At 40.8% G+C, this 103,532-nt stretch overlaps 2 protein-coding genes across 2 annotated transcripts; both read right to left on the reverse strand.

Annotated features, from left to right (window-relative positions):
• Window positions 1-938: 938 nt before the first annotated feature.
• On the reverse strand, window positions 939-23,747 carry LOC128139474 (nuclear receptor subfamily 0 group B member 2-like). Its single transcript, XM_052781918.1, has 5 exons — window positions 23,581-23,747; window positions 20,597-20,806; window positions 5,997-6,094; window positions 5,273-5,887; window positions 939-1,186 (listed from the first exon to the last, which is right to left on the reverse strand). The coding sequence occupies exons 1-5, from the start codon at window positions 23,745-23,747 to the stop codon at window positions 939-941; spliced, it is 1,338 nt and encodes a 445-aa protein (XP_052637878.1).
• Window positions 23,748-32,784: 9,037 nt separating this feature from the next.
• Window positions 32,785-82,590, reverse strand: TTK (TTK protein kinase). The gene is made up of 24 exons (XM_052781652.1): window positions 82,525-82,590; window positions 79,463-79,639; window positions 72,646-72,790; window positions 72,147-72,372; window positions 67,535-67,641; window positions 62,137-62,277; window positions 57,410-57,518; window positions 57,229-57,304; window positions 57,046-57,143; window positions 55,930-56,029; window positions 55,138-55,261; window positions 52,208-52,389; window positions 51,946-52,082; window positions 50,265-50,391; window positions 49,067-49,159; window positions 43,794-43,951; window positions 43,552-43,703; window positions 42,162-42,286; window positions 41,769-41,849; window positions 39,639-39,815; window positions 38,816-38,906; window positions 38,482-38,579; window positions 37,147-37,270; window positions 32,785-34,386 (listed from the first exon to the last, which is right to left on the reverse strand). Exons 3-23 carry the CDS (start codon window positions 72,788-72,790, stop codon window positions 37,181-37,183), a joined length of 2,637 nt encoding a protein of 878 aa, XP_052637612.1. The 5' UTR covers window positions 79,463-79,639; window positions 82,525-82,590; the 3' UTR covers window positions 32,785-34,386; window positions 37,147-37,180.
• Between the last annotated feature and the right edge of the window lie 20,942 nt (window positions 82,591-103,532).

The following is a 103,532-nucleotide window of genomic DNA, read 5'->3' on the forward strand; positions in this document are numbered from 1 at the left end:
CAGTGAGAGAGGGAGGAACAGATTGTACACATCTGTAGGAAACCGTATTTCAGCATTTCTGCTGTCAAAGGAACATCTACCATCTGTTTGGGGGGAAGTGAGGGTAATTATAAAACAGTGCAGGGAGGGCTAAAGGGCAAAGGTCTTAAATATATAGGAAACTGGGCTACATTAGTTCTGCTGTTTATGGCATAGCATAGTAGCTTTCAGCCTTTGTTATTCCCATCATAGAAACAATTCTGAACAGCGGCTTTTGTGTAGTCAACAAATTTTTTAATCATATTGTTCAGTTTCTTAGTCAGGGAAGGAATTTGTGGATAATGGGAGAGGGATTTAATGCCCACAGTTTACAGCAAGACTTAGAAAAGGAGCCTATAAGAAAGCAGTTAATAAAGGGGAGCTCTATCAAGCAATTACAGCCAAGGACTAGAGTTCTCAGTGGAACAGAAAAGGGGCTGGGATCGGGGAATGACATCCCAGGAAAAGGAAGGATTTATACTGATTTTACCATTGATCAGCCTTTTATGTATCTGTTCATCTTCAATTGGTGACACACTGAATACAACTTGCCACTGCCCCTTTTCCTGAAAGCAAAAAGTTCTGGAAAGCCAAAAGCATATAGTATAGTTTTAAACAGCCATAAAAATGCTCACTAGAAATAATACAGTTGAACCTAGCACAACTGGAAAGAATTCTGGTGCTCCTAGACAGTCTTTGAATACGTTAGACTAAAGGGTTTTGAAAGCACACAGAATCATGAAATGCTTAGATTTCTCTGCTTTTAATTCTAAAATGTTACAAAATTACTTCATCATATAAAAAATGTATATGGCTTACAAAGATGCATCAATGATTTGTTTGAAATGTGTTTAGCTCACAAAATCCTCATCTCTTCAAAAATAGGTATTTGAGAGCACAGATGTCATCTGTTTTCAAAGCTAGTCTGGCTTGATATGTAGGGTTTCTAGAAGTAATACATTTAGGGTGGCCTGTCCTAGGATGGGCCTGAAGAAGAGCTCTTCAATAGCATCTGCATTGATGTCTTGAAGAGAGCCGATTAGCTGAAGAATCGAAGCAAACCTGCCTAGGTTTCTATGGAACATAGTTGAGATAAACTCCATCAAGGCTTGCTGAGCTTCCTGCTGCAGTGTTTGTACATAGGGGAGACATTTTAGGACATGGCATCCTGTGAAAACAAAAAGTAAAATAATAAATCTTGAGTAAATGCTTTCGTTCTGTGCCCTTCATAATGATGAGTGTCTGGCTTTCTAGCTTATAGTACTACTTTCTCTAGAAAACAATAAAAACTTTCTAAACATACTTTTTGGAAAAAGAAGATATGTCTAGTTCAATAATTTGAAGGAACATTGAGCAGCATTGTAGGCACATTGGAATCTAGCCCATTACATTAAATCCAGCTTTGAAATGGTAACAGGAAATAACTTTCACTCAGCACAGATGGAGAAGCAGCTTTATAGTGTTGTCTACCCACCAAATGATGCTAAGACCGTAGTCTGAGTAGGTGGAAACATTCCAGCTCTAATCTAAAATAGGTAGGTAACATCAGGAAGATAGAGGGGGTGGTTTGGAGCAGCAAGCAGGCTGGTGGTCTAAAGACATAGGTTTCCAGTCTACCCAGCCCCATCTCCCTCCTATTGTTGCCTCTGCTTGCTAGACTAAGCTGGGGCACTGTGGTTCACCATGCTATCTAGATATCTTCATTTACAGTCTGAAAAGAGCATAAAGGTTCTCTGTGAGATGTATCACGACCCACAGGAGTAGGGTAGATAATTTTATTTCCTGGTTTTGTACTCCCTTTCCTCAGCCATTTCTGAAGAGGGAGAGGTCTCTGCTCTGTAGAGCCATGGTCTGGAGCCTTAATCCCATACCTCCCACAGCACGTGACTTCAAACCTGCTGACTCGCTGAGGGTCTTTGTGGGTGCCAGGGCTCAGTCCAAAGGACACCCCGTGTTCATCCTCTGCCTCTGGTGGGACTGCTCTGTCATGTAGCTCTCAGCAACCTGTTGCCTCCTGTCCTCACCACCTGAGGATAACACCATCTTTTCCTGCCTAGAATTGCTGCAGTCTGGACAGGGGTAGCATGAAACCCCAAGTTTTGACTTCTGCCTCTCCTGCCTCCCATGTCTTATTTTAACCCATCTCCCAGCACACACTCCAGGCCTGTTTAGCATCTTTTACAGTGACTGATCCCATACCTCCCTGGGATGGGATCTGAACAGCTTAGACCAGGAGTCTTTCATATAGGAACATTCATTTAAGTATGGGAGGTTCTACCTTCTTGCCTAGTGCCCTGTACTATGGCAAAACCAACCAGGTTGGGTTTTCTTCAGTCTGTGGCTGGCTGCCCTTTGTCAGTATTCAGCAGCTCTCTTCTCCCCAGACATCACTGCCAGAGGAGAAGCCTCAGCGAAGCCTGCAACTGGGCTAGCCAGAAATGAAGGGTTTGGAAAAGTCATCTTCTCCTCCAGGATTACCACCAGCTGCAAGCTGTGAGGATGGTTCCAAGTGTTAGATTTTTCATGGAAAGGAAGTTGTCAAGATTTTATATATTCAGGATGAAATTGCAATTGCTTATATCCCTTCCAATTTGCTTAATTTCCCCATTTGGTCTTCTTTTATATGTAATCAAACACTGGCTTTAATTTACAAATAATGAGAAACTTCTTGTTCTGAGATCTGTTGTAATAATATTCAGTGAAACACATATTTCCAGCTGAACTGTAAACCTCTTAAGAGTGTCTTTTTTTAACAGAAGTCCTGTCACAGCCTTGATGGAGATATATATATATATATATATATGACTCCATAAACATATATATATGGCACTGATACAGTAACAGCACTGTTTTTCACAATTCCCATCTCTGCGCTGTTCTCATTGCTTTTCAGACAATTGTCAAAAGCAGCAAGAGCAGTTTCACCTCACTCTGTGCAGTTCATGCGTGGCGGGACAGTCCTACCTGCTCCTTCCTTTGACTTATTGCTTGGGTCCTAGAGAAGGTCTTGCAGCCAGACCCTTCACCCATACACACATTGACCTCTCCGAAGCCACCTAGCCAAAGCATCCTGCGAAAAGCAGGGATGGCAAGATGTTCTGGAGAATCTGGATTCAGTTGATGCAAGGCTGCCCATTTCCCCCCAGGGGCTGGGCACATGCTTTCTCCTTCACAGGTTCTTGCTGGTCCAGATGTGGTCGATCAATGACCCAGCCAGAGCCTCCCGCACAGAAGTACTGTGGGAGGACTTACACTCCATGCTGCCTGCCACCCTGTCCCCAGAGGGATTCTTTTATGATAGTAAGCACAATCTCTATACCACAAGAGATGACTTAGGGCACAAGCAAAGCTCTGCCATACTTGTTTGTCATGCTTCTTGCCCAAGCACTGTCCTAGCTGTGCTGCTACAGCTGCATTTCTGGGCACCCTGTTGAACTCCAACTCATAACACAGCTCTGGACTGCTCCGTGCTTCGTCCTTCCCCTTTGCCTCAGCCAGTTTTGGTGGTCCCAACAGGAACAAAACTTTCAGGGTGGGAGCCCACACAAGGTAATCCATGATCCAGGAGAGGGTTTAGTGTTGTTGCTGCTGGTGGCAGCCTGAAATCCTCTTAGCACTGAGGCCTGCAAAATATTAAGGTTTGGCCAAACATCAAGCCAAAACTAAGAGGGCAGCTGAAAATGTATGTAGAAAACATTTTCTGAGTTTGGTGGAAAGTGTTCAAAAACTCTTAAAAAAAAAAACTGTGAAACGACAGCTGTACAGATTTGTTTGCAGCAAAACAGGTAGAGAAAGGGTGGTTTGGGCTGTGTATAAGCCCTGAGTACCTCTTTCAGCCCAGAGTTAGACTGTGACTCTTTGTTTCATCTGGAGTCAGTCTAGGCTTAACTGAAGTCCTCCCAGCTGCCTTCCGCAGCCTGTGGAGAAAGGCACCTCTGCAGAATAGGGTCATCCCACCTAAGAACTAGAGAGTCCCCCTGAAACTCTGGACAGTGTCTGCAGAGCATGAAGGGTTGCTGGGCTTCTCATACGGCACCCTGGGGAAGTAGCAGGCATTAGAAGGCACAAAACCAGAACATAACACTGCTTCTGCTGCTTTCTCCTTAAGTGAAAATGGCATTTTATCCACAGAGATAATAAAAATCCCTGCTAGTTAAACTGTGTAAGCCATTGCAGATGAGGGGTTTCTCCTCTTAGCATCACCCTGGATATAACCGGTCATTTCCTTCAGCCTGATTTTATTGTGAAAAAACTGAGAAAATAACTTGCACTGAAACGAACTCCACTGGTTTGATGCTGTGGCATAGACACACGAGACAATACCAAACATCTGGATGACATTACATCTCAAGAATCAGCATTTGAATCCTATTGGAAAAAAAATATAAAGTCACTACAGCCTTTGAGCAGCCTATAAACATTTCACCACAAGAAATATCATGGAATAACTGAAGCATTCAAGTATCCTTTTGGTGCAGTCCCAAGTATAGCACGCTGCTGACAGAGCAGCCAACAGCAGTGATTGCTGTGGAAGGAGACAGGGATCTGAGCCAGAGCAAACTGGAGTCAATAAGTCTTTCCATTTACTTTAGTGGACTTAGAGCTCAGCTTTTAATGACTCACGTACTCCATGGTGCTGACCTAGGCAACCTTCCTTCCTAAAGAGGCTGAACTTGGCACGAGAAGTGAGAGGATGCAATCACTAGTCTGCGTTTGCTCCGTGACTGCTGTCCCATGTAGAGATACTAAAGGATAGACAGATAAAGTTATAAATAAATAAACGCTGTGTAACCTCAACACAATATCCTTTTGCCTCCTTGATGAAAATCAGATGATAGAGATTATTTTATCTTCTCCAGTGTTCTTGCTACAGAGGAAGTCTTTGTTAAAATACTTCTAATACTCACATCACATACCCATGTACCATCTCTCCCTTGCTGTACTATGGGTGAGGCCGCTGTATTACCTTTGAACTGGAAATCAGTTTCAAGTGGCATGGTTAATTCTGTATGACTTAAAATTTGTTTAATAGAAGCTGTTTTGGCTTACAGTGGGTGACCTACTGTACACATCCAAGGAACCTAAATAAACTACTTCAGGCAGAAGATCATTAAATTGTGGAACATGGATTTTTGAGAACATTTAGCTATATTAATAGAAAAGAGTAAAACTAAGCATTTGTCTATACGCAAATGAAAATGCCAAATGTCCTTCTAGGCACATAATCATCTGTGTAATTTCCAGGAGGACTTACCAGAATTAAAAAGAATAATTCCTTTAAGATAGGCATATTCTTTTACACTTATGTCCAGGTCCCAGAATTTCCACAATAAATTCTTCATCTTCTGAACTTCTGCTAAAGATGGTCCCAGTGACGAGCTGCCCAGTTCATTGCTAGCTGTCAAAGACTGATTGAGGAGGATTTTCTTCAATAAACTAGGGGCTGAAATCTCTCTCAGGTCAAAATCCACCCCTTCTTGTGCCATGCCCAGGACAAAAAGAGGGGCCCAGTTCTGCTGTATGAGGACAAGCTGGTCCTCCCAAGGCACGTGATAAAAAGAAGGCAAGTTTCTAATAAAAGTTAAAGTCTTCAAGAGCACTTCAGAAGCTCTTCTGCACGTGACTTCTGGTGTTTTCAGGACAACTCTTCTCCTGTCCATACAAGAGCAGCCCTTGCTTCCCGTGGAGCGGTGAGGACCGCGATCCTGCTGGTGCCACTTGGTCTCACTTCCACGCTCTTTGTTAAGGATCTGGTACAGGATGCTCTTAGCATGGTCTGTCTCCCACTGATGTTTCCCAAATTTCTCAGCTGGCAGCTCGGTAGCCACAGAGCCAGCGTTCCCCGCGGCGGGCGACACTGCACGTGGAGCTACGCACCAACAGCAGGGGAGAGCATTTCTGCCACGCAGCGAGGCACTGCCTGCTTTTTATATAGACAGGCGGCTGAGAAGTAATATGACCCTGATCTGTAAAGTTACCTTGAACTTTATTTGCACCAGCCCGTTTCGAACGAGGCAGGGCCGCTGTGAGCCGGTGACGGTTACTCGTCTGCAACCGCGACGGTGGCCCTCTGCTCCTGCCACCAGCAGCAAAGGCCAGCTGTGTGACACGTACCACCAGCCCCTGGGGGGAGTCTAGTGAAAACCCTGACACCGTAAGTGAAGAAGGAACAAGTTGCCTCTGGTTTTATTGATACGCTGACCTTGCCCTCTAGCTAATGCTCTGGAGCGCACAGAAATACATTCATACTTACGAATGATGCTGTGGGAGCAGTCCCTTGAGTAGACGCTTTTATTTCGCATTAAAAGGAGTCACCTGAAGATGCTGTGGATGCCTACCGTTACTTTTCACAGAGCACTTAATGGTGTTCGTACTTTACCCCATAGCTAATAGGATGTGACACCTATGTCAAGGACCTCACGGGTGAAAGTCCCGGGGATGGAAATCCCATGTATAGGAATTATTTCACATTCCTGGGAGATTTGAGAGAAACTTCAGAGAAAGCCAGCTGCCATAGCTCATGACAGTGTTATATCTCCTGCATTTCACATATGATAATTTCAAACACAGAACACGCGGACTTCTCCCAGACTTGCTGTGTAATTAAATGTTCTTCATACAAGCTGTGGAGATGAAACTGATGAAGAAAGAGAGAAAAATGGCAATTCGTACTGGGGTGTGTGTGAATTTTTGTAGCAGAGCAAGAGCTGAGTGATAGAATTGTCAGGACTCTTCAGTCAGCATCAGGGAACATTAAGTAGCAGGAATGCAAGGAAGTCAGCCTTCATAAGAAGAAACTGATACTTCAGGTTTTCGTTACTTTTCACTCTCTTGCTTGCTTTTATATAGGGGAAGAGGTACTAAGTTTTTTCACCAAGCATAATGTTTATGCATTCCTGCCATCTAGGCTCTTAGGACATCTTAACAAAAAATGAGCATTAAAAACAACAGCTCCAAGAGCTACTTCTGTTAGATCTCCAAGCCTTAGGTGTGTAAAGGCTATCTCATCAGATGAATAGCTGCAAATTTGTCCTTTGCTACAACTGTTTGATTTTTCCATGCTGGGCCATTTTAAATTTTCCGGTTTTTTTACATCTCCATGATATTTATGTTGCAAAATTTTTCCCTTCCGAGGAGATAAAAAGTGGAGGAAGAGATGACTGCTCCAAAGTTGAGCAATCTAGTGCTGCTGAGGTGCAACTACCACTAACTGCAGTGAACGTCACAGGGCACTGAACACCTGATGGGATTTGCTTGTCCATCTCTCCATCCATTCAGCAGCTCTCTACTGTCGTCCATTGCTGGGATATCAAAGAGCTTTTTAGGTTAAGTGGCACAGCAACAGAGGAGTCCCCAGGAAGTCCCGTTCTGCTTATTCTCACTGTAAAATTCTCACTGGGCTGAGGTTCAGTGGAATGAACTCCAGTTGCAGGGCTAATGCCATCTGAGGTTCTCCATGAGTTACATAGATTGGCTAATGGCCATACTAGAAAGAGAGACTGAGCTTGCTAAAATCATTCTTACACAGAGTTTGCTTGTGAAAAGAAGTTCTGTCTCCTAATTGCTGGTGAGCATGGTAGTGTTTCAGTAATCTAGGTAGGAGAGTGACCTCTGATAAACCCAACTCCTCCAAGGAAAAAATTTTTTACTTCAGCTGAAATCAGCACCATTTCACAGTTCACCATCATTTCACCCTCATGGTTCATGTCATCATTTCACTGTTCCTATTAATTGGCTTATTAAAGTTCTACTCCAGATTAAATTGGTTCCTTTCCTATTTTTTTTTTCCTGAGATCTTCATTAGTCATATGCAGAGACTCCTGATCTCAGTAACATATGGTATTGGATACCATTTCTATTTACCATAATTGATTTCCTTTGATTGTATATAGTTCTAAGAGGCAGAAGCAAATGGTATTTTTCTAACAGGAATTCCTGGTGTATTATAATAGCTTTATGACTGTTTACCAAAAATACAGAGTAAAGGTTACTGCCGCAGTATAACTGCTAAGGACACATCATCAGCTTTTTCCGAGAGAATGATTACTTAGAATTATGAGTCAATACTGAATTGCAGGTGAAACTGATCCTGGTGGTCCTGATTCAAAATTGTCTGAAATGAGCTCTCTGTGTGACCTGATTTTCTCAAATATAGAGGACCAGCAGCTAAATTTAGCTCTATGCTCAGAAATTAGACAATAGTTATTATTTTCTTTATAAATCTTACCTATAGAATGGTTGAAACCACATGCACCTAGATATCAAGCAGCTACAGTCTTCTTGCTACAGTAGCAATGCTGCTTACTTTCAAATGTTAAGAAAGTTTACTATACAAAAAACAATTTGGGGATATGAGAAATCCCTGTGGACTTTTATCTATTTTAGCTGTTTGTAGCATGGTGGTTTGAGAACAGTAAGACACAGTCACATCAGTGTTATTTTTTCTGTTTTGCATTTATATATTTTTTCAATCAACAAAGCACACACACCCACAAATACCTGCTGGCACCACATTCTCTCTGAAAACATCAGAATTGCTCCTCCAGCACAAGTGCCACCATTTGGACAACTGAAAAACGTATCCTAAGTCCACACACAAAATTGCTACAGACAGCTTGTAGATATTCACACCATTTCTGGGAATTGTCCTTCTCTGAGCAAGGCTGCCATCCTCCGTCTCTCCCATAGGTAATGCTTTTTTGCATGCCTGTATATTACTGTTACAGGTAATATATACTTAATATAGCTCTTCATCTTTGTTGTTTAGGTGATTCACACATGATGCAACCTTTTTCCTAAAATCCCTGGATTTCTCAGGTTTGCAAAAACTGTCTGCTAGGCATAGATGGTCCCAGGCTTCTACCCTCTCTGACCAGTGTGCAACAGCAGGGTCAGTGTAATGAAGTCAGCAGGAGCTGAGGGATATTTGTTACTATATAAATATCCGGTGACTTATGCACATTCTTAAATATCCAAAAGTATACGACATGTAGTATTTTTGGCTCTTAGCCCATAGCCTTAATTCCCCTAATAGGATACTTGGAAGGCTGAAGAGACTTGTCAGATAATATAGGACCTTAAGTGGCCATCTCATCCTTACCTTGGCAGTAGCCAAACGTGAGTCCTTCAAGGAAGAGTGTAAGATATATACCACTCTTCTCATGAGTACTTTTCTTGCCTTCAGTCATTTGCAGCTTAGGGAATTCCTGAACCAGAGTGATTTTATGCATTTAATAACTCTCAATTAATTTCTACCCTATGATCTCATGCAGTCTGCTCCTGAAGCCACATGAATATCCACATCAGCCTATGTCAAGGAGCTCTGTGGATGCTGTACATGAGACAAAACTTGATCAAACCTGACATTCGCTGGATTTGGTGCCTTCTTGCTCTTGTACTGGGGAAAAAAAAAGGAATCAGTCAATCGCTATTCACCCTCTCTATAGCTTTCTCTATTTTGTAAATCTCAGTAAGACTACCACAGTCATCCTTTGTCCAAACTAAAGAGATGTAGCTTCCAAAGTTGCTCTTTCTTTAGAGTGGTACCATGCCTTTGATTATCTTGTTACCCTTCTTTGAACCTTTCTTAGCCCTGTATCTTTTCTAAGATATTCTTTAAGGGGAAGTGGGGAAAGTATCAGAACAGGACACGGTATCTAGGACTTAGGCGAGCATGGATTTATACAGGATTTATACAGAATGAAGTTCATTGTTTTGTCTTTCTCAGAAGTCACTCCTGAACACTGAGCTGTTGTTGCCATGAAACTGTCGCAGCCCCAAGTTTTACTCCTGAGTGATAGTCATCAGTTCAGAGGCTCTCATCTTAGTCAGGAGTGGAGTAGGGGGTGTTTTATCTTATGTGCATCTTTTGCCATATATATATATATATACACTGAATTATCATTTGACACCTAGTTGATGATTTTCATAAAGCCCTTCTGCAATTCTTCTGACAGCCCTAGTCTTCCTCTGAATAATTTTGTATCATCAGCGGACACTCATATTCTGAATCTTTGAAGGCACTGCTCTTCAGAATAGTTCACTCGATGCCGTGAGTTGTTTAAAAGACTATCATAATTTAACTACGGGGCAGAAAATCTGACATTGTCCTTGCAGCAGTGTCTATATATACAAGTACATATATGTTGGACTATACGCATTGGTGCACAATGTATATAGTAACTAAGTTATTGCTAAGCAGTGATGCGAGCTCTCCGACTTTCTTAAAAGGTGAGACTGGAGGCAGATGCATTTCTGGAGGAGAATAATCTTCCACTATTATTTCATATGGGCTACAAGAAGGAAACACCTTCCTAGGAAGCTGACAGCAGCCTTTTTGAGGTCATCCTGTCACACCAGTCTGATACATGCACATATTCCTTGATTCAGTGATCTCTTATCTCTCTGGTCTCCAGTACAAACATTTAATTGGCCTATAAACATCTATATGACTTCAGAACAGGATTTTTTCTAGGAGTTTTATACATTTTGTTTTCTGGGAGGAGTTGGGTGAATCTCATGTCACTGGTACTTTTGAGGACACCTGACTTCGCTAACAGCCTTAATGATGACAAAAGGAGCCAGTAATAAAACCGAGATCTTTCCTGAAGGGCTCCATCTCCTCCTTGTCCCAAGGTGCACACCATTTTCCTGAGCAATAAAGGTATTCCTTTGTCAACCAGAGGAACCGAGAGCTACCATTGAGAAGTATAATCTCCAAGTTAAAGCCTGCTCAGCTTTGAAACAAGCTCTGAAACAGTGCCTTTAGCTTATGCTCCAACAGGTAATGCCATGGCAAACTAGGATTTGGCCCTTATATCTGAAGCAAGGGTATGTAAATTATAAACCCAGTTAATTTAAACACATCTAGCTTATCTTGAAGGTCAGTGGGTGAACTTTTCAAGTGATTGAAGTTAAGCATGTGCTTAAAATACTTTGCTTGATTAGGTGTGGTAAAATCAGCATCTTTTTGATGGTGGCCATTTGAATAGAAGTAGCAAATTAATAGAGAGGCAGCTGCCCCCCGAGGCCCTGCAGTGAAATGTTGTCTGTCACTGAAACTAGGCCTGTTTTAAACTTGCCTCCGGTGACCAAGTTAGAGGAAAGGCAGATGCCTCTGAACTTCTGCCCCACATCTTGACATGAAGTAGGAGCTCAGAGAAGCCCCCTTCCTAAAAGCCTACCCCAGGCATCTACATTTAACTCATGTTCTGCTGTTCTTTGTTTCCAAACACACTGAAGTAGCATTTAAAGTGACTTTTTGGCAGGTGCTTGTCACTGGCTGAAGAAGGGAAAGTGTTTGTCTTCATTTTAGACCAAGGACTGTTTGTTAGAGACTTTATGCTGCCTGACCATACTTTAGCTGTTGCAAATGTGAATGCAAACACACGTGCCATCTGGAGCTATAACCCAATCTGAGACTAAAATATTAGTACAGATCATAAATAATCAGCTCAGTGATGGTCCTTGGGCAGAAGATCGGGTGACAGAGGAACATATTTCTTAACTCTTCAGCTTCTTATGAATCTAAAGCAGCAATGGATTTCCATCTATGCAAGTGCATAAATAAACCCAAAAGGGCTTTCATGGTTGTTTAAAACAAACAAAAACCAGCTGGACAAGTAAACTCTTTCCATGATTTTTAAACAGCTTTACCCTGCTTCTCAGTAACATGGGGTCAGAGCCTTCTTCACCTAAAAGCAGTCATCACTTTGCAGTTGCAGCAGAGCTGTGCCCACCATGGCAGACACGCTGCTACTGGGTCATCTCTCCCTTGGTTAAAGGTAAGGGTTTGTTTAAAGTAGTGTATGGAAAGGGGCATGAATCTGGAGACATGAGTAGGCTTTAAGCTGCCCAACATCAATCGTTCGCTTTCTTCATACTAGAAAAATTGGTGAATTTTTATAAGGGTAAATTGGCAAATTTTTATAAGGGCACACCTTTGGGGGGCGGTGGTGTAGACATTATAAAATAAACCAGAAATGACCTCGTACAGATTGTGCCATTTTTCTATGGCTTCCCCACCAAGGAGGTGTTATTTGTACAGTCACCCTTATCAGCACTGGGACATGCACCATTTGTCATTTTAAATATAGACAGATACACCACTTACTATTGCTCAGCAAGTGGAAAATGCTGGAAAGCAAGGTAGAAAATGGGCACAGTTTTGAAAAAGCAAAGTTAGAAAATGCCCCTGGCTAGCAATACCGTTTCCAGAGTGGCACTGCAAAGGTGACTCCTCCCTTCAGGCCCCTCCCCTGCTGAGAAAAGTGGTTGAGATGATAAACATTTTAACATAGTATGGAGCCTACTATCATATTAAACTTAAGTCTGTCTTATATCATTGAAGATAAATGCCTAATCTAGTGATTATCACTCTATAAATACCACAGATTAGCAAGGGAAGGTTAGATAGCAGATTAGATACGTGGTGTGTATCTTCAGACCTGTCTTTACACATTTTATTTATGATAAAATGAGCAAGGTTGTAGCAAGTAATCTGTGGTCCAAAAAACTAAATCTCAAACACTTCCATTTTATTTTGAAATATATGAGGGGTGACTAACTTCTACCAGAGGTGTAGGACTAATGCATTGAGTTTTCCCTGTGACAAAATTAACATGCCCGAACTTCCCTCCCTGTTTGCCATAGGATAACTTCTCTATCAATGACTCTTAAATTAAATATCTATCTATTCAGATTGGGAGAAGAAAAGGAAGAAAACAGTTCTATCTCAAAATTTGGATTTTCTTAGAGCTCAGACTACTTAAAAACTGATAGAATAATCTACATCATTTGGGTTTGATTCTTCATAATCAGTTACTGATTATGACTCATGGAGCACGTAGGCACAAATCTCCAAGTGTTCACTCAGATTCTTCATCTGATATTTCCTCACCACATTTTACCCAGAAGAGCCCCATTCCCTCTGTCTGTCTTTGACCATCTTCCCTACCTTGATCGCTGTGACTTTCTTCTACCACACCCCTGCCAAGGAGATACCTGCTTCGTTCTCTCACAGCTGGTTTTCCATCTGATTTGAAGTAAGGCTGGGAAGAGTTCAGACACAGCTGTGGTAGGATCTTATTGCAGATCTATTTCCTTACTATTTCCCAAAGGGGCAGGGACAGAGCAGTTCACAAACCCGCTCCATTCAGTGACTAGGACATTAGGGGATCCCTGGAACTGAGAGGTGTAACAAAACCCAGTCCACTTTTGGAGCTTAAACATCTTTGCAAAAGCTGTACATCCAAGTCTAAGCACATCTTCGATTGCGTGAGCTTGAATTACTTCAGATTTTAGAGATTCTCTGGTATTACATACAACTGATACTCAATCTGTTAAACATTTACCTAACTGGCACCACTGAAGACCAATAAGGGCAAGAGTCTGCCAAACTTTCGGCAATCATTCCTTTAGGAATAGGTTGGTCTCACAAAACTGGGGAAGAAGAAAAGATGTTGTCATATACAAGTTGGAAACTGTAAAGGAAATCCTTCTATCTCCATGTGTGAGGCTCTATTGTCAAGATTCTTTGGGGAAAGAGCCAGCTTTCTGATAACCATGAAGTCCAGCAGGAGTGAAGAAGAAAACCTTGCCAAAGATCAGTATGGTTTTGAGCAAACAGGATTAGGAAACTAAGGCTAAGAAAATGTGCTCAAACCCAGAGTAAGATAGTTGCAGTGCCTCCGTGTAGAAAGAAATGGGATGCTGAGAGAGTAGAAGATCCTGAAACTTTTAAATAGTACAGGTTGAAAACTGAAGGAAGGGAAAGGAGGAAAAGATAAACCTGAGCACATTTAATAAGAGCAGATTATGATGGGATAAATATTATTTGCAGATATTCATATGAAGATGTGAGTTGCCCGCGGAGTCAAAGGTGGACAGAAAACACAAGCATTTCCTTGCTGTTCACTGGTAGTTTGAAATACATTCAGACCTTCTTTGGGATCTGTTTCTCTATGCAGTAAATGAATTCTTTGCTCACTCAGTATTGAGATTTCAGTGTTGTGAGATTAGCTGCTGCTTCTCTGGTGTTTATGTTATTCCTGTCACTCTGAAAAACAGCTCTGAGATTTTTAGAAGCAAGCACATTTGCAAAAATCATATTTTTGAAAGAGAAGTCTGGCTCCATTTGTCTCATAAAAGTCTGCACTTAACCACTTTAAAAAAAATACTATTATTTTAAGGTCAGTGGAAACTCCATTAAAGTGTTTCAGGAAATCATCAGATCATTAGAGCAATGGAAATTGAAATGTATGCAATGTACTGATTTCAAACACGTTATAAAACAGTAGGCAAGAAATCAAGTGTGTTCTCTAGTCTTAGTGTAATGTTCTCCTTCAGGACCCACACAATTGAGGAGTGATTTTATCATGCTATATGCCAGTGACTGCTCCTAGCTTGCAGTGGCTACCAAAAGGTATTTTTCCTTCAGAGATGCCTGCGTTGTCACCTCTCAAACTGGCCTTTGAAACTAAGCGGAGACATAGATTTTTCTCCTTTAGCTACCCTGGGAAACACATGTATGAGGAGCATTGTCCTCGAGAGAGTGTCTGATACCTACAGCTACCACCCTGAAGGGAACAGACGCCTTAGAGTCCAGCCATGTACTTGAAATCATGTTCAGAAAGGCAAGATTCACCTGAAAGCAACTCAGACTGTTGGAGAATCCAGCTCTATCAGTAGAGCTGCAAGGCTTGTGTGAACATGTAAAAAGAAACAAAAGACCAAGAGAAGCACACGTCTGCAGAGTGCTTAGGTTCGTGCTCAACAATCCTTTCGCCCTCCCCGATTCCTCTGACAAGATTGGAAGAGCAGTCCTGTAGGAGGGTTCATCCAACTCAGATGGACTGAAGCATTTATACCTTCAAGACCTGCTTCCCTTTATAGCTCAGATCCAACAGTGAGGGTCTAAACCTCTCCCCCTTTTCCTCCCTCCTCCTGCCTGTATACTCCTTGTTCATTAGGTCAAGCAGGAAAGGTTCTAGCACTTCCTTCCATTAAGCCAGTACTTGATACCATCTGTTGTGGAGATGTGAATCTCCTTTGGACAGGGCTGGAGGGTTTGTCCATGGTCAGACAGGTCACAGCTATTCCCATAACTGGCCAAGACCCTTAACAAGCTCTCAGCTCATTGGGAAGTAGAGCTGAGCTGGAAAATGCCCAAATCCCAGGATATAAATGTTTCATATTAAACCTCTGTGATGGGTTAACCCTGGCTGGATGCCAGGTGCCCACCAGAGCTGTTCTATCACTCCCCCTCCTTCTCAACTGGACAGGGGAGAGAAAATATAACAAAGAGCTTGTGGGTCGAGATAAGGATAGGAGAGATCACTCACCAATTACCGTCACGGGCAAAACAGACTTAGTTTGGGGAAAAATTAACTTGATTTATTACAAATCAACCGGAGTAGGGTAATGAGAAATAAAACCAAATCTCAGAACACCTTCCCTCCACCCCTCCCTTCTTCCCGGGCACAACTTCACTCCCGGATTCTCTACCACCCCCCCAGCAGCACAGGGGGACGGGGATGGGGTTTACGGTCAGTTCATCACACGTTATTTTCTGCCGCTTCATCCTCCTCAGGGGGAGGACTCATCACACTCTTCCCCTGCTCCAGCGTGGGGTCCCACCCACGGGAGACAGTCCTCCACGAACTTCTCCAACGTGGGTCCTTCCCACGGGCTGCAGTTCTTCACGAACTGCTCCAGCATGGGTCCTTTCCACGGTGTGCAGTCCTTCAGGCACAGACTGCTCCAGCGTGAGCCCCCCACGGGGTCACAAGTCCTGCCAGAAAACCTGCTCCGTGGGCTCCTCTCTCCACAGATCCGTGGGTCCTGCCAGGAGCCTGCTCCAGCGCGGGGTTCCCACGGGGTCACAGCCTCCTTCGGGAACCCACCTGCTCTGGCGTGGGGTCCTCCACGGGCTGCAGGTGGAGATCTGCTCCACCGTGGACCTCCATGGACTGCAGGGGGACAGCCTGCCTCACCATGGTCTTCCCCACGGGCTGCAGGGGAATCTCTGCTCCGGCGCCTGGAGCATCTCCTCCCCCTCCTTCTTCACTGACCTTGGTGTCCGCAGGGTTGTTTCTCTTACATGTTCTCACTCCTCTCTCCGGCTGCTGAATACCGCCGTCCCAACTTTTTTCCTTCTTAAAAATGTTATCACAGAGGCGTTACCACTATCGCTGATTGGCTCGGCCTTGGCCGGCGGCGGGTCTGTCTTAGAGCCGGCTGGTATGGGCTCTGTCGAACACAGGGGAAGCTTCCAGCAGCTTCTTACAGAAGCCACCCCTGTAACCCCACCCGCTACCAAAACCTTGCCACACAAAACCAATACAACCTCCTATTCTGTACCCTGCTGTCCTGGTTTTGGCTGGGCTAGAGTTAATTTTCTTTCCGGTAGCTGGTATAGTGCTGTGGTTTGGCTTCAGTATGAGAAGAATATTGATAACACACTGATGTTTTCAGTTGTTGCCAAATAGTGTTTAGACTAAGTCAAGGATTTTTCAGCCTCTCATGCCCAGCCAGCAAGAAGGCTGGAGGGGCACAAGGAGTTGGGAGGGGACACAGCCAGGGCACCTGACCCGAACTGGCCAAAGGGATATTCCATACCATGTGATGTCATGCCCAGTATATAAACTGGGGGGAGTTGGCCTGGGGGTGTGGATCGCTGCTCGGGAACTAACTGGGCATCGGTCAGCAAGTGATGAGCAATTGCATTGTGCATCACTTATTTTGTATATTCCAATCCTTTTATTATTAATATTGTCATTTTATTATTGTTATTATGATCATTATTAGTTTCTTCCTTTCTGTTCTATTAAACTGTCCTTATCTCAACCCACAAGTTTACTTTTTTCCCTGATTCTCTCCCCCATCCCACTGGTGGGGGGGAGTGAGTGAGCAGTTGCGTGGTGCTTAGTTGCTGCCTGGGGTTAAACCACGACACCTGATAGTCATGTTTTATACAATCTCATAAGTGTGAACAAATGACACAGCTCATTACTTGATCTTATTTGAGACTAGAATTGGTGGCAACCACACACATGGAGGTGACAGGATTTTGGAGGGTACCTGTCGTGGTTTAAGCCCAGCCAGCAACTAGGCACCACGCAGCCAATTGCTCACTCCCCCCCGCAGTGGGATGGGGAGGAGAATGGGAAAAAAAAGTAAAACTCACGGCTTGATATAAGAACAATTTAATAACTAAAGTAAAATAAAATGTAATACTAACAATAATAATAAAATATAATAATAACAATAATAATAATTGTAATGAAAATGAATATAATAAAAAACCCAAAACAAAACAAAAAAACAACAACAAGAAAATACAAGTGATGCACAATGCAATTGCTCCCCACCTGCTGACCAATGCCTGAGCAGCGATCTGTGCCTCCCAGCCAACTCCCCCCAGTTTCTATACTGAACATGACATTGTATGGTGTGGAATATCCCTTTGGCTAGTTCAGGGCAGCTGTCCTGGCCATGCTCCCTCCCAGCTTCTTGTGCACCTGCTTGGCAGCAGAGCATGGGAAACTGAAAAATCCTTGATTTAGTATAAACACTACTTGGCAACAACTAAAACATCAGTGTGTTATCAACATTATTCTCACACTAAATCCAAAACACACTGTACCAGCTACTAAGAAGAAAATTAACTCTATCCTAGCCAAAACCAGGGTAGTACCTCAACCCAGTTCCCAGCTCGGTGTTTGGAGAGGCTGCTAGGACAAGATGTACTAAGCTGACCCCACAGGTCCCATCCTGCGGTAGGAGTATTATGAAGCTTTGCGCTGTCACTCTATTTCCAAGACTTCTTTTTTCTCACTCCGTCATTTGACAAATCCAGGTACACTTCTGAGTCCCTGAACATGCAGATGGATTAGCTGCGAACAGGATGATGACCACACACCTGGTACTTCTGTGCATGAACCCAGTGACTTTTGATCTGACAATGATCTCCATGAGTATATCATTTATTTTCAGTCTAACCGTCTTAAAGGTAAACCAAACTACCCAGATGTAATTGCAAAATCCAAGGACAGAGAATTATATGCAGCTTGACTTCACAGATAGAAAACATCTGATAAGAGACCAATATGACAGCTGACTGTAGTTAACCTTTAATTGGGATCCAGCAGCAGCAGCATGTGCTTGCTAAACATGCTGTTTCAAAAGGAAAAATACACATAATCCCATCTTGTTTATGCAACAAGTAAAATTAATGGAAAATGTTAATCTCTGGTCTGACATGACCATGTTTATGTTATAAAGCCACAGTGCAGTGAGTACCATTTGACACCAAGCCTCAAGTAGGATTGCTTTGATTTTGTCTTTACTTCACACTGTGAAACCAGTGCTTTAATGTCAGCTTTGCAAAGGCACTAAAGTTTGGGGTTGTTTTTTTTAATAAAATCATCATTTACACATACATGTATTTAAGCACAAGCAGGCCTCTCTAATCAGGTTTTTGCATATGCCTTGCAGTGTTTTAGAGCAGTCCAAGGGAAAGCCCAGGGGCAGCTTTCCCCAGCTAACATCACCTATGACTGATCCCTTCTTGCTGCACCTCTGTCCAGTGATGTAATTCTAATACTAGTGTCCCAGTTTATATTTACAAGAGACATAGGGCACAAAAAAAAAGGCAAGCTGTGTATCCCCTCCTAAATTAATTGAAGAAGTCCTTCACACCTTCATCCCTATGTTCCACTGCATGTAGATGTTTCAGTCAGTTTGAATGAATAGGATTTCCATGTGAAATGAAAACAGGGCCGCAAAGGTTATTTTAGGTAGTGCTGCCCTACAACATAGAGCTAGAAATACAAAACAGGTTTGCAATGACCGCTCTGTGGTGACACAGATGGAATCTGTATCTCACCCCATCAGAGATGGTGGCCAGGAGGACCACCTCCAATAACGTAAAAACTTACATGAAAAATGTGCACTGGAGAAGATTAGGTGTACAGGTACTAGTGGCTGCCAAGCTAATGGATTTACACGAAAGAAAACAAGGAGGGAGAGGGATTTGCAGGTAACCACTGCGTGTAGCATGGATGGAGTAATTGGGAAGGAAAGGAAAGGAGCTGAAGACTGAGAAGCAGAGCTGAGCTACCCAGCACCTCGAAGGGAGAGCGCAGAGCTCATAGACACCCAGAGGAGAGCCTACAGGCCTCTGAAGGTGGTAGAAACACCCCACAAAAGCATACAGTCAAGCCCGTTTCTCAATGCCTTTTTGAACTGGGCAGGTGCCTGTTAACAGTCATCTCTTAGATGCTGGTGAACAGGGGCCATTTTCTTCTGACACCTACACCAAACCGCTTTAAAAGGGTGACTCAGAAATGATCCTGGAGGCAACGTTCACAGTTCATAGTTCTGACTTCCTTACAGAATATCGGTTGGTTAGCTGGCCTGACAAGAGGAAGGGGATAATGGACACAACGACTTGTGGAGTTGATCCCTGGGCTTTCAAACCACACGTTGACGCGGAGGATGTGAAGCAAGAGACGGTCCAGGTACCACGGGCTGACCGGGACGGCGGGAGACCCTCGTGCAGCTCTCCCACCGCGACAGCTCTGTGAGGGGGAGACACCTGGGTTCTCGTCGTGGAAAGCCAAGGAATTACTTCTATCGATACTCCTTCTCCAAACAGTTCATAAAAATCAGCCGTTGCCCAATTTGCGGCCTCTGTGGAGAGCACAGGCTCACCAGAATGACTGGCAGTCCCAAATCTCACAGCCTGATCACCAGCCTTATTCAACAAAGCTAAAAATCTCAGAGACATAAATATTTGGCGAGCGAGTAGCTGACCCAGTGACAAGAGGCATTCATCTTTCCCACCCCTCAGACCAACACTAGCCTGCCTAAAGCCTTTTATCCGGGTGAAATTTCATCTGTTGCAGAGGAGCTCTGGAAGAGGTGAGTCACTGAGAAAGATAAGGTCCTCAACGAGGCCATAAATAACAAAAGCAAATCTAGACAGCTATGTCACCCTTACATTTTAGGCCATTGAATTTGAGCATAATTAAGTACGGCGTGCAGCTAGTGAAGCTAGCCACGCAGCTTGTCACACAATCGGTGGTAGATTTGAGACTCAAAACCATTTTTCCTCATTCTTCGCCTGGTGCCCTGCCAGCCAGGGCCCTTCAGAGTCCCCGACTGAGCCCCATATTAAATCTACTCATGGTCTTTCTCGCTCTGTAGGACAGATCTCTCCTACTGAAGCTTTATGCATTTGGGAGCCTGTTCTTGTGCTGACAAGCCTGAAGCGGCCCAGTGTCTGAAATACAAACAGAAACACTTTTTGGGCACAACGCCAAGGCCGCAGCACTTGCCAGAGAAGCACACACCTCCTCCTTTTTATTCCTCTGAGGTAATAAGCTTAAATTCAAAGCACCCCTCGAGAAGTTTCCCTGGGCAGCTCTCCGCAGTGCTTTGAAGCACTCCTGCGTGGTTAGCAATTGTCCCTAGCAGGAGCAGACCACCCTTTTGTCCTCTCCAGTTCAGTCAACCCTCTCTGCCAAAATTCAGAACCCCCCCCTAAAACCAGCCAGTAACCATCCATCAGCATCACCTTCCTTCGAGCGACGAAGCCAAGATGCCGCATCTTTGAGCGGACGCAGGGCGACTCGAGTCTGCTTGGTCCTGGGGCTTGCTCAGCCTCCGCTGCTCTCGGGAGCTGGGTGATACCGGGCAGACCTGCACGGCCACGTGAAGGTGACCTTCTTGTTTAAAAGCACTCTTTGCCGAGCAAACGCAGCTGCACTCAAATCTGGACTTGCCCCTGCCCGCAGGGGACGTTGCAGAGGGTAATAAAAAAACATGACCGCGTTAGCCTGGTTGTAGCTGGAAACGTCAGAGGCTGAGATTGAAGCAGCGCGTGAAGGGAGAGGAAGGACAGGAGGTGGGCACGGGAGGAGAAGGGATGGAAGAAGCAGTTCAGCACCTCAGTGGAGGAGGCTTTCCTCCTGGAGCGACGGTGCAGGGAGCTGCACGTCCAGCCCACCCGCGATGCTGGGCACAGCGGCTGCCTTCAGCTTTCAGGCCCTTCTCAAGTAAGTGACTTGTCACAGCCCTGGCTCTCCAGGCAAAGGTTGTATCTCAGAAGAGCTCAGAGCTAAATTACTCCTTATTTTCTCTCCACTTGAGTCTGTTCACCCACAAAGCTCATCTCCCTGTTTGGAGTTACTGAAAGGGTTGGTATGAGACATGTACCACAACAGAGGGGTTTGTGTGCTAGGGCAAGATGCCCATAATCCAGGGGAAGATAAAACAGATCAGAAATAGGCGTTCTTACAAGATGGTGGTGGCTTTAAATAAATTAAGCAATTGTTTTTCCTAAAAGATTTACCAAAAACTCTGCTATTGGCAATACTATGGTGCCCTCAAGTGGATGCAAAACACTCAGAAACATGCTACAGTCCTCCTCGTGAGCGCGGTCTGTGCTTTCTGGTTTGCAACCCCAGACTGCAAACACAGCGTGTTTCCACCCTAAGAGCCCTTTGCAATGCTAGAGGAATAAATGTGTGCACTGGTTTTGGCTGGGGTAGAGTTAATTTTCTTCATAGTAGCTGGTATGGGGCTGTGGTTTGGATTTGTGCTGGAAACAGCGTTGATAACCCAGGGCTGTTTTCGTCCCTGCTGAGCAGTGCTTACCCAGAGCCAAGGGCTGTTCTGCTCCTCACCCCACCCCACCAGCGAGGAGGCTGGGGGGGCACAAGGAGTTGGAGGGGACACAGCCGGGACAGCTGACCCCAGCTGACCCGAGGGATATTCCAGACCATAGGACGTCACGCTCGGCATATAAAGCTGGGGAAGAAGAAGGAAGGGGGGACGTTGGGAGTGATGGCGTTTGTCTTCCCAAGTCACCGTTAGGCGTGATGGAGCCCTGCTGTCCTGGAGATGGCTGAACACCTGCCTGCCCGTGGGAAGTGGGGAATGGATTCCTTGGTTTGCTTTGCTTGCGTGCGCGGGTTTTGCTTTACCTATTAAACTGTGTTTGTCTCAACCCACAAGTTTTCTCACTTTTACCCTTCTGATTCTCTCCCCCATCCCACTGTGAGGGGAGCGAGCGAGCGGCTGCCTGGAGCTGAGTTGCCCCCTGGGGTTAAACATTAAAAGACGTGCTTCAACATTAAAAGAGTGGCAGACCAAAAGTTTCTCACTTCAGTATAAGAAATATTTTTCAAGAAATTATTTGATTTAGGGGAAGGGAGGGGGGGAAGCCTTGGTTGCAGCATTACCCTCCTGATGTTTCCAAGGCTAAGCAGAAAATTGAGGGGCCTGTGGGCCCAACCGCAGACCAAACTCCATTGACCTTGATTCCCTTCCCAGATGCAGTATTGTTCGCCTTCCTGTGGAAATCACTGGTTGATGCCAAATTGCCTGACACCAGCCCTTGCCGATGTGCCGTCCAGTCACCTCGCTGTGCCAGCAGCTGTGAAATACTCTGTTTTATCCCCTCCTGCTTCACTGGTGGCAAACTGCCCACCAGAAGTTTTCACTGAGCCAACTACTCCCTTCCGAGAAAATTCAAGGGACAGCACAAGCTCAGGAGAGGCAGTTTGGGTGAGACGACCCTATTCCGGGACAGAAGCGAGTTCAGGTGTATGGATGTGAGCCATGCAGCACCCCAGGGGTGCCGGTCCGCTCTACCTGCCAGAGCAGACACAGGCACTGAGGCAGAGGGAAGGATGCTCCTCTGGGAGGTCTGTGTCACACAACACGGGTGAAGCTGCAATCTGGGCACTGCACGAAGCAGGTCTGTCAAGCCAGCACGAGTCCTGAGCCAGGCGTGCTGCTAGTCATCAAGAGATACTGCAACATATAACTGGAAACAGATGCCAGAATCACTGCTCTTCACAGTAACAGCACTGTCACAGCAGAGGATGGACAGAAAGCAGCAATAAAGATACTACCATAAAGATAATCAGCAGTGAACCGGACACCTATAGGTTAACAGCACATTAGAAAAGACACAGGCCCCATTTATGGCTTCCCATGTTTACATTACAAATGTACCCTGCTCTTTGTCATATTGGAAAAATACAGGGGCAGCACAGGCTCCAACAGACACCCTTAAAGAAGACAGGAAAGATCTTGGGAAGCTAGACTGGAAATAAAAAGACCCTGACACCCAGTTCACATAATTTTAAAAACTCCCTTGCTTTTAAGGCTATACAATGAGCCTGGCTGAGCTTACTGCTCAGAGGTCACAGGGCAAGTCATGCTACTACTAGAGAGGACTTGAATCACAGTGGGTGATATAAATCTCAACAGCTACGCTTAGCTAATTTATGTCAGCTAAACACTCCATGGGCAGAGGTCTGTTAGAAGAGCAATGCAGGTGCTGATGCACATTCACACACAATCTCAGCTTGCTGCCTACCGTGGCCTTTTCTGCGGAGCTGCTCCCCAGCCAGGCAGTCCCAGCCTGTCCTGGTGCTCTTCGTCCCCGGGGCAGGGCTTGGCATTTGTCCTTGCTGAATTCTGCGGGGTTCCTGTTGATCCATTCCTCCAGCCTGCCCAAGAAAAGCAGCCCTGCCCTCAAGCATTTACCATCTGCGAATTTGATGAGGGTGCATTGCATCGCCTCCTCCAGGCCACTGATGAAGATGTTGAACAGGGGACACCCCAGCGACAAGCAGAGAACTGTGGGGCTCTGTAAAGTACAACCCATTAGCCACTGCCTCTGAGCCCGGCCATCCAACCAGCATTTCACCCATCTAGCTGTCCATCCGTCCACCCAAGTCCCTAATATCATGCTTTGGATACAGAAGTGTTGCAAGAGGCAGTGTTCAAAAGCCTTGCCAAAGTCAAGGTAGACAAACACCATCCCTTGCTTTCCCCTCATTCCCAGATCCAGTCATTTCATCATAGAAGGCAATCAGGTTCATCAAGTATGACTTAATCAGCAGCTGTGGAAAGAAATGGCAATATAAGACTAGAGCTACAGCAAACTGTACTTATTAGAAGGAGCATTCCTAGGTATATAGAGAAATCATGGTCAATAGGAGTCAGTCGTAAACAGCTGTCTAGCAGAGGAGGAAGGAATACAAGCTTCCTTAAAACAGTAAACTAAGCTCAGAAATGAGTACCTAATTTAGCTCTCCAAATCAGCTGCGTTAGAGCATTCCCATGCAAAAGCATCCAACACACTCACACAAACCCTAGGAAAGATTTAACTCTTGAAGGAGTTAAAGAACCTGATTACAGCAACAGCGATGCATCGAAGGAGCGCATGGGCATCGTACTCTTGAAACACTAGCAGCACATGGTTCAGCCCAAGGGGCTGGTAGTATGCAGACCAGGCACCAACAGACACCAAACCAGCATCTTTGAGCAGAAACAGCAGATTTGGTCAGTGTATAGTCATAACAAATTTTAAACCTGCTCATTGGCAGACCAGCATTGTCTGACTCTGGACAAAAAAATCATTTGTGATCAATGGCCTCAAGAAGGACACCTTTCAGACATCACCAAAAGGCTCTGTGTGTTTGAAGTCAACACGTGTAATTTGCAAATCAAATGGCAACCTGGGAGAGATTTGGTGAGTTCAGAAATTTTTCACTGAGGATCCATCAGAAGCGAGCTAAAGTATAGTCCAGAGGCAGTGGTGTGTCAGCAAAGTATTGTACAGCTCAGACAACAAGAGCTGTAACTCAAAACAAAACCAATACCAAAAAGAAAAAGGCAGAGCTGTGAGTACAAAAGATTATGAACAACCTCTTACTGCCATATGAGGAAAGTGTCAGTACAGGCAGAAACCTGTTTAAGTACACCTAGACTCTGACTAATAAAGTTACTTTATATATATAGATCTAAGAAGGCTAAAAGACATTTCATATTAAGCTTGAAACAAATAGGTAGATTGAAAACATTGTCAAGACCTGCCAGTTTTACGCTAAAAACGGAGGCCCACGTAGAAAAGAGAAGGGACTGGTGACACTGGCTCTTATACCAATGCCGGTATTAATTTGATATTGACTGGACAATGACTTATTGCTCTAGAACATCATCACTGATGATAACACACCCCAGGACAGTACCTGACAACAGTACGAAGAGAAAAACCACCCCACACATCGGCACTGCTTTGTTCCGACCGGGACGCTTTGGGACAGTTGAATAACCACAAACGAAGCAAACCTGCGCTCTGGCTGCCGCTGGTACAGATCCGATTTTGATACAGTCACAACACACATTAAAAGCTGGCGGTCATTAATGCAAGGACAACCAGGAAGCAGCAGTTACAGCAGAAATGCAACGTTAAGCAATTAAAAGACAGTGTTATGATCAGGGCAAGTAGTTGAGCCCGGGGCATAGAAGATGCAGCAGAACATCCTTCTGCTGAGGTAGTAAGTCTCTTCTAGTCGGTTCCTCAGCGCTCGCCAAGCACCAGTCCTGGCCCCAGCTGAAATGGTCTTCCCAGGGCGGATCTGTGGCCACGCCATACTGGCAGCATGGGGACGCACTGGTTTGTGGTCTTGCCTCAGACCAAGTTCCTCAGGCTTACGATTCCTGTCTGACCGTTCTGACCACGTCTGCCACCCTGGGCAGCAGCACTGCCTACAGGAAAGGACCGCTGTCCAGAGACTAAATATCACCATATGCTATACCCTTATGGGAGGTTGGCGTCCTCAAAAAATTAGGAGAAAAAATAAAAATAAAAAAAAATGTTCGAGACACAACCTGGAGAGGGATGTTCCTCTTTACCAAACAGCCCCTAAATCTGTAAGGACAAAAGCCAGTTAATTCATTTTGTTAAGCAAGAAGGATAGAAGGGTTGCAAGATTTTCTTTTTGAAATAAGAAGTGATCACAGGTTAAAATAAAGTGGCAGGACAGACAAACAAAATTAGATCTAAAAATATGTTTTTTGATTTTTAAAACCTGAAAGAGCATGAATTCCAGACATAACAAAATCTGAGAACCTGCAAAAAAAAAAAAGGGGGGGGGGAACAGCGAGACGACTTCTCAGAAAAATTATTTCTCATCTAAAAGGTAAGCTAAGATTGACCTTGCAAAGGATATTAAGACAAATAGGATATTCTCTCATACACAAAAGACAACAGGGCAAAATGAGGACAATATACAGATAACTAAATTTACATAAAACCCCAAAAGAGACTAATTCTCTGCCTCAGTTTTCAGTGAGGACCTTAATGTCCTGAAATGGAGCGTGGTGCTGCACAACTCACCATTTTGGAATTGGAAGGGCAGCTTCATTTGCACTCAAGGGAAGGTGCTGATCGCCATCTCGGAAGCATCACTGCCCGCTTGCCCCAGGCCACTCTTTCCTTAGCATCCAGTATTGGTCAGGTACAAGGTATTAGACTACGTGGACCTTAATTCTGATCCCAACAAGCTGCTCTTTGGTAATTCCAAAAGGATTGGCATATGAAATTGCAGGTGAGGTAGACTCATTTTAACATGAGCGTAACATGTTTGAAGATCACCAAGATTAAAAAAAAAGGCAAAAGGGTGCTGATCTATGCAAGACTAATTAGCCTGATCTCAAAAGTATGTCTAGATTTAAGAAGAAAAGTATGTAATGATAATAATGTGGAAAGTGACACAAAATACAGCTTGGGATTATTAACACTAAATCAGACCCCACTGAAGAATTTCTTTCCTCCTGACAGTCAGGAGATCAGGACGTATCACATATATCTTCACATACAGCTTGTGGCACACCACCTTCTTACTGGTTGAAATGGGGAAAAAGTGAACCATTAAGACAGGTGACAACGTACAGTACTAACATTGGTCTTGCTTGTCGTGAATTTGGCTGTCATCCTGCTGGTCAAAAAGAAATCAGAAGCCTGAGGAGCTTGGTGCAAAGCAAGACCAGTTTCAGTAAGCTAAAAAGAGGCTCTTAGAGCTCCTTCAAAGTTTAAGGATCACAGCTAATATTCTCATTAGTGACAAAAACAGCATTCTAATGAAATTTATCATTACCTCTGCCTTTGTCAATTCAGGTCTACTGGGTAGGGGTAAAAATAAGTTGCAGCAAACTCCATCATACAAAGCACAGGTCAAGGACCTAGAACCAAAGCCAAAGCATTTCACCTGCATGCTGTGAGCTTAGCAGTCAGAAGTGAAAAAGGGGGGGAGGGGGAAGTTCCATATTAGTCATATTTTATTAGTTATCAATCACGACTGCTTAAGCCAACAAAAAGGAGGCAGCCTCGGGATTGTACTCAGAAAAGTATTCCCTGAAAAGACAAAGTAGCCTTAGTATTTCCCTCTAAAAGGCACCTGGTGAGACTTCAGAAATAATTTCATTTTCTCTGAATGTGGCCAACCAGGACGTGCAAAAGGGCAAAGAGAGGTGGGTCAGGAAAACGCTCTACAGAAAAGCCCAACTCCCTTAGCCAAGCAGGAGGAAGGCTGGGAGAAAGCAGGAGGGCACCAGGCAGATTCTCACCCTCCCAGAGAGGCACAAGCTCGCAAGGCAGAACAGTGGAGACGCAGCACGTCCCCGTTTCTGGTTGGGCTTTTTTGTTTGTTTTGTTGTGTGCTTTTTTTTTTTTTAAACTGGCTCCATTCACACCAGGAACTACAGTATGGTTTTGCTGCAGAAGGAAGTGGATGCTTCATCTAGTCCTGCATTAATATCTTCATTTTTCTTTTGTTTGGCCTGTCTTGGGGAAAGGAAATTCTTCATTATTAGGCTATGATGTTTCAAGAGATGCTTAAAATGAAAATCGATTAACCTCTGTGATAACTTGAAGTCTATATTTAGATAAGGTAGTATTATAACTGCAAAATTAAGAAAGATGTGATATTTTGGTTAATAAGAATGAGCAAGTCTCCACTTGTAATGACTCCTGTTTACTGTAAGCAGGTAAGATGAATAAGCTGTTATGGAAAATGTACTTGGATGCTCTAGCTTTGGATGCACAACTCACACATTAGAAATGTTTACTGATTAACTTATTACACAAGCAGTCTTTATGTACATCCCTTCTGGGAACATATAGGTTTCCAGACGTAGTCAAAAGCAGGATGTCCGATATGCAGAAAAGTTTATTTTTCACTAGTTTTCCATGAACTAGAACCTCCCTAAACTCAAAAACATCCTTGACCAGTGGCTGAAGGGGCAAGATTTAACGTTCCAATATAATGACAGACCACACAGTGAACAGCAAATGCTGTGGGGCACCTCATTTTCCATCAGGCTTACTCCAGATCCTGAAAGGACCTAAACTCCAGGACATGGAAGCCTTATGCAGGACTCTACCCAAATGATACCAGGCACCTGTCAAAAGTGAAACCCAGAAGAATTTGAAAGGAACACTGTGAACTCCTTGAACTGGCATTTCCCCATGAAACCACCACTGGAAAGCTTCCAGCTATTGCCCTGAAACGGGGAATAAGGACATGCATACAGCAACACGTGAGGCGAGGCGCTGTGGGAAGGCTGAGCACACAGGGAACTCTGCAAAGGAAGGGCGAGTTAAGCAAGTTTTGCAGGACTGGTTATAGACCTGCCCATGCAGAAAAAAAACCCACCGGTGTGCCAAAGTGGTTATTGGAACATCACCACCTGCACCGACCTAAGCTGCCGGCAGGAATTGCTGCCAGCATTATCAGCAGGCTATGTGCAAAACGTGACCTGGTGTCAACTATGTCAGAACGTGGTTACAAGCCGAGTGGAGAATGTTATAGTGCGTATGCGGGACCTAAAGGTGAACCCGTAAGACCAAACATCTAACAAGCAGACCTGAGCCCTGCTCCTACCACAAAGCGCTGTAGTTGACGACTCTGCTACTTGCTTTCCTGTAGTCTTTTCCAAAAGTCTTTGCCATGATCCTAGCTTCCAGGTGCCCTTCTGAGGTACGGCATGATCTCAGCAGGGAAGTTACAGCAAAGTTACAACACCTGCATGACTGCTTGAGGCAGTGGCTCAGGTAGAAGGTGAAGCTGGGATGCCAGATAACATTGTACACATACAGTCAAGCCATTGCCAGTACACAAATGATTGATGTATCTAGTCAAATACATTTGAATGCTGCTTGCGAAAATTGTTGTGTTGACAGGCATGGAGATTGAAATCAAGTATCTAGTACCCAAAGAAACCCAACCATAGGGCTCCAATTAAGGAATCTGTTGCCACAGTTGGTCAGAGCAAGAGGCAGTGTGTTCTGATATCCTTTTCCAACATGAACCCTTTCAGCAAGGTAAGCAATTGCATCTCTGGCAAAACATCCCAGACACCTGAGATCAGAGGTTTAAAGGGAATTCCCAAACCAGAGATTACATCCGCACCACTTCTATTCAGTATCAAGGATCACCCTAACCTCCCTGAATGTATCTAATCTCTTTCTGAACACGCTTATACCTTTGGCTTCCACAATATCCCCCACTAGCCTCATTTTGTAAGTAATTACATTTTGGATACTAAACCGGTCTCTTCCTTTCATCCATTTGAAAGTTCTGACTGATCATTTCATCAGCTCCTAGCCCCATGCAATGCTGATTTCTCCTCTCCAGCACCCTGCCAGAGTGATAAGGTCTCCTAAGCGAGTCATACAGCTTGCAGTCTTGTATGGAAGTTGTTCCATCTCTTTGGACACCTTCACTGGTTCTCTCCCTATTCTCTAGTTTAACTAGATCCTTTTCAAGGACTGCAGACAGCATTCAAACCAAACACATTTATATAGCAGCACATCAATATTTTGTTTTGTTCTCTTCCTTTCCCAATAATTAATATTCTAATTGGCTCCTTCAGTACAAGGGTTGGGCAGACATTTTCAGAGAACTATGCATAACGCAGAAGAACCTTCCCCAAATACCACTTCAAGCCCCTTGTGTTACACATGTATTAGGATACTTTCCTCCCATGTGAATTCCTTTGTGTTCTGTCAACATAGGCTTTCTTCTATTTCATCAATAATATGGGATTCTTCTACCTGTTTTCCCACAGGAAGCTCTAAGTTTTATTTTTCCAAATACTCCTGTATCAACAATCAATCTATTTAACCCTAAGACCACTTGGGAATGTGCATTACCACAGCTCCTTGATCTACCTTACTGGTAATCTTCCTTCAGTGGGAATGACTGAGTACTTATTCCGTAGTTTTCTCCCATCCGTTTACCCTTGAGATTTTTCTCCTTTGTCTTGGCATATTAGCTTCTCTCAAGAGCTGTTGAAGGACCTTGCAGTAGTAGCTTTTGAAAAATCCATATATGGCATATATGAGGATCATGCTCATGGACTCATTGGAAAGAACTAAGTGGATTTGTAAGCATTATTTCTCTGCAAAAGATTCTCTCTTGAAAGTTTATATTCATTTGTGTATCCCCTTCACTCTGCTCTTGAATATATTTTCTCCCTTTGATTTATTTATTATGAAGTCATACTTGGTAGTCTAATTTACAAGCTCCAACATTCCTGAAGACCAGTATCACATTTACTGCCTTCCAATTCTGTGTTCGTAAGGCTAATTTAAAAACCACACAGTATGAAGTCTAGCACAGTTACTGCAAACTCCTTTAGACTCTTTTAGTCAATACCATCTGGGCCTGGAGAGCTGTTGGTGCTCATTTTATCAACTGCCCTAGAAAGCTGTTACTGGCACATCAATTTCAAATAGTTCCTTGGACTAACCTCTTACAAAGCAAGGCTCTGCCATGAAAACTGCTGAGTTCCTCTGCTCTGAACACCGATGCAGGTAACTTTGCTTTTTCTGTCAGTCTTCTCTTCCCAGAGAAGATGAGAAGCAAGAGCAGCAACAGGAACATTCTCTAAATCAAGGCAAACAATGTGCCAAAAGCCAGGATTTCTTTGAATCTTCATCTGCTCTCTGTTCATATTTGCATTGCCTAGCACAAATCACCACAGTTAGGAAGTGTCTTTACCTTTGCAGTGCTGTACCTCTGCTAAGTCCCAGGATCAGACTTGAAGAGATTTAGGGAGACGCTCACCTTTGAGTCAGGTACCCAAGCCCTGCTCAAGACTCAAAACTCCTGCTTGTCTCATTTAATGAGGTACCTTATTGCCTGTGGGTACTTTCACCTGCAAAACTCAAAGCACCACAGTGCCACCACTGCCCATGCCAACAGGCACCGCTGGCTTGTCGGAAAGGAGCACCTGGCTGCCTTTTACCCAAACCATCATGAATTTGGAAACCCTGCCTCAGCAGCTAAGTTCCCTGAAGGGCCCAGGCCGCTAGATATGTCCAAATCACATGTAGCAGAGACGGCCGTGGAAGTTTTGTTTTGCATTACAGCGCAATAGCTAGCACATTCCTCAGCCAAGTGAAACACATAAGCTGCAGGCCGCCTTCTGCCTCAGGGGCAGATTTTGGTCAGTGGTTCCTGGTGGATGGCTCAGGAGTCTGGACTCTACCGCACGGCAGCTGCTGCAGTGCCCAGCACTCCTCAGCCACCACAGAGACCTGCTGCACAGAACTGTGCATCTGTAAATCGGACCCCCATTGTATGAACATCCAAACACTGTGCTGATTACAAATTTTACCCCCGTTAAGAATATTTCAAGAAGTATGATGCTACTCTGCAAAAGCAGCATCAAGACCTCTGTCCCCCACAGTCACCAAACGCAACAACCATTGTACAGACTTGTGGTATGAAACAACTTTCTACCAAACTGAAAGCAGACAAGGAATGTAAAGAGCAAAGACTCACAGAAATATTTTATCCTTGACTTGGCAGTGTTAGGTTAACTGTTGGATTTGGTGATCTTAAAGGTCCTTTCCAACCTAAATGATTCTAGATTCTATCCAAAACCACACAGGAAGCAAGCATCAATGCCAAGAATCTAATTCATATTTCCTTAAATATAGTTACTTAGCTGTATTTCTAAGTGGTTTTCAACAGCTATGTAAAATAGGGAAAAAAACTTGAAACAGACAGACAAAGCATGTAACAAGCAGGTATTCAAAGTTTACTTGCACTTACTACATAATGTGCACATTAAGTGGGTACAGAGACAAGCCAGAGATATTTACAATACTGTAAGAGTCAAGACCAATGGGCTGATGCTTTTTAATCATTGACCTTTTCCTTGTGTTTATTAAGGGTTCAAAAAAGTGGCACCACTATTCCTCATTAGTCATCTCTCTCATTGCAAAAGCTGCCTGGATTTTAGCAGTTCATCTGATTAGAGCTGGCATCTTAGAATTGCACCACTGTTTAGCTGTGGATATTCTATCTGCCAAGGGGAGGAATTGAGGTGAGAAGTCAGATTTTTATCTCTGGTTTCATTTCAGCAACTCCCATGAAAGTGTATGGGCAGGCTGTACAAAGACTCCTTCTGTTTCCATACAGGTGCACACCTCTATATCCTACAAGTAATCACACTACATTGCCTGCTCCATTCTCTATAGCCTTTATCTTCCAAGAAGATTTATCTCTTAATTACTTTATGTGGAGCAGTGAGGAAACAAGGGCATACTCTGCAAGCTCACTGACAGACAGGCTTTGTGCTCTTGGCAGGTGGGCACAGATAACAGAGTTGGGAGACAATATATGCATTGAGGAAGAAGGGAATACTTTTGCATTAGCAGTTTATACTTAGCTGAAAAGGGATGCGTCTTAGCTGTGAGACTGTCTAAGATACAAATATGATAAAAAGTAGTATTTGTTTCACGCTTGCTGCTGAGAACTCACACAAACTGAAGGAGCAGCAAGGCAATATGAGAGTGCAGACAACAGGAAGGAAGCAGCAAATAGTTTTCAGCTCTTAATTGCCATAACTGGCACCTGCAAGGATTAGCCTGTGGTCCTTGCTAGGCTTCAGAAGTGGACTAAAACTTAAGTTTACTTCAACTGTTTAATTTTTAATTTGATACTTATCACCACTCCCAGAATTAGTTACCTGTTTAGCATGAAGCCACTATCAGGTGCTTAAAGAAAGAGCAGAAACCCATGGGAGGGACCAAAATGGTGACAATTTGACCACCTACCTTCAGACTAACTCACACCCTGCTCTGCACTCTCTACTGTTCAGGATTTAACCATTCCTTTCCCATCCAGCAGCAGGAGCTTAGAGTGCCTTCAACAAAGCTGGATGAGAAGCAGGACTCCGACTCCTCCAGGGCCATGGGAATAGACTTGTCTTGCTCCTTGGACAAGTGTCCTGAGAGCAGGGAGTTATGCAAGAGAAGAGCCTCCTTTTCTTATATTTGTCAAGGACTCAGTCTGGGTGTTGGTACACCAAGACAGACTGTAAGAGCAGAGCCTTCAAAACTTAAACTCCATTTAGTCTTTGAATTCCAACTATACATACAGCTGTTCAGGCTGAGTAATGCTATACCCACCTATAAATAAAAAAAAAAGTCACCCTTCTGCAGTTAGGCTTTTCTTAGTGTTAGCTGCTGAGTAAAGGTTTTTTGGACCACAGTATTAAAGGCTGTAAGTTTCCAAGGCCACTTTTCAAATAAGAATTACTGGAGGAAACTTACTGAAGTGTTCTCATTTACCTTTCTACTCTTCATTTAGTTGTGGTACCTCAGCATTATACTATATCAATGTATCTCAATATTATACTCTATCTGTATCCAGTACCAGTGAATACAGACAGACATACTCTGGTTTAGTCAGCCATCTTCTCTCCCCATTTTATACATACACAATGTCCTGAACTGTGGCCTCACGGGTGACAATAATGCATGATGGGCATTTTGTAATCTTGAGAAAGCTTCAGGCAGCAACCTCTGTTACCCAACATTTAAGACTAGCATTTTCTGTCTTTTAAAGCTACTCATGTACTTCACACACACTTTTAAGAATCCAGCAGAATCTGAAAAGGGAGATGGTTGTCTGTAAAGCAAAAAAATCCAACAGGAATATAGACTGAGGGCTAGTAAGTGGCAGCTGCCAAGGTAGGCTGACATCTTGTAGCATATCACTGCAGCAGGGAAGGAGTATAAATCAATTATGCATTTGCAATGGAAAATTTTTATTTAAAAGGGACAACTGGTAACAACCTACTGCTTCTCACCAGCCCCAGTCCTCTTTCATAATCTCCCTCCCATGCCAGCTGTATTTTCTGTGAGTTCTTTAGCAATCATGGAATGAGAGAAAGGATTGATAAACCATACACTACAACAGAAAAAAATAAGGCATGTAATGCTGCTTCTCTGCATATTCAACACTAACCAGAGAGGCAAACAATGAAAGTTAACAATTATAACATTAGAATAATTACGCAAAATATTTCAAAATCTGTAATCCAGACAAGTAGCTAGGAGACATTTCAGTCATATCTTCATGAAAAGATGTTTCTGCAGAGTAAAGATTTTCTTCACAAGTTTTCTTCTGAAGAGGTTGATACTTCCTTCCCCCTCTCCAGAGAAAGCGTTTCAGTTCCCACACCATAAGTAGTCTCCCAAACTGTCTAGAATATGAAAGGTAGAGAACATTAACATTTTTTCTTCAGTAGCTTCAAGCTTTATAACATTTATCTAACAGACAAGTGGAATACAATTAGCATATGTACTCATTATGCTTGTAATACCACTGAACTTCCACAGGAGTACTAAAGTCTGGGATTTTAAAATCTATTAGATCAACAACAAAGTTAAGTTTATCATTCCAGGTTTGCCCTTATAAAGGAGATGGGCTGCTCCTGTGTGTGCCCCATCACTGAAGTAAGCACACGTTCTCTGCCCCTGCCTCAGCCCTCCTCCCAGACCAGGCTGAGGGGAGAAGGGCCAGTATCAGGAGTGACTCTCCCTGTGTAATCCAGAGAATCACTGCTAACCTGAAACAAAGGTGGGCAGGTGTTGAACAGACACAGGAGCACCACACCCCAGAATAATTAATGCTCTTTTACAAGCACTTGCTCTGTCACAGGAGGATAGTCTTAACTGGCATATGAAGGTAGTGAGGACTTCGAAGTTTTGAAACACACACAATTTTATCAGAGGCCTGATAAAATTACAGAAATACTATTCTTCATTAAAGAACTTTTTTTTAAAAGTATTTCTTTTTTAATTTAATTATTTGAAAAATTGTTTTGCTACTTTGAATATGAGCGACTTAAGAACAAAGTTTCCCACCTATCAAGGGGTGCTTTTATTATATTAGCAAGCTCTGAAAATATCATTTAAAAATCAAAGCTACTAAAGTTTTTAAAAAAATACAATACTTCCAAGTTTCCTGTATCATTTGAGATCAAAGTGTGTGCTATTCTTCTCTCTCATGCTTCAGTTCTTACAGGGCTATGAAGTCATCCAAAAAACTGATAAATCAAAGGCAGGAAAGATAGCAAGAACACATTGAAATAAAGCCTTTCCTCCAATATTGCTGTTGAGATCAGTATTTACAACTCGCTATCTTTTCTCTTTGCTATTAACTTCAGATCAAGACATTATGATAGTGCTGTGAGTGATACCAATAAAGCTACTACTGCTCAGTGTGCAAGCATGGAAAAAGGTTATGTTGTGAACTGAAGAATGATGCAAAGTACAGCTGTCACTCTGCATCTGGATCACTGCAGACATAGCTGCATCTTCCAGGGATAAAAAGGTAACACATTTTCTTTAACTGAAGTTGTCAGTAAAGAGTCATGCCCCATAAACACCAAGGGCAAGTAGAATAGAGCATACAGTACAATATAGCTATTCCTATAGGTATAAGATAAGCTTACCCAGACAAAAGGAAGATAAAGGTATCTCAGCCCTGCTAATATACATGGCAAAGGCAGTGGGAATTCCCTTTTTATAGGGTCAAACTGAAAGTTCAAGGACAATATCCACATCCTCAGAACATCAAACAGCTACCCAGTATTTCATGATGCTCAAAATCACTTTAAGAATTCTCTGGACTCTAGCCACATCTTCCAAGGCAGCAAAATGTGTTGGCTTAAGTAAGCCTCCTGCAGCAAGAATGACCAGTTTCCCTACACCCCCCCAGACAGCTGACCTAATCGACCTGCTATCACAAAGCCTTTAAAATATTTCAATGCCCTTCTGAAGCTAAGAAAACATGAACTCAGTAATCTAACATGCAGAAATTGTCAAGGAAAGCTTCCCTAGTGCTGACCTTCAACTTTTTCCATCACTGATCAAGGAGTATGTCATACTCTTTAATTCATGCAGATAAACAAGGAAAGAGACACTTTAATAATGGAGTCGGGCTCTTTATATGCAGGGCTATTATGAAAGGCAGGCAAAACAGACTAATTCAAAATGCTTGATCAAGATAGAGAGCTGACAAGCTCCATGTTTTAGAAGGCATCCAAGAACAGCATGGCAGCTGTCATGAAACCAAAGGCAAGATTGTTTTGTCCAATTTAAAACTATTAGATATTACTTTAACACCTTTCAATGATTTAAGTATATTTAAAATTAATACACTTGCACCAGAAATGTAACTCAGTTAAAAGGAAACCTGATCAATCCGCTAACAATCATGTAAAAAAGTCCTGCTACATTCAGTGCATTTTAAATAGTACTTTGTATTAATGCTTTTAAAAATCCAAATTAATGATTTCTGACCATCATGAATCTTGATGGGTTTTCTATTATTTTGAGATTTGAAAAGCATATTGGATTTATAGTAGCATTTTTAATAGAACAAAAGCCATTCTATTCATATAACTTCATAGCAGTACTGATGTTTCCACGATGTCACAACCACAGCAACAGCTCAAAAACTGGATGACATTTACAAGTATCTGCCAATATTGTAACTGATCACTTACATAAACAGAGTGCTTATTTCCTTAGTTATGATCAAAACTGGACACAAGAGGTATTTGTTGGCAAAGGAGAACAGCATAATACTCTGTGTTCATGACATAGTAGGTATTTCAAGAGATACTTGCATGTTTTTCATGTACACCAATTGGCATTTTAGGAACTTTTTTTGTTTTAGCTTCAGGGGGATAAAAGAGCTTGAAGATACTCATACAAGTTTCTGTACTCCAAACACTGTAGCGCTTTGTGAGTAACAAAAACCAAAATCACCAACAATTGTCATCGTTCAATCCAAGTGGCACAAAGAGTGAAACAGCCCACAGTGAAAAGCATTCAATTAAATTCTTTTTAATGATCTGCAAGCATTATCAGAAGACACAAAGAACATTTAAAAATATGAACTTTATGCTGAGTGTCCTTTTAAAAGCTAGCAGCACAAAATTTTCTGAACAGACCAGACATCTCTGTAGCATCCTGAACAGTAGTGCGTCATTTTGTTGTCCATGATTTTTGACTCCCAAGTTTTGCAAATGCTGATACATCAAGACTTTTACCACTGTTGCACTGTTCATATAAAGTCTGAAAGTTAATAAAAACACAGGTATTCAGGTGAACACAGTTGTATCACACAGATTCAAACTATATCTTTATAACAAACATTACCACTTGAAATAAGTCATCTCATACTGAAGTATTCCAAACTCCATACTAAAATTTCTCTCTCAAGAGAATAAAGATACACTTAAGACTGCTTAGTTGTACCAGTTGTAATGCAATGCAGCGCCTAAAAGAACACACATATGCTGACTTAGCCGCATGAGCAAAGGTATAGAGCTTCACAAGTCAGCAGACAACAAACTAATTACCAAGATTTAAAAATCAAGTTTACTCCATTAATTGTCTCTGATATGGAAACACCAGCATGGAAGGAGAGAGGTATTTGCATACTCAGGGTGAGCAAGTTTCATATGAGATAGGAAAATCAGTGGCCAGAAACGTAGCCACATCACAATATTGTTAAAAGGATAATCTCTTGTTTGCCCCAATATTTAAAAAAACAGGTATGACTAGCAGTCTAAGTGTAAATAAACTTCTTTAGATTTACTTTAAGCATACTGAATTTGCTTTCCTTCCTATGAAAGCAGCTTTGCATTCCATCTCAATTTATTATATATTTGACCACCATCACCACCTCTTGAGAGACAGGTGGAAAGAACTGAGTTGAAGAGTTATCAAGCTTCTCTTTCAGGCAGTAAACTGAGAGGCTGGAATCATAAAACCTCAACATACAGGGACTAATTTACACATAGCAATGCATTAACAGTTCAGTAACTTCCAGGAGGTAAGAACGAATACAGTCCAAAAGCTTGCACACTTGACAGATCGATTTAGATCATTTCTCCATAATGATGGTTTTTAAATTAGAAGACCTACTACAGTTTTTGGGCAGCTTAAAAGCAAAGCAGCACACTAAGGACTGTTTTAGAGAGGAGATACTGGGGCAGTGGGGGATTTGGAAATAAAACTATACGGATGTACTGGGAGGTGGAAAGGAAAGAAAAGAAAAAAAGAAAATCAAGATTACCATCATCCTTTCAACCCTTCCCATTCAGAAGGATGTGGAGAGATTCTGCATGCTTGCAAACAAAAGCACTACAAAGTGTCATGTTTTTCCAGCTGTGGTTGAAGCTTTGATACACGCATCCTTTCAGCTTTCACTACCAAACATTCTAACCTTTGTTTGCATGAACACATACTACCATACAAAATAGAAAACAAAGTTTACTTACCCTAGCAGCTCTAGAAATAGAGTTGGGAGAATTCAAGCCAACAAGCTGGCCAAGGATACGTTTCATTTCCTCTGTTGTTCCTTTTGCATTTGGAACACCTGCAGTTAATTTATAATTATGCTAAAGTTAGTTGTATACAACTATGTATAAATTACCAGTTTGTAAGAGGTTTAAGAATTAAAATACTGAAGTCTTTTCTGAAACATACTTAGGCATCAAACAAAATACTGTTACACCAGCAAGTAGAAAGTACATGTAAGGGTAAAAGCATTTTGTTTTCTTAAACAGAATCATAAATACTATTTAATAAGAAAGTATTTTAAAATAAATGTACCTGTTTGACAATGACTTTGAATTTGAACATAGGGATGTACCAGCAACTCCGAAACAGATATTCTTTGTTTAGGATTTCTTATTAAACAGCGCTGCAAATGAAAAAAAGAAGAATGCTTTGCCTATAAATTAAGAATTTTCCTAAGAATTAACAGTGAGGATATTTAAAAGACCCTGTAGATGCATGTCAGAACTTTTTACTGCCAAACTAAATACTCAGAAAGACTCAACTCACAATACAATAACAGATTAACCTAATTGCCTTCATTAGCAATTATCTTCAGAGTAAAGTTTGGTATCCTGTTTTACTCAAGCAACAATGTCGGAAGAGGTAAAGCCCGGAACCTACAATATCCTTTTATTCCAAATGACACAAAATGACCCCGAGGTTTGAAAGTTAAGGGGATAAGCACTTCTGGATTTCGGTTTGTTACTTGCTGAGCAACACAATTAGGGCTCAAGTTAAAGCATAGGCCAAGTTTCAAAAGCAGACAAATATACAGGGTTAGGGAAAGGGATGGCATGTACAAAAGCTGCTGTATTCACTTCACATTGTTCAGCCAAAGGAGTTAAGTCAGACCACTTTAAGTATTTACTTGTTTATTTGCTTATGAGCTGAAAATAGACTTTTAATATGGAAACTACATGAAATAGCTCTAGCTTAATTAGGTCTTCTTTTGGAATAAGGCCTCTTAGTACAAGTAGCAGCAAGCATTTATTTGTAAAAAAGTTTCTCAAGCACAACTCATTCAGCTTCAGAAAATATGCTTTAAATAAAGAAATTGCCATTATTTGAATCAAAATTAATCTTAAGGGACAGTTACCTTTAGCACATCTTGAAGATCCTTCTCAGCAATATCTGGGAATTCTATTTCATAATTAGGATCAACAATAGCATGCAGTTTATTAATTGGATTTGTTATATGTTGAAATGGAGTCCTTCCATATGTCATACAGTACAAAATGCATCCCAATGACCACACATCACTTTTGGGACTTATCTAATATAAAAACAAAAAACCTAAGATTACTCCTCACTTAAATTGACTGAAGGGTCAGTTTCTTATCATGTAGTTATACTGTTAAGTGAAATGACTTTACATCTATTTTACATTGGATAACAGATCTTAGTAACTATCACACAAAATCACCAAACCAGCATGCCATTATCTACTAAGACAGTGATGTGGCTTCATTCACTAATATTCCATAAGAAAGCTATTTTTATTAGTTATTTTTGAAAATCAACTTACTCGAACAACTAACTTAAACTAAAATTAAAGGTAGTCCTTAACAAGTTGAACAGCAGGATTCTAATTTTGGTTTTATGAGTAAATAAAAATAAAAGCATACTAAATTATTTCAATGAAAAACCAGTGAGACATCACAGCTATGTCCCCAAAGTGGGAAGCCATAGTTCAGTTCCTCTGGGTTTAAAGGATCCAGATTTCAACCACCACACCTGGGCTGTTCCTTACAGGAGGACTTTCCACTTCTCCTGTTGAAGCTGAAGCATTTTTAAGAAAAGCACATAAGGTTGGGGGGGGAGTAGGGGAGAGGAAGGAGGTGGGGAAAGAGGCACACAGACAGCCTGACTCCCAGCACAACGGTTAAGATTTTTGCTTGGATAAGCTGAGCTCCAGAACAAGTCTGCACTTCGCATACAATTTTTTAAAATGTAAAAAAAGTAAAAAGTATCATCTTTAACAAAAGAAATCCATCTATAAAACATCCTATTCTGTGTTTAGAACGACAAAATTCTGTTTTGCTACATAGTAATACTTCCATTGAACTGTTAAGAAGTCACGATCTTTGAATGTGTATATGCACTTACATATGAATATGGATTTTTTTAATACCTTTCCACAAAACTATGTACTCCTTAACTGAAGTTTGACTGCCAATGTGAAATTGCTTTCCTTCAGTACTTTCTTCATAACTGACATTCTGTTGCTCTGCTGAAGTTATAAAAAGCTCTACAATACACTACTCTGTAGCATAGAAAAATTAATAGGATACACAGAACTCATACATGTGCCCCCTAACATACTAGACTTCATTGTATAATCTTATAAAAGACCTTATTAGGTATCACTCATTTCTTCCAAAACCTGCCTCAAAAGAATTCAAAAATAGGACAATGATACAAGCATCATCATATCTTGTTGTTTAAGCAAACATGCTTACAATGGTTTATATCAGAAAGCAAGTTTTCTTGCTTTCAGAAAAAGATTTCTAAGCCATGGTTATTTATGCAGAACACTAAGATATAGATGTGTAGCAGCTAGCAGTACCATAAGAGCTCCACCAATTTTTGACAGCACAATAGGCAACCAAGAAGTGACCAAGGAATGATTCTTTCACTTGACACCACAGAATATCCTCCCAGAAACACCTGCTGAAAGCTCTAGCCTGTGGAGCGATTTCAGTGCAAAGAAGGACTTGTCAGAGATGCACAGCATGATGGACCCTTAAGATGCTCAAAAGGCTTTTGTAACTTTAGTCAACAGCACAGCCTCTGATATGTGAGAGGCTGCATGCATTTCACTGTACTCTATATTGCTGTTCAATGCCATTCACATTGATAACATAGTGGAAGACTTTTATATTGCTCCATAAAAATGGATTTTAAAATATTCTTACATTTATTATTCAGTTTAGGTATTATCATTATATTATCAGCTCCTCCAATGCCCAAGCCTGTGCATCTGTTTTGTTTTCAATTTTACTTATTAATTCAGCACTTCCATTTTTTTAAACACCATCTGCAAAATGCTTTTAGGTAGTTGAGAGGAATGAACTTAGCCTTCACTCTCTGCCCACCATCATCGTGGCACAATGGATTTCCTTGTGTTCTAGTTTCAGTGGAAGTTTGAGAAAACTAAGTCTTACGATATATGCCTGAACTACTTTCTTCTTAACATGAAGAGAACAGGAGAAAAAAAGATTGTTACCTTAGATCGAGATTTCCCATTTTCTCCATAGGAAGACAAATCTTTTATTGCTTCTGGTGGCATATAATTCATTGTGCCAACCTAGCCATTAAAATGTAAAAATATTCCTTTAAGTGAAGCATGCACTTAATTTAAGTCACTTGATAGATTTTTCTCTCGAAGCACTGAAAAGCATCTTGAAAATTTGTTTCTATTAAGGCTGAAGGCCATTGTTATTGCAGTCAATAGAAACATGTAAGAGAGTCATATATATGAATATTTATATATACACATATAAAACCATTTAGCATAAAATTTCAGTATTCATTGATGTTACTACACTAATCAACATAATCGGCAAGTACTATAGCACTTTACAGAAAAGTGTACATCAATTTTTCAGAAGTATTTCACCTGAGAATCTTTAATGATGCTTGTCACATCTGGCTGCATTTGGTTTGCAATGCCAAAGTCAATTAGTTTTAACATTCCATCAACTATCAGAAAGTTTGCTGGTTTCAGATCACTGTGAATAATGCCTGTAAAATAAAGTTTAAAGTCAGTCCAGGTTTAGTCAACCCAAGTTACTACTGTGGGGGTTTTTATTGCTCAATTGCCATAACCCCTGCAGAGAGAGAGAAGGTGCCAATCAGCTTTACCTGGCCAAAACCTAATTATTCTTTGCAGATTTCATAGAGTGTTTCCATTTCTTTTTAAACAGTTAAGACTTGCATGAGCTTATAGTTTGAATTATTACTTATTCAAACCTGCAGGCACCCCAAAATAGCTCCAAAAGACTTGAGTTGCATAGTTTCTCTCAGTTAGGGGCAGGCCCTCTGGCTGGATGTGCACATTACCATACTGAACTGCTGTTCTGGAGCAATTCAATGCCCTGTCCACTCCTGTAGCTTTCTCTTACATAATCAGCTAAGCAGGTACTTAAAATAAAAGAATTATATTGCTTAGTCTGATGTTTTCTGCCTCCTGATCTCAAAGGTACCACTCACTGAGGATTACATATGACTGACCTCTCACAAACCCTACTCACATGATTTATTATGAATTCTGATTATTATCCATATAATCAGCCAATCCATCTTTGTGTTTTGCAAAACTGTTTGTTTCAAGGACACATGTAGTATGTAGCCTGTGCTTTGGTAGGTTTTGCTGTCTTTATTTATTGAATGTTCTAGTGTTCTTGTGCTGTAAAGAGGTGATACTCTCTGCTATATGTACAGGTGTCTTCACTTTTTTTTCTTAAATAGGAAAATGATCCAAATCTGCTCTCTCCTTTATATTATACAGCCAAACAGCATACAGGTGCATGCACTTCACTTACAGGTAAGGATGAAAGGAAGGCCTGAAGAGCTATGTGGAAAAGCTGAAACATTATGTCAAAGGAAAGACAACAGAGCTGTGTAAAAGCTGTCATTAACATCAAAGCTTCTCTGGAGAAGATGAGTGGCTGAAATTTGAGTCTAATGGAGAACAAGTAGTACTGGGAGTATACAATGTAGTCCAATACAGAAAAGATTATTTTCTGGTTGTTGCAAGGAAATAGAAAGCATTATGCAACAGTGATACTTGGAGATCCCTTTGAGTTAGCAAAGGCAGCCAGCAAGTCTGCTTCTGCATCAATATTCACTCTTGTCTTTTGTTTCACTGAAATGTTTTTTTCACAGTAAATACCCATCTTTGAAGATCACTAGGCTTACACCAAAACTAAGCAGTACCACCTCTGAAACTTAAACACATTATCTCTCCCATATAGCCTATACAAATACCTAGAATTATTTAAGAATACCATATTCATGGATTGTGTGAACAGCTTCCAGCATATTTTTCCAATAGCTCTTTCGTTCCAATGGATCAATGTTCTTTTTCTTTTTGAGCCAGCTATTGAGATCAATATTTCCACACTCCATTACCATGTAGATATGATGCTCAGTAATTTCACTAAAAATAAATAAAAATACTTACGTTAAAATTTAAGGCAACTTCTTTATATAAAAAGATACTGGTTTAATAAAATTAGTGTTTACTCACTAGCCATAAAGGCGGATGATCTTATCACTATGTTGCTGCAGTTTACTCAAATGAGCAATTTCATTTTTATAGCTCTCAACAGTCTGTTGATCAGCTTCCTCTAGATTCACATATTTGACAGCATACAGCTGCTTCTTTTCATTCAGTACCTGAAACACCTGTAAAACAGTATCAGTTAATAACTTCATTCAATCCCAATTCTGATTTACCATGGCCCTTCACCTCACCACAGCCAGAATTTCAAAGGAAAAGCATACCTTTTTGAAAGGAAGAAGCAACACTACATTTACAAAGAAGTTCATACAAGTCAGCATGAAGAAAAATTAAGAAGCCACCAGTTACAACAGAAACAACCCTCTGTCAGAAACCATCTTGGTACCACATTATATTTCATTAGGTGTATTTGATCACAAGTCTGAACTGTTCCTAAGATGAAGCATGCAAAATTAGACCTCCCACAGAGGTAAGGGTTTGACCTGCCACTGCACATCCATTTCATCACACCAAGATGATTTGGAGGTTAGACCACATGGCACATGAGAAGGGGCTGAGAGCACTGAGTCCATCCAGTCTGAAGATGAGAAGGCTACAGGGAATCTTATTGCTGTCTTCAACAATTTAAAGGGAAGGTATAAAAAAAGACAGACTCCTCTTGAACCATCAAAGTTTGAGAAGCAACATGCATAACTAACAAGGAAAATTCCAATTAGATATCAGGAAATTTTTTCCACCATCATGTAGTCAAACAGGGGAACAGGTTGTCCAGAGGGGCTGTGAGATCTCCATGCTTGGCAATACTCAAAACTCGACTGCAAAAGACAACAAGCAACCTGCTCTATTTAGGTCTTGCTTTAAGCAGACCATTAGACCAAGACCTCATTCTACAATTGTACGCTGCCAACACACGAAGCTTTTCTTCCTGGAGGTCCCTGCTGACTGGAAGCTGGCCAGCATTATTCCAATTTACAAGGGCATGAGGGAAGACCCAGGAAACTACAGACCTGTTAGCCTAACCTCAGTTCCTGGAAAAATTACAGAGCTCATCATACTGGGTACCGTCAAAAGGCATTTAAAAGAAAATGCAATCACCAGGCACAGTCAATGTGGGCTCACAAAGGGAGAGCCCCATTTAACTAATTTGATATCCTTCTACCATGAGGTCACCCACCCAGTGGATGAAGGGAAGGCAGCGGATGTAGTTTTTCTGGGGTTTAGTAAGGCTTTTGATACTGTCCCTCATAGCATCCTTCTGGACAAGTTGTCCAGCTGTGGAATGAATAGGTTCACAGTGCACTAGGTGAAGAACTGACTCAATGGCAGAGCTCAAAGGGTTGTAGTGAATGGGGCTACATCTGGCTGGCGACCAGTCACCAGTGGTGTTCCTCAGGGTTCAATTCTAGGGCCAGATCTGTTCAATGTATTTATCAATGATCTGGATACAGGAGTTGAATGCACCATAAGCAAGTTTGCTGATGATACTAAACAGGGAGGTGCTGTTGACTCTCTTGAGGAACAGGAGGCCTTGCAGAGGGATCTACATAGATCGGAGCATTGGGCAATCACCAATGGCATGAAATTTAACAAGTCCAAATGACAGATTCTGCACCTGGGACAGAGCAATACCAGGCACAAGTATAAATTGGGAGAGGAGTGGCTAGAGAACGGCCCTGCAGAAAGGGATCTGGGGGTGCTGGTCAACTGCAGCTCAGTATGAGTCAGCAGTGTGCCCTGGCAGCCAAGAGGGCAAACTGCATCCTGGGGTGCATCAAACACAGCACAACCAGCTAGTCAAAAGAGGGGATTATCCCACTGTATTCAGCATTACTGCAGCCTCACCTCGGGTACTATGTGCAGTTCTGGGCCCCATAATTTAAGAAGGATATTCAGGTCCTTGAATGTGCCCAGAGGAGGCAACAAAGCTGGTGAAAGGGGTTGGAAGGAATGTCCTATGAGGAGTAGCTAAGGACTTTGGGCTTGTCTAGTTTGGAGAAAAGAAGGCTGAGGGGCAACTTCATTGCTCTCTACAGCTTCCTGAGGAGGGAATGTGGAAAGGGAGGTGATCTCTTCTCCCTGGGATCCAGTGATAGGATGCGTGAGAATGGTTCAAAGCTGCACCAGGGGAGGTTTAGACTTGACATTAGGAAGCATTTCGTTACCAAGGGTGGTCAAACACTGGAACAAGCTTCCTCGAGAGGTGGTCAACATCCAAATGCCTCTTAACACTGACAGGCTTGGGACAATGCCCTTAACATGCTTTAAATGTTGGTCAACCCTGAAGTGGTCAGGCAGTTGGACTAGATCATTGTAGGTCCCTTCCAAGTGAAATATTCTATTCTTACTCTATTGTTATTCTTCTCAATTTATTACTCTCTGGATTAATAGAATGATGTAAGATTAACTTGTTTGCCTCAGTCTTCACTGGCAACCTCTCCTCCCACACCTCTCGAGTGGACGGACTGCAAGACAGGGCCTGGGGGAGCAAAGTCCCTCCCACAGTAAGAGAAGATCAGGTTCGAGACCACCTGAGGAACCTGAACATACAGAAGTCTATGGGGCCTGACAAGATGCATCCCAGAGTCCTGAGGGAACTGGCTGATGTAGTGGCCAAGTCAGTTGCCATGATACATGAAAAGTCACAGCAGTCAAGTGAAGTGCCCGGTGATTGGAAAAACACAAACATCACACCTTCTTAAAAAGGGGCAGAAAGGACCCTGGGAACTACCGACCTGTCAGCCTCACCTCTGTGCCTGGGAAGATCATGGAACAGATCCTCCGAGAAGCTCTGCTAAGGCACATGGGAGGACAGGGAGGTGATCGGAGACAGCCAGCATGGCTTCACCAAGGGCAAGACCTGCCTGACCAACCCAGTGGCCTTCTAGGAAGGAGTGACTACAGCAGCGGACAAGGGAAGAGGTACTGATGTCATCTACCTGGACTTCTGTAAGGCCTTGGACACAGTCCCCCACAACATCCTTCTCTCCAAATTGGAGAGATACGGATTTGATCAGTGGACTGTTCAGTGGATGAGGAATTGGTTGGATGGTTGCATCCAGAGGGTAGTGGTCAACAACTCAATGTCCAGATGGAGATCGGTGACAAGTGGTGTCCCTCAGGGGTCCCTACTGGGACCAGTACTGTTTAGTACCTTCGTCAATGACATAGAAAGTGGGATCAATACAGGCTGGGGGATGAAGGGTTGGAGAGCAGCCCTGCGGAGGAGGACTTGGGGGTACCGGTGGATGAAAAGCTGGACACGACCCAGCAATATGCGCTCACAGCCCAGAAAGCCAACCGTATCCTGGGCTGCATCAAAAGAAGTGTGGCCAGCAGGTTGAGGGAGGTGATTCTCCCCCTCTACTCCACTCCAGTGAGACCCCACCTGCAGTACTGCATCCAGCTCTGGGGTCCTCAGCACAGGGAAGACATGGACCTGTTGGAGCAGGTCCAGAGGAGGGACACAAAAATGGTCAGAAAGCTGGAACAGCTCTCCTGTGAAGACAGGGTGAGAGAGTTGGGGTTGTTCAGCCTGAAGAAGAGAAGGCTCCGGGGTGACCTTACTGTGGCCTTCCAGTACTTAAAGGGGGCTTATAAAAAAGATGAGGACAAACTTTTTAGCAGGGCCTGTTGCAGTAAGACAAGGGGTAATGGTTTTAAACAAAAAGGTAGATTCAGACTACATATAAGGAAGAAATTTTTAACCAGGAAGGTGGCAAAACACTGGCACAGGTTGCCCAGAGAGGTGGTAGATGCCCCATCCCTGGAAACATTGAAGATCAGCCTGGACAGGGCTTTGAGCAACCTGATCGAGTTGAAGATGTCCCTGCTCACTGCAGGGGGGTTGGACTAGATGACCTTTAAAAGGTCCCTTTCAAACCAAACTATTCTATGATTAAGATATTGCAACTTTTAAAACCAATTTCCCATCTCTTATAACACACCCAGACTGTTTCTTCTATCACTAGAAAGCACACAGCTTGATTGCTCAGTACCACTTCGGTACTGCCAGTTTCTGCATATGCAAACATGAAACCAAAATAAAAGTAGGCACAAAGGGTCATAAATATAAGCCAAGTTTAAATAAATGATTAAATAAATGTGTTTAAAATTTTGAAGTCTAGACATACAGGAATTTTTGAACAAAATTCTAGTGCTCTTTTCCATGACTATTTACTGGATTGTAAGATGCCTGAAAACCAATAAAGTATACACGCTGTTGACAATAGTTGTCGCTTTTTAAGATGGCACTTCTGCACTCCTCAGTTTTGCAAGGGAAGCCTACTTTAAGTGAGTATGGTAATTGCACCATGAGAGCTTGAGCATCCTCCATCCAAGTAAGCTACTGATGAAATGGCAACTATCAAATATTTTTAATTAAAAAATTGAAAAGCTATAAACCAAGGTCAATCTTAAGTACTTATCTCAGGTATTTAAAGCCAGTTCAGGAAAATCCATGCATTTAAAACAAAACACCAGAGATTTAGTAGACTGAACTTAGGGGTAAGATTAGAGATACTCAGTTCTAAAACTAGCTCTAACTAAGCTCTCTGGACAATTTTTGGCAAGTCAAAAAGATACTTTAAAAAAAAAGAGTTTTAAATAGAAATGTTATAATTGAACTTAAGGATCCAATTTATATTTCGCTGCATGCCTCAAAGTAACCATTTCACTTTCTGTGTGCTGCAGACTAAGTACTACGTAGGCTGTTACTGAAGATTAACCAATGACTGCATGAATCAAATTTCCCTTACAGAAATTCTTAGGCTGTCCCTGTGACTAATAATACAGGTGAAAGAGGTGTGGGAGACAGAAGAAAGCTGACGGAAGAGAAATCTAACTCACACAAAACTGGTTATGTTGGTTTTGTTATAATTCTTTATCTTCTGAACAAGAGGTTTTGCCAAAACTGTTTCCCAAGCTCCTGTGACCCCAAATTTCCTTATAAAAAGCAGCTAACTGTGTTTAACATCCTATAATAATTGAAGCACCATTTTAATAATAATACATTAATTCAGTTGTTATTGCAGGCTATCTGAAGACTCAGATAAAACAGCATTGTACCAAACATAATGTGTGCTGTTTCTTCTGCATCCATGAGGGAGAAAGTCTAAGCATAGCATTAAAGTGACAAATTCCCAGATTCTCTGGGTCACTCAAACACTTTGTACATGCTAGTACTAGGCACTCCTTATTAGATGACTTCAACATGTTTGTTTACAGTACAACTACTACTGTGTAAATGAGTGACTGTCTAAAAGGATAGAAGAGCATCTTACCTTACTTGAGCCTCCACTACCTATTTGCTTTAATATTGTATAAATTCTTCCTTTGATGGCAAGACATTCATGTGATGGTATAGAAGCTGGAACCTGTGTACATACAGAAAAAGTTAAGAAAACATTGATATACATGCAGTGGAACTTGGTAGATCTCTACTTTTTATCAAGTTAATATGCTTTAAGTTGTCTTGGTCTTTCTGAACAAGTGTAGTAAAGCTAAGCTTTAAATATGTCTTGAAAGCTAAGATCCCAATAGCAGAAGTATTTGTATAATGATCATCACTTGGCATGTTAACATCACTGAACTCTTATAAAAGATACCAATGCTTTTCACACTGGAAATCAAGAAAAGGGTGTTCTTTATAAGGCTTCTCAGATCATTAGAGACACCTCCCTCTTTACAGATAATGTTGAAAACTTTGTTTAAATCCAAGACACCTTCAGTCACAGCACGCAACTAAGAGCTGTACTCAAATCACCTACTATTTTATTTGAAGCCAACTACTAGCTAGCAGACTTAAGTGCTGTGAAGCTGAAACAGCCTGTCTTGCCCATACCTGCTATACCAAACTGTAGAACACCCACAAATTCTAAATGTTAATCCTCTGGTAGGAAGCTTAAACCTATCCCCCAATTCTATCTACAATTAGGAAGATTCCTACCTGAATGTGCAATACATCTAAGGTAATCCATTTTTACATGATTTCAGGCCACTACAAATGCATCAAAATTTGTGAAGTCTAACAAAATGCAGAATGAATGTAATTCTTCATTCTTTTACCTCCCTCAGACACTTATGATTTGCAATACACACCACTTCTCTTTATGGGTACTCCACTGTAGTGTGTAGTACAACTATAAAAGCATAGCAGAACAAAAATAGTGACTCTAGTTCTTGTCTCTGTCACGAAGTAGAATCTGAAACGGCTTAGATTTCAGACTTAAAGGCTTCAGGATATTGACACAAATGAACTGATTTTTCAAGAGATGACTTATTTTACCTAAATTCAGAAATACATGAAGAAACAGTTATTTTGAGATAAGCAATACAGACTACTTTCCATTACTCATCCAGGAAGATGAACAGCAACTTTAGATTAAAAAAAAATATACATACATGCATATATTTAACATAAAGTAGTCTCCAATGAAAATATGTACTGAAAAATGGCAAAAGACAGCCTAAAATCATTACCTGCAAGCCAGCTTGATTCTGAAATGGAGTTGCTGGAGTATGTGGCAAGAAATATGGGAGCTGGCTGTACGGAGTAGAAATCTGACATCCTGGTAGAAAGTTGTTCTTTACAACTGGCGTTCTGAAACTAAAGGAAATTATGAACAATATCTGCATTTAGTTGTATTTTTTTAAAGATTATTCTAACAACAAAGTTGAAATTTTCAGTGCTGCTTGAAAGTTAAACACTATTGACTAGCAAAAGCCCAAGCCTCTGCTACATTCAATAATTAGCATTAAGACCACTTCGACTTCTTGACTTTGAAGTCCTTTAGAAGTACACTTAAACTATAACATACTTAGGAAACATTTCTTAAAACAGTAATTAAATCCTCATCTTCAGATACTAACCAGCACTCTGCATAAACTGGAAAATGAAAGCACCATATAACTGGAAGAGCTGACCATAAGACAGCAAGATAGTCTAAGCCACAGTCAGTTTTCTTTAGCTTATTGTTCTTTATTCAAAACTTTTTTAGATGAAGAGACTTTTTTTTTTAAAGTGAGCATATTGAGACAAACAACTTCAAGGCAATCACGAGAGATTTTCTGAGAACTTTAGCTATGCTATATATTAGCAGAAAAATCGTGTATTTAAGAAAACTAAAGATTGCAAGAAACCCTTTATGTTTTTTTATTTGTTCCCTTGATATGTCTACCATATATTTAGTTATATTACAAAATAAATGTTTTTTCCACAGTATTTACAGAAACTGATGCTAAGATTAGAACTGGATAAGAATTTATATGCCTAGGACTTTTTTTGTAGAGAATAAAGTGACAAAAGCTGGGAAAAAAAAAACAGTCAAAACCAGTCAAAAGCACAGTTCTCACTGAACACAAAAGCACTCAACAATTCTGCATGTTCGCCATGTGTCATACATACTGTGTGTAATGAGAATTTATTTTAAAAAAATTTACATATCACAAGTTTGAAAGAAACAAGAACAGAATCTATTCAAGGACTACTTTTATCAAGGTCCATCATGAGATGATGTGCTTCATTCACTACATATATTCTAAATTCTACAGCTACAGAGCCAGAGGTCCTACCAACAGGAACAGTGCTTACTCATCATATAGCCTTGACCTATATGATTCATCCTAGACTTATAAAAATAGTAAGTAATCATGTAATTAGAAAGATTTATTAACATATGCACAGGGGTTCATGCCTACTTTAAGACTGCATGGATAAACAAATGCTAGCATTTCCTAACTTGAGTGCTCAATTCTGCAAGCCTCTAGATTCCTTACACTTTTAAAAAATAAAACCCAGACATTTGCATCATGGGAACCAGACTGATACACAGTTATCAATTTAAAAAGCCTGTCAGCCACAAAAAACAAGGCATCCAGAAGAAAGTGTCATATAGCAGGGATCAGAGAAAGAGGTAAATGCTGTAATAAGGACTTCTTGATTTGATGTACTTCCAAATGCTGAAAAGCTGACAGGGAAGACAAAGTTCTCTAAATGAAATCTGAATCTTAGAAGTCGGGCATTTGACATCAAGCATTGGAAGCACTCAAATCTAGTTTGCTATCTGAACAGAAAAGCTTAGGAAACCCTGTTGAAAACTGCTAAAGTCTTTCCAGAGATCGACTACCATTTATGAGTGTATAGCTCAAAGAAGTAGCCTACCAGTCCATATAATCACTACATGTGGTGCTTGGTGTTCCACAAACATGTGATGGATCACTTTTCTTAGAAACAGCATCTGGTGGGGATAATCCTTTTGAAATGGAATGACCAGATTGTTCAAGGCTCGATTGTTTTCCCTACAGAGGGCAAAACAAGGTATTATTCCACAAAAGGAGCCACAACTGAGAACACAGAAATCATTTTTTTCAACATGTAAAGGCTGCTACAGCTAGAAAACCACTACATATTCCTGTTACTTTACCTCTCTGTAGCAGCTTTTCTGTGTCACTTCTTGACTTGGCCATTTTTTTCTGGCGTTAACACAGTTTAGTTTAATCTGATCCAATTGCTTTCTATAGCTTTCACCAGAACTAGATTGTTGCTGTTGACTTTCCAGACTCCTTGGCTCTGGTATCTTCAGCTCCTGATGCTGGATTTTATTTTCTGAAAAAAAAAAAAAGTCAGATAAAGACTTGATATTTAGTACTTGAAACAGTTTCTGGCAGATTTATCCCACAGTTTCTAGAACAATTTTACCTCATTTTCTGTATCAGAATAAATGAACACAGTTGACTTACTGGAATCAGGCATTAAAAGGCATTAATGTAATCTTCAGGATTCATATTCCGTTCAGTGTAGTGACATGGCAACTTTATTCAGAATCTTAGGATACTACTATATCAGTAAGAGAGACAACTATTTCCTTCACCAACGCACAGAACAAGATCATATTCATAGTTTTTACTACAACATCCTGGGACACTGTGCAGGTTTATAAAGCACTGAAGATAAGCTTACTGCAATACTTCAAATCAGAAGTCTGTTGTGTGTGACAACAGGCAGCCTACAAGCTGTAATGACTGAAGCCAAAGGCACAAAGGGAGAAGGCATGCTCCATCTCATGGTTCCTTCTGCAGACATAATAGGACATTGAATTGGTAGAAGATTGCAGGACAGGCTGCAGATAGCACAGCCTAAGAATGCTCCTGCACATGGTCATTCAGTTTTCTTTTCCAATGACTAGAAAGCAGTATTCCATGCTAAGCAGAAGCTGAGTGCAATTCCGCTACCAAAGGACTGAGCTACTACAACCAGCATCTCATCTGGAAGCTTGAATGAAGCACAAACAGGGACAGTATGACCTGAAACCCAAACTGTTCCCAATGCAAGTCCATGGGAAAGGTTTCACAGGGGGTTGAGGGGACACTGAAGTTGAAAAAAATCACCATTTTTCAAATGAAATCTTTTTCTTTCCTACAATAGGTAGGTACATATATAATTCTAAATCCAGCTCTTGCAATATTAGACATTTTCACCCAATTTCTTCAGGAAGATCAGAAATCAGAAAGCCATCTAGGGAACTAGATTTCTAATGAAGCACAGAACTGGCAAGTAACTGTAAAAGATTAGTATACATATTCCATATTCCACAGTGTTGGTGCTAAGTCATTAGTAGTAACCTTCTAAATTTTACCAGCCCTGAAATACTTGCTATAAATCTGAGTTGTTTATAACATTTCCCAGAAAGACCACAATGTAAAGTGGTCTCACACCACCACTATTTCTATGTCATGAGGTGACTTCACACAACAGTCAAACTCCATGCATTAAATACATAAGTAGAGCTTAGGTTATTTCTCAAATACACCAAGAACATCTGTTTCTAAAATAAGTTAAAACTCATTCCTCAAAAGTACATTAATAATGCAATGAGAATCTCAGCCATTCGAATGGTAGCAAAACTTAGATTTCTTTAAAAAAAATTTCTAAAAATTACAGTACGGTTAAGGCTGAAACACTATGTTAAAGCAAAAGCATTTACAGTAATCAGAAGTGTAACAGTGCATTTGATTGACTGAAATTCAGTAAGTCTCAAGAGTACACATTTATTTAGTAAAAGTGTCATTCACACAAAGGATTCCTGCAGTACAAATTCATAAATTGGATTGCACTGAGTATATGGAAAGAACAGAGAAAATAATTTAGGGGTTTTTCACAGGACATAGGAAAAGAGGAAAACAATTTGCCTTTTGATAAAGCATTTTCACACTTTTGGAAAACCTCATAAGAAAGTAACTATGCCATTAAAGAAAATTATTTATTCTATACTTTGTCCAAAGATTAAGATGCATGCATATGCTGTGGTAAAACTCAGGTGAGGAAAACGCTATATTATAACAAGTTAAGAAATCCCCAAAGTGACATAAAGTTAACATGTACATGGGGCAGTGAAGCTGACCAAAGACAACAGATACTTAACAGTTGAAACCAAGAAAAAGAGAAGCCTGACCAAAGCAGAAGCAATTAATTCAGATATGTGAAGAATCCTAATCTGAGAAATAGTCTAATACGTAAACAGCAGCAGAAAAAGCTAGAGTTTCATGTAATGGATAAACAGGATAAGAAAGCAGAGTGCTGAAAGCAACGGATGACACGGACGTTCTGAATTCAGAGAGAATTGCGGGAGCTTTGCACTTTTTTTCTAGTGAAAGACAACATCATGGTCTCACCTTTTTAACCTTACTTCAGTCAAAACAATCTCAGATTAAACTTCAACAAAAGAAATTAGAGCTATAGCATCTATAGGGTAAGCTAGGAGCATGTATAAGGAAAGTCACAGGAGAAGCAAACTACTATAATTTGAGTCTGTCTCAAAAAAAATCTAAACAACCCCGTCAAGAACATTATAATGCTTAGTTTGAATTTCCCTCAGCCAACATACACCTTTTTTTTGGTATAAACTAGCACTGCTATCTGATACTCTGGCAATATTTTTTCTACGCTCAGGCTGGCAAGTCTTAATCTGAAACCTTGCATTGTTGCTATGCCAATGCCTATTTATGTCATGTATATTGTAAGAGCTAAGGACATAATGAATTAGCACTATACTGTGGCATTTTACTTCAAGCCCAGCACTCCATACTTTTGGGCAGTGTTGCAGTGGGGATTTTTTTGTGGGTTTTAGCAGGGTGGATGTGGGGGGTGGGTTGGCTTGCTTGGGTTTTTTTACTACTTTCACAGGTACCACTCAAAAGCCAAATTTTAATTAAATGCTCCTCAATTCCAAGCAGATCAACTTTTTCACTTTTTGAAGAATATTTTATTTAGCAATGCATTTTTTTAAAAATAAAGAGCGAATTTTCAATGCTTATTCTATTTCAAACTACTGAAACATCATGTATTAATAGTTACCTTCTCTTTTCATTGCAAGACTTGCATCCATTTTGGTTTTGAGAGTTATAGTTGAATTGGTAGCCATTTCTAAGCTGTTCTCATCCAACATCTGCAACTGTGAAGAATTTTTTTCTTGTAAGGACTAAAGAAAACAAAAAACATCTTAAAAAGAATCAAAGGAGATCCCAAGCAGTGTCCGAAAGACATTTCTTTATGATAATTAATGACCGATGCACCACAAAGGAAACATGCTTCAGAAAACAGTGCAGGGTACACAGACAAGTATTACTGATACTATTTTTAAATCCATCAATACTCTGAATTTCCAATCATACAGTTTCTATTACGAAGACCTAAATGCTTTCTATTCTTGAATTTTCTTTCAGGGGGCACAGGACAAAAATGCATGGCATAGCTCAAAATTAATCTTTATCAAAAGCCATAATTTACAGCTGCGTAGAGCACTTAATGAACTCAATTAAATGGACTTCATTGAATCCAGTACTTCCCATGATAAAACTCATGGCTGAAAGAGCTCCTGCAGTCAAGATGAAATGTGTTTATCCCCTCTTCATAAATCATATGACAGATGTATTGTTCAGAGAAAGCTCTCAATGCCTGATTATGCATAACAATTTTCCAATTTAAAACCACAATGAATGTTTCTATTCACAATTGATTACTTAACATAAAGGCAAATTCTACCTTATTTCTTTCTTAAATTGAGGAAAGTGTTATTTTTTTCCTTTCTAATACCATAGGACAGCCAGGTAGAGTTCCTTGTATCTATTTTAAAGAGATTTAGATTACCTGTAAGTCTCCCAGGTTGTACGAGTCACCCCCACTAGATTTCAGTTCTGATGGTGGAAAAGGTGCAATGAAGGCTGTACATCTGGAGCTGGGTATTTGCCTATTGAGACAACATTGTTAATTATATCACATGCCAACATATAACGATTGCCTTTTGTGAACCAGATGAAAAACACGGTTGCGTGAAGACTTTTGGCTACAAGTTTCAAATATACAGAAAAACAGGCACACTCTGACAGCCCAGTGAGAAACAATACAAGAAATCTCTAACAATGCCACCATCATCCTATGAAATGACAGATCACTTAATTGGTTGTCTTCCATAGAAAACAGTAATAAGCTATGGATAAGATCCTAAACCCCAATGGTGTGTTCCAAACTAAACTGAAATACAGAACAATAGTATTATGTGAAATGCATCATCCCACTACTTTCACAGATTCAGAATATTGGGCTTTAACTTCTGAGAGGTTAAGTAAGCAGTTTTCACTCTTTGGTTACGTATTTCTCCCCAAAGTTCCCATTTCTGCATGGATTTAATCACATAGCAATAAGGGAAGAAAGTCTAACAGACTTGATTTCGCAGGGCAGGGAGCAGAAAGCTTTCTCCTCTGTTTACTTTCAAGCTATGCTACAGTCAGGTAACATGTAGCAAAATGCTATTTTCGTTGGCAGATTCTTCCACTGCTGAACAGTTATTCGCAATGAAGTGACCATAACGACTTAATATAATCATTATCATATAGATTATATTAAAAATGAGGATTTAAAAAATCTTTTGGAAGTTACAAGACTGCCTTATATCTAATTTTAGAAACTGGAATACACAAATGTAAAAGTTACTTTGAACAAAATTTATTTTTGCCTTACTCTCCATTTCTTTTGAGCCTACTGATTAGCCAGAAGAAATTGATCTTTGCATGATCTCATACAAAGAATCTGAGTAGTAAGATATGAAATAGGTTATTTCAATTCCTACTGCAACTATAATGACTATTTGTCAAAAAGCTTTAGATCAATGTTAACATTCTTAACATCTGACATTTCCACTATCCAAGAAAAAGTTGAAAAGGAACATTAAAATCTGTTGTGCTGTAGTAAACCCAATAACCATACCTCTTCATAACACTAGTTGTAAGTGGTACATCCATCATCTTCACATCATCACCAGCATCAGTTACCAGTTTAACAGGAACCCTCCCAAAGGGGCAAGCCTAAGAGCAAATTGAAAGTTATCATCAAGTATGTAAAGCAGAATGAAAAGTTTAAGATTTTGAAGCAAAATGTTACATGTGTTACCTGGTTAGATTTGTTTAGTGGTCTTAAGGGATTGTGGTAATTAACTAGAGAATCAAGTTCATGTGACTTCTCCTCCCTGAAGGCAAGAAAAAAAAAAAAACAAACCCACAGCACTGTAGCATGCATTAGGTTTTGGTTTAAATGATGTTTTAAGAAATAAAATAAGAAATCAAGACATTACCCAAGCAAAAGTCTGGTAACAGTAGAAGAATTTTCACCAGAATCATTCCTTTTTACGCTTCTGTGATTTCCAGCTATGCTCTGAAGTCCAGACTCTTGTGTACTTGATACTGTAGGTAAATTAGTTAGAATCATTCAGGTAATACTAAAGATTATATTTGGTTCAAAAGAAAAACATGTGCTTTCATAAGTGAAATTTAAAAATACATACACTTGCAGTAATCTAGTATCAATGACATATCACTACTTTCTACTGATGTAGACAGATACTTTATGTAATTATATAAGATACATTAATTCAGATAAAAAGAGAAAAAACCAAACACAGACTTACAACCAGAAGGAGCTTTCCAGGATAAGCACAAAATGGCCTGTAACAATTGTTAAATATATTAGCTACTTGTTTTCTACACAGTTATAGTTGTAAACTATGTTTAAACACATAAAAGGGAGATTCAAGATGTCCAAAGACTATCCAAAGCAATTTAACTTCTAACTGTAAAACCTCACTGTTAATCTTATCCTATATGCAGAAGGAATACGAGCACCAAAAACACTGGTTTGAATAGTATCTTGGGGGAGTGAGGAAGAAACCCACGCTTTCAGAACAAGATGATTTTCCAAATCTACATTCTGAAAATAAACCTCCGCTCCAAAACAGCATCATCTAAAGGATGCTTCTGAAGCTTGCTCCACAAGGATTCCTCAGAAGATTTAAAACTGCTTACATTTGGATTCTTTTGTTGTTCGTTCCAATTATTTATCAGCACACATGATGAGGACACCCACACCTAAATAACTACAATAAATACTAAATTAAGCATCAAAACCTAGCTTGTTTCAGAGGTAGTATCTCAAAGGTACAACTGTCTAGACAATCCCTACAAAGACCCTGCTACTAGAGACCCAAGATATTGATAATATCCTTGACCTGCCCTGTTGTTCTCATGTTGAGCACTTGCTTTGGGGCTCTGACTTCATTTATGTGGTGTTTCATTTTGATAGACCATTTTTGTGCTACATCAGTTATGTTTCTGTAGATCCATCAGGATTTAAAGCACTTAAAGGGTGCCTGCAATTGCTACTTTTTTATAACTTTCACTAGAACTGAAAAGGCTGCATACTTTTGCAATCACAACATGAATAGGTAAATCTTTCACAGGCATACCTTCTTTAGGTTTTTCAGTATAATTTCTGGAAGGCTGCATACTAAATCCCTAACTACCTACTATGTCAGAGATAGAAGACAGTAATCAGGACATCAGAATTACCAATCATCAATTAAACACTTGTTTTTCTCCTTCAGATTCTCCTTCTTGCTCTTAGAAAGAAAGGCACCTTAAATACAGAGAATTTTAGTCACTGAAACCCTAAGAAGCTTCCCAATTTCAGTTACTAAACGTGGTTTTCATACTGACAAATCCTAGGCTGAAAGAAATTTCAAAGTTCACCTCCAAGCCTCCTGACAGAGTTAGGCCACAGACACATTTCCTTCTAGAGCCAACTCTACTAACTGGTTGAAGAATTTACTAACTCAGTGACTTGTTACCAAAGACCTTTTGCTTCTCCCTCCACCTCACTGAATCTGCCAACACAGCACTTAGGAGAGTAATCCCTAATTCATATCAGGTAAATTCAACTGCATTAGTCTAAGCAATTAGTTGGGTTAAATTAAACCAGCTGATTTCACTGATAGCAAATTTGAGAGTAGTCTTATAAACCATGCTCTACTGCCAGGTCAGGAAAGATCAAGGTGGGCAATAGCAAACAGCTCATTCACCAGCCCCGTCTTAATGCAGTAGAAAATCTTGCTCAGTTATTGAAGATCTGGCAAAAGTTACGTGAAGTTGTACATTAATCTTAAAATTAAATGTTAAGTCAACCCCTAGTCACATTATTAATGAGCTTTGTGAAAATGAAGTATTATTTCAGGCGTACTTTACAGTAAGCAGAAGCAGAAATCAAGTTATTTGAAAAGTCATTCTAGAACCTCGAAACCACAAATACACAGGTCAGAACAACATGGTCATCATCCAAACTATTTTTGCCTAGAGGTGAAGAAGGGAAGGTCATTTCTCAGAGAACAACAAATGACCAGGAGAAGTCAGAACACACTGATGCAAATACATCAATGCTTTAGTAACTGCCCATGAACACGCTGTGTTCATGTGTTACAATATAGAAAAGGTAGCTTAATTCTTCATTTAGGGAACATTGAGTACAAGCTATTTTAAGAGCCTTCAGATATACACTAACACCTTAAATTCAGTTATTTTCCTGACAAACCCTTTTAAAAATTGAAATTAATATCTGATTATTCAGGTAGAAAGATCTCTTCCACAATACAAGATTTTTTTTTTTAAAGACTGTCAGACACCAAGGAACATGTATTTTTAAAAAATCAAAGACAACTATTACATAATATGGTCTTCTACATCACATAAGCCTTGTTTTCCATCAGTACAGGAAATCTGCTTCACAAATAAACAGAATAATTCATGGCTATACACAGCCTCTCAAGAAATCACAATTTAAGGACTTCTATATACCATTTCTCTAAGGTTTTTAAATTCTGGATCAGTTCATTAAAATTAATTTGATTTTTATTTTGAATCCTCCCATGTATCCCTTCTACCTTCAGCCAGCAGAAGATAGACTTCTGACAGATGAACACCGCAGTATTAGCTATTTTTCTAGTCCTTAATTTTTTTATAAACTACTTATGCCAATAGACTAAACTACTCAGTTAAATAAAAAAAGACAAGTGCTTCAATATATAATGTAGTTCTAAGTTTTTCTTTACATAACACTGATACTCATAGTTTTGAATTAGCAGTTTACCAATCCAGTACCATCACCAGCTCACACACACACACTCTCCACACATTTTTTTTCATATACACAAAGATTTTTTTCTCCAAGCTTACCACTGGATTCTCACATTCAGTTGGTGATCTGCGATACTATTATTCCTTCAGGCTGAGAACACCTATCTGCCTCTCATACTATTCATGACTACAGTCAGAGACTGTGATCTTAAGGGTCTTTTCCAACATAAATGATTCTAAAATGATTTTAATGACCTACATTTAAGTATTATTTTTTCCCAATTAAACATATTTGATCGCACCTGGTATGTCAAATACTTTAGATTTCTGTGCATGAATGAAAGAGGAAAAAAAGGAATTAAACCAATGGCTTCTAGACTTGCTGCACAGTTTTTATATTTGTATCACTACACTAACTGCATATAACTCTTGTCAAAAGCTTTCTGAACAATCTTTTGAAGCTGTGAAGAAATGCATTTACACATACAGCATTCCTGTCTGCAAATAAAAAAGCTTTCAAAAGCAGCTCTTTAAATGTAAATACAAAAGAGACAAGACTTAAATGCCTATACACTAAAACAGTCTCTATTGTTCCAGAAGGACCAAATTCACTTAAAGCCAAGTTCAGCAATTCAGGCCACATACAACCCTGAGTTTTGAGCTATTTCAAGTCCAGTGTTATTTGCCTTTTAAACTTTTATCTTTAAATAGCTAGATTAATACTTGCATTTTTCAAATACCTAATGTTACAAGTTCATATAAATGAAATACTACATCAGCCTACTCTTCCCCCAAAGTTCACTGCTTCCTAAATAGCAAACAGGCTTTTGACATGTATTCTCTCATAGGTATTCCCTTAGCTTTGCAGCATGTAAAGCCAATATCAGATAGAAATTGTACGATCCATGAAGGATATTCCACAGGATATTCTCCTGCAGCACAGTACATCAGCTGTGGCACTTATGTCTACATCTGATTAGTGGCAAACAGAATAGGACCAAAAATAAAGTTTATTAAAAAATTAATACCATAACTGAATATTATTGCAAGTGTTACCAAATGTTTGGTGTCTCCCCCCCCCCCCAACTAGTGTTTCACACAAAGGTTGATTCAACAGAAGCCAGCCAAATCTCAAACCACATTCCTGAAGACATATCCCTAGGGAAATGAAATCAGACTAATTCTGTCCTTACACAAAGCAAAAATATAGAAGTGTTAGATATCACTCTTGGAAGAGTCAGTCACATGCACTTCAATATTGAAGTCAAACCATTTTTTGCTCAATTCCACTCCAAATTTCTCTCTTGAAAAATTCATGAGGTAACTGTTCCCTTATTGAAGTTATATACCCAGCAATCGGTATCAGTTATGTTTTATGATATAGCCAAGCATTTTGATTTTGTACTGATAAATACATGGGTTTCGTCCATTTGTAAAATAAATATGAAGTTGAAATGGATTATTTTTCCTAGATTTGGCTTCACTTAAATGAATGCCAGAACTTCACCAACCTGTCACAAGATACACCTCCAAGTAAGCTATCTGTATAGTTCAGTCTGCATGGTTTAGTTCTAATTCTTCTCTACCACCAGTAGCTCTTATTTCACATTTTCAGCTGAAAGTCTCCATTAGAAAGTACAAACACCTAATGACAGTCAGAGGAACACCCTCTGCAGAGTTAGAGAATTGACCATCCTACGGCTCCTGCAAACTACAGTCACTGCATTGAAGATGGAAGCAAGTATTGAAGGAATAAGATTTATAATATAAATATGACTGTTTATTAGATGATAGCAGATTATGAGTTCATATCTAAAAGGGACAAACATTAGAAAGATATTTTCAATCTAGAATTACAACATGCATAAACTCAAGCAACTTTTTAAGAAATTGCAATTACCTGCTAAGTTCTCCTTCTCATCTGAAAGCAACTGCTTTTTTTGTGAATGAAAGTTTTGTAGAGCAGTTTCCAACATTTCTAGTGGAACAGCAGAGCACTCCACAGCTTTCTGAAGGAGCTGCTTACACTTCTTCACATTTCCTAAGTAGTAAGGAACACAGAGTTAGAAATCAAGGAAATAAACAATTACACTGGGGCAACGTGGTCTTATTTTAAAGACGTGATGACATTCAAGCTGTCTTATATTCACTTTGTATTATTCTCTGAAGCCATTGTTCATTAGGCACTTCCCCCTGCCTTAGGCATTCACTTTAAGGATACTGCCTACAACTAGTTACAAGTGAATAATGTAAGTCAATTTTTCACATGAAGTTGAACACCAAGTCACAAAATATGCTTTATGAACTCACAAAACTGCATTCCCAGTATTTTTTTAGTGTTACAGGAACTGTAAGAAAATACAACACAAATTCTGAAATCCAGTTTTTTCTGTAGTACCAGCAAGACGATGACCTTTAGGGACTTTCATTTAGATCTGACCAGATACAAACTTTATTGCATATGCATTACAAAACATTTTTAATGCACTCAACAGAAATCAAGGTTAAAAGCAGCTGTTGTTAAATCAAACATCATTACTCCAGACAGCACTACAGTTAAGAAAAGAGGAGTGAAAAGGAAGGATATTGTTTCATTACAGTTTTACACATTACTAAATGCCATAAATGGAGACTGAAGAGAACTGGAGGGAGAAGAGCAGGTGTTTTAACAAGACATATTGAAAGCAATTAATTTACATACATAAGCATGTACACATACAGCTATTAAAAAAACCAGTAACAGTCAAATAAGGCAAGTGTACTGCAACCAATATCTTCTCCTTGGTTTAGAGAGCACCGGGGCAAAATGATACGATGTTTTCTTACAGCTGTTAATGCCCCTGAAGTCGCAAAGCAGCAAAATGTAAACCACTTTTGTTCTTACAGGTGCTACATATGTATATAATTATTTCTTATACTGTGTAATAGTATATTTCAGAGCTTCATGAGGTCTCCAGCACTCAAAACTCCACTGATTAGTTAGATGTCAATGTCACCTGCAGTTCAGACTGGGGCAGGAGTGGGGTAATATATATTAGGAACTTATGCTTAAGTAACCTATTTTAAGAATAATAAATGTGTGATGTTGGACACTGACGCAAGGAAATGCCAAAGTAAGATTGGCTATTATTTCATTTAAATTATTTTGTGCATATTAGTTATGATTTGTTTTTTAATCATATAATCAAATACTATTTTTCTCCCAAATCTTTAGCAAGTGGATAGGCTTAGTATTTCTTTTCAAGAAACCTTAACCAGCATTCTACCTTTGGCTATATTTAGTAACCACACATTGCTTCAACAAGACCTGCTACTCAAAATGACACTAATTCCTCCTAGTATTATGTGCCACATTGAATAAGAAATAACATGACACCAAAACACCTGTGAAAAATGAACTGCTCCATCCCCCTTAACAGAGGAGGAACCAAGGCAAAAAAGTAAAGCCAGAAGTATCTGTGAGTTTCAACCAGTCCATTTCATCACATACAAAAAGCCTGAATGATCCACCTAGGATCATGGTGTTCCTAGGATCCACCTAGGCATAACATTTTATATAGCCAAAAGTAGAGTTTTATTTACAGTCATGAGTTCAGAGCAATTCACAGCAAATCTGGCTTCCAGTACACTACCCAAGGCACACCAAAAGTAAGGAAGAGAAAAGCTCCTCATCTGACCTATTTAAATGAAGGTGTATTCAGCATTTAAATAAAACCAAAACAGAATGGCACCTTTATTGTGTCACTCCATTTGCAGGTCATATATATTCAATTTGTAAGGAAATCAATATCAATTTGCCAACCATAATTTCAGAATTGAGCTTTAGGTCACAATTTTGCTCAATATAGGGAAGTGAATGTATAATTAACTTATCTTTCTTAATGAAAAGGGAAATACAGATTAATCCAGAAGCAACTGGCAGGTGTGCCAAAGCACTGCTGAAATCACCAGGATGAGGGAGTAACAAAGCACTACCTTCTTCCTTTCCCTCTGGCCTGAGCTGGACACACTCAGTGAAAAAGAAACAGCACTTAAAGTAACATACAACTCGCATTAATCCTCTCTGAAACACCCAGCAGGGACACTATAGCACCATACACATTACCAAATGTCAAACAGAGCAGCTCAAGGATAACAGATACCAATCAGAGAGCACACTGGAGATAAAACAAAGCCAATCATAAATGGCTCATACCTTTGGGATTAGGACTTCATTTCAGGTTGACTATTTGCTGTCAGAGAAACTATTGCATGAACACATCCCATAGCTATGATTAAATTCATAAGTGATTGTGATAGAAGGATGAATTTAGTCATTGGTAAACAGTACTAACATTTCTACACTTTAAGTTACACAATAAGCTTTGTTTATTATACTTATTTGACAATATCTTTATTACTGCAGTATTACTGTTTTATTATTTTTTAATAAGCATACGTTGCTCACTGAAATTATTAGCTACTTTTTACTACTGTTTATGAATTCAACACTACAAGTTTATATTAGAACAAGACCAGTCAGATAACTGACTCATCTGAAACAGAGAAACCATGGAATTTCAAGTCACAAATATGCAGATTTTTGCCTTCTCGTCCCCATCCTGGGGAGGAGTCAAATTCAGTATCCTTCCTCCATCAATTATTTTACATGGCATGTATCTGAGGGGGATTTCCACAGCCTTTCCTGCTCCATTACAAATAAACTTATTAGTTAAGAAAAACTGGAAAACCTGAGAAGACAAATGAGTATTTGCTTACTGACTTTAATAATACAGCTCTGCTTCATGGGACACATTTTGAACATCTAAACTGTATTCCAAAATACAGTTGAAAAAAGTACTGGACCAAAAGTCTATTTTCTACTGGTAGTGGTTTTCTCTATAAACAAAAGTACATGTAAAGAAGAATAACTAGTAAGATGTATTCAGAATCCAGAGTGTAGAATAGACAGTTTAATCTCCTTTATTTATTGTAGTTACTTTGGGGGAGAATTTCTCATACTAGGCAGTATACAACAGCTTGCATGATACTGACAAAAGCCATGAAGAAAAACAAACCACAAAAACCTCAAAATACATCCACCAAGGCTGCTGCTTTCAAAGAAGAAAACAGCTTTAATGGAATGTGCTTGTCTTTCTGCATAGAGCAAGCTGTTAAAGGGTGGAGATAAACAGGGTGACATAGATCACTGCTCAAATCACCCATGGAAAGAAGATTAAAAAAGACACCCAAAAATACAAGCCTGTGGGTAGGCAGCACAAGCCTACTACCAAGTACCAGGACCACCTCCCCTGCACACAATAGGAAAGAAGTGACATAAGCCCAGGTGAACTTTGTGGACTACTGGCCCAAAGTATTGAAGACCTATTGTTCTAGATATATTACAGCATAACATATATAGTCTAGAATAGTCTAGAGGCAGAACTGGAAGAACAAAAGCAAGAAAAAAATCAGAGAGTTTAATAAGTGAAGGAAAACAGGGAAAATAAAAAACAAACAAGTGATGTAAAGGCAATCATTCATCACCTCCTACCAGCAGACCAACACCCAGCCAGTCTCCAATCATCTGCTACTGTGTGAAGACTATCCCCCATTTTTTTATTGCTGAGCATGAAGCTATACAGCATGGAATATCCCTTTGGTCAATTCAGGTCAGCTGTCCCAGCTGCATACCCTACCAACCTCTCGCCCACCCCCAGCCTTTGGGCAGAGGAAAGGCCAAGCAAGAAATAGAAATCCTTGACACTGTGCAAGCACTGTTCAGCAACAGCTAAAACACTGGTGTGTTATCAACACTGTTGTAGTCACGGATCTAAAACACAGCATCATATGAGCTGTTAATAAAATTAACACCACCCAAGCCAGATCCAGTACACCAAGGAACAGGTTAAAGAAGGGAACCTTAAAGAAGGTGTCCTGGTTTCAGCTGGGATAGAGTTAACTGTCTTCCTAGTAGCTGGTACAGTGCTGTGTTTTGAGTTCAGTATGTGAAGAATGTTGATAACACTGATGTTTTCAGTTGTTGCTCAGTAGTGTTTAGACTAAAGTCAAGGATTTTTCAGCTTCTCATGCCCAGCCAGTGAGAAAGCTGGAGGGGCACAAGAAGTTGGCACAGGACACAGCCAGGGCACCTGACCCAAACTGGCCAACGGTGTATTCCATACCATGTGACATCCCATCCAGTATAGGAACGGGGAAGTGGGGGGCAGGGATTCGCCGCTCAGGGACTGGCTGGGTGTCGGTCGGCGGGTGGTGAGCAATTGCACTGCGCATCACTTGTACATTCCAATCCTTTCATTATTTCTGTTGTCATTTTATTAGTGTTATCATTATCATTATTAGTTTCTTCTTTTTCTGTTCTATTAAACCATTCTTATCTCAACCCACGGGTTTTGCTTCTTTTCCTGATTTTCTCCCCCATCCCACTGGGTGGGGGGGAGTGAGCGAGCGGCTGCGTGGTGTTTAGTTGCTGGCTGGGGTTAAACCACAACAGAAGGGAACCAGAATTTTTCAGAGATATTATCACTCTTGTATCAGAATGGCTTCCCTAAAACACTGTTGTATGGTGACATACAGCAAAGACTACCATTCTATTTTGAATACTGACAAACTGCCCCCTCCCCAACTGACTCCCCATGATGAACATGGCATCTATGATACTGTCACAGAAGTCAGTCCACGACATTTATGAAGCAACAGAAGATATGAACCATCTCCACCACCCCAACATGAATGTTCAACAATGGAACAGGAAACAGAATAATCAATTGAAATCAAATTGCTAGCAACTTAAGAACCTGAGTGGCAGAAAGGAAAAAGTAATTGGACCAAATTGCACATTTGCAGTATATTTTGGTTTAATAAAAACCACACAAAGAATCTACAGTTGCTGTTCGGAAGGAGCCAGAATTTCTTCCACAAGCAAGTTGAAAGTATCTAAAGGGAAACTACCGCCCAAATTTGAGCATCATTTTTCAACAGATCAAGAACCTTACTCATATCTTCCAAGTAAGATCTAAGCTTAAAAAAACCCAAACTGAAATCACTGTCAATTTTCATCTTGTTTGAAAGTTATTTCTAAAAGGAAAAACCTATTAAGAACTCTGCACATATTTTCATTAAAAAATGAACACACACGCTGTCATTAAATTTCAATCAAAAAAAGAAAATCCATATTTTTCTTTTTCTGATTTAATACCTATCAGTTTCCTTCAAAATTATGTAACAGAGCAGAAGTTTAAAACAACAAAACCTAGAACACCACAGAAGAACACCACCAAACAATTTTTTCTACACACCTTGTGATAGCTCAAACTGTGCAAAAGCCACATGCACAAAAGCAAATTTCTTGCAGTTCAGTCTGGCCAGATGAAATTGGTCCCGTGCCTCCTCTGGATCTTGAAGACTGTAAAGACAGCATATCAATAGTTACACAAGGTAAAGAGCCTGAGTAACAACAATGAAGTTCCATGTGCTGGGTGATGGCTTTAGATAATTCTGGAAAAGCAATCCATATATAGCTGAAGTTTTTCTTCTTCCTTAGAGCCATCAGTGAAGTACAAATAAACAAAGAGTCTTAAAAGCTGATAATTGAAAGATATCAAGCTGACCCTTTCCAAAAGCCAGAATGTGCTCCAACCTGAAGAGAAAGATTAAGGACTCATTCTTTGTCACTGCTTATATTATTCCTCAAAATATGTAGATATTTTCCCTCAGAATGCCCACTAACCTGTACAGAACACTCACCGTAGCCCTTCCAGGCTACATGCTAACACTATCCAGAGAAAAATCTCCATTCTTCTAGATGCATCCACTCCTATACTAAGGAGGTTGTAAGGCAGGAGGACAAGGAGGAAATTGCTTTAGAAACACCAAGTGTGGAAAAATATATTGTATTAATCCAGTCAGAAGAAATATTACATACACTATTAGTTATACCCTGCAGCAATATGGTCACAAAGTTTCCAATCCATTAACGTAATACTGAACTCCAAAATATTTGCTAGAGGTTATGAGCTTTTCTACACTGAAGAGCTTCTGCAACTGCACCCAAACTGTCAGATGCCCTCAGCAGAGATGGAGGTCACTGAAGGAAGTTGGTTGTTGGTACATCTATAATACCATAGAAAACTAGGACATAACATTTATCCAATAGCTACCTCTATCAAGGGTTCTATGGGAACATTGACTCCTTACAAGATGTAGGGAATTCATTCCGTTTTCCCCATACTCCTAGGCAACACAGTCTTATCAGTTAAATTTGGCATCACAAAGTGGATTTAAGTCCATTTTCTGCAGACAAACTGGAAGCCGCAATAGCAAACACGGTATACTTCAAAAATGTAGAGATAGTGCCACAAAGTCCAGACAAGATACTTCACATCTAAGTTTCTTTACTTTTACTAAATTTTAATCCTACTTTTACATTCAGCCAGAGATTGCTAAGTAGGACAACAGAGATGCTTGCACACAGTAGACCAACACTTGATTATTCTAGAGGATCTACAGCTTAAGGAAATACTTGTCAAGATAAAGGCCTGAATCTATATGACTATGAAATAATAAATTAACATTGCATTTCGATGGACTCCCTCCCCCTTTTTAATATTTTTTTAAAAAAAAAAAGAATTTTTAACATTTTTACTACTAAAATCCACAATCAAAAAATAAAGGAATTTCTTCCAAAATTCTACCCTGGATCAACAGGTAAGCAAAGGTAGTACATAGAAGTAGGGATGGTGAAAAATTTATGACAATGGCTTAAAAAATAAGTACAGAAAAATACAACACGGAAAGCTAAAGAGAAAATATTTCCATTAGAATTCTATGGAATTAAGAATGAGAAAAGTCTCTATCATAGTTTAGGCATGTTACTGGACTCCAGTAAGTTTAACAAACTCAGCTCTGATCATGCAAAGCAATAGGACAGGCACAGAATAACCCATCTGCAAGCAAAGTCAGAGTAACAGAAATTAAGCTCTAACATGAAATACATTCACTTTAAAAAAATATGTTAAAAATTAAGTTCCTGTAGAAAGCAGTGATGGCTTGGATAGCAATATGCAGAACAAGACCTAACATTAGCAACAGGCATCAAGTGCCCCACACTTGGTGGCACTGTGCTACAGCCAGAAGCATTACATAAAAGCAGGCCTGGCATAGTTACAGATAATCACTCACAGATGCAGCTAACTGTTCACCTTTGCCTGTTTCAGAGTACATTCAAGGGTTCTTCAAACCACCTCAGTATCATAATAGGTCAAAAGGTTTTGGCATTGTCAGACTGCAGCTAGAGAAGACACCAGGACAATACAGATCTGGTGCCAAGAATGGAATAATCCAGCTTTCATCAGAAGAAAACAGTGTTGATGCCAACAGGCACTAAAATCTCAAGCCATTGTCACTGTTTCTGACATTTATGCTCTGACTTGCTTTTCCTGTTAGGTGGAACATTTGGGAGAACAGCAAACAGAACTCTACTGAAGAGCACCTTTCTTCTCCCACCAAACACAGTATCCTATGTATCAAAGTGTTACTTTACTTGCAATAGCTTAAAAATAAAAATCAGAAGCACTCTAGGAAGTTATGAGATGAGAGGATTTTCTTTAACAGAAGCTAAAACTGAACTGAGACAAAACAGATAGTACTACACAAACTGACAGCCAGGAACAGAGAAGGTAAGTATGAAACAGCAGGGAAATCTCAAACACCAAGAAAATTATGAGCAATGAGTGAACATGCCAAACACAAAAGACCCAAATAACCACCCACTGATTAACTTGACATTAATCTCCAAAAACTACAGACAAGAAACATTGTTGCTATTTTTTAGGTCTGATCAGTCAAAAGCAATTTCATGTTCTGGTGTGATTACACATGTACTTCATAAATGTAGTTTCATATAAATAAGTGACATTATATGCCACTGAATCTGAATAAGAAAACATTAGCTTATAATAAATGATTAAGAACTGGCTAATCTCTGAAAGTAATTTTCAAATGGGGGACCATAATTTAGGGAGATATTTATAGCAGAGTTCCATTGAAATTGATGCTATGTCAGATTTTGGTGGGTACTTTTAAAAGGGGTTTGGGTGTGGACCGTTCATCTTTTTTTAAAAATATTTTTCATTAGCAAGTCAGGAAACATGACTGATGGTATTTGCCAGTCAGAAATACGAAGCAGAAAACAAAAAGGGCAGATCTGAACTACCCAGTGAGCTAGGTAGAGTAAGGCTGGCTTCCAAAGTGGAAGGTATTTTAGTACAGCTATAGAGACAGCATTTTAATAGTGAAACAAAACAGACTACTCTCCCAAGAAGGTCCCTAAAGGCTATAGCAGTGAAGCAACTAAAGACATTTCAGTGGGACACCGCAACTAAAACTGTCAATAACTCATGCATTCTAGCATTAACAGGCTACTGACAGTACCTTCAGTTTTGCTTTCTGCAATACAACACACAGAATACTGAACATAGTTCTAGTATGCATTTAAAAGTATGCACCTTTAAAACCGTGTTTTAAAGATCAAGTGGAAATAGGTCCAAGAGTTTTAAAGTGATTAGGGAGGTAGGAAATAATCTTCCTGAACTTAAACTCCTACTGTACCTAATGAGGTAACAGATGCGACTTGATAATAACATCCAATCACCACTCTGGAAAAGAAAATTCCAGAAAGTGTGAGCTGGAAGCCTACGCTACGCAATTTCTGTTCTGAGGAAAAGCAACTAACACCTTTGAACAAAAACACCATCTCTCAGTATCTTTAAAGACAGGAGGTCTTTCTGGAAGATAAGCTTTACTCCATTTACACAAAACCACCCTACCTCTTCAATCCTACTAAGGATTCACAGCAGGTCATTATTCACTCCTGCTGGTTTCTCAAGAGTAGATTCAAGAGTAGATTCAACAGATTACTTACATTGTATGCTTTTAGTAAACACTGATGCAGCAAGATCCATCCAAATGACAGTACAGACAAAGTAAACAATATCATACTGCAAGATCAAGCCACCTGCCAAAAAGCCAAATAAGAGGACATACAAGAAACAGGAAAAGACTAGCTATATTCACTGGAAAACCACCTGCTCAACTCTAATTGTTGATTGCTGCAATGTTAAAACACAGCTCTTCATCAAGATATTTGCTATAATGATATTTCAATTGACAAAAGAACTCCTTACAATAAAAATCGAATTATAACCCTGTCCCAAATTATGTCTGAAAACATCTGAACCACCACACTGTTCAAATTTGGACTGAATAAAGCAATAAATGAGCACAAAACTAATTTCATAAGTATAAAGGTATGGAATGATGCTCTGGGACATTCTTCCTACCCTAAAGGCAGCTAATTTAATGTAGCTGGGATGAGTCTCTCCTAGTAAGGAAAAAGCAGACTAGAGAAGGATAGACCACTATGGTTTGACTAGATGGAATAGATAATAGCAAATTGTCTACCTCACAGCCAAATTAGTTACAGAAGTCCACAGGAAAATGAATCCTAACTTACAACATACACAATTTACTATACAGATTATAGTTACCCAAAGTTATATCAGATTTGACCCATGCAGCTTCTTTTGAGCTGAAGTGTAAAGCTGGAAAAAAGAGGGTCTCATGCTATTTCCCCACGTACCTTACACATAGAACCCAGAAAAAAACGTGTTAACATCTCTAAATCAAATAGCTCTGAACAATCATGTTTATTAGCATATATTAAAAAAATGCAAGTACTGTGGAGACAACAGATAAACTGACTAGCCAAAGCTGCTCAGTGTCAAGGAGTTGATATGAAAACATCCACACTCAAAATGATAATTTGTTGCAGAAACCACTAATGAAAACAAGCTACTTATCATTCAAATGCAGAATTTGTAATGAGTTCTTATATTGAAAATTTATACTTACGCTTTCAACTCAGCAAATCTCACAAGGATGCGAGCATAGCTCTCATCTTGACTATGCTTTTCTGCAGGTAATGCAGTCACTGCTTGACTGTAACGACCAATGAGTCTATTCAGCAGGCTAACATCCATCTGAGGAATACCCTTTTTCTCTAGCTTAAGCAAAAAACACAGCCAATCTTCTGGATTATTTGTTGTCATCATTATTTGATTAACAGTTCCAGAGTTATCTGACAGAAAAATAACAAAGGAGATTGATTAAAACTGCAGCAAACATGCACAGAAGAAAACACTTTTTATAAGCTTTCATTTAAGATGATTAGTGATTTTTTTTTAAAGAAGATTAGAGCAACACAGTTAACTAAAACAGAGATGAAATGTGTTTTGTGGTCATTAATACTGAAGAAACACTAAAATTTAAGTCCTTTCAGTTAATGGTTCTTTCACTCAGTCTAGGTTAAGATCTGCTGCTTAAGTGTCAATCGAGCAACAAAAACACACACCTGTTGTATCAGCCGAGATTTTAGTACAGTTAAGCTCATCTGTGTTATTGTCTTCATTTCTGTATTTGTTTTTCAAGTCTCTAACTCTATTCATGATTGAAGCAATTTGTGGCAATCCTCTTTCACTTAGGTCCTCCTCCTCCATCTGCAGACACAAGGTTAAGAACCAGTGAAGTTACTGAAGAACCCTGTTGTAGCTCACCTTAATTCAAACTACCATGCAAAAGCCTCTGTATATTTTGCAGCTTGAGCCTCAACCACATTATGTAACAAATATTCTATTAAGCCTTTGTCAATCTCATTATACAAGTAAACTTCTTAGCAGAAGCCAACTTAGATGAGCAAAAGGAATTGGTACTTAACTGATCTGCCCAAATACTAGTCCATGCTTCACAGTAGCCCCTTCCAACAATTATGTCCAGTGTTTGAATAAAATGGGGGGTGGGATATGTTGCCTGAATAGCTATAAGTCTATTGTATTAAATCACATCCTGAATCCAGGACATGGACCTGTTGGAGCAAGTCTAGAGGAGGGCCATGAAGATGATCAGGGGGCTGGAGAACCTCTCCAATGAAGACAGACTGAGAGTTGGGGTTGTTCAGCCTGGAGAAGAGAAGGCTCTGGGAAAACCTTACTGCAGCCTGCCAGTACCTAAAGGGGCCTACAAGAAAGCCAGAGAGGGTCTTCTTACAGGGGCATGTAGTGATAGGACAAGGGGTAGTGGCTTTAAACAGAAAGAGGGTAGATTTAGATTAAGGAAGAAATGTAAGGAAGAAATTCCTCACTGTGAGCGTGGTGAGGCACTGGCACAGGTTGCCCAGAGAAGCTGTGGCTGCCCCATCCCTGGCAGTGTTCAAGGCCAGGCTGGATGGGGCTTTGAGCAACCTGGTCTAGTGGAAGGTGTCCCTGCCCATGGCAGGGGGTTGGAACTGGATGATCTTTAAGGTGCCTTCCAACCCAAACCATTCTATGATTCTATGATTAGGATGGCTACGAGGCAGTCCTCCTCCTAGCCATACACTCCTGCCACTTCTCTTGAATAAACAGCAATGGAACAAGTGTTTGTCACATTTCATGGTGACCCTGAAACACAGGGACAAATACTAAAAGAAAATTACATAAAAAAAGGGGTAGTGCTTTTATCCTTTTCATGTTTTTCCTGCTCTCTCAACTGTGTCACCACAGGGACAAGAGAAAGGAAAGGCAGGAAGGAGAGACTTTCATTTGATGACACCTGTAAAGCTGGGTTAGATTACCTTAGACATGTCACCCCCCCCCACACACATCCCTTAAATGTAAACATTTTTCATATAGAAAGAAAATTGATACAATAAGCTTGAAGTTTTAACAATATTAACTTTTTCTGTCACAGGTACAACTTACAGTAGAAATAATAAGTTTCAAGACATAAGAGATACTTACAACCCACCTTTCCCATTACTTCCTCTCTCTAATGGCCATGATTTTTTTATTTAACATAATACATGTGTAGTTGGACAGTGAGATGTGCTCTGAAAAATACCAGTTTATTCTTGTTACGCCTCAATTTTAGCATTATCCTTCTCTAAAGAAGCACTTAATTGAAACATGGGGCACTTATTTATACCACTGAAATTCTAAATCAAACATTTTGACATAGTTCCTTGTCCTAGTTCTCATTAACTTTTGCTGTTGCAAAATTTTACTGCCTAGATGTCTGTCCAAAAGGATTCATTCTAAGAGACTACACAAATAAAGACAAACCACTGAGTACAGGTGAATCAGTAAGGGATATGTAACAAATTACTACACTACATCACTTGAAATAAATAATATTCAACTTTTGTATTAATTCCTGGCTGGAATGTCTGCGTTAAGGAATACAATCCAACACAAACTAAAAACTGATGGTGGAGGGGAGGGCTAGCCAGGAAACACTAATCAGAAGATGAGGAAAGTTCACATGTAAAATACCAAAGACATTTCTGCACAGTTTCACAGCCTACATGCAAGTTGGGAGAACCCTAAAACAAATTTGTGTACTTTGTCATCTACTAAGAATTATGTCCACAAAACTGGAGTAATTTGAGGCTTACAAAATTAAATATTAGGAACATTATTAAGACTAAACTATGTATATTTAACCTTTCTACAATCTCTGTCCAGGAAAGGGAAACTTTTGTGCAGATTTCTAAAGAACAAGCCATATTACTTTCTCATTACTAAGGGTATGGTAGCATCACTGATGTGCATGGCAGCTTACTAACAAAAAAGATACTGTTATCTTTACTCAGAGATATGCTATACAAACCTCTCTCTGTATGCCTACATTTGACTCTAGCACCTTGCAAGTTCATTCACTATAATTCAATCTGAAAACTAAATTATAAAGCTTCATTGCAACTAACATTGTGTTGGAGAAGTGTGAACAAAATTGGCTGGAAGTGGGCAAAGTCATAGATAAATATCTAACTCCAAACCCCTGCTCTCATGGTTAGCAGTGAAGACGTGGAGATATTTGAAAATTACCACTGCTTTTACATATAAACTAAACCAAACAATGAATAATTCTCAGTAAGCCTTAGCAGAATTAAGGCTGTGATGAGACAGGGATGAACTATGCATCTCTGCCTGAAAAGAGTTCAGAACAAATAAATTATATCAGTAAGAAAACAAACATATACCTTAAAAGATACACTATGCATCTACAGCATTATTTTGTACAGTTTGTGACAGTAAGAGGACCCAGGGATTTTCTCACCACAAGGAGAGATAGTCATGATCTTGCAAGTTTAACAGACACATAGAAATGTGAAGATATTATGGGTGAAAAGGAAAGTCCAGCAGAGATAGGATTCCTTCTAAAGAACAAGGTAACTAGGTAAGGGCTTACAGAAGTTCCTACCTAAGCACAAATCAAGGCAGAAAGCATGCAGGTTTGCTAGAGTGCATTGAAAGAGAAGAAAGAATGTAGGGGAAAAACACAAAAATAAAGTTAAGGTAAAAGTGAATATCACTGAACTTGCTATTTTGGAAAAGTTAAATGATTTTTTTTTTTTTTAAGTCTTTTATAACAGTAGCTTAGCTACTAAATGCTATGTGTGTTTGCAATCATTTATTAAGCTGGTAATTTAAATCTAGGTTTGCAGTTGATAACACATCTAAATAAATGTCAGAAGTGTTATACCCCTCACTGTTAAATCTCAATGTATCATACCACAGTGGTACTCAGGACTGATCTGTTAACTATAAAGGGTCTAACTTTCAGATCAACACAGACTAGCAAAGACACAGCAAATTAAACTATACTGAAATTATAATTGTCCAACACTTCATTAGAAGACTTATGAGCTCCACCAACCAATAAATGCTGAAAACCACTGCTATAGTAAAATGCTTGTTGGGGATACACAGAAAGCTTGGAGGTTTTTCTCCAGCAGAGCTAGCAAAAGAACACACAAACACACTCAGCAATTTCAACAGATGCAGCACAGGCAAGCATTTGTGACAAAAAAAAGGCATTTTTCCCTCTTATTTAATATTTTCACTTTTCAGCCATCTTCCCAGCTCAAAATCTATTAATATTATAAAAAACATTAACACAAACTTCCATATTTCTTACTGTATATGCACATCAGACAATCTATTACAGAGATGTAGTTACCTCCTACATTATGTAGCCAAATCTGTATACGAAAAGCAAACAAATTTCTATATCCTCTGTTTAGCAAAACCTTATCCCATCCTGATGATCACCTTCCTCCAGATTTCCCTACTGCTTTAACAAGTGATACATGCCCAATATAGCAAGTAGTCAGACTACAACAAAAGCCAGGGGCTCAAATTCTAACAGCTCCAGGACAAAAAGCCTCACAGAGAAAGGTCCTCACAGGCTTTATGTCCCACAAAATTGGTCTTCTCTTCCTCTTCACAGCCCTTCTTCCTCCACAGCAGTTGCTACAGGCAATTCACAAAAAGGGGAAAGACCTAAAACCAGAAGTGTTCTGCATGTACGTATCCATAAAGCCAACACGAGCTATGATCCCATTACCATCCTTCTTTTATTATGCCTAAAAGTTTAGCACACAATGTTAATCTAAGCTCCTTGCCACAGGTTCCAGCAATTAGTTTTCACAGTGGGTAAGCAGAAAAGAATTCACATGCTCCTTTGTTCAAAGGGGTATTGCCAAAGACAAGTGACACCTATTTTTAAGTTACTAAAGGGATATGGATTTAGAGTTTTAAAGACTATTTTCTGAGGAACTTATGCCAAATCCTCAAAGCTACATCAGTTTATTATCAACTGAAATATAATACATCGATATAGCTGAGATAAGAATCTAGGCAATCTGAGCAGAGCAAGAATGCTAAAATAAACTGAAGAAAAACTGGTGATTTCTTTTTTTGCCTACAACAAAAATCTTCTACATTTTCATGAAACACACTGATCACAGCTTTTCCCATGTTAATCAATGTTCCATGCATCTAATGAACAGGAGAATTTTAATATTAAAAACTGTGGTGAATTGAGTGGATATCCAGGGGATTTGTCTTACTGATTAGTGTGAAGTTGGGCCCAGAAACAGGGAAGGTAACGCACTCTAGACATATTAAATAGGTTCAAAGAAAGACTAAGTTTATTTTTACAGTGAATTGTTGGTCTTTGTTCCTTTTGTACTCAGGTATAACAAGTCAATGAAAAGTTGCTGGAAGGCCCAGAGAGATTAGATCTATTTTAGATGAATTATTGATAGAGATGTAATTGAACAGGACAAAGTAAGTTCCTCCACCTATAATTCCACTATCTAAATAATAAACCTGGTACCACTTTCAGGAAGTCTCACAATTTTTTTCATAGAATCATAGAATGGTTTGGGTTGGAAGGCACCTTAAAGATCATCTAGTTCCAACCCCCTGCCATGGGCAGGGACACCTTCCACTAGACCAGGTTGCTCAAAGCCCCATCCAACCTGGCCTTGAACACTGCCAGGGACGGGGCATCCACAGCTTCTCTGGGCAACCTGTGCCAGTGCCTCACCACCCTCACAGTGAAGAATTTCTTCCTAATATGTAATCTAAATCTACCCTCTTTCAGTTTAAAGCCATTACCCCTTGTCCTATCACTGTAAAAAGTCCCTCTCTGGCTTTCCTGTAGGCCCCCTTTAGGTACTGGCAGGCTGCAGTAACATTTCCCCAAAGCCTTCTCTTCTCCAGGCTGAACAACCCCAACTCTCTCAGCCTGTCCTCATAGGAGAGGTTCTCCAGCCCCTGATCATCTTCATGGCCCTCCTCTGGACCCGCTCCAACAGGTCCATGTCTTTCCTGTGCTGAGGACCCCAGAGCTGAACGCAGTACTCCAGGTGGGGTCTCACGAGAACAGAGGGGGAGAATCACCTCCCTCAACCTGCTGGTCATGCTTCTTTTGATGCGGCCCAGGATACAGTTGGCTTTCTGGGCTGCAAATTGCTGGGTCATGTTGAGCTTCTTGTCAACCAACACCCCCCCCCTCAAGTCCTCTCCTCAGGGCTGCCCTCAATCCACTCATCACCCAGCCTGGATTTGTGCTTGGGAACGCTGACCCATGTGCATTTTAGAGCATTAGTCATGGCAAGTTTGCATTTCTTTAAAAGCAGCAGACTCCCAGCTTTCCCCAAGCAGAGACCATAAACTAGATGTCATGTTTACACAGCTTGCTTATACAGCAGAAGTAGGCTTTTTTCATGTTCTTCCTGTATGAGAAATGGCCCACCAAGAATAAGTGTGCTCTTGTCTATATAGAAGTATTGTTTTAGTAGGTTCAAAACACAGGTTTTTGTGTAAACTCCAAGATTTAGTCTGCCAAAAGCACCATCTACACTACCACTATCAAAAGGTCTTAGCATCACTTTAACAACTCAGTCTGGTGAAATGTTCAAGATGTGACTTTATAATATCTTTGCAGAAAAGCAAAAACAGCACTGAGTTCTGAAGATGGTTCCTTCCTTCCTTGACAAAATGAAATATTTTCAGTGGTCTAAGAAAAGTAGAAACAAGCATCCCCAAATATAGCTGGAAGCAAGACCTATACAGAAAAAAACCCTATGAAAGCTAGATACAGCATACTAAATCTGGAATACAATTTTTGTTTCACTGAGCTGAGACAAAAAAAAAGCCTCCCCTCATTTTTCTTCAGAAAAGTACACTGAATAAATCCTAATTTCAGTGCTTGTTTGGAACTTCCTTCAGTATCTGTTTCTCCCTAAAGAGCATAGAGGAAAATCAACTTGGGCTGTTCTGAGACTGGCTCTGTAAACTGTCCCATCATTTGGAGATCATGTTGCTAAAAATTACATAGGTGATTACTGTAGCAAAGACTGTTCACATGCCATTCTGAAGATGATACTTATTTACTTCATAGGGAAAAACAGGTTTATCTCTTCATAAGGAAGATTTTGGTACATGTTCCAGTTTTGACTTTTATAAATACAGTAGAAGGGGCTACAGGAACTCATACTCCAAATCTCCTCTTTATGGGTGAGAATAACCTTAAAGATCTGTCCTTAAACTGTACCCGTTCCCTCAAAGTATGGACAAAGTCAGCTTCTCCAGAACCTGAAGCACCAAGATCAAAAGAAATTCACCTCATGTTTAGCAATACTGCGATCTCTCATTACAACTGTAATTGCTAACAATTCCCAGGTGGATTTTATTTTTTTTAAACACAATATAAATATTTTCCTCACCAATGTAAAAGGTTCATTATTGTCTTGCAGTGACAGCTTGTCAAATGTAGTAGAAAAAAAAATCATTTTCTGCATAAATTTGATCTTAACTCTCATCAATACGCATCAAACTTACATTTCTGGCGTGCTGCTTAACTGTTCAAGGTTCAATGTGTACTATATGGAGAAAACCTCTCCTAAAGAATGGATATGCCTTGTCAAAAAGATAACATGGATGAAGGTCAGACTATCTCAGACGATCCCAAGAAGCCAGCAAAGGCAAGAAATGTAGCTCCCCATCCTGAAGAAGTTCCTGTGTATCAAAAATGGAATGGTTAGACATTGACAAGCAAGTGAATATCAGTACACCCTGTAAGCTTGCCTAATCTTCATGACATCCCAGAAATGCAGCTTTCATTAATCAGCAAAACTATTCCTCATTAGTAATAAAAACAGAACAAAAAAGCTCAAAGATTACTTTTGGACTGAGGGCAGGCACTTCCAAATGTGTCAGCTTGTTACAACATTTACAGATAAAAACATACTAAGGGCATATTCACCTGTGTATTGTCATGATTTGCAACTAATCTTTCTACTCATGCCGAAGTTCAACCGTAAGCAAGCATTCAGAGTCTCTTTTTGGCTTAATCTGCTGCATGATTACTTTTAAAGAAAGCATTTGCCGTGAATTTCTCTGTGTGAAGTACATTCAAAATCTGACAAGACAAAGACCCTAAAATAGCAACTTGCTGTTATATATGCACTGAATAGGAACTGAGCTTCTAACTGCAACAGCTACATGGCAGCACATCCGAGATCTAGAAGTCCATACAGAGAAGGAGATTAGGGAGGTGTAGAGGGCAGCAAAAATTAAGTGCCCAAGAGCTTGCCCGGCTTTTTTCCTCCAAGTGAATTGATCGGCCTAGTAAAAGAAATTAATGTTATCCTATTACCTGTATTTTCCTTATACCCCTACACCATTGTGGCTACACTGTTATCTTAAATACTTGTTTAGCACTGATCCTGTGGCCTGATTAAAGCATCTACTAAGGTCAAGAGACCACATTGCAGAACTCTACCCAGTGTAGAAGAGGTAAAAAGCCACGTATCCCTCTAAACCAGAAACTTTACCCATGCATATGTTTTCTGACAGCTTTTCCTCCCCTCCCCCCTCAATATTTAAGCTATCCTTCCCTTCCTATGCAGAAAGATCACACACAAACAAGAGGAAAAAACTAACTGTAGCCGCTGCCTTCTATAGTATTTGCATTATTCTGTTCATATATTCAGTTCACTATTTAATAGTGCTCACCATTTAAGCAAAGATGCACACGTGCTTGCATGTGGTGCAGAAAATGCTGTCAGTTACAGAAAGTGGAACTATCTCCAAGTGCAATTATATCAACATTGCTTAAACACACTACTACAGTACTACCAAAGACCCTTCCTGAACATTAGGATGTTAGATGGACATTTAAGTGTTTAAAAGTTCCCGCCCTCAGGATCTTGCTGTCTTGGTTCAAGGCAAGTAATAATGGAAACGTGCAACACCACCACACAACCATCTTCAGAAACACATGGTATTATCTGCCATTCATCCAGTTATCAATTAGTGTTCTGTAGATATTACAGCAGAAGCTAGTTTTTATTACTGCTTTGAAAGACCAGATACTAGTTTTCACACTGCTGAGTTTCTTTAAAACCCATGGGAAGTCACGAAAGCAGAAGACCTCCTTGTTAAAAGATAGAAGCTTTTAGGTTGAAGTCTAAAGTGCAAATTGCAATGGTAGGAATATGAAAGAAATCCTAGGACTTTTGCCTACTCCAGACAGATGTTAAAAAAACAGTTACTGGAAAGAGTCAAGCTGAATTTTTCCATAAGCAGTCACCAAAATCTGAATTCAGATGAGTGGCAAAGGCCTCCAAATCCTCTCTAACTTCAGCTCCCTTCATATCGCATATGATTACAAGACTAGGTTACAAGATTATTAATTCACTTTAACTAGACAGACTCAATAACTCACTTCTGTTCCCTACTGCAGCCACTAGTAGAAGTATCTCCTTTACCCAGCCACTATTTCCCAAAATACATAGAAATGTGGTGTTTCTAAAGCCTCTAGCCAGGCTTTAAAAAAACACTACACATGTGTATACTCTTTACTTGGTTTTGTTTACAAGTCCTAAAGCCTAAATCAGGATTTTCTTAAAGGGAAAAAACCGCAACCAACATTCAAAAAAAAAATCCTTTTTAAAAGTTAGCAACGTTAACTATGAAAAGAAATAGGAAAAACTGAAATTCTAGTGTTAGCTACAAAAAAGATAAGACTCAAAGATACAAAATAGGGCTAATCGCAAAGAGGCTCAACAGCAGAAAAGAAGGCGAGCTACTGTAGCACAAACAAACCGGAGGCCGTACGGCAGGCTAAGAGCTACCAAGAGGCAGCGGGGAACAGAGCATCATCACACAAAACCACTGAGACACAATTTTAAGTTCTGAGGGCTTAAGGATATAGTCAAGCAGAAACAAGGGACATAACTAAGAGCAGTTTTAATGTAGGGTATCATTTCAGGAATAGCCATTGCTTTGTCACCTGTGCTAGCCAGAGCTAAGTGGGTACGCATTCCAAGATTTTTCTCTCCTTTTCCCTCTACTTGCCCACGCGCACCTTCCTTTTTTCCAAAACGATTTGCGTAAATTAATACCAAGCACAGTTCTCCTTTATACCTATTTCTAGAAAGCACCACTCCTCGGCCTCACCGAGGATAACTTGCACAACGGATTGCTATCCTCACCCAACCGTACCCTCTCGCCGGCTGCCAAGTCTGCAACCGGCTCTATCACCCAGGTAAAGAAAAGAAGGAATGCCGGAAGGAGGAACGCCGTGAGAAACGGTGGCGAGGGAGACCAGCCGAGACACACACCGGCTCTCCTCACCCGCAGGGGCGGCAGCCCAGCGGGGCCGCAGGCCCCGTTCTCCGCCGGGCGCCCCGTCGCAGCCCACCGCCCCGCAGGGCCGGGCGGCCCGCCCGCCCGCTGCCGTTTCCCTCAGGCGTGCGCCGGGCCGCGCTGCGTGGGCCTCCCGCCGGCGGCGGCGAGCGGAAGGCGGGGCCGGCGGGAGGTGACCCCCGCGGCCACCGCCGCCAACAGCTTCGCCGGTAGACGGCTGCGACCCCCCCGGCCCGGCCGGCCGCACTCACCCTCGCCGCCTGCCGCTGTCGCCTCAGGGCCGGGACGAGGCTCCGGCCGAGCGAGCGAGCCCACCGCTCTCCGTTTGAATATCACCGACGCCCAGAGAGCCCGCTTCTCATTGGTCAGGGCGGCTCACGTGGCGGGGGAAGAAGCGAGCGCTGATTGGCCGGAGGAAGGAAAAACAGCGGAGCCCGCCCGCCTATTGGAGGGGCGTCGTGGCCGCCGCGCGCCCCGTGACAGGGGCGGCTCCTTCCAGCGCCTGGTGATGGCGGCCGGCGCTCGGCCCGCCTGCCTTCTCCTCAGGCGGGCTCCTGACAGACTGATCCCGCATCTGCAGGATGCCTGAGGCTGCTAAAAGCAGCTCTTTCTCTGAGCTGTCCCTTTCTTCTGGAGTCCGGTACCGGTTTTTGCTGGAAGTCTGTAAAATGCACAGATGTGCGCACGCACAACATACTGGTTTAGAAACTGGCTAATCAACAGGCCCCAAAAAGGAATGGTCAGTGAGAAGCGTTCAAGCTGTTCGTTTCAGAAGGATACCACAGGGATTGGCTCTAACCGTGACGTATTTTGAGTGTTATATTGGTGATAGGAAATGGGTGCCAATAAACTTGATGCAAAGATGCTGTTAAGGCTGCAGGCAAATGATTCGGCTGTTGACAAGGTTTTGGCCTGAGGTTAAGCTGACTGAGGGGACATGGAAATCTAGAGAATGCGATGTGAAATTGCTGAACATAACATGGTAAGAAGCTGACGAAAGCCACAGATCACACCTTGAAAGGTCGCTGGATCTCACATCTGGGGAGTTACGTGAGGAACAGACAAACTTCACGGGTATTTGAAGTGGAATATTTTGAAAAGGGCATCTTTTGTGGAGTACGGTCGTACAACACCAAGAGCACCTACGTAACCACATCAGGAATACCACCACATAAGTATGAGATCGCTTCAGTAATGGTGCCAGCCATACCAGATTTCAATGTAGATTTGTCAAATCTGGGGCCAATGGAGAAAAAGGAATTTGAGGCAGGTTCCGTATTTGGGAGGAGACTGGGATAGAGAAAGGGAGGGAGGCACAGGGGCAGCGAAAAAGAACTGAGAAATGGGAAAAGAGGTGATAAGCTCTGGAAAGAAATGCATACATTTTCTTGCTTTTCACAGTTAAGCTAAGGCTTGTAGTACAATACATTGTGTTTAGCATAACTTACTCTGATCACTAGTAGAGCCACTACCTGAAAATTTCTAAACTGTGCTAAGAAGAGATCAGGCTGGATAATCCAATGGTCCTTTCCACCTTGAACTCCATGAATCCACAAGACTTGGGGGAGACGTATCCTTGGTGTTCAAGAATTGATCAGCATTCTTTATCACGTGGAAAGTATGGGTCTCATCTTACAAAGTTTCTTTCAGTCAGATTTGTTTTGTCACAGCATCTGCTTCCTGGGGAATCGGAGAAATAATTTCTGATGAATCTTCTTACCCCTTGTATAAATCTCTGTTTCTGGTTCTCCCACTTTCTGTTCTTTTTCTTTCTTTGTTCTTTGCTTTCTGCTTTGCTGCTTAAGGAACACTGGTCTCAAATAATATTCAAAATCTATCAAACAAGAGTTACTTAATCTGGTTATAAACCTCTGCTATTTGCTAAAAAACAGCAGTTGTGCAAGAGAGAGCTATGGAGAAGACAGGGTTAATTATACTCTTATAATAAGGACCCATCTTTACTCATGGTGGTGCAATGTCTGATTGTTCATTATTACAATCTGAGATAATTGCTAGCATTAAGCTTTTGGCTACTATCAAAAAAAAAATCAAAATGGGAGGGTAGGGTTAATTTCGCCTTCTCTGAGCTATCTGAAAGGTAGATAGCCAGACAAAGCTAGTGACCCATGTTCCCTTTGCAGCCAGTGCAGGGGAGACTGTCTAACCCCAGATGAGGTGAGGGACTCTCTGGAGGTGTCTTTTGTCCTCTCAGCTGACTGTTGAGGGAATGTCTGCAGCTATCTTAGTCCAAATGCGTAACTTGCACTCAAATAAGGTAAAGCGAATTCTTTCTAAACTGCTTCCTTCCCCAAGCAGTAACATTTCTCCTCATCCTGTCCTCTGCTGTATCTCCTAACATAATTTGTTACTAGCTTCCTGCCTTCATGGATATACTTTTTCACTGGACAATCTGTATTTTGTTTTTAAGTTAAAAAACAAGTGGCTTTAATTCAGCTGATCGCCCACTTTCCAAATTTTAACTTACTCCCCCTGGAAGTAACAAGGCAGCCTGTGTATCTCAATGATGAATTGCTACACGGTCCAAACATCCACTTTCACCCTGTCAGTGCCTTTTCATTTTCAGATGCTTTTCTGTGCATCGCCATCTCATTAGAATACCTTGAAAATATCTGAGAATTTTGTTTTCAGCACCTACGTAAGACTGAGAAGTATTATTCACATCTTATATTGGAAAACTAAGGCATGGGAAAGTGAGTGGCATACCTTAAGTCATACAGGATGCCCAAAACAGATCTAGGGATCAACCCCAGAGATCCCGATAACAATTCCAGCACATTAAGAACTTTCTCATTTGAGGATTTCTTTGGCACTCAATAGCTGCACTAATCCTTGAGGAAAAGTGTATTATTATATATACCCACTTCAAACGGTGATAATTGTAGACCTATTATAGTGTCAGCCTCTACAGGTTGGCACTGAGTACAACAAACAATAGGTGATTGCTCACCTGCATACTGGATAATTAGTAATCTGCTGTGGATGACTTTACAGCTGGGGTTCTCCTGTGTTTTGTTCTGTTATCCGGCCAGTACAATGTATGTATGAGGCCACTCAGGAAATCCGTGATGATATGAGAGTTATGGTACCTTCAGTAGGAGGATAATACCCAGCTGTACATATCGATTTCATCAGATCCAGCTGGTGCTGTTCAGCAGCTTACTTCATATATGGCCAGACTGAGTTACAGATTTATGTGGGCTGGAAATAACTAGAAAAGAACAGAGTTGAGAAATCATGTGAACAGTCTGTTGTGCAGGTTCACAACTTCAGGTCATGCTGGATCCATAGGTTCTGTTGGATGTCCATGTAAAAAGAACAGAAGAAAACATATTTTTCATATATCTCTGGTGGAAATTTCCTTTCGAGTGTCCATCTTATAGCAGCTAAGCATGGTACAGTTGCCATGTTTACTGCAGTAATTTTATATAAGTGTATTCTTGAAAATTTCTAAAAATGTCAGATAATATATATTAACTGCAATAAAACCTGTCCAACTTGTTACACTGGCTGCTAGTCAGTTCCTTAGTGAAATTTTAAATCTGAGTTTTGACCCATAAAACTGTAGATAATACTGACTACTACTTCTGTGATTAAAGCTTCGGCAGAAGCGGTCAGTTAAGAGCAATTAGTCAGATAGCTACAAGTGACAATCTTTTCTGCCCACGTTCTGGTCAAGTTGGACATGGACGGGGTCCAGTTCAGAAGAGATGCAATTGTACTGCAACAGTCCTCTGAAACCTGCCTGAGAAGCAGCACATGCTAGTTTGTGCATAGCATTCCTCTGTACAGCCCTTAGACTGCATGTGGTTTCTATGTGACTAGCTTAACCTTGGCCAGAGAAACCTGAATCTACTTTTACCTCTCCCTTTGAAAGCCCTGAGAGACTGCAATTTACTTTTTAATGAAAATAAGGGGTGTGGGCAGAGGGACATCATCTGTGAATGCCTTCCAGTTAAATCTGAGACCTGAGTTTGCTCCACATCTGTTCCTGACATCACTCCTCATAAATGACTGACTTGAGACTTTGCTATTGTTAGGTTTTGGAGAAAAGACTATCAGAAAGAAGCGAGTAAAAGTAGTTTTACTTGGGCAGCTCAAAGTAGTAAATTTAAGAATGTACACGGCTGAAAGATGCACTCGTTCGCGATACCCGATCAGGGCCTAAAGTTATTACAACATGTTACATTGTACACTGGATTATTAGAGTATTTCAAAGAGTAGGTGGCCATAACGCAATAATGTGCATCAGTCATTTTAACATATACCTTTCAAAAGAGGTGTAACAGACATCTAAACAGCAATCACCATTATAGCTCTAATATGACATACAGCTATGGTATCAGACACTTCTTGTTTCGGTATCTAAAAAAAACCCAACATAAATACCAAACCACATTTGTTTATTGTCAGACTGTAGGATCCTGCAGAGAAAATAGGATATGGATTTGGTTCTGCTAGTTCACCAGTCTGTGTGACTGTGTGGGGTCTTTAGAAGGTTGGGAGATCTATAAAATGTTGGGCTTGCTGCACCACAGACTGTGTAACTGTTGTGACCGTTGCAATAGTTAAAAGTCTCCTTTGATGACTCCTTTACCACAACCAGTGAAAGCAAGCAAAGATACCGCATATAATTGTGAATTTAGTCCTGAAAAAGTGATGGCAAGAGCTAGATTTGCATAATCTAAATGATACTCTTAACCAGAAGAACATGAAGTGACTTCTAAATATTTAACAAAGAAGTTGGTTCTTATCAGACCGGTTTCATATGCAGCTTCTATAAGGCCACGTAACTATGATATTTAGTAACAGACACACACACACACAAAAACCCAACAGATGAGTTGATTTTCCAGAAATCATCTGCTGGGAAAAAGAGTAGACCTAGAGAGACAGAAAGTCTTTGAGGATGACTACATCCAAGAAGGCACAATCAAGGTCTGACAAGCCTAGACAGGATCAGGCCTTCAGACACTAAATCCAACAGATGGGAACACTTCCTCTGCCCCTCAGGAGTAAGTATGACCCCATATCTACGCCACCTCTTACTTGCCAGCTACTTCTTTTCCCAGCATCCCTTTTCAACAATTTTGTAAAAACTGAGCTGACGAAAAGCTAATAGAGAAAAGGCTTGTGTTTTCTTTACAAGTCTTCCACCATCTTACTGACATTTAGCTAAGGCTTAGGGCTTTGCTTTTTTTCTTCTTCTTTATCTATGAAAAGTGATGATAATAATGGATTTGTAATCATTGCAGTTCCTCATGTGGGAGATACCGTTATAAGTATGTAAATGCAGTTATTGTTATTATTGCATAAATAATAATATATTTGTACTTGAATGAAGTGTCCCCTCATGACTAGAAAAAGTAGGGTTCAAAATTTATTTAAGCAGCCAATCATTAATACTCCACCCTCTGAATTATCAATGCATCCAAACAATGTAGTATTATGCCACAGAGGCTGCACTTCTGACCCATCTTTATTAATGACCTTAAGAAGGAAGTAAATAAAATATTAGTGAAATTGTTAAGTGAATGGGAGCAGTTGGAATAGGAGTGAGTAACATATAACAACCTTAGGAGAATACAAAATAGAACCAGAACAGAAAACAAAATTATAAAAATAAAACCACAAGCATTCGAAAAGAATGACTAAGTGGGCAATCAGTAATGCTGCAAGGGAAGTATAGATAATGTCACACAAGGACGTAAGTATGTCATAACTGTCCCCAAAAGCAATTGTAATTTTAAGCAATTAAGGACTCTGACAGAGTTCTCATGAATCTTGCTTTTCACCCCTTACCTGTTTTCTCCCTCTTTTGTTGGAGGTCACTACTACCATAATGCAGATAAAGAATGTAGCGTACTTCTTTAATCCCAGTGAAAGCGAGATGCTCGACTGAAATGGTGCAGCTCAAATACACGTTCCTTCTGATGCCCTCTGCTCCAGGGAAAGTAACCTCAGCCAGTGGGATGAAGGGAGTCCCTTGAACTGGTTCACCTCTTTTCTCAGCAGTATGATCAAAACATTCAGGCCAGTTACTCTCAAAATCATCTCTTACCCCTGGAAATGGATAAATTAATTTCTACCTTGAAAGTTCTCACTGTTCTTGCCGATAATAATGAGTAAACAACTCAAATGTTAACAACATGCAGCGTTTGACATTTGTCTCACGCTTAGCATTAGTGGAAGACTCCAGCAACACGAAGCATTCATCTGCTCGTTTCAACAGGAGGTTTTCATGTGGTAGATGAGCTGTGAGCATGAACAAACCTCAACTATACAACAAATTAATGATCTGCTAACAAAGAAGCCTGTCATTTCAGCCAGGATGGTAGGGACATGAATTCAGATACCTTTGCTGCCAGAATTAGCAGAGAGATCAGATTCAGACTTTCCTATCTTCTTAACAGCCCTGGACAGACTGCATGAAAAGCATCACTGCAGCTTCCGATTACCATATTATCACAAAGTTATTACATTATCACAAAGTTATGTACAAATTGGAAGGAGTTTGGAAAAACACTAAAAAATTCAGGCAGTTGGTAAAAAATGACACGGGGACAAAATTGAATGAATTTTATTTGTGAAGCCAGACAAGAAGTAACAATGTATCGTACTATAATATTCAGTTGGACTGATAATTAAAATTACACGCAGAAGCAACAGATTCTAGTACCATGCAGATAGGTCAGCTTTGTGTTGCATCATCTGGATGTTAATGTCTTGAGCACTCTTTGAAGGTACATTGTAATTACTATTCATCAGTATTGTTGAGAAAGTGGGCCCTGTTATTTCTATTCACATAGGAAATAGGGATTAATGAGACCTTGCCAGAGAGAAAGATAGAACCTGAGGTACAAACTGTTTGTTGCAGTCTCAGAAGAATACCTGCTTGTGGATACTGCTTAATCTGAAGTTACGCAAGTGGTTCTTTAATTACCAATACAGCCAAATAATCCCATCAACACTCTCCACAAAATGCACAGAGTGTAGAAACTGTTTTCTTTCATTTTCTCTGCAAAAACTTTGGTCAACTGAAGAATAAGTGTTTAAGGGAACTGAATGTTTCTTTGGCTATTTTTTGGATACCTCCCAGTAAATGGAAATAAAGAGCTTTTTTCGTTTTCATAATATGAGACCATGTAAACAGTGAAGAATAGTAAGTTTTGAAATATCAGGGATTGTTACCATTGCTGGAATTAAAAAACCAGATTTTAAAATTCATCAAAAGAGAAGGAAACTGAAATTTTAGAATGGACAGAAAATTGATTGAAATGCTGTTTCTGTAAAGCATCGAGGAAATTAAAATTTAAACCGAAGGAAAAAGTCTGGTCCCCAATATTAAGTTATTAAAAAGGGCTAAAATAATGATACTGGATGATGTTTTCCCACAAAAAGAACTGACTTTTCCAGGTGAAAATGCAATTCAAGATGACACAATGAAGCAAAGAAAGTGGGAGCTGTTACTAGGCAGATTGCCCAGAATGGAGCCTCAGGAGATATTTAGAAGAAAAAATGGATCTAAGCCTGCCAAACATGAGGTGCAATTTAAGATGTTATTACTAGGAATAAATATGTAACTGATTTTTATCACAGCTGTAAATAGTAGCATGAAAGCCAAAAGATCCACCTCAGGACATCCTCGTTAGAGCTCTTAATTTTAGCTCATCTTGAATGAGCTAACCTGGTTATTGAAAGCAGTCCAAGGGCAGCAACAGAGAGCAATGTGGGCTCCCATACGCTGCTGAGAGCTGTCGAGCTGAGAAGCCGTGCACTATTCTGCATGGTTCTCCATGCTGTCACTGTTGCTTCTGGTACCCAAATTGCATTTTTTAAAGAAACCTATAATGTATAGCATGGTACAGACTACTGCCTGATAGAAAGTATTGCCTGCTCCACAAGAATCTGACTGTAACTTGAGAGACGATCGTGATTTTGTACTGAGCCAGTTCCTCTATTGTGTCCTGACAGGTTTGCAAGAAGGTTGATAAGGAAAAATCAGGTTACTTCTTCGGGAATCAGATCTTGCATGCTGAGCTGCACATTTCTCTAATTGATGGGGTATGAAAGCAGCAGAAAATTAGGAAAGGAACCATGGCTTCAGTAGCAATCTCTACTGGTGTTAACTCACTGCAGCAACACCTCCTCCCAAGGTTTCCCAAGGAAGGAGGTTACTCAAAGAGGAACTCATAGATTAATGGCACAAAAGGAACCAACGACCAAGAGTCATTTAATCAAAGGTATGAGAGTTGAAATTAGCAATTAGCAAATGTCCAGACACACAATACTGATAAAAAGAGATTAGAAGGCTTTGTCCACCCTGTTTTCCATTGGGTGTGTGAGCAGCATGAATAGACATGCACGAGTTAGCTTTCAGAGGTAACACAGCAGTCAAGACATGGCAGCGCAGTGTGGGCCAGTAACCAATGTATTCTATTTTCATTGTATAGCCCCGGCTACTGCTGATGTTATGATTGTCAATGCTGTGGTTAACTGAGCTAGCCAGATTACAGCCCACACAGTGGTACTTACCACTGCTGCTGCTGTGCATCCCATTTGTAGGTGAACATGTGGAGAGGCCAGTGGAGATGGGGGTTATACCACCAGGAGGGCTAAGCTTGCCAAGGCAATTCCAGGTTCACTGGAAGGGCTGATCTACTTGCTGTAGTCTTGCAGTAACACTTGTTTTCACTGTGCGTGAAATAGGTACCCAGAGGTAAGACAAAACAAAACTTCTTTTTAAAAGCAAAGACATGAGAATAACCAGTTATTCCATACTTTGCATCACAAGAGGACTTGTCCCCAGGGAGAAAAATACGAGAATAAAGGAAGGGGAGTCATCATGGCAGTGCACATTTCTGATGCTGTCTAGGGGCTAAACCACACCAGTTGTCCAGTTTGTTACCTTATGCCCTGGGAAAGTTGAAAATCAAAGATTATGACCTTACGACCATTGTCTTAAGTGAGCAAATGATCTTAACACTGCTGATAATAAGTCCGTCAAAACTCAACTACAGTCACAGGTAGGTAAAGTTGTTGACATCTTGACCCTACCTATGCTGGCCGTTTCATACATACTAGGAAAACTTGATTATTGGCTACAGTAATTACTTGGTAGGACATTGGCACTTAGCCTCATTGTCAGTGAAGAGGTTTGTTATGCTGATGTAGCCAAAGGGTGCTCTAGTGTATGCTTACATAGATTCTGCATGAAAAGTAGTTTGAAAAGCTTGTGCCTGTTTACAGTAGCAAGAAGGGAATTTAATTATGACCAAATGATATATCTTGATTGTCAAAAAGGAAGATCCTGTATAACCAAGAAAGCATTGCAAGGACTGCCTTCCAAATAGAGAAACCTGTCAGGAACCCTTCAAGCTTAACACTGTTTGAAGAATTATGTTGGAAACTTTAAGCCATTAATAAGTGAAATCTCGGTGGATGTTTAGAAAGTACTGAATGCGTTGAAGATGGCCTGAGTGTTGAACAAGGTAGCAACAAAGATCAAGGACTGAGCTAGCATAAAGGAAAAGTGTGGAGAGGAGATGACTGGGATATGTTTGAATAAGCAATTAATCTGACCTATCAATGAGTGATGTAAAGGAAGACTACCCTACAGATGTTGAAAGTGTTTCAGCAGATGATCTCTATCATTTCTGTAAAAAGCACAGAGATAAAGCCTACATCCTGAGTGTTTACAGGTACTCCTACTTACCCAGCCACTAACCAATACAGGCATGTCTTATGCCTCTGTACCAACTCTTTCATACAAAAATGTAAACTAATACTTTCAAGATGCCTTAGAAAAACAGATTACAAATAAAAGTTGTCTTATTCGCCAGTGTTATTCCTTCCAAAAATAAATGATAACTTAAGATAATAGAAGTAAAATTTAAAAAACTTATCAGAGCAGGAATAGTGAATTATTCACTGTGGTGTGCAAATCCAACATTATCTAAGTGGATAAGGAGGAAGATTTTTGTTCTCCATGTTAAACTGAAAGAATCAAGCATTCATGGTTGAACAAATCCAATGCCTTATAGTATTCTGTGAGCGCTCTATGAAGTATTGGGTCCCGTTTTGTCCCCAAAAAAGTGCCTGCTGTCTTTCTGAAATGCATGGCAGCTGAGTGCCTGATTTATTGCGTTTCTTCACAAAAACCAAAAAGCACCTTAGAAAAATCTGCTGAGTTCTCACCCAACATTAGACAGGTGCAGCAAAATTTTCTCACGTACCAAACCATTACACTCCACATTGACTGTTTCACTAGAATCTGAATTCCCATCTCTAAAAATCCCACAATGTTTTATGCTAGCTGGCCAGAAGACTGGCAGAGCAACCAATAACATCACATCTGGTTTTGCCCTAGTCTTTATCTTATATGTCTTCCGAGAAGAAACCACGTGTGGTCTCATATTAATACCAGCAAGGTAAATTGAAGAGATGAATGTATCAGCCAGTTACTGCGGGCTAAGGTAGGGTATGAATTTACAATGCATCAGCTCTCCCATAATTGCCCATGTTACCATGCATTACTGTCTGGTTTAATCTCCAAAGAATGTGGCAAATAGATAACCCCTCGGTGAACTCACTTTTACTAGAAGGTGAGAGCAGGCATATAGGCAGATACCGACAAGGAGCTGACATGTGCGGAGTTCAGATCCCTAGATTACCACCTGGCAGTCTGTCCACTTGCTGTTCTCCTAAGTTTGATTGCTTTTGGGTCAGGGACAGTAATTGCATTTGAGAAGAGTAATTATTTCCATTCAGGAAACCTGCAGTACCTAGCTTGAAAGAGGAAGGTGTATTTCAAGAGTCCTCCATGAAGCAAAATCCTTCCCTATTTATTTACAGAGATAGCATATTAACCTGTGATTTTGTGAATGCCGCTACATATTAAAGATTGCAGGATCAGATGACTTTAAATTAAATACTTTCTAATACTATCTATGGAAAGATTTTCAGGTTGATTTTTTATATAAAGTACACTTTTTCTGAGAAAATGTGTTACAGAATACCCTGGAAAAGCCAGCAAAGACATTTTCTTGGAGTGCTTGGATATTTGAAGAGGTAATGATTCCATTTTCTCTTTTTTTGGCAATGCAAAACTTCTTTAACCCATCAAATCTACCAGACAGCCTATTCTATAAGTAGTTTTGCAACTTGGAAGCAGGATCAAAATTTTGCCAATTTTTTTCACTGCCAAGCTAGGGACAGAAATGTAAAAAGCAAGAGAATACAGGAGTCTTTCTTAAGATTTCTGCCCTGACATGGCCAAGCTATTGGTTTGATCTGGACAAAAATGGAAAACCAAGCCAAGAAATTAAATGACAGTATATGGAGAAAATTCAAAAGGAAGTATTTAAAGCTACTGAAGGTAGTGCTGTACTTAAGAACAGAGAAAATAATTAGATTCATGAGATACTTGCTTCACTAGACCCCAGGGAGCACTGCTTTACTGCACTGTAGAGAGGCAGCCACGCTAACCTGGAGCTGCACTAACGAACATGGTAGCAGCAGAAGCACTTGGCCCTGGCACCATTCGTATTCCCCTTTACAACCCAGTTAGAGTGCATCACTTTATTCATTTGCCCACAGCTTCCCGCTGGCAAGTCAGGCAAGCCTGAAATAGGTAGGATCTTTCACATTTTTATTTTAAAATCTGGTTGTCTGTGAATTTTAAATATAACCGAGGTATGCAGTTTATAAATAATGTATCTGATGCCTCACAGCATTATTGTGAAGCTGCAGTGTCTTACTGAAATGTCAACAATAATCTGCTGTCCTCAATAAGGCAAAGGACAAGAAGAATGGCTGAAACATCTATACTGGATATGTTTTGTTTCCTACATGATTCAAATTTCTTCAGTTTCTTCAATTAAAAATAAGATTAAAAGTACAGTTTCAAAGACTCCACCTGTAAATGGATGTAGTGGGTTGACCCTGGCTGGATGCCAGGTGCCCACCAAAGCCGCTCTATCACTCCCCCTTCTTAACTGGACAGGGGGAAGAAAATATAACCAAAGGCTCGTGGTTCAAGATAAGGACAGTTTAATAAACTGAAAGCCAAGGTCGCGCGCGAAAGCAAAGAAAAACAAATGATATTATTCTCTACTTCCCATCAGCAGGCGATGTCTAGCCACTTCCTGGGAAGCAGGGCTTCAGTACGCGTAGTGGTTGCTCCTGAAGACAAAAAATGCCCCCCTTCCGTCTCCCTTTACTTAGCTTTTATATCTGAGCTGACGTCATATGGTATGGAATATCTGTTTGGTTAGTTTAGGTCAGCTGTCCTGGTTATGTCCCCTCCCGAGATCTCGCCCTGCCCCAGCCTGCCGTTGAGGGGGGGGCAAAAATGTTGGAGAGACAGCCTTGATGCTGTGCCAGCACTGCTCAGCAGTAGCCAAAACACTGGTGTGTTATCAACACCTTTCTAGCTACTGATGCAGAGCACAGTGCTATGAGGGCTGCTATGGGGAGTATTAACTCCATCTCAGCCAGACCCAATACAATGGAGCTACAGGATTGTCATCCATTTTTAAATGAGTTTCCCACAATCTCATCACCATAAAGCCATAAAATCTGAATGGAAGGCCTATTAATATTAAACAAAGAAATGGCAACAAGAAAAATAAATTTACACAGCAACATCAGAATCTTCTCTGCATCATGGGTGAAAAGTGCAGTTGCAGGGCTGGGATGCCGCTGGGATCACAGAGACATGGTGGGTAGCTCACAGGACTGGGGTGCTGCTGTTGATGGACACAGGCTCTTGAGGAGGGACAGGGCAGGATGGCAAGAGTGGGACTTCTCCTTTATGTGAGAGCAGCAGGAATGCATGGAGCTCTGTCTGGGGACAGCTGAGAGCTCGTGGGTGGGTTAAAGGGCAGAACAACGTGGGTGACATTGGGGTGAGTGTCTGATACAGGCTGCCTGATCAGAAAGAAACAGATGAGGCCTTCTTCAGGCAACTGGAAGAAGCTTCACTTCACAAGCCCTGATCCTCCCGGGGGGTTGAACCACCACAGTACCTCCTGGAGGAGCAACGTGGCAGGGCACAAGCAATCCAGGAGGTTTCTGGAGTGCACTGATGTCAACGTGCCGGCACGGGTGATTGAAGAGCCAACAAAGGGAGATGCTCTGCTGGATCTGATAGTTACAAACAAGGAAGAACTGTCTGGGCATGTGAAGGGCGAGGGCAGGCTTGGCTGCGGTGACCATGAGATGGCGGAGTTCAGGACCCTGTGAGGAGGGAACAAGGCAAAAAGCAGGATCACAATCCTGGAGGCAGACTTTCACCTGTTCAGCAACCTTCTTGGAGGAATCTCATGGGGGACAGTCCTGGAAAGAATAAGGGTCCAGGAGACCTATTTGAAATTCAAAGATCACTTCCTACAAGCTCAAGAATCGTCAATCCTGACAGGCAGGCAGTCAAGCAAAGGTGGCAGGAGGCCTCCATGGATGAACAGGGAGCTCCTGACAAAACTCAAAATGAAAAGGAAGAGTACAAGAGGTGGAGACAAAGGCAGGTGACTCAGGAGGAGCATACAGACATGACTTGAGCATGCAGGTACTGAATTAGGAAAGCCAAAGCCAGTCAGGAGCTGAATCTGCAGTCTTCCGTCAACTTCTCCAACATGTGGCCTTGCCATGGGGTACTGTCCTTCAGGAACAGAGTGCTCCAGCGTGGGTCCCCCACAGACCACAGGTCCTGCCAGAAAACCTGCTCCTGTGTTGTCTCCTCTCCACGGGCCACAGCTCCTGCCAGGAGCCTGATTCTGCATGGGCTCTCCACAGGCTGCAGCTTCCTTTAAGGTGTATGTACTCACTCCATCACGAGCTCCTCCCCGGGCTGCAGGTGGAGATCTGCTCCCCCGTGGACCTCCCTGGGCTGCAGGGGGACAGCCTGCCTCACCATGGTCTTCCCCACGGGCTGCAGGGGAATCTCAGCTCCAGCGCCTGGAGCATCTCCTCCCCTCCTTCTGCACTGACCTGGGGGTCTGCAGGGCTGGTGCTCTCACATCTTCTCACTCCTCTCTCCGGCTGCAGTTTCTGTTCAGCAGCAACTTTTTCCCCTTCTTAAATCTGTTCTCCCAGAGGCGCTACCACCATCGCTGATGGGCTCGGCCATCATTAGTTACTTTTTGCTTCCTAAATGATTGGGCATATGCTGAGTGGCTGGGTTGCATAGCTGTATAGGAGGTGTAATTCATATGACATAAATATTTGGGGGAACTCTTTTTTGCATCACAGTCCTGTTTCTACCACTATGCACCTTAGTCCCATCTCTTCTCTAGTCCATCTGTTAAAATGGTGAATTTGCTAAAGATAACTTTAAAATGAGACTTCTGAGAGGTAGTTTTCTCAGAAATGTCCATTCTGTTGAACAGTGAATACATAATTGTTGCAAGACTTACACAGCTTTTTGTGAAATAATGTATTTATCAAAATTTTGTATCATAAGGAGTGAAAAGAAAGAAGAAAGTAAGCTACATTGCAGAATTACTCAAACAGCTTGAAAAACTCCAGAACAGTTCCAAAGGAATAAACTGATTATTCAGTTACAGTCCCTTTTTAACATACTTCTAAGAAAGGTGGTTGTATTGCACTCATAAGAGAAGCTACAGTTAGATTTACCTGTGCCCTACCTCTTTGATGACAGAACAGCTCAAAAGGGCACAGCACTGGTGACAGGTGAATAATGCTGAAGAGACTCAACGTCAGTGAGACCCTCATATGCAGATGTGTTTGGTTGTTTAATGAGATTCTGAAAGTCATCGTAATGGAAGTATAATAGCATACCTTTTTCTTTCCTTCAAGAAAACAAAATGTACATGTCTATAATAATGCTTGTAATCCTGGAGCCTGGTCCAATAACTTCACCCCTAGTGCACCTTTTCTCTTTTTTCCACACTGAATTCACATCAGCTTTCCATGCACACTCCTATCTGATGCCTCTGTCACTTGGCACTATTTTGGCAATACTATATTCATACATCTTCTCAACAATCCCATCCTCTTTGGGAGAATTCCTTCCCGATTCCACATCATAAATTTATACTCTTATTCTCTCTGTCTTCACATCATTTTTCCCAAACAGAAAGGTCCATCCATTTCCTCATCTGCATCTGTCTTCTTATTTGCATCAAGATGCAGCTCTGTTGCCACCTGCTTCACTCCTCTTCCCTTTTCTAATGAATTTGTTAGAGTAGCACCATCCAAAGTCAGGCACTGAACTGACACCTCTGGGTTACAGGACAATTCTTCAAATATCCCTGAAATAGCAGCCGTCTGTAATTGGACTTACCAAGTGTCAGTAAGGTGATCAGTGGTACTCAAATACACATTATTTGCCCATCAAATGAATATGTGGCAAGTGAATTGCCAAGGCTGCTATTCCATCATTCTCAAGTGGCACCCAACACATGTACGTGTATATATAAGAACTATAGTCAAAGGTATATATTGTCACATTGTTGAAGAGATCCGATGTTTGCCTTTTGGGACAACAGAGACTTTACTCCTTTACTCTCTTCCTGACAAGGTGATCAAGAAAGTGTGTGATTTCACTGTTGCTGCAAGGAATCCCAGTGACCTGCTCCTACCATGATGCCTAGCGATTGCAGGACGATGGAAGAATGTGCAGGCTGCAGTGAAAATGTCACTGTGTAGGGAGACATCTGGATGCGGTCGTGGCCATGTCTTTGCAGTATGCTGCAGCTTACATAGCGAACACTTCCATACTTTTTATGTTATCTTCTCATTATCTGAGAAGGTAATGGCAGGCTCTGGTCGCGTAGGTTATCCCAATACACACTCAGCTTGTAAATCTGGCACACACAGACAGAAATCCTACCTCCTCCCTCTGGGGCTAAGGGGAGGCAACCAGGGAAAATAAGGGATGCCTCCTGCTCCCACATCCCTTATTGCAGGGTGACGTGGCTTAGGAATGAAGGAATTCCAGGCGACCGTGGGTCATGTTGCGTGTTGTGCACTGCTGTGGTATGCATATCCACTCTCCTGTTATGGACTGATTTGATGTGCATCAGAGACTTTTGGATTTACAGAATTTTAAAAGACTCTACCTACAATAAAAGTTTTGGGTGCAACAACATGTTTCTCCATTTTCCAAGCACATAACCCCATTTTTAGGGTACTTAGCCAATATATCAACAAAATCAAATGTACGTGCAAAACCAAAAGTATATGCAGAACAACTGAAAATATTTTTAAATAGAGGAGGGAAGAAATGTCCTCCTCTTATCTAGGCAAAAACTAAAGTCCAGTTAGGATTTGTTATCAACATGGCATGCATTTATTCCCATTTGAAATTGTGTGCATTTGGAAATCTTTAAAGCTGAAGCAGTCTTGGCCAAAATAAACAAACAGAAACTATGTTAAGGATTTCTTTTTATTTATTAACTAGTAAGAACTTTTAATAACTGGGAAAATGAAAAGAGGATTTGCTAGGGAAAATAATAATAATATAACATAGTATGGCATCGTGATCTGGTTACCAGAAATGGTTTCACTATTGCTTCATACTCAGTAGGTCCTGGAATACATTAGTATCAGAGACTGAAAAAAGGCAAACTATGGAAAGATAAGCATAATTCCACCTGTTAATGCAGAGGAGATTTCTTCATTACCTGGTAACTCAACAGTGTATTATGGACTGTAACATGATAGTTATGGCGGTTGCCATTGAAAATATGCATTCACTAGCATCTTGTTGACCGCCCATATGAAGTGTTCTGAGCCTGCCAGCTAAAGGGAAAATTTAGCCAAGCATGAAAAGAAGCTGAACTATGAGAGGAATTACAAAAAGCATGACACAAGTAATGACACAAGCCAAAGACTGTAACTGTACTGGGTTCCACAGTCCATCCATTTGCAGCTATTTTTAAGTGTTAGTTAGTCTGTCTCAGTCTACTGCTAGGATAGAGCTACAAAAACATTGGAAGAGATGGGTAGTCTTCCTTACTATACCCATATCTCTTATATTTCTGCAAATTGCAAAGACAGTTGGAAAAAATCTGTAGCTGTTATGTTTAAATCACTTCCCTTCCATCCTCTGTAGATTACCAGATAGAGGAAAAAAAAGTGGTGCAAGAGAAGTGGTATTTCTCCCATCTTTACACAAAGCCAAATACCATCCATAGCTGTAAACCAGCAATAAATCCAGTGTGTAAAGCTGGATACTGCAGTGAAATTCAGGAGTCTCGTCCTATTCTGTTACAGCTCACCCATGACAACAGTAAGAAGGGCTGGTGAACCTTTTTCTGGCCATAGACCATTCTCTAAGACATGTCCACAACTTTTACTTAGTCCGGTGCTTGTAGCATTCAGCAGAACACCTTCCAGTGCATCCACTTCCAGAGGCTGACCCTGAGGCCCATGGTCATTGTGGTGTCTTCTCCTTCCTCTTTGCCATTAACATGCAACCTCCCAGTTACTTTTACCTGTATTCTCCAGGAAAACGATGAGAGAGTCTCTGTTCAAAGTTATGTCATCGCAGGTGATGGTGGCTGAAGGACTTAGCTGTTGGTTGCTCACAGAAGCAGTTAACCCAAACCACACCATAACCCAGACAGCAGCAGGAAAGGTGACTTGGCATTTTGTTGGCTGGCATAACTGAGATGAATGTGTAGCAAATGGAGAGGGCCATATGGAAATGGAGAGTGAAATATTGTACAAATGTCAACACATCAGGAGGTTATCCAGTACATGGAAGAGTGACAAGGAAAAAAGTAGGGAGAATAAAAACATGAAGGGAATTGTGTGAGTAATGCTTTGAGACTACTTTAGCAGCATTTGAAGTACCCATGTGTTTGCTGCTTCCATATGGCAAAGCAGGGAGGTAACCTCACCACGCAATTTGTCCTGCAGCTCCAGCAATGCCCACGCTGATGATGGTAGGTTTAGACATGCACATAAGAGGCGTTGGGCAAGAACGGCAGTAGGGGGATGAAGCCAGGAGAGGAGAGGAGTGGTGTGGGGTAAAACGTGCAGCAAATCCGTATTGAAGATAACCTCGGAAGTAGTGACATGAAGCCTATTGAAGGTGTGAACAAAACCTGGCATCAGTAGATGCCTATGTCCCTGCTAATAAAATGGTGTCAGGGAATGTTCCACGATCCTGAACTGAAATCATCTACACTAGCAAGCTCCTAAAACACTTCCTGTCCTGCTTTCAGCCTGAACCAACTAGCCTTCTCCCTAGCTATTCCTAAGCCTTGTCCAGGGGGTAGGACCCCAACTCTCTCAGCCTGTCTTCATAGGAGAGCTGTTCCAACCCTCTGACCATTTTTGTGTCCCTCCTCCGGACCCGCTCCAACAGGTCCATGTCTTCCCTGTGCTGAGGACCCCAGAGCTGGATGCAGTACTGCAGATGGGGTCTCACCGGAGTGGAGGGGGAGAATCACCTCCCTCGACCTGCTGACCATGCTTCTTTTGATGCAGCCCAGGATATAGTTGGCTTTCTGGGCTGCGAGAGCACATTGCTGGCTCATGTCTAGTTTTTCATCCACCAGTACCCCCAAGTCCTTCTCAGCAGGGCTGCTCTCAAATTGTGTTTCTTTCCTGAAAGGTTGGATTCTGCAGAATCAAAATAAGTGAATTGTACAGACACATAAATGTCTCAAGTATGTGGAACAGGTATTTGACCCTTGCCCTGTCGTTCTGTCCTTAGTCAGTTTGGCTACATCTGTACCAAGTTTAATGTTTGACTGATGTGAACACATCAGGAATTACCCTGTGCACACCACACCTCAACCTATTTACTTTGAATAGGGTGGAAGCAAGCACCATATTACACTTTTTGTATTACAGATTTGGGAGCCACACCTTATAATTACCTCATCTTTGGGCTATGATTGTGAGGCATCCTCTGGTATTTACATTTATGCCACTGGTTTTCTGTGCAACCAGGGACAACTTCTTTAAGCACACTACAGCTGCATTTCTTCATCTCTAAATTGGGGGCAATTCTTTCCTTATGAGATTGTTATGAAGCCACATTAATTAATGTTTATAAACAGAGGATATCTTGGGGTGAATGAGATAGATATGTGAAAAGTATTCTTATTATTCATAATAGGACAGCACATTCTGCTTGTATGTACACAGAGAATACACACACTGTCTCAGAAAGGGTGAAGTTTACCTAAACTATATGTAAGGGTGGGATTCATTTTCTTTAGTCATCTAAAGTTAGGTATCTCACCTAGTCACTGTTCTAGGCTGTTTATATTATTGATAGACAGAAAACCTCAGGCAATGGCTTGTTTTATCTAAGGGTGGTAGAATGCATCTTCCTCTGCAAGTGTCTGTTTCTCCCCACTGGCTATGAAACCTAGAGTAGTTCGTAGAAGATATGCAGGCGCACAAAGTAAAGTGAGATTAATCACAGACTTACCATTTTGCTCAATCAACTGCTGCTATGTATTATTTATTCATAAGAATGATATGGCTAAAATATCACCTATATAAGATGATAATATGCATTGTACCCACCATATCCTTTAATTCAAGTTGGACAGTGTCGTGGTTTAAGCCCAGCCAGTAACAAAGCACCATGAAGCCGCTCACTCTCTCCTCCCCCACCCCGACCCCGGTGGGATGAGGAGAAAATATAAAGAAAAGCTCATGGGTCAAGACAAGGACAGGGAGGGATCACCAGTTATGGTCACGGGCAAAAAACAGGCTCAACTTGGGGAAGAAAAAAAATCAATTTAATTTACTACAAACCAAATCAAAACAAGGATATTAGGAAGTAAACCCAAATCTTAGAACACCTTCCCCCCACCCCTCTCTCCTTCCTGGGCTCAACTCCACTCCCAGTTTTCTCCACCTCTTCCCCTCCAGCGGCGCAGGGGGACGGGGAATGGGGGTTGGGGTCAGTTCATCACATGTTGTCTCGGCTGCTCCCTCCTCCTCAGGGGCAGGACTCCTCACACTCTTCCCCTGCTCCAGGGTGGGGTCGCTCCCATGGGAGATAGTCCTCCATGAACTTCTCCAACATGGGTCCTTGCCATGGGCTGCAGTCCTTCAGGCACAGGCTGCTCCAGCGCAGGCTTTCCCACAGAGCCACAGCCATCTTTGGGGGCATCCCCCTGCTCCGGCATGGGGTCCTCCCCGGGCTGCAGGTGGAGATCTGCTCCACCGTGGACCTCCATGGGCTGCAGGGGGACAGCCTGCCTCACCATGGTCTTCCCCACGGGCTGCAGGGGCATCCCCTCCACCAGCGCACCTCCTCCCCATCCTTCTTCACTGACATCGGTATCTGCAGAGGTGTTGTTCCTCTCACATTCCAATCTCCTGCCCCACTGCAGGTTCCCTTTCTTAAATCTGTTCTCCCAGAGGCACTACTGCCGTCACTGATGGGCTTGGGCTTGGCCAGAGGCGGGTCCGTCCTGGCGCTGGGGAAGCTTCTAGCAGCTTCTCACAGGAGCCACCCCTGCAGTCCCTCCCCACTACCAAAACCCTGCCACACAAACCCAAAATAGCCACATAACAAAAATTATACAAGCGTGTACCCAGCTCTATTATTGCACATGTGGGTTGTTATTACGCTGTGCTGTTAGTGTACAGACACGACACAGGAGCATCACCTGGAAACTCCAAGACCTGCAGGCATGAGCTTAGGTTTCTTCATTGAACACATGGCAAGCCCTAACCACTGAAACTGAATATGCGGCAAGAATCTATTTAAACTTAACAACAAAGCTGAGCTAATGTTTGGAAAAAGGCAAGGAGGAGTAGGAAGAGGTGAAGGAGGTGGAATCACCTCAGGTACCTATTTAAACAGTGGTAAGATCAGTGAATCATTATTAAAGGTCACTATACCTATATAAGAATATTTTCTTGGCAGTCTCTACCCATAACATGGACCAGATGCCATTTTCCCTAGCCTCCTTTCCCATGGCCAAAGCATTTTTCAGGCAAGCATTTCAGAGTGTTTTTAAACTGCCAATATCTGACCTGCCTGTAAGATATTTTTATCCAAGCCTATGTTGCAAAGACTTTATGGTAAGGGCTGTGTCCTTGCTGTAGATGTGATTTCTAGCATACAGGTTCCAGAGTTTCTCATTGCTATGGCATGACAGATAACTATTATTTGAAAATAACTACCTATTGAAATTAATAGAATATTTCTTAAACCTCCTATAATCCAGACTTGTTATAGAGTGGATGTATTCCACTTATGGCTGAAATTCCATTCATACATGTACTAAACGTACAG

The sequence above is a fragment of the Harpia harpyja genome, chromosome 3, assembly GCF_026419915.1.
Source record: "Harpia harpyja isolate bHarHar1 chromosome 3, bHarHar1 primary haplotype, whole genome shotgun sequence".
In the NCBI taxonomy this organism is placed as follows: Eukaryota; Metazoa; Chordata; class Aves; order Accipitriformes; family Accipitridae; genus Harpia; species Harpia harpyja.

Coding starts and splice junctions, on each gene's coding strand:
- LOC128139474 (XM_052781918.1), bottom strand. CDS start 23,747: ATGGGTGAAATGCTGGTTGGATGGCCGGGCTCAGAGGCAGTGGCTAAT. Junction 6,095..20,596: donor GCTTCGTCGCTCGAAGGAAG/GTGATGCTGATG, acceptor TGCTGGTGGCAG/GAGCAGAGGGCCACCGTCGC. Junction 5,888..5,996: donor TGGTGCAAATAAAGTTCAAG/GTAACTTTACAG, acceptor GTTGGTGCGTAG/CTCCACGTGCAGTGTCGCCC.
- TTK (XM_052781652.1), bottom strand. CDS start 72,790: ATGGAGGAGGAGGACCTAAGTGAAAGAGGATTGCCACAAATTGCTTCA. Junction 39,816..41,768: donor ATGGGAAATCTCGATCTAAG/GTAACAATCTTT, acceptor TTTTTATATTAG/ATAAGTCCCAAAAGTGATGT. Junction 37,271..38,481: donor CTATTTCTAGAGCTGCTAGG/GTAAGTAAACTT, acceptor ATTAACTTTCAG/ACTTTATATGAACAGTGCAA.